A 144,179-nucleotide genomic window follows, 5' to 3' on the forward strand; every position below is an offset into this window, starting at 1 on the left:
ATAAAGCACATTGGGTTTCATCCCGCACATGTTTGTAGATCACATAAACTTAAAACAAATTGTTCTATTGGTTATTTCAAGTTATCCTGATTCTTAGTTCTTAATAAAATTAACGTTGGACAGAGCTTGAAGTCTAATTTTTTTGTATTTTTCTTGTATTAAATTAAAACCATTCTCTTTGTAGAAAATCTGATTTATTTTTCATTTTATATGTGATGTGATTCTAGTAATGTATTATGCCACATATTAGAGCATTTCGAAACATTTTTTTTTAAAATTTAACTTAATGAGTAAGTACTGTTTAAGGGTGGTTAAAAAATTTTGCTTTCTTTATAATGTTTGATTGCTTGTTCAAATAAATAAACCTAATGAGTACATTATTTCCAAGCTACTGCTGTGTTAAGAAGCTCCTAAGACAATTGCAATCTGGATGACATTTTTCCGGTGGAGAATAATGATACATTCGATAACGACACACGAACCATCAATCAACGGTCTGCACAATTCTTATTGAACGAAATTGCATTATATATAAATGGGAACATTTCATCCTAAAGAAGAAAACCTTTTCAAATGCGCGAAAGTGTCTGGAATGACGATATTATTACTGCGATCCCAATCCTCGTGGGTAGCACGGTGGATATAATCACCGTCCTTCGACTGAAGAATCATGTAATTACTGACACCTCATAGCCTTACTTGCTTTGGCACTTAATACATATCGGTGGAATCCCAAATAATCTGAACGTTGAGAAGCAGACAGAATAAAACTTGACATTGGAATTGAATATCTATATTATACATGGGGCGAGGAAAATGTATTGGCACCCATGTACAAACAGGAATGGGCAATTCACAACATGCATGGGGAGTGTTTTTTATAAATTTTCCCCTTGACAATATACTGGTTTTGCCACTCGTTTGGAAAGATCTGGATTCGAATTCTTCGTTGACTGCAGGAATTTCTAAATTGTATAAACAATTTCCATTATTATTTACATACTCATTTACAGAATGTTAGTTTTACTTTTTAAGCAATTCAACTGAGTTTAATCCTTTAATCATTCACTTTACTGTCATTTATTATAATTTTTTCATCTTATCCATTAAATTTTCTCTGTGTAATCATTATCCTCTTATAGACTTCATCAAAATAAAATTCCGCACATTTCCAACAAAGAAAATAAAGACAACTTTTAATAAGATTTAACTCAGTTATTCACTCTTAAGGCAGGTTCCCCAGTATATGATGTAAACTGACCATTGGACAATATTCTGACTCATTCCATTCTAATGAAAGGCACCCGAATCAAGAAAGTAATGAACACATATATGGGAGTGTTGAAACTGGACAACGGACAGAGCGATCGCATCTTTTCAGCAGACACTGGGGATGCAAAGGAGGAGAGATGTGGACAGCTGACAAGGGACGTACCAATTAAGTGAATTCTGTGGTGAAAGGGGAAAGGCAACTAGTTCTAATTAGCCGGAAATCAATACAAGTACCTATACGGAAATAGAGTAAGAGGGGGCAGAGGACTGTCAGCTACGGGACTGGAAATGATTCATTCCTTTCCATAAGATGGACAGCAGAAGATTAAAGAGAAAGCAAAAGAAGGTTTCCAGAATAGTAGAGAGAGACCAGAAAAATGGATCGAGGAAACAAAGCCAGGAGGAAGAATGAACGCAGTTGTGTGTGTGTGTGTGTGTGTGAGAGAGAGAGACAGAGAGAGAGAGTTAAGTTTTGTGAAAACATCGTTGAATAATTGAGGATAACCTTTCAAGAGGAACACGCAAGAACTAAAAATTAACCTGTACGCACGCTCAAAACAGACCAAGTAGAAAACATCAAATTTCTATGCATTAAAGAATCCGTTTCAGTGTGAAATAGGTCACGTCGCATCCGTCATGACTTGGGCATACTAGGAATGAAACAAAAGTGGAAAAGTAAAGCAAAATCTAGCGAACCAGATGTACCAAGGCAGGAAATCCTTCCAAATATGGCGTGCAGGGAAATCGTCGATGTAGGGGCATATGTGAAGAACGTGACTTTGGAAAATCCCCTCAATCTCTCCCTTAGTACCTGGCAAGCAATGGCACCGGTTCATTTATGTGCGCCTGCACGTGCAAGATATCACCGCGGATTACTTTCTACTAAAGGACACACACATTTCTCTCGTTGGTCATTTCCGTATATCTGTCCTCCTTCCTGTCCATCTAGAGCTCCACTATGTCTGTCGTCAGGGAAAGGAAAAAAAAGGGGGGGGCATGGTGAGGGAGAAGATAATAATACCTTGCATCTCCACACGTGGATATCATTTTAATTCTCTGAATTGTGCGCTTCGTCAAGGACAATTAACGTGCAAAAGAAAAGTGGTTAGAAATCTAGAGAGAGAGATTTATAAATATAAACCTATATCTCAGATGATGCCATGTTTTTTGTAGCCCCTGTCTTGAAAATCTACTGAGGGAGGCGAAAGAATCTTCCCAATTAAAAGAACGGATAAGAAGTCCACAAGCAATCACATAAAAAGCATTTCTATTGTGAACGTGCAGCTAATGTAAAAGATTCAGTGTTCTTAATATGTACTGTAGACTACACAGTAAAACCCTACAGACCAATATGAATTTGAGATCCGCGGAGAACTGATCTTCCAACCACACTGCAATCATTTTACAGTGGAAGAAAAGTAATTGGATAAAGTTTAGGAATGAATATAAATTACGTTAAAAGCTAGCTTTGCTATTTATTTATATTTGTTATATAAAAAAACAAACAGTCTTAATAACGCGAGATTAATTCACGAGATAAATAAATAATTTTCTATAGATCAACAGAAAGAATACTATTAATTTGCAAAACACACCCATTATCCAAAATATTTGGAACTTTTAGTCAGTATCTAATAGAACCACCTTTTTCTGGAATTACAGCTCGTAGATCATGGCATGTGAGTTTAGATCCAGATTTGTCCATTCTTCCATCAGGAAATTTCTATGCTGCTGTATTGTGTTTGGTAGAGAACTGCGAAGCAAACTGCCCTTCCCAACATATCCCAGACATTCTCATTTGGATTAAGATCTGTAGAATTAAGCGGCCAGGGCAGATAGTGTAAATCTTGTGAATGTTCTTCAAACCATATATTTTCGTCTTGAAATAAGTCGTCGCAATCGTGATAAAAATGAATCATCATAGGGCGAAGTTGGTCCGATACAACAGAAACATATTCATTGGAGGTAACACGACCTACCAACGGCATGAGCAAACCCAAGCACCAACAGAACGCATCCCGTGCCACGATACCACCGCTTGCGTGATGGATACGAGGTAGTCTGGATAGCTTCATGAAGTTCAACGCCCGACTTCCACCCTATTGGTGCACCAAAGTGTAAATCGAGATTCGTCAGACCACATTTTCTTTTTCCATTGTTTAATAGTCCAGTCTTGGCGTTGGAGTTTACAATCCAGTTGAATCTTTCGATTTCTTACAGGAAGAAGTGAATTTCGCTTAGTCGCATGATTACGAAATCTCAGATCCTTCAACTCTAGCTGCATAGCTCAGCTAAAAATGGGTCTTTCTTTACCTAAATTGAATTTTTCAGTCATTTGTTGCACACTGGATCTTCTATTCTGACAATACAGTTCGCTTTAAATTTCTGCAGTCTGAAATACCAACTTCCTACCTTTTAGAACTGCATTCTCTTTTCGCCTTCCATTCATTGTATACTCTTGAGATGATTACTTTCGACACACTAGTCACTCCTTTATTTTCTCAATTGTAGCTGCAGCTAAACGTGATCCAACAATAACACGTTTCTGAAAATCAGAAATATCACCTGTCTTCCTCATGCAGGGATCAGCTAAGAAATCGTACAGTATATATTTGATAATACCAAGCAACTTGTGATCATACCATGTGACAGTTTATATTTGAATGCCGGACGTTTAATTATCTGTTGACGCCAATTGAAACAGGTGTCCAATTGTTTTCGCCATTGAGTGTGGATACTAGCGGACATATAGAGCAGACTTCTTTCATCAGTACTGTCAATTAACGCTTCAAATATTGTGAGAAGAGTCAACATACATTAGCTGAAGAAGCAGTCCATAGAAAATTGAAACATCTGTTTCGGACAAAATTGCCGAAATTGGTTAAATTAAACTTTCCCTGTAACTCTCGCTATCAGTGAATTTCGAGGTCTGTTCACAAAGTATCTGGCCTCATATTCGAAATAGTGTTTCTTCTGTAGCGATGCACTTAACCCAACGATTTCACGCTCTTAGAAACACTTCTGGAAAGCCGATATTCCAAATGGCCGAAAGCTGAGTCATCGTACTTTATTATTTGTACATCAACAAATTGACCTTTCAGTGTTTGTTTTTGTCTAGGAAACAAAATATAATCACATGGATCCATGTCACGTAAATACACGAGTTCTGTACTTCCTTGTTTAGCTAAAAATGTTGTACAAGCCAGTCTCAGAACCTCAATGTAGAACTTTATTAATTGTTTGTTCCTTTGGAGTAGTTGTGGCGAACAACACCCTTACATTCAAACAAATACTAACAAAATGCACCACCCTCTTTGAAACTGCTTCTGGAAAAGAAGTGAACGGTCCATTGCAGAGTCCCCGCATGCTATTTTAAGATCAAATGATTTACTTGCGGTTTTCAGTTTTTAAAGACAAATTTAAGTTGTTCAGTGAATCCTCAACATTTTTAAATACAACGAGATGTGAAAACATTGTCGTTATAGACTGCCATAAGCGACTGAACAGCTCACTGCTTGGAGGTATGGCTGAGACCGGTCTAAACAAGTTATGCTTTGTTGCAGCGCACACTCTCTCAGCCTCGGACAACGAGAATAATCTGGACACTTTTTGAACAGACTGTCTTTTATACATGCTATTATTAATCTTGTTACTCATTTGAATTATAATTTAATTCATTATTAATTATACAACAAAACATTTAATAATTCTGTACTTGTTGTTTCCGTAGTTTTCATCCTATGCATATTACTAAGATGAAGTTAACTTCAAATAAATTAAACGAAGAAATATCCATCTTTAGTGTTAATAACTCTAAACGGTTTGATCGCGGTAGCTTTCGCTCAAGTTTTTTTTTTTTTTTTTTTTCAGATCAATGAATTGTATTTTTAACCACAAAATAACTGAAGAAAGTCGGGCTGCACAGAGAAGTATCTGGTATTGCGGTGGAAGAGACTTTCAATATCCGAGTGGTAAAGCAACACTGTCCATTTCACCCATCCATTCGCTTATAGCGAATGGATGGGTGGTCTAGTTCTTCCTTGAATTTATTTAAGCTATCAACTTCCCCAACGATAGATGGCAGTTTTTTCCAGCAATCAACTTCCCTCGCTAAACACAAATTTCCCCACATCTATTCTATAACTGTTCTCCTCAGTTTTAATTTATGCACCCTTAGAGCAAGAGAAAGAATCCCATCAGCATCGAGACTGATCAAACCATTCAAGGCCTTATACACCTCAATCAGATCATCTCAAAGGTGTCTAATCTTCAGACGCTGCATTTGCAGCACTTAAGCCTTTCTTGATAAGAGGACCCCTTCGTTCCCTTCACCAATCTTGTTGCCCTTCTCTGTACTCGTTATAGCAACTCTACATCTTTCCTAAAATGAGGTCTGCAGACCTGTACGCAGTACTCTAGGTGTGGCCTGATCATTGCCTTATACAAGGGGATAATCACCTCCTTATCCGTCCTAGGAAAATTTTCTTTATATCATCGACAAGACTCCATGACCTGCTCTCGCAGCCTCTCTGCACTGCTTAGAAAACTTCATATCTGACTGCACAATTACCCCAGGGCTTTTTCATTCTCTACCATCCTAAGTGTAGTACCACACAGTTGGTACGTTTCTTTGAGGTTACTGTTACCCATATGCAGTACTTTACATTTGTCAATGTTAGACTTCAGTTGCCACTTCTCAGCCCACGTGCCCAACTTTTCTAGATCCTGTTGCAGTAGCAAATTGCCATTAACAAACCTGCCAACCTTTGTATCATCTGAAGACTTGAACTTTAAGCCTGATATATCTTCATCAATATCATTGATAAATTTACAAAACGACAATGGGCCCAACATCGAACCCTGGGGACTCAACTAACAGTATTAGTCCACGAAGAGCAGTGTCAATTGATTACCACTCTCTACCTTCTCCCACTCAATCATCCTTTTATCCATAGTTAGAAGACTGAGAGATTTGGCTACTCCTTTTAGTCGATGAATTATTATTCCTATTCTTTATTTTGATCCCTAAACTAAACTTTCATTCATTACAACCTATTCGTGTAAGGTGTGATCAAACCAGATGGTTCATTAAAGAGCATTTTTACTGAGTCTTGGATAATCAGGCTTTTCCTAAATATATATATATATATATATATATATAATCTCTGTGTGTGTAAAATTGATTAAATTTGCTTAAATAGGACGAAAACAATAATTCCCGGATTTCTGTTGGTCTGATTTAATGAAATATGGAAAGGCTCGACAAATATCTCTAGAGGTCACAAATGTAAAATGTATTGAAAATCCATCCACTGGGAATGGCATTGTTATATGTGGACGGATATGGCGAAGCAATAGGTGTATTGCAAAGATATGCTAACGCACTTAAAATCGGTTCAAAACCACCGAAGTATTTCCTTCTTAGGAATACTTAGGTTTTCACTTTAGGAAATTTTGAGACGCTTTGAATCGTAAGAAATTTTAGGGAACAATAGACTAAAATTCCCTAGGATTCAAAGCAACAGTCTTATACCTGCTGTTTTCATTCTTATACTGTATTTATTAGCATTTAATATATTATTGGATCTATGCCAGTGCATCACTTTATTTAATAAACTAAAATGCTGATTCATATGATAAGCTTATTTAAAGTTAGTATTAGCCATATCCAGAGACCAGTGTTTGCTGCACTGGAGGAAAAAAAAAAAACCCTCATGTAATTGGAAACCCACTCCGTTATCTTTTCTTTTGATATTGTTGCTTTTCAGACTCGTTACTAAAAAAAAGTAACAGTTTTAGAGTCGGAACTGGAATCAGTCTTTCAGCAGATGGCTGTTGTTTGTAGTAGGGTTTTAGGAGCATCTGCGATTAAGGCCATATTTCTCCGTGTATACTGTCTGTAAATTGCGTGTGTTTTGTGGTTGATTTGCAGGGTGAATATGGGCCTCGTGCCCTGGAGGGACGCATAGCATGAAGCTGTTATATGTATGTATGCACGTAGCATAAATCATCCCACTCCATGGCCGAGTTAGTCGGTTGCAGGCGTGGATAGCAAGGTCGATTTGCTTTTTTGCTGGATGAAAAACTCCAGTTTTTCATCCAGCATTTTTATGGCCTTTTTCACAGCTACGTTGTGAAAAAGGCCATAAAAATTCCTCACAGAAACCCATATCTTTTCCATCCGGTGTGGGAAGGATGGCGATTTTACCAACTGTGCTACCCACGAGGGCTTCAGCAGACGGATATTTAGATCAAATATTGCTATTAAACAACTCAGTTGTCATCACCTTATGAAATTCAATTTCGCAGTCCAAAAAATTGCATTTAATTGATCTTTAGTAAAACAAAAATATTTGCTATAGCTGTAGGGAAAAAATATCCTCACTAATCAACTTATATTCGCTGAGTAGGCGTTCATTGAACAACAAAGTTCCATTAGGAATGAAAGATAAACAGTTGATGTTATATATTTATTGGAAAAATGAGCATTAGAAAAATTATTAAAACGATTTTAGTGGGAAGTGGAATTCAGATGTCTAACACTTTTGATATCCATTTCTATCCATCATTTGTACGATAGCGGCGATTAAACTTGGAGAAGTTTTAGCTTCCAGCTATGTGTGACTGCTGTTGTGGTATGACAGCTGAAAAAAATCCCAGAGGAGAAAAAGAAGAAATTCCAATACCACAGTTATATTATTAGAGATTGTACAGTTGAAGTTTGAGAGAAAGAAAAAGCTAGGGAGGATCATTAAACATTTCTCAAAGCCATTTAGCTACCTTAAACCTTCCCATAACTTTCCGCTTTGCGATGATAAATGATCGGTTGTTTAAAGCTGTTTGGCAATCGATATTTTTTCCCCTTATCTTTAGTATTGTCTTATGTGTTGTAGACCCCTTATCGTACGCATTTAAAACAGTTAGCAGGTTTACAATGCTTTTTGGTACGTCTATCCTGCAATGGCACAAATACGGCACTTTAGTTTTTATTATTGAAACGTGGGCTGTCAGAGCGACGTTTCCAAATGGCGCTGCCATTTTATAGGAACACCACGAGCAACCTTTCTGCCAACGGTTTAATCAAAGGTGAGTAATGTTACATTCTGACGTGGTCCTGGATATTTCTCGGCTTTTATTAGGAATCCAACGAATTTCCTTCTCACCACGAAGAATTAAAACAAGGTGTCTTAATGGACACACTAAATAAAAATTTATTGATCGGAAGTTATTTCAGCTCCCCGTAGAAGTGTTGAAGGTTTTTGATTATTTCTGGTATTTATATATTCCACGAACGTAAGTTATCTGTATTCCTTCAACAATAAATAGTTATATATTTGGACAATAAAATCTAAAACCTGTTTCAGGATTGCGCTATTTCCGAAATAAAATCTCTGTAAAATATTCTCAGATATACAGTAGTGGACAAAATATCGTACTACTTAGCAAAATATTTAATAATCTGTTTGAACGTTAAAAATTCTCAAATAAATCCTAAAATAATCGCAGAAGATTACTTACGAAATATTATATGGTAGCTCCAATCCGTCATAATTTTTACACTGAGGGACTTGATTCGATATACCTGCCCTTTTCATGAAATGGGCCTTCCTTCAATAACAGCATCACGTGTCCGTTCACGCGATATAAAGAAAGCGGGAAAGATACATAGGAATGCCGTATGTTTGTTTGTTACTTGGTTTTTAGGAGCATTAGCAACTAAGGCCATATTGCTCCGGGGAGGGATATGCGGTGGTCATTTACTGACCTTTCCACATCCTCCGTATTTGGTGGTCACGGGCTCGAACCCCAGTCTAATCAAGAAGCGTGTGCTACGCACTGCTGCTCCTGCCCACCTGACTACCGGAGGCGCCGGAATGCCGTATGTGTGCAATTTAGTGAGAGTATTGGAGAGACGAAAGATCAAGTGACTCTGACCGTGACATGGTTATCGGTGGTAGATGCTCCGGTATCTTGGAGGCTGCAACCTTGCTGGGTTTTCACGTGCCTAGTAGTAACCAAAAAAAGTATTTCAAAACGTACAACTCGTCGTACTTGTCATAGATGGTATCGCAACCAAAGAGGTAAATCAGAAGAGTTTCTTTTTTTGTATGGGGGGGATTCCGTTGGAAGGGCTACAGCTGGTAAAATTTTTATTCCGTTCCAATATCACCTTGATAGAAGATAGGTAGGTGCACTAGAGATTAAAATTGCCAATGCCCCCAACTACTAGCTAGTTATTCTCCGCATTAGATTGCATTAATTGTTCGATCGCGTGGATTGATGGTGGATGGATCTCGAGTTGATGTCTACACGTCGAAACAGACGATTGGATATCATAAGTTGCCACCGATTTAAGTGGGACGACTAGATGTCTTAATTTTTCGGGATTGTCCCGAAGTCCCAAATAATTTTGGGGACACTTTTTCCCAATTTTCTTGTAAAGTTCTTTTTTTTATTTTTGAACTAAGTATACGATGTTACAATAATAATATATAATTTCATTGATTTAGCGTGGTAGTCAACATTATCGTAATAATTTGCAACAACACTCATGCATTTACTGTCCAACGTTGATGAAACGCTAGAACGTTGTAATTAAACATCAGTACAAACTATAGGTTTCGCTTCCTTACACGCTACTTAAAAACATCATGTTATCGTGCCTTAAATAAACAAGCAAGAAGAAGCCTTTTATAATTATTGGTTATACAGATCATCACATATTTTAATTTCTCCTTATACAGTGCGGTTTAGTCCACAGCATCTCAAAGATTCTCCACAGGCTTCATGCCCGGTGAACGGGGAGGCCATTTCATGGTGCTAAAATCTGCGGATTGCTCTTTCAACCATGTTCTAGTCACCACGGCTCTGTGGGGAGGGGCATTGTACTACTGGAAGAGTCCATTGCCCTGTGAGTGCACGATGACCATGAATGGATGCTGATGGACAAGTAACCTGGACTGTTCACAGACGAATATAGACGTACTAGAGGTCCCAGCGTATGCCAGTTGAACACACGCCCCAGACCATTACCGACAGTTCACCTGCCTGAACAGTTCGTGCGATTTCCGCCAGATACGTATCCTCCCGTCCGCTCAACATAACTAGAAACGGGACTCATCGGACTAGGAGACCTGTCTCCAATCATCAAAAGTCCAGTGCCGATGTTCTTTCGCCCATTTGAGGCGTAGAGTCCTGTGTCATGGTTTTAGCAACGGGACTTTGGTAGTTCGGCGGCTTCCATAACCTATTGCGGCTAATGATCGCCTGATATTCTTGGTGGAGACGTTTTTGGCACCTCCATCATTGAAGTCGGCGGTGATTTGTGCCAATCTCGCTCTCCGGTTGACTGAAACAATGCGAGACAGACGTTCCACGTTCATCCACCACCTTTCGCAGCCCACAGCGCTGTCCACAATAGTGCAATATAACGGGGATAGTGCAATTTCTGTACCACGTCTGTGATAGAATGACCCATGCGTCGGCACCTACTATAATCCCTCTTTAGAAGTCCATTAACTCACGCGTTTATCCATACTGACATCGAATTATCGTCTACGTGATGTACCTGCCAAGATGTGGGTTCGTCCACTAGCGAGAGGGGTGACAGCGTCGCGTTGCCCAGGAACTAGGTATTCCATGAATTAGCATTAGTAGAGGCACATGATTTCCACACAACTCCTTCCAAATATTTAACAGATTAGCCATAGACGCTGAGAAACTTTGCAAGGACAGAACATACAGATCTTCCATTCTTGCAGACATGTATGCCTTAGTCATGCTCTAGGTGGACTCTCTGTGATACCGCAATATCCACGCTTCGATGTATCCGGATGCACTTTTATTTGTTGTAACTTTATGGTTTTGTATCTTCACCAGTGGCTGTTTAAGGCCGTATATTGTATCTGGCTCTGTATGCAATGCATATGTCTGTATTTTATGTTTTTTCTCTGTATATAACTCATGTTGATATTAATTGATATTAATAATAATAATAATAATAATGATGCAAGAAATCAAGCTTATACAGCATCAGCAAAAAAAAAAAAAAAAAAAAAAAACCCTTCCCACTTCACTGATCCATTCGTTCCAAATGTTTGTTTAGTTCTGCCTTGAATTTATTTAGGCTATAAACTTCCAAAACAACAGATGAAAGTGTGTTCCAGCAATTAACCACCCGCTGGCTAAAGGCAAATTTCCCTCGCAGGTGCCTAGTCTCCAGATGCAGCAATTTTAAGCCTTTCTTCGTAAGAGCAACCCTTTGTTCCATTCACTAATCTTGTTTCCCTTCTCTGTATTCGTTCTAGCAACTCTACATCCTTCCTAAACTGAGTCTTCCAGACTTGTACGCAGTACTCAATGTGTGACCTGACCATTGCAGTATACAAGAGGATAATCACCTCCTTATCCCTGCTTACAAAATTGCTGTATATCATTGACAAGACCCCGTGACCTACTCTGGCAGCCTGTCTGCACTGTTCAGAAAACTTCACATCTGACTGCATAATTACCCCCAGGTCTCTTTCATTCTCCACTACCCTGAGTGTTACACCACCCAATTCGTACATTTCTGTGGGTTACTTACACCCATATGCAGTACTTTGCAGTTGTCAGCCCATCTCAACTCTCAGCCCATCTTTTCCAGATCCTGTTGCATTAGCATACAGGGTTCTGCCAACCTTTGTATCATCTGCACATTTTGATATACCTTAATTAATACCTTTGATAAATATACAAAACAACAATGGGCCCAACACCGAACCCTGTTTGTCGAACCCTGAGGGATACCACTAATAACATTAGTCCACGAAGAGAACATTGATTACCACCCTGCTTCTTCCACTCAACCATCGTTTTATCCATTGTAGCAACTTGCCCTTAATGCCATACTGCTCCAATTTGTGCAAGAGTATCAAAAGCTTTTCTGAAATCGAAGTATATGATATCAGAATTTTTTTTTGCATCTAGTTACTTTGTAACCACGTCATAGTATCGGATCAAATAGGTTAGACGAGACTTCCCCTTAAAACGCCCATGCTGTGTTGATTTACAGGCATATTATATACGCAGTAATACTACAACTATTTTCTCTATGAAAAAAAACAAACAAAAAAACTCTAATTGTCAGTGCCATTTCATGGTCCAGTGTGTATAGAGACACCGTTCAGGTTAGTCGTGATGGATGGAGAGCGATCATCAGGGCCTGGTTGGTTGTTGCAGGGTTTCAAGCGCATCAGCAATTGTGCCGGATATAATACGTATGTATATCGCGTTCTGTGGGAGTTTTGGTCGATTTGCTGAATGAGAAATCGGAGTTTCCGGCAGAAAAAACCATGCTACACTCGTCTGAGACTGACTAACTCAGCTATGATGTGAAAAAGACCAATAAAATTCCTTGCCTCATTGACGAGATTTGAACAACTTTTCCACCTGCTGTGGGGAAGGACGATGATTTTACCAACGTTCTACCCATGAGAGCAGGACGGATACCAGCCAATTCAGGCGAATGTACTAAGAAAGGAACCTGAATAAATTAAAATGTGCTTTCTCAGTACAGGCGTCGAGGATATCTCAAATACTAGAAAGTCGATGGCATGTCTCAATACCATAAAATCTAATACTTTTCAATACCAGTGGATCCCACATCAGACTTTAGGGTACAGTAGATCGCCAGTTCCCTCTCTTTATACCGAAACAGCGAACTAGTGATGGATTATTTCCGAACGAGGAATATAGTGACCACTGAAGATTATAGATCCGAATCTCATTGAGCATGTATGGAAAGGTTTGTGAAGACATATTTTGAGTGGTCAGTCACCTTATAGAACCTCGCACGAGTTAAAAATTATTTTCTGAAACAGAGCTTAAATCCAACCAGGACACTCGTGAACATTTACAATAACAGCTGGCCGTCCAGTTGTCAGGGTTAGTTATATCCACTATAGGAGGTCTGCAGTCTCTCTGTCCACTGAATACTGGTTTTCAGGTATGCACGACTCTTAATTTGCGTACTTAAGAAATGTCATGTTTTGGTTGGTTGAGTTGGTTGTTTAATTTTTATGGCGCATGGCATGCCTTATCCTTAATGTCTCACGCACACAATTTTGCATCATAATATACATCCATCTTATATCTCTTTGTGGTGTTTCTGTTTCAACTTGATTCATGGTGTCAAATCATCTAGGTTCTCTGTGTTTGCTTGGCTCATAGTGCGGGATCAACTTGACTACTTCAGTTGCTTATTTCTAGATTGCAAGGAAGATCCAAGATAATTTTGAGACAATGAATTGTGCGGTAGATAGTACAATTCTTTTTACTCCCTGGGTACAATCTTGTGCATCTCCTCGTATTATGTTCCTGCATGCATGTTCCAACATGTAGCTCCTTGTGCCAAGATTGGTCTTTAAGAAAAACTGCTGAGATGTATCAGAATTACTCAATTCATTTCTGTGCTTGGGTAATCTATTATTTACACGTGAATTGGACTTGAGACCTGGTTGTGACTTTTTTTTAGGGCAAATCTGTAAATATGTATCTGTATAACATTCTCTGTATGTTATTGTAAATATACAGCGGAATTTCCATAATTTGGTGGGACAGCCTAGTAAAAAAATAATAAATAAATAGTTTCGACCGGATGTCGTTCATTGACTTCTATCTATTATTTTCAAACTATTGCATTTTTGTCATTTATACCATATTTTTCTCTCGTACATAAGTCTAGTACATAATGTCAAATAAAATAATGTCAGTTGGCCCACCTTTGATAATCACTACTCCAATTCGCCAGGGAGGACTTTATTCTGATTTCTAGTAGATATGTGGTGGACTTTTCCCCACTACTCAGTAACAACCGGAAAGTCCATTGTGAATGTTTGAAGCAATCATGAGCTCCACTAAAGAAGAGGGCAGTGCTGGCCTTTCCCTAATTCAACTGGCTGCTAATGTTCTGATATTTTTTTTACGTCAAACTACGTGTTCATTGCACCGTGATATGACTTTTTATCGTTTTAGAATGTGTAAGAACCAATTCAATAAAATTGCTGCAACGTAAGGAAACAGAAATATATGATGCAGCAATCATGGTTTCATACACTGTTACCAGTGCGCATAGTCAGTAACACAACAAACTCCCAGAAACCCCTCCTCAAAACCATGACAGCAACATCTTCCACTTCACATCTAGGTCCTCCACACCGAAACATGTCTAACGGACTGGAAGATCGTGCAATGCGACTCATAGTTCTGTAACATAGATTTCTATTGATCCACAGTTCAGGTTCGATACGCCTTTTGACATGTCAATCAACGGTTTTCATTTGTTTTTGTTATCAGACTTGTTGGGCTGCAGATCTTCCATGAAAATTCATGGGATGCAGTTCTTTAAGTAAGGTGTATTTAGTGTAAGATGGCACCAGGGGTTACCCCCATCTCTGCGTAGTTTCCATTGTGGGTGTACCAGTTCACTGGAAATGCCAGAGATTTAAAAGTGTATGGATATTGTATATGTGTAGTGCCTTGTACCGTTGTTCATCTGGTCGTTTAGCCGCTGGACCCCTGCTGAGGCCCAATGTTGCCCCACCTTTGCCCCGTACAGTCTTTAAGTGTCATTAAAGCACTTACAAGTTTGCCTGTTGCCCCTCTTGGCACCAAATCAGATTCTCTGGGGTATGACGCCAAAATGAAAACTCGCCATCTCAAAGCGCACCAGTTGCTGTTAGCTACTATTTTGCGCCCACCTGGTAATTTCTTGAGCTCAATATCATGTCACGGTTGATTTCCAATTTTTCAATATGTCAGTTTTCGATTTGAGATTGTTCACTTCTTGAGCAATAGCATCAAAGACATTTTTTTCCTTCATAGCATCCAATTTTATTCTCATCCGAAACCCTATCTGCCTCTCTCTCTGTTTCTCGTTAGGTATACCCTCTTGAAATGATCGCTGATCACAACCTTTCATCCGAAGTCCCAATAGGCACATATAACTTCACGCAATCAGACAAATGTTTTTCAGATTGAATTTCAACATTCTTGGATGTAATGTTTTCCAGAACTGTTACTTAGAGTTTGTTGAGGCATAAACAGTTCCAAACTGCAAACAAAGAGCGTCTTAACCATAGTATCATGTAATGCAACCTCTGATTCGCCCCCCCCCAGCGGTTTCTTTTATTAAGATTTCTTTTTATCCGATTGGTAGTGCTAGTAATGATCATGCTGGAAGGTGTTAGAAAAGCGGATACTTCAGTAGGCAATGTGGTTGATTTTACAAAGAACATCTTGTATGGAAGAAACAGATTCAAATACTCATAATTTAATGCACTCGCGTAGAATACTGAACCTTAAAATAGTAAGAAAGAAACTTCTAAATTAAACAATTTTCTTCTTATGCCACAAGCGTTGTTAATTTGGTTTGGTCATATAAGTATAAATTATTCGAACTGCGTGTAGATTTGAAATAGCTTTTATACATCTTAATTTGATCTTGTGTTTAGCTCAGATGTTGATTGTTGATCCCACCGCTGATTTATATGCAAATGAAGATGCTTTTGAGTAGTAAAACGAGAAAAATTCATTAAACAGAGGTTTGCTACTTCTAAGTTAGAAATAATGATTGCCTTTTTTATGTCTTGATTCGAAAAGAATGAAATTAAAAACTGTTATGGTAGTTGTGATAAACAACTATAAATTCACTGAAAAGCTCTTTTATTTAAATCGCACTTTATATCGATCAAAGCGAATTCATGGACCACGAAGATTGCTGCTTAATCGGTGAACAACTGGTAGAAGTTGCGAATCGCCATATAACTCGCAATAATCCACTCTTTACAAGCGCAGCCTGAATAGCCAGATTGGCTATTCAGGCTACATTGGAAAGAGGCTAAAAGTACAATTATTAATGTGCTATACAACTACGTGCAACTTTGTTTTTGAAGTTTTTTACTAAGTCTCCTGGCTCCCAAAAAAAAAAAGCAATGATGAAGGTACTGTAGATCAAATGCCAGCTTCTTTTTTTTTAGTAATATGTGTCTTAATCAGTTTTTAAGACTAAATTAAGGAAATAATTATTATAAAATTTATTTTAATTTAAAATATTCACTAATTAAGTGAAGTTATAGATTTTGTATCACTCACTTAAAGCTGCTATATATTGGAATATTTGTTTCGTTATTGCAGCGTTACACTTTACCAAAATAGGGTCTACAGTTAATCGGATAAATATGGATGAGCTTCAGACAGTAGTTTCACATTCACCTATTAAGTCCCGAGTATAAAATTTCAATAGATAATCCCTTTCCAAACACATGCTTTCCAGGACTTTTGTTATTCTAAGAAATTAGAGCCTGGGACATTTCTCTTGGTTTCTCAAGGTGTTACCAATAGTGCTAATTCTCTAAATGGGATCGCATTAGTGACAATGACCGTATTGATACCTTGCACGCATTCGCCCTCATTCATCCCCTGAATCCTCTGAAAAGGCAGGATGATCTCAGTTTGTCTCTTGTTAAAATCTATTTTGTATTGTTAGCTTACCAACATCTGGACCGTCCAAATCACCTCCCCCGATGAAAATGTGATTGGAACTAACAGATGGCCTCCCCTGAAGGGTCGCTTCACCACACAGCATCAGTACTTGTAGGGAAAGCCCGCTTTCCGGCCAAGTTAGTGGAGGACCCAGCTGCTAGGCAACAGAGCGTGGGGGGTGTGGGGTGTTAAGAACACTATGGATGGAGACCGCAGTGGTTTGACGGGTGACGTGTACCGACTGTACCCTGTGAACTCTGAAAGGCTCGGTGGACATTCCGCTAATTAAATGGACCTGTCAGCTATGGATGTGTTAAATACATGGAGATGAGTACACCAATAAAATTTTGAACTAATCGGGAGTTTTGGGATAAAGCCAAAATATTTAACACCAATAATGAGAAATCAGTCAGTTCATTAACTTTTAAATAAAAAGGTGATTTCTTAAATACAAAAGGTATTGTTGAGAGAAATAGAATACAAATTAGGAAAAAAGGGAGATGAAGACGATCAAAACAGAACAAGAAAAATAAGTGAGGAAATGAAACTTCCAATCTATTACTCAAACCCTAACGTGCTTCTGTTTTAATGTCAACTCTCTTCGTATCTTCTAAATAAGCAAATAGTTAAATTATTGCTTAAGGATCCCATGTCTATATACAGAAGAATGTACTTAATCTAACATTAAGAAGGACAGTTTTCTAAGAGAATATCTTTCTGCTTTATAAATTCGGAAGGAAATCGCTATGAATTCATCTGATCTATTTTGGTATAGAACGATTCGTGTAAATAGAAGAAAAAGCAAAACATTACTCAATTTAAATTGATTATTTTCTCTCTGCGATTGTACCTTACGTTCCCCTCCACGGGTCTTCAAATTCCCAATTTTTAATTTTCTGATTATAAAACTAACAGATTCTAAATTTCACAGTTTGGTTAGTCTTAACTTTATTTCCCCCATTTTCTCCTTCAGTAATTCTTTCGATTCCAATATTTCATTTTCTTATTCTTCCATCTTTTACATTTTTGCCTGCATTTCGTCTTACAGAGTTAGCCCGATGTATTTTATTACCGATGCGAGCGATATCTATTTCCCATCACAGTCCAGTGGTAAGTGAGCAGATGCTGTGATGGAATCTATTTATCCACTGCGCAGGTGTATATTTCCTCCTTCCAAAGAGTTTACTCGGTTTTCCATCCCGGAAACTGACTTGCGGACATGTGCATCTACAGATTTCATAGTGATATAATTGAAAATTGTACTTCATGATAATGAAAGTGTAATTTTGAAAATGGACTAGATTAAGTACTTTTATTTATAATGTAAAATTACTCCCAACAAAAAAAATTCTGGTCTTCCTTCAGTTTCGTCGATAAGTATCTCTTCAGAGCTCCACGTGGTACCTTTCAATGAAGATGTTATTTAGCCAGATTTTCAATATTTTAGTAGCAAATTTGGCATCTTTCTTGGAATTATTTGTGTTCAAGTTTATATTTTCTTCGGTTGGATATTTTATATTTTTGTTCCATCTTTCTATTTAAACAAATTCTTGTTCTCCATTTGCTTTTCAATAAGTTATGATTCCCGGTCTCTCTGTCTCTCTCTCTCTCTCTCTCTCTCTCTCTCTCTCTCACACACACACACACACACACACACACACACACACACACACACACACACACACACACACACACACACACACACACACACAACTCTTCAAGCAGATATTTAGCTAATAAGATTATTAGTAAGTTTATATGCGACGTTGCTTTCTTTATATTACTAATTCTCAATATTTAAGAATTAATAATGACCACACATTACTATACGACACTTGGGGCAATTTAAATTGGAAATTTCGACGTATCTTAAACAAAACTCCAAAGAGGAAGTGCAAACAATTAAACTTCGTCTCAGCACATACTTTTCGTATCCCCACTACCAACAAATGTGCCCAAAGTAGTTCAAAACAATTAAAGGAATTACATCTTAAAATCACGTATTCCCATTCTACTGCAAAATTCACGCCAAGAAAAAGACAAAACTTGCCCACCTATCGTATTCGAGAAAGAACGGATCCATCTGGAGAAAACAACGTCTTGCACTTGTGACGTTTCCTTGAGTCTCATCTCCAGAAGAATCGTTCATCGTCCAAACTTATCCTCCAATCACGTCCGTCGTGCGCAGTAGCTAGGAGCCACTCCAACGTCACTGGTCGCGTGCGTTAATGAAGGTATGACGCTAGTCGAGTCCTGCTGACAGGAGACACGAACCTTATACGGGACGCGGAGAGGAAATCGCTTGTTGTTGTGGCCGAGGAAAAAGGTGGATTTGTTTTGGTTGTGGGAAGTCGAACCTGCCGAGGGTTTCGAAAGGGGGAAAACGCGATAGTTTTCTTTAACCGATGAAAGGTTACAGAAAGGGGAAGACGTCGTCAGACTCCGCACGCGTTGCCCTGTGAGAGGGGGGAACGCTGTCGTAAACGCACGTGCACCGCTGCAATCGTCCGTGTGTGTGTGTGTGTCTGCCGACGGCCCGAAGAGGTAAGTTTTGCATTTTCGTTTCATCGTCATATAGTCCATTCCCGGTGGATTTGTCCTAAATTTTCAATCTTTTGCGATTGAGAAACGTAATCATAAGTATTCGTATATCCCGAAAGATAAATTATGAATTTCGAATGTACAGTTTTATCCAGTGGAGAATTCAGTGTACCCTTCAATCGATGTCTTTTTATCTCTTTCCTCTGTGTCTTTATCTCTTCCACTGTGAAGAATTATAGCATTCTTTTATGAATCTTCCCCCGACTAAAGCAATAATTTTTTCCTAAAATTTCGAAACACGTTTTCTGTGAATTTGACAATGTGGAAACCTCTTTTGATGGGTGTGAACTATACTGTAGTTTTACTTTTACAAAAAAGTAAATGTTTCTCTCCGATCATCAATTTTCGATAATAACTTGACCTTGAGAAATTATACACTAAGATTAGTACAAAGGACCGCTATTCGGAATGTTTATATGGCAGCTGTAAGGCTATAAATATTACTTTTAACCTTACGAAGTGAAGTTACAAGCCACGTGATTGATCGCTTCATTATTGAGTAAACTGTTAAAATATTTGATTTAGAGATAGTCCGATCTGAATCTATAGTAGAGGGTTGGCTGGTTAGTTGTTAGAAGTTTTATGGCGCAGCAGCACCTAAGGCAATTATGCGCCAAAATAGAGGGTCTAAATTAGCGCAGGCTATTTATGAAAAGATGTTGTGATTATCTGGAAATTCTGTTAGATTGATCCTCACCAGTCCCTTGCTGAAAACATTTTTTCATTGGCTTTCTTCTAGTTTAAATTATACATTGTTCTAGCTGTGATTCTTATGGTTTGATCGCACGTACCTGATTCATGCAAGTGTCTCATAGCCACATATTAATAAAATACACGTATTTGATGCTCAAAAAAAAAGACGAATCTGTGTGGAATCCACAGACTATCGGCTTTCATGATCTTGTGACTTCTCAGGCATGTTTTAGGTAAATTTTTATATTTTAGTTTAGGTACCACACCTATTTTCCCACTTCTATCAGTATATGTGGTTTATTTTGGACAACGGCATTTATTTGTATACGCATATACTGGAATGTGTGTAAATGCATCTCAAGAATAAGCTTAAGAAATTAACTCAATCATCTTATTCGCGGAGTTAATTTAATTTAAGGCAATCGAGCACCACAACTGCATTGAAAATATATTCAATATAACATTGCATATATTTTAAATGCGTGGCCAAAGAAAGTTTTTAAATTTTAATTCATTTACAAAGAAAGGAATTTGTTGCGATATAGCCGTTGTTTCAAGGTTATCTATGATCATGTGTGTGATGAAAAATCCGAGATATTTTAGAGGGGAACTTTTCGTCTGAAAGCGGTAACTATCTAAACCAGAAAAAATAATTAAGATTCCAGTGTCGTTCTACGTAAATCACAATAAACTTAATGTATGGCTGAACAGAAACTAGTTTAGACTGTGGTGTTCGAGAATATTGCATCATCCAACTCCATATTTCTGTGAGGAGAGTAGACCACGGTGTCAGTTAGCGATGCGAAAGCAGATGATCAAATGCACGACTTGTGGGAGGCCATCAATTATAGATTATCAGATTCTGTTACCAATCCAATAGGAATAACGTGCTTTGATACTGTTTCACGGTGAAGAAAGCTGTCAGCCACTGCAGATTCATCAAAAGGCAGCCAATGGATGGCAGTTCATGTTTTTCCTCAAACAATCGTAATTTTAATTCAGTTGTGGCGTCGGAGCATTCTTTGTAAATAAATAATTATTTATTCTGTGCGTGGTGAAGCAATGGGATTCATGTATTAACTTTAACGGTGTCCGTGTATGAATCGACTTAGCGAATCGCATGTGGCGAGCTCTCCAATGGGTGCCTGTTGAAATTGCCTTTGCAATATGAACGAACCACAACTCAGGGTCAACTTGAGCTAATTTTTGATGGCGCACAGAAGACCATGTTTTGAATTTTGTACCTCGCATAAACATAAATGAGTTGTATTTTACTGGATTTGTTAGACCACGTGTCCAGACTGTTTTGAGCTATTTGGGTAATTAAAAAAGTTGGTTTATAGAATTAACTAATTCTGATCATAAGATAAACGAATCTAATTTAATTAAACTATTTTAACTAATTTTATTCGAAAGATAAACAATAACTTATCCATGAATAGAAGCCATAATCTTAAATGAATTAGTAAATTAGTCCGAGTGAACAGTTTCTTTTTTAAATTTAACAAATTCAGATATTTTCTATTGTCAGATAGTCATCATTGGAGGAATGCAACTTATTAGGTATACAGATTTGGAAAAATAAGAAATCTGCACAAATGCATATCTTTCGCACAGTACAGTGCAATCTTGATATGTAAATATTCTAATCAAAATTGTGTGGTTTTTTGCACCTTAATTGTTTTCTAAGTTTTTCTCTATCATGTTTTCTTACATCATTTAATCATTTCTTTAAGAATTCTTATATTTTATGTCCTAAATAAAAAAAAAAAAAAAACAGGCTGTTATGGATTACGATCTCTACCTCTTTGATTAAGACTAGATAGATTTAATTCTGAAAAAAATAATTATGCCTCTGTATTTAAAAACAAAAGAAAATAGGGTATGTGATGTGCGCAAATAGGTTCATGTTATTTATTAATCTTAACAGTGCCAATAAAGAAACATAAGCCTTATTATATTTTTTTGGTCTTGGAGATATCCAGTTCTTTAAGAAGCAATTTCTCTTTCTTTTCCCTCAGGGTGTGATAGATAATATGTGATAGTTTTAAATTGTGCATAGCCGATGAGACATAGATGGTGGACGTTACTGAAATAGAAATTAGCCTTTCTTTTTACAAATAACAAGATTTAATGGAATTAAATACGCTTGACTTTAAACGTTAACGGTTATCATCAAATGAAACATTTATATTGGCATCCAAAAACATTAAATGATATTCAAGGAAAAGATTGCTGGCACGACTAGCTCATCAGATGTGTAGGTAGAGTTTTAGATATGATTTAATACTTTCATAAGCATATTACTTAAATGATTCGGAGCCAGACTGATATCACTGAAAGGGGGATATTTTCGTCTAGGTCCCCAAACTCAACAAAAATCGGAAGGCGGTAAACAGTTGAACAGATATAGTACCTCGGTTTTTTTGGAGCTTAGAATTCATTCTTTGTTAGTTGTAGGGAAAATCCATCATACAAAACGGATATTCTTTCTGAATCTATTCAAAATGAATTAAAATTAGCGAATTTCATCACAGCTATTCCATTCGGATCATAGATTTATTCGATAATAGTTTGACATATTTTTTTTGTTGTTGTTGTAAAGTATACCAGAAACGAATATCTCACGACGTCAGTTTAGAAGCATATGCATTTTATTCACTATTTGCCAGCCATCTATTTAAAAGACCATTTATTATTGTGTATTGATTGTGCAGTTTAAATTCAGATGAACTCAAACACAAAACAGGGTAAGGAAGTCCTGATGCTTTTCATTACTTTGAAAAGGATAAAATACTCCTAGCATCATAGTTTTTATAATTTCGAAGATCTAAAGTCACAGATAGTTTTGTGCATCTGGAAAAGAAATGACTGGAAATATATGGATTACAAGCATTTCATTTAAGGCTGGTGCTGTTAGGCACTCTAATTTTTTTTACCAATACTACTATCAAGTAGATAAAATTCTTTCAATGTCAAAATTAGTTTAAGAAAGTGAATAAACAAAAGAATGATGTGTACGCCATACTACTAAAAGTTTCAGATAAACTATATTTGGAAAAACAAGAGTTTCAATGAAAAATGAATAAGATGTAGGTTCGCCCTTCACCCCCCCCCCCCCATGACAGCATCGATCAGTTATCCAATTCCTTAAAGCAAGCAACAGGAATTTGTGGCAGTCCCTCTGGCATTTCAGCTGTAGACAGTAGGCCTGTCACTGATTTGGCTTTTCGGTTGATCCAATTCTCAAGGGTATCCAATCGGATTCAGGTCTTGAGTCTTGGTAAGCTAGGCCACTTGTTGGAGTTCGCTTTCCTCAACGTTTTTACGCCGCTCATTTTGTGGGCTGGAGCATTATTAGTCTGGAACAGGGAAAATTGTTTCCATAGAACAGTTCACGCTGAAGGCTGCTATCTTAACCACAGACCTGTCTAACTGTCAGCGCAGTTGTGGTTGTACTGCAACGAACAGTCCGAGTCCGAACCACGAGAAGCAGCACCACATTGTGACCTCCGTTTCCTCTGAACGTTATTATGATCACAATATATGTAGTGAATGGCGTTCGCCAGGCATCCTTCACATCGAATTGGTAACGCGACCCATAGCTCTTAGGATATGTTTCCACTGTCCCATGATCCATGAACGATGAGGAAGGCACCACTGCAAACAACGTCTGGTATTTGTTGGATTGATCTGGAGCTTTTAAGTATTAGCAGCAGCGCTGTTAGGAAACCCTCATGCTGTGTAGTCCCTATGGAACGTGGTCACCGTTACGTTCATTCCAGTAGATATCTAGAGCTCCGGTGTAACGTTTTTCCAAGGAAAACGCTTAGTGTTAGCTTCTTCATTAAATCATTGTCTTTTTAATACTAATAACGCTAATTACAAACTGCGGACACGGAATCTCACGATTAACTCTCTTTGAATTTCTTTCCCTGATTTATTTTGCTTGCTTGTGATATCTCTGCCACTTTCTGTATACATTTAAATACATCTTTGTCTTACCTTTCATTATATGGGCGTACTGTTCTCTTGTAGAAGGTCGCTTTTTTTCCCTTGAAGCTCTTGCGGTAATTCAGCTGATATCATTATGGCTCAGACGATAATGTGAAAAAGGCCTGGATTCTATTCTCGTAGTTGGAAGAAGTCGAGAGCTACTCCATTTAAAACTGGATGAATCTTTATGCCTGTTTTTCACAATACTGCCTCATTAGTCAGTCTCAAGCGAGTTTTTGTAGTTGTAGTGGGGTTTTAGGAGCATCAGCAACTAAGGCCATATTGCTCCGTGTATGCTGTCTGTAAATTGCATGTGTTGTGTAGTCGATTTTCTGTTTGCTGGACGAGAAATCCGAGTTTCCGGGAGAAAAAACGATGCTACCATAGTTTTTTTAGACCAATTAATTCAGCCACGTTGTGAAAAAGGCCCATTAAAATTCCTCACGCCAATGACGGGACTCGAATTCAGGTCTTTTCCACCAGGTGTTGGAAAGACGGTGATTCTACCAAAGGAAGCCTTGTGTTTCTCCTGGAAACACAAGGCTTCCATTCCTCGAAAAAGGGTAAACCAACCATAGAACACAAAAAATTTAATGAAATCATACACTAAAGCTTCATGGCCTTAATTAACCGCTACTTCGACCACTTTGAAGAGTTAGTGTAAGTATCCATCTTCCCATTTAAATTCTAAAACAGCTTTCACATTTTATTATAATAATTATTAAAACTGTTTATTTCATGTTATCGTTATTTTTTCATTCATTAACAATAAAGAAATTAATTATAAAACGGTTTCAAATTTATCACTAGCAGATTTGTCGTAGAATGTTCTTAAGCCTTCTTTGGTCACTTAAAATAAAAATTGATACATTTTAAATGTTGTTAAACGATTTACATATTTGAATAAAAAAAAACCTAAGCTGTCTTAACGAACATAGACAATAACTAAATTAATATCTGCGTGAACCGCCACGTGGTACCAGACGTGACGTATCATTGATAAATATTCGACGTCAGATGTTTATTTTATTTTATTTTTATTTTTTATGTGACTTGTTTGTACACCGAGAGAGAGAAATTGAATTCTGGTTTCATTTAGATTAAAACTGGCAAAAACTGTGCAACATTTCTATACAAAAACCACTGATCAAAAAAAAAAAAAAAAGCTGCACTATTTATGACAGTTTCGCTGTTGAAATAGTGTTCAGTATTTAAAACGACTCTGTGGGTATAAAAATAAAACGAAGTTCCACCAAGGCTAACAAACAAAAATTAAGGATTGTCGGTGTAAAAATGTGGCCACAAAGTAATGTTGAGAAAAATGCTTTCAACAAAGATTTCCAGTCGCTGCCATAGGAAAAGTGATTTTCTCTATCCACTGCAAGAACGGGACCATTAAAGAAGAGAATAAAAAGAAAAGAGCGGGGGATCGTCGTAATTCATGGCACACAGACGAGGGTTTTTAATCTTCAACCAAGTTGATAATAATTAGATAGATCGCTCTCTCTCTCTTTCTCTCTCTCTCTGTCTTCCTGTCTAATGACCGCCGGCATCCTAACAAGCCAATAAGGTAATCGGGCCTTAATGACTCGGGCCTCACGATCCCCCTATATCTTATGACGGTAATGTTTAATGAACGCATTGATCGACTGGAGGCCACAAATAACGAGGACTTTTCCCACTAATCACTGTTTTCTTTCCTTTGTTTTTGTGACGACGTCTATTGGAGAAAAACAAAAACTGTACCGATAACAGACACATTAGCGGTGACAGTTCGCTGGATCGTGGAGATGCTGATGAAGCCGATACATCGTCTTTGACGCGAGGAAAGAAGGAAGGGGAGAGATTCATACAGTAGGAGAATGAAGGAACACTCAAAAGAAAGAAAGATGCCATTTGTAAGAACTCGCCAAAGTGAGAAAGAGAGAGAAATGATTGAATGCTAAATTACTTACTTTGCCAAGATAAAAAATTATTAAGAACCAGATATTAAGTTCCTGAAGATGCTCATACCTGTTGGTTAGGATAGCATTTATTTGGACCTCGAGGTAACGCAGTATTTTCAAAACGTCTATGTATGGCATCTCATTGTCATGGCAACGGATGATGTTTGGACACCGGATTATTACCCCCCCTCTTGAAGTGAAAATCTTGATAAAGCACTTACCACCCTCTTACCTTAAGTACTCCAAGATCACTATGTTCGCAAGAGAAGTTGTCTAAGCGATTTCAATGAGGTCTGTGATCTGGTTGAAGGTTTTAAGAGAAATGAATTGATTTCTGAAAACATCAAAGGAGATGTGTGTTTTGTTTTCATTTGTTGGGATATTGTTGTGAAGGTGATATGAAAAGTAATATCCTTTACTGCATAACTTTTGAAAGAATAGAGATAAATAAAATAAAAAAAACCGAACTTATAGATAAACATGTCCTCCAGGTAGCACAGTTTATATAATCACTGTCCTCTACACAAGAGGTGGAAAATACCAGGGCTTGAATCCTGGCAATGGTGCTAGCAATTTTTATGGGATTTCTTCACAACGTGGTTGAGTTAGTCTACCTCAGGAGACAGTAACAGTTTTTTCTCCCGGAAAATCTTCTTGTCATCAGTAAACAGAAATATCGACCATGGAATACACGAAAATTTCACAATGTGACTAATAATAATCGTAGTTTTAGTTGCTTTGGCGTTTAACGAGGATACATGCAGAGCGTAAGCAAAAACGTTGTTGTTGCAGTAGGGTTTTAGGAGCATCGGCGACTAAGGCCATGTTGCTTAGTGTATTATCTGCGAATTGTTATGTTCTGAGGTCGATTTTCGTTTGCTCGACGAAAAACTCGAGTTTCCGGGAGAAAAAAACCATGCTACCCTCGCCTGAGCCCGACTAACTCAGCCACGTTGTAAAAAAAGCCCATTAATTCTTCACGTCATCGCCCGGTGTGGGGAGGACTGCGATCCTACCCACGAGAGCCAAAAACGTTGGTACATTTCGTCCAGGTTTAATCGGTTTTTGTATGTCATTAAAATTCTTTCGGCAGAGAGGCCAACCATTTCTTCACCACTGCTATAACTTCCATTTCAATCATATCTGTTGCCTGAGAGGTCAACCATGGGCTGTCGGGAGTATGCGGAACAACTGAAAATCCCAGCGACGAAATTCTTATCAATGTTGCAAGGTTTCAATGAGGTCGCAAATTGCTGCGTGCAGCAACATTGCTCGATCTTACTCGTTTTATTCTTTTCTTGAGCTTGTTCAGTGTCTCAATGTACCGATTGAATTTATTGTGTCCAAAAATTTGATGAATGCTTTTAGTACTCAGAAACTCAATAATTGTACGTTCTTCGAACCGCATGTTCAAAGAAGCTTCTGTTTGAAACAGCGTAACTTGTAAACGAACAAACATACAGAAATGTTGCTGCGCATGTACTAACTATAAATTATTAGCAACATGAAAGCTAGTTGGATCTTTCTGCATCACCTATCGCCAAGCTGATGAACTGAGGCACTTCTGCGTTGGCTTCTGCAATTCTCCTGCTGGCGGTTTAGATGTGTGCTAAGCGCCAAAGCAGCTAAGGCTATGAGGCATCAATATATCTGTAATTACGTGTACTCTTCAGTCAGGATGATGTTTGCTGGACGAAAAAAAAAAAAAAACTTTTAACCCTCGCCTTGACCAACTAACTGAGATACATTGTGTGACAAAATGCCCATAAAATATTTCTCACGTCATGGACGAGATTCGAACTGAGGCTTTTTCTGTGTTCAAACAATAAGGGTTATCGGAAGGAAATGAGCATATTTGTCTTTTTTGATGTTTAAATTCTGCTATGGGGAAAGTGAGGAATACTAAACACTGCTGGCTTATTTATGTGGGAAAGAGAATTAAAAGTTAAATTTAAAATCATATATACATAAGGAATCATTATTCCTTATTTATATATTAAAACACCCACAAAAAATAAATAAATAAAAATCACAACCGTTTTATAATTATTTATAAAACAAGATGAGAAATAGAGATATACGGATAAATTAAGAAATGAAAATAACAACTATAAAGTTAAATATTTTGAGTTTTTATTATTACCCGAAGTCCTACTATGTTAGGACTTTACAATAATAAACACAATTGTAAACGCTCAGGGTCGATGTTGTTGGATGTTTGCAGAAACTTATAATAAAGTAAAAAGTGTAAGCAAATTAGAAGATGGAATTTGGATAAAAATTTTACACGAAACGAACGTCTAGAAATATTTCAAGGAAATCAATGTCTTCTTTTTCAGTTTTTCATTTAAGGAGCGAACAATTATTGCAGAAGGCAACAAACAGAAGTTTGGAAACTCAAAAACTGAATGTGTATCTATGCGATTGTCATAATCTGGTATGTAAAATTTGCCACGAGTTTCCATCAGAGGTCGAGTCAGCCATTTTGGATTTTGGTTTGCTTATCATTTCTTCTGAGTTCGGTTAGGACTCAGACTACGGTCTCTGGAGCAGGTGGCACACAAAGACATTTAACGCGATATTGGGGTTCTGTAATTAAAGGTTACATACTCTGGTGATCCTCAAAGAATAGTCATAGAAAGTGAAATCGTACCCATCAGAAAAAGTTCAAGAAAAAACTTGTGAAACGCCTTATCTGGCTGGTTATTAAAGAGCCACTGCCTCTTTAATTTGGGTTTTTAAGTGAATAAGTTGAATAAAAATCAAATTATTGTATGGTTCTGGAATCTTAGTAGATAAAGTGCTCACTATTAAATACTTTGATTTTTTTTATTATCAACAGAGACTTTTAACCAGTTTTCATATGTAGTCTTTAATGCTCTTTCTTAGGGAAGCTTCAATTATATCTAACACACACACTAATCAACAAGGCATTGCTGGCCATTAGTAGAGCTGTTCTCAATCAGGCTTCTTGTAGCCCGTTAGGTGGACACGCTTGTCTGAATACCTACAGCTTCCACAGCTGCGTCCCAACGCTGACTTATGGCGAATGTCTTGTTTAAAGAGCGCCCTGAGGAAGGATAGCAGCTCCCTCTAGTGTTAAATGATCTGTTTCGGAGATTGTGGGTTCCTTTTGTATTTTTCCTTGAAGAAATCGTTAGTCGGTTACTTTCTGAATGTTTTATGAAATTGAGAGACATAGTCACATTGATATTGGGAACGGGCTTGTCTTGTCTTCTTCTTAATACAAGACAAGCCAGTATACTAGATCTTTCGTCTCCAGTTCCTTGACAGATGTAAGAACCAGCATTAATACAATGTCTCCGTTTTCTATTAGTCTGAAACACTCATCGACTTTCAAAAAGAAAAAAAAAATAGTATATATCTTCAGAATAATAACAGAACAATATACTGTAAAATTCAGAAATACGAGTATGTCATAAGGACTAGTTTGTATTTAAATTCAGATGAATCATATCTGTTCTCATTCCTTGTCATATTATCAGCATTCTTGATGAGGAACATATACGATATAAAGTTACCATCGACAATAAAAAGATACGCTCTTCTCACAATCTCGGTGTGTACTGCCACGCGTTCTGTGGTAACAGGTCACCAACTTGATGAAAAAATCCAGAAACAAGCTGTTTATTTACTCTGTACATTGCGAATCAGTAACTGTCGATAACCGTAACCATATGGGCAATAATGATTGGAACGTGACCAAGCATGACTCTCCTGCCACTTATCTCGATTTTCCAATAAGATCGTACCATACTATTGCAGACATTAATTCTTTATTTCAACATGGTAAGAGCATTTATTTTTGTTAGATGTCACTGTTTATCTGCTCTGAGAAACTAGTGAGGGTTAGTAATGGCGCACGGTTGGCCATCTAACTGCAAATTCGAACGATTGGAGAATGTACTTTTTTTAATGCGTTTTTCTTATGTGATGTTAGCAAAGTATACGCGTCTTCAATTCTATTAGAGTACTCTAAGGCCTTATACGATCGTGTGACGGTCAGCGGTATTTTATTTCATCCCTTAAAGAATCTATTTAGGTATTTCATTTACAATCGGAAGTGAGAATTTCCAATGTAAACTCAAGAAAACGCCGAGGGGCAGCTAAGAAACGTAGAAATCTCAAGTAAAGTGCGTTGATGGGTCAGTAAACAGGTCCACGTCTTACCCAAATCCCCGTAATGCACTTGGAAAGATGTCTGTCCCGATTAATAAAAGAAGGTACGTGTCGACGATCGCCAACCTTATCCACAATGGCCTCCGGACAGACAGAGGCTTGGAGGATTACGTCCAAACGCAACCAATATTTTCCTCCTATTTCGTTAGATATATTGGGGACCAATCCCATTATCCAGGGAAGTAGCAGTCATGGGGCCTTAGCTGGCGAAGCTATGAGTTCGGCGCTCACGTTGCACGGGTGATAAGAGGGCGAGCGGACGCTCATCGGAGAAATAATTTCGAGAAGATATCCGTGTCGTTCGCAGCTGTTAGGGTTCTGAATAAACTACCTGCCGTCCACGTGACCCAACAGGCTGCGAGGGAGAAACATCTGCACATTGTAGGTCAGAGTACTGTTGCCAGACACGGATGGAGTCGAGATTAACCATGATTCCATTAGGCCTGATGGATTTGCCCGTTCACTTTGCGTGAAATTTCGTGCCGGCTTCGGTTACACCCACAGTTTAATATACGTATATGCGTACATCTTATAGATACAGACTGTATAACATATATAAGTTAAGTTTAGTTTAATGAAATCTTATAAAAATGACATGTTTATGGGGAGAAAAACCCAGAAAGTTAGCAAAGTTATGAAATTTCGAAGTCCAAAGTTGGCTAAATTGAGAAATATCAAAGAAAATGTAATCGTACATAGCTAGGAAGTAGAAAAGTTAGAGGTCAGCTTGATCTAGAATCATCGGTTTGTGTTGTAGCTGTTCACCCATACGTTGTTGATATATAAAAGGTTTAAAGACGAATTGCATTTTATTAATGTAGTAGAATCAGGGGGTGTGGATAATGCACTGAAGTTCTAACAGCTAAATGTTAGGATCTTTTGGTTTAGTGTTGGTACATGCTTAGCATTTTTATACTGTTCTTAATATGCTTGTATTTATTTGTGTTTATTAATTGGTTTAGTCTTTTGGGTTGTATATTTAATATAACCAACCATCAGTTTTAACGATTATGTTTTGTTATATTGTAAGTTAAAGTTAAAGCAGTTTTCTTTACTGTGCAGGTTTTAAAAAACAAATTGATTGATAGATTATTTTCTAGGTTTGGTTCAGAAGGGTACGTATATGCAAATTAGGTTGTTAAGGCAAGTACCATTGAAAACTTTGCAGTTTGATGTCGGGATTACTTTCTGTTTATATACATTTACAATGATATACTTCTGTACTTTTCATTTGACCTGCACAAAAAATTCCTTACCATTCCACATAAATGCAATTGTTATTTCTGGAAAGCTGCTATAAATTGTTTCGATATTTCATTGAAATTTAATTTTGTTCTCGTATACCTCACTGGTACGAGTTTAAATATTTCTGTTAATTTGTAAAATGGAATGGATGTAAGGAGATGAATTAAGTTGACTTTTGTAATATTTTATATTAACTTGATCCCTTTAGGTCTGTAATAATGCGTAATGTGGCTAATTTCTTCACTATCTGTCCCTCAGCAAGAAGAAAATCAACTTCAGCGGACGGATTTTCCTAACAATTTGATGAATTTGACCTCTTTCCATGTTGTGGAACTATAATGTTCCATTTCCATAGAAGGGACAGTGTAAAAACTTAGTTTGAGCAAAACAACTCGCCTAGTGACTCAAAATTCAGACATGAATAAACGAGCAAAAACATTTAGAATGAATTGGAATGCCCGACCAGGACTCAACCACCATACTATTAGTCTGAAACACTTATTCGACTCTCTTCTGCAACTGTACTGGCGACTGCATTAATGGACACAAGTTCTTGCTGCTATAAGAAACTAATCGAAAGCCTTTCACGACGGATCGATATTATCATATCTATATTATTAAAAAAAATTCACCTTGATATTTATCTATAAGTTGCTGCGCCACTACTTGAAATATTGGAGAACCGCCGAGATCTTAAAAATCCAGTTTAGTTTCCTAGTACAAACAGCAAATGTATTAGTTATTTATTTTTAAGATCTTATTACAATCACTGGGACAGTCTTACTTCACTGTTCCCTTTACAAGGTAAAAAACAAACTTTTGATCTTTCCGATAATATTGGATAAGTCTATGAAGCCAGGCATAATAATTTTAAAAGACACTGGCCATAAATAACAAACTGAATTAAGTAAAATAAATAAAAATTAAAAATATGTACAGAGAACGAACTCAGGAAATGCTGCAGTATTTCAAGTAAAATCACTAAAATTAAAGGTACTAAAAAAAATCTGCAACACGTTCGATGTCACCAAGGACCTTACGCACTACAACATGAAGAAAAACAAGAGGAAGCTCACTAGGCATTCTCTTCCATAAGTGAGAGACATTTAGCTGCCTGTTGTTTTTCTCCACACTTATTCCAACATGGCATTAATCCAACGATTGTCGGGAAGCATAAGTTCCTCAAATAGAAGATAGATCAGTACATCCCAGTTTCTATCACAAGTACTGTATTCTGTACTTATTTAATGTGAAGAGATTCAAGTCAACGCCTTGCCAACCAGTTGCAGTCATCATCGAGGTCAATCCGATGTTTTCGTCCCCAAAATTGTGCCGATAACATCGAAGTACCGCTGAAATTCCTTTTCAAGGGATTCAAGGTGCCCAGTAATCTCCACCTTCAGATTCTTCTACCACACTGCAGATTTTTTCAAACATGGCAATGTTTCCGAGATTTACTTTCCGACGCCAGTTTTGCAGCTTCGATACAAACGCCTGAAGATTGTCTTGAAATTGGGTAATATGTGTTTCCTTTCCCTGAAGTTTCAGGTTCAGTTTATTTAGCTGGTCTAAAATGTCTGCTAAGTAAGCAACTCTTTTCTTCCAAGCTTCATCATTAAAGTAAGCCACAAGGTCATGTTTCCCTTGCACTTCCAGGAACAACTTAATTTCGTCTTTCAACTCAAAGACACGACTGACAACATTTCTTTTCGACACAGCAGTGTAGAAAAGAATCTCGTGATCAGAATTCATGTTTTTACTGAGTTTTCTAAACAGACGGGTGTTGATGGCTCCAGATTTGATGTAATTCACAATTTTCATCAGAGAATCAAGTACATCTTGCAGAGGAGCTAGAAGAGTCTTACTGGCAAGAACATATCGGAGAATCATGCAGTGAATGCCCTTTGCTTGGGGAGCAAGTTCTTTCACTCTTGTCTGAAAGCCCGACTTTGACCCTATCATAGCTGGTGCCCCATCTGTACAAACCCCACAGACGTTTTTCCATTGTAGTTCTCCAGTTTAAAAAAAAGGTATTTATCTTCTCCATAATATCTTCACCTTTTGTAGTAGTTTCAAGTGAACTACAAAACAGGAATTCTTCTTTGATGTTATCTCAATGAATACATTTCACGAAGACAAGCAACTGGGAACATGAATTTACGTCCGCTGATTCATCAACTTGAAGAGAAAACAATGAAGAAACTTTGATTTCATTCAAAACCTGCTCTTTCACGTCTACGGACATATCTGAAAAGCGCCTCTGAATTATTGGGCACAGATATTTGCTGCATCTTTATCTCGCTGGCTTTACCATCTCAAGCATGCAGGTTTGATGACCGTTTCTCCAATCGTGTAAGTTTTTTTTTTTTTGTTTGGAAATTTCCAATGTGACTTCATATGATGCTTGCACTTCAGCTGAAAGCTTCCTGTACGATCAAGTCTCTGACGCCTGAGACCAGTTTCATGGCATCGAAAGAACTCCAAATCCTTTTTAGTATGTTCTGAATGTTTGTCTCTAAGTGACGTTTCAATTTTGAAGGTTTCATAGATTCAGCACTGAGAACGACATTGCATTGTGACTTCTCTATGCCATTGCTGATCAAGGTGGTAAAGCCAAATTTTAGATAGTTTTCTGAATATTTACGTTTTTCCTCCATGGGTACGGATTTAGCATGGACTGATGACGACCCACTGACGCTCTTTAGAAAGTACAAGCAGTAGATAACCCGCGCTAGACAGCGAGTGGCTTGTTACTATCATGGCGCCAACTAAAAGTGGTTGACTATTGGCGAACTAAGTTCGCATTAGACGGCCCATCGTGGACATTATTGAATTACATCATTGCAAACATGGCAGCGTCAGCAATACGCGGTGATCTTCAACTGCGTTAAGAGAGCAACTCACCTTTATTCGACAGTCCGAAAACTTCCTGTAGGATCAAGCCTCTGAGACCAGTTTCATGTCGTTTTCGACGCCATGAAACTGGTCTCAGAGGCTTGATCTCCGAAAGAACTCCGAATCCTTTTCACCAATTTTAAAAATGAATTTTGCATCATAGTGAATATTTTTTTTCAGTTTACTATTTGTAACATAGAATTTTATTCTAATGATAACACCGCTTTGTATATTTTATTTTTAGGGAGCTTTAATATTTTTTCAAATTTTAAAAAATATTAAAGGTCCGCCATAGAAAATAATATAAAATGTTTAATATGTATGAACACGGTGGGCTTTTAATATTTTTTAAGTATCCGCTGCGATGGACTTTAAGTCACTTCCTTTCATTTATCAAAAATCAGTGTTACAACCACGTGTAGCCATATTGAAATAAATAAGTGTTGAAAACCTTCGCGGCGACCTCCCAGAAAATACTTTGCGACCCCCTTGGGGGTCGCGCCCACAGTTTGGGAAGCCGGGGTATAGAGGAATGCCCTTCTTTACGATCCTTCAAATGTAAATAGGGTTTTGCCAATATGAAGGAGATAAAATCTCCACATTGTATGGTGCACCACCACCACCACCACTGTTATTCTTGTCATGAATGGACGATTTCAATTTGGCCGATCTTAGCCGGAGTACAATTGACATAGTCTTTAAATCCTAGCAATGACCAGAAACGCATTCAAAACCTCCGGATGCTTTAGAACTTTCAGTTTATTTTTCGTTTGTTTTTATATCAAGTAATGGATCAACTAAGGCCATGAGGCGTTGGTACATTTATGTGTGTAAACTGCGCGTATTATAAGAGGAGTGGTCAAAAAGTCCCGAGAACAGGATGTATAGAATAGGTTATCTTGATAGCTTAATATCTTATAAAACAGCATGAAAAGAACTGTATTATTAAATTACAGTTTCTCAGAGCGAAACGGATACAAAAATATAGATTGTGATAAGTTTAATAATCATAACAATCTTTAATCATAAAAGAACTGTATATCAATGTCTTATGCAGTTTATAAAATTTTATTTGTGTTGGTAAGTGGAAGAAGAATGATTATCCAGCATCATTCGGTAAGCAATTATTGACCAAAGAGGGTAGAAATGCTAAAGGAATACAGGAAGTAATGACCAGTATGTTTGGGGAATTATCACTCAGTTATGCTTCTCAAAAAAAAAAAAAAAAAAACTCAAACTATTATATTTGGGCCACCCATTATTTTTAATATATGCGCATATATGTATTTTGTCTGTAAATTCCGTGTGTTCTCTGGTTGATTTGCCTGTTTTGCTGGACCGAAAAACCTTGCTATCTCATCGACTAACTCAGCCACGGAGTGATCAGTTATGCTACTGTTGCAAGTTGGTCAACAAAGTTCAAAAGAGGACAGGAGTCAGTCGAGGATGTTCCATGGTCTGGTTGGTCATCTGAAGCAACTGCCATTGAAAAAAAAATTAGAAAACAGAAGAATTACAACGTCTGAACTTGAAAAAGCATTTAACATTTTTCACGGAAGATTTTTAACGACTCCAAAAAAGTGCAAGGTGGGTTCTCAGAAACCTTTTCATTCATGAAAAACAGAAGATGGAGTCATCAAAAGAGAATTTAAAATTAATTCTTGCTAATACAGATCGATTTTTATCTCGTCTGGCGATTGGTGATAAAACATTGCTTAAATATTTTTGATCCTGAATCCAAATTACAAAGAATGCCGCAAAACGGCAAGGGATCTCCAGTCCCCCCCCCCCCAGATTTCGTATTTAACCATCAATTGGAAAGGTGTCAGCCTCAGTATTCTGGAACACAAAATGAATGTTGTTAATTGATTACTCTGCACCTAAAGCCACAAATAACAGTGGAATTATGGAAGTCTCGTGCCAAAGATAAAAGCTGCATTATGGGAGGAAAGTTGGGTCATCATTGGGTTTTGCTCCTCTAATGAAGGATTAGACTCTTTGCAGAGTAAATCCAATAAGTGTATTGAACTTCGAGATAAATGCATTGAAAAATATTCTATCCATGTCTTTTATACTCTGCTCTCAGAACTTTTAAACCACCCTCTTGTGTTCGGTTTGCCTAATTTTTGGATAATAACCCGCTTTCTGAGAGTAGGGAAAAAACAGTGCAAATCTTTAGCCTGAGACTAACTCGGTCACGGTGAAAAAAAATCTTATGCAGGAGATTCGAAGCAGATCTTTTCCATACGGTGTAGAAAGGCAGAGAATGTGCTAGTCGCGAGGGGTCAAATAGATTCTCATGAGATACTAGTGTAATTTGTTTCCATAACCTATAAGTTTAAAGTTCTGAACAATCTGAACTTAAAAGGAAGCATTTGGAAATCCTAACTCTTCTCTGGCTAATATTTCTCTCGGCTGACAAATCCATTCTGGATTTTGATTACTTTGAAATGGAACAGTTATTAATACAATTTTTCGATGTTCTGATTGGAGGTTAAAGATTGCCTTTTTAATTTGTAAACTTCTTCCATCGAGACACTTATCAACAAGTGGTGTTACTGTCCAAAGACCTGATGCATCCCCAAGGTGTAATTTTCTTTGCATACACGGCGAGAACGTGTAATGGAACCATGTTTGAAATGAAGTTCCAAAGTTTTGGCTATTTCGAGAAAATCTGGGTATCCATTGGTAATTAAAATTCTATTTTATAGCTTTCTACTTCAAACGGAGGACTTGATATCGCAAAAGTTGTTTACCCTGAAAATTGAAGTCCAGCCTGGCTTGTAGAAGGCTGACTGTGACATACATTGGATGAAATTAATAGGCAGTATGAAAGAAAAGTCGGACAACTTTAAAAGTCAATAAAACACCAATTTATTTACTTTTACGTGACATGTGCAAACATATTAAGAACAAAGACTAATACTTACCATAGCTTTACATGTATCGTTAAAGAAACTGTTCAACAGTGCGTATTTGTCAAAAAATACGCACTGATTTATCTAAAAATATGCTGGTGGCAGTCTTTTTAAGCAAATAACTGCCACTTGCCTTCTTGTTAAATATATTTCCCAATTCTTTCTGTTTTACAGTTGAATTAATCAATTGTAACTTTCGCTTGCACAGTTTGTCACACCTTTACTCATCCAATTGTATGATTACTTCTTTTTCCAGATGACATAAATTTTGAGTCTGTTTTGACATTAACATTTTATCATCTTGATGTTCACGATATCTGATTCTTTTCTTAAATCCAGCCAAAAAGGTTAATTCCTTTCTCTTTAGCACAACTCTTGAAATTTAGTGTACAGTAGTACTACTAGAATGGAGTGATGATGGGTTGCCCTTAGACATGGATTTCTGTACACAGTAATTTTCTGAAATATGTAACGAGGAACATTGTTCCAGAAAAAGAGAAGGTAGAAAAAACAAAGAATAGGTAGTTGGTTTAGAATAAACTTCTTTTCTGGCTAATCGATGCATATTTGCAGATTTATTTGGGGGGAGGGAGAAGAGACGGATTTGGAAATTTCACTTCAAATCAGATCCCTATTGCAATATTTGTAGAAAAAGCGTCAACCGAAATTAAATCTTAATGTGATACGGAATTCATTGAGATTGTGATAGAGGAACCACAGATTAACCACACTGCTGTTTTTGGATACTGAGGTCTTTTGGTAAAATCTCCAAATATAAAAACAATATTCCATGGTAAGCGGATTTATACGCAAAAGGAGTGATGTCTGACATGCATATGCCAAAAAAGACAATCTAAGTACAAAAATGTTTCAATCCGAAATTCTGAGTATTTAAGAAGATGGGAATAGCCGCGACAGATTCCTTTTTGCTGGAGATGAAATAAGATTCAATTTGAGAAGGACTGAAGCTATCTTGGTCTCCACTACAATTGCAAGGTGACCTGAAAGCTAGTAGTTAATGAAGTGGTAGATATTCGAGTTGGCGTGGTTGTGTTTTTGTAAAGAAAAATTTGGAAGATGGAGTACAACATACTAGCATCATTACTGATACATAGAATGAAGTGGACGAATGAAAAGAACTTCAGGTATTTCAGCATTTGTTAAAACGCTTGAAGATATCTACCATTCCACATAGACAGCGGCCAAATAAGAAACTAGCCTTACAGTTGTAATAATTAGACGGCAAGCCACAGGACGGTATTTGCGCTAGAGGCCTTTATGCAGAACCCCATAAAATTTTTTTCAAAGATAACTGATAAGAGCTAAGGGAACCTCACAGGCGATTTCTTAGCTTATAAATTCATACTGATGATAATTAACTGAATCTAAAGTTTCGATATCTATAGGAACTGGCATTTAATAAATTTTTTCGTTTCGTTACTTTAGCGGAGGTGAAGTAGTCGAAAGGTAAAAGGGTGACAAAGTTTTATCTACCTTTTTAGGAACTAGCTAGTGGGAACACAAAAAACAGTGGAGTAATATAACGTTAAAAAGCAACAAAATCGAAAGGACACTAGGAATCATTTTGTGGGTTTTTGCCCGTACACACCACTGTTGAGCCAGACAGTAGAGATTGCTTCTCTGGCTGGTCTCCGCCACGGTCCCTAAGCTTCCTGGACGGAGACCAAGTTAATAAAAAAAAGGTTTCTATAGTGGAATGTGCAAGAAAGGGTGGGTAAAAAGAATAATTGGAGGAAGGCATCCCCCAGTTAACAGTGGAGTCGCGAACATTCCAAGAGGCGAAGGATAGGGGGATTCCCAGAGAAGGGGAGAAACCTCAGGGATGGGATGAAAATTACACGGCAAGTTTGCTGTTTAGATCGCCAGTGGCATGAATGGTCAGAGGCTGATTTCTGGCAGCAGAAATCCTATCCAGCAATAGCCGGGTTAGCAGGAGGCAGTACATGGTAAGTACAAAGAGTCACGGTCAATGGAGGTGCATGAAAGAAATTTTTCTTTCATTTTGGGTTGAAGTAGGTCTAATTGTTAGCAGTGCACCTAATAAAATTTTAGATTCTGTGTGAGTGTACATGTCGCTTCATGTAAATTCATCTAACTTCTTAAAGATGAAAATACCTTATTTAATTGGATTGGCTCTTTTTGCCGTTGAAATGGATATATCTCTGGTTGACTCTGTTTTTATTTCTACTTCTAAGTCACCGGTTCAGAATTTTTCATTTCTTTGTTCGTATTACTTTCTGTTGTTTTATTTTAGCCAATGAGTTACAAATTACTGGAATAAGTTACCTACGTGTGTGGTAGAGGGTGACAATTTGGGGTAATTCAGAGGTGAGCTGGAGAGGTTACCTACGGGAGGAGAGAAACGCATAGGTTGTCTAATTCCTTTTCTTTTATTATTTATAAATTATTTTACTTTTTTTTGTCTGGTGCAGCATAAGCCTTAGGCTTCCTGGCACCATATGGCTATTTCTAATACAGCGGTAAGTTCCCAGGTTTGTCAAATCCAGAGTCAGGTGTCAAATCGAGGTTTTGTCTTGGGTAAGAGTCTAGTCCCATTTCTGGAAAAGGTGAGATTGCTAAATGTGAAGTCAGTGGTATCCATTGTTTTTCTGTAGGGAAGGTTCGGAATTGTTGCGATCTTGGACCTGTAGACGTTTCCTTTTAGCGAATAGGTCCTGGACAAACTGAGAGAACGCGTGATATTGCTACTCATCACAAACCAGGTAGTGTTCATAACCTCGCAGTATTTGCAAGATTCAGGTGAAGAAATTTTATCTTATGTCTTCAGAAAGGGGACTGTCGTACATGAGGTATTCCCAAGTTTCTTTGATCCTGCACTATATCTATTGAGGAAAGTTTGTGTTGATTGAACCATGGTCCCGTAATAAGTAATGCAGAGAACCAGTTCTAAACCTATACAGGAGGCTTGGGATAGAACTGGAAAAACGTTCGGTAAGAATATTTTGGTAATGGGGGCCTTTGTTTCTCTCTGTCCATCTGTTTTGCCAGATTTGGGACAGTGATTTTGTTATTTTTTTAAATTCCTAGTTGATATTATTAGCGGGATCAGTGGTGATGGATATAGGAAGTTCCATAGAGAGATGGTAACGTAGACCCCTTATAATGACCTCCAGATCCATGGGGGGGTTACTAGTCGTGCAATACTCTATTCGACAAAATTAACAGAACAAAATAACAAAATGTTTTTCATGAATATTTTATTGTGAACAGGGTCGCTGAAGTCGAATATTTGATATAGTAGGTATCCTGGGGTGCGAATTCTGAGTATTCAATAAAAATAGATTTACTACCTAAGAAAGTTGAGCATTATGCAAATGATTTATATCAATGAAAACACGAGTTGCGACCGCATTATTTCATCCCTCCTTTTTTGGCTTGCTCAGTGGGACAGCCACATCTCCAGTACTCAGGGTGGCAGGCTATTGGACGATTTGAAGCAAAGTAGTCGTAGGCAGAGTTGGTACATTGGCTTAATATGTCACGCAGTGTCGTCTCGGAAATATGGAAGCAGTTTCAGGAGATAGGAACCGTTACAACTAAATTCTGGCCAAGGTCCGCCGAGGGCTACGTCAACCAGAAAAGACAGCAAGACGGAACCCTATAATGTCCTGTCATTAACTGTCTCTTGAAGTTGCTGCGGCCACAAGTGAAAATATTCCCAACCGGACTGTGTTAAGAAGGCTCAATTAAAGTGAACTCTACGCATGGAAGCCAGTGGGTTGTGTCTCATTAACCCAAAATCATCGCATAGTTGTCGAAACTGGTGCTATGAACTTCTTTTCTCTGATGTTCCGTTTTAGCCTACAAACAGATTCTACACGTTATTTCATCAGACGACAACGAGGAATGAGGTGCCATCCCTCCAATATCAGAGAAAGGAACACTTACGGTGGAGGCGGTGTCCTCGTGTGGGGCGAAATAATGATCCGCACTCCTCTTTATGTTTTTGATAGGGTGTGCCGTAAATGCGCAAAGGTACCGAGAACAGATCCGATCCTCGAACCCTATGTGCGACTTTTTAGGGGTGCGGTTGGCTCAGATTTTTTTCATGCACAACAACGCCAGTGCACATAGAGCTTAACTGGTGGGGGAATATCTTGAAACTGAAGATATCCAACGACTGCTGTGGCTAGCACGATCAGCAGACTTAAATCCGATGGAAGATGTGTGGGAGGCCCATGGGTGTCGCGTTGCATGCCAACTCGTCGGTCACGGTGAGCTAAGGTCTGCGCTGGTAGAATAATAGGATTTGTTGCCACAGAATCTTATTGACTTCTGTAATGTTACCTTTTTGGTAATTCTTATTTATAACCCCTATAAATAGCCCTTATACCTGTCCGAAGTTTCTCGCTGTTTCCTCATTTCATCGCTATTCTAATCACGCCACCATACCAAATTTTGTCACGCTTCATCGCAAGCAGTACGAAGTTTTCTGTGTTTTTTTAATTGTGGCTAGGAGGGTACTGCGTTTGACCAAGAATTTTTTCGGGAGGTGAGAATTTGAACTTGTAATTAAGCATCATAGAACAGGCACGTTAACGTACGGACATGGTCAGTTTTACTAAGACAAGTTCTGAGTCTTTGAAGTGCATAGCATTTCAAAACAGTCTTAATTGGAAAAAAAATATCCATACTATACAAAACAGGAAACTCAAGGAATAATTTTAAAGATGATTTTGCCTTGGAAAAAAGAAAATGATGTAATCGAATCTGTGAAGAGCTCTTCCACCCCTTTCCAGTTTGATGAAAACAACAGAATATTGTTTTCCAGCCGATACTATAAGTCAAGAAGGATTGTGCTGTAGTTCCTCTCTTTTTCTTGTACAATGGCAAAAAATGATACCGGTTACAACTTCAACATCAGAGGGTGATTAAAATACTGAGTATCGTGAGTTCGGTAGACAATGGAGAGTTATTCCGATCCTGTAAATGTTGGAGAAATTCTGAAGGATGTCGCTGAGAGTAGGCATTACAGATAAACACTTTCAGTGTTCCAAATAGATCGCAATGCTGAATCCAAAGTACGGCCAAAGTCTCAATCACACGTTAGTGGATTTAGTTCTGTAAGAGAAGGTATTCTGGATGATGGCAAATTGGAGATGTCTAATTTTCTGAAACTTATCGCTATAGATATTTGAGAAGGCATGATTCATTGACGAATTCCATGGCAAGATTTTTGGCTCTGGGATGACGTTAGAACAGACAGTAAATAGTTAAAGCTCCGATTAGCTCTACCAAAATACTATCAACGTCTTAGAGCATCTCTGTGACTGAAGAGGAGAGATACCATCGGTGGTGCTGGGTAAAGATGTACTGGAGCACCGCTTAGTGTGAATGCCTTTGCTGCATATATTCGAGAACGCGAAGTGCAAGTTAAGAAACAGATAGAACGATCAACAGACAGATAGACGAAATGTGATCTTATTAGTACAAGGAAGGCACTGCAGCCGTATGATGTCCAATCTAACACGATTATTCGATGCCCACTTTACTCTGCGGTCCATCTGCCAATTATATAGAGTCAGTAGTCTACCATCTAACCACCCCGTGTTTATTCTTCCAACTTCTCGTACTGGCCGTACTGGCGGCTACCTCGGAACTGGGGAACAGGGTGTGTATGTATGTCGACGTGACGACGGGAGACACGGCTCCTGAATGACCGTCACTCCAATCGATGATCATGTCTTTCGCGAACGAAAAAGGCGCTAGGATTTTGACAGATTTGATTGCGCGAGGTTTAGTTGCAATATGTAAACTGCCCGGCAAGCGACAAATGGGGACAGCTCAGCCGACTGCCGCGAAGATTAGACGCTCCGTTGTCCGAAGACAGATGGTTTGTTTGGCTTGCACATACCCTATTCCAGTTCTACGGGGCTAAATGTAGTCGGTGCGATTTTTTACCATCCCCCCCGTCTCTCCCTCCCTCCTTTCCCCGCCAGCTAGACAGTATCGCGCTGCAGGCTTTCTTTTAGGCAAACCAGAGCGGCAGGGAATATGTGACAGTTAATCAGAATTACGCGTTCTTTGTGTCTCGGCCGCAGATGAAATACGGCGTGCAGAAAAATGTCCCGCGCTTTCAGTGAGATTGGTGCGGACAGAAGGCGTCAGGGCAGATAGAGGCAACAGGGCTGTGCGTTATGGCGCGAGAGATGGCAATGGCGTTTGTTTCACTATAAAGACAAACAGACGTCTTGTCGGTCGACGGGCCGGGTGGGTGGATGAAAGGGAAAGGTTAAAGCCACGAGCGACTCCCATTAGAGAGTAGCGGATGGTACAATAAAAATGTTAATACGGACAGCACTTTTCTGTGTGGTGGGGATATTTTATTTGGGGGTGGGTTGTCTAGTAAATTGCCTATGTTACTTAGGTGGGGTACTTCTTCCTACTGCCCGGTTTATGTGGAGGAAGAATGGACGCAGTCCACTTCTGTTCTCTCTCTCTCTATGCTATATAAGCAATCTATCAATGTTGGCAACCGGTTTTACAGATCTCCCCCCCGATCCCCCCCTCTGTAAACAGCCATGTGGTGCAACTCACCATTCAGTCTTAAGGGTTTCGTATTACTGATAGAGAACACGATTCTTTCAGATGTTTAAAGTTTGAATTTTCCTTCTATTTTTCCTCGTCTGAATGGACATCACTAGGGACGAATGTGAGAATCGTTTTTCCATCATTTAAAATGTATGCATATCACATATTTCTGATTTTTCACTAGGAAGTCTAAATAAGAACTTAAATTAGTTTCGTTTTTTGATGTGAAAACATCCATAGCTGCACTAAACAAAAGAATGTAACGGAAGTTTAACAATGACGTCACACTACCCACGTGATTGCTGAGATAACTAATGTCAAATACCGAAATTAAAGCGAGAGCATACGGGGCCACGGTGGCCTTGTGGCAACGTTGCCGGCTTGCTGAATAGCTGATCGAAGTTCGATTCCAGCTGCTACCCTCATGGGGATTTTCCCAGGGGCATTCAGCATTGAGTTTGGCGGTCTCAAACCGTGGTCGTGAGGTTTTTCACCGGGATTGACTCCGGTTTTCCCCTCACAACAGACAAACCGCCCTTCGCGACACGGAGGGGTACACGAAAATTTGATAGGGGCTAGGGACGCGAAAAGACTAAACTCCGCAGCGTTTTCGCTGCGGACTTTCCTCTTGAGGGAAGGGGGTTAGTGGGGTAGCCGCGCCACCCACCTTATAATGGTGGGTTACGGGCAGTCTATTTAACAGGCACGTTATGCTCCTTAAAAGAATGCACTAATTCCACTAAAATCGTCGATTAAAATGTAAATAATTATGTTGTTCAGGAAAAATCAATTGCTGGGTTTTGCACCTGCTGCAAAATAAGAAAAAGAAAAAAAAAAAAGGTAGTTAATGTTTGCTAATGCAAATTATTAATTTTTTGAATTATTAATAATTCACGATTTACAGCAGAGAGCACTATTTTATGCGTGGATATATATACCAAAAAAGAAAATAATAATAATTGCTGGAATTCTATTGGTGTGGTTTTAATGAAACATACGAAGGGTCGACAAGTATTTTTTTATATAGCGAAATATAAAATTTCCTTAAAATCCATCCAGAGTTATTACAGAGTTATTACATGCAGACGGACGGACAAAGAAATAATTATATAGCATTTCTATTAGTCCGATTTTAATGATATTTGGAATGCTCAACAACTTAAAGGTCCAATTAATTCCATGAAACTCCTGAGCGTTCAGTTGTGCGAAAAAACCGTGCAACTCTCGCCTGACTAACTCAGCCACGTTGTGAAAAAGGTCCATAAAAATTCCTTACGTTATCGATAGAACTCGGGCAGCTGTACTTATATGATAGCAGGAAATAAATACAATTCTATTTAAAAATTTCTTTATCTGGCTTTAAATCATTAAGAGCTAGGTGGGATTCATTACTTAGCAATAGGTTGCCACGTCATGACATGTTCTAACCAGTTCTGTTAGAATATAATTTAAATTGCACAGCACAGTTCAATTTTTTTCAATATATTTGAATAAGCATTTAATATAACGACTTAAAGTCAATTGTTTTTGTGTATACCTGCAAGTGAAATATTTATTGTGTGAGAACTGAAATATTGCAGCGGTGTTTTAATAAATCCGGCAATTTCTCTTACGTTTGAGGCGGGTATGTAATTAGGCAGCACACAAGAACGATTGTGACCTGTATTTTGGCTGCAAAATAGAAGATCAAGCTAAACCACTGCACAACCACTGCACATTTGTTGTGCAGTGGCACTTCGAGGATGGTTGAATGGAAGATCGAATGTATGCCATTTGCAGCACCAGTGATGTGACGAACGAAAAGACCATTTTGAGGACTACTACGTTTGTCTAATGAGTGAATTTATTTGTACTCTTTGGCTTTCCATCTAAAAGCAAGAAGAAGAATCAAAACCTCAATTTGCCTTCCGCAGCGCAGCCAGTAGTTCATTCTGATGGCATGCCATTTCCGAAGCCTTCACAACCATGGCCGTTACAGATTATTAGGTTAGGTGTGTGTGTTAAGCGCCAAAGAAACTAAGGCTATTTGACCTCAGGGTATTGTGTCTGTAACTGCGTGCAACAAGGCAACTGTTTTTCGTCGGTCCGTTTGCTGAACGAAAAAAACAAATAAAATTGAATTAAAATAAACCAGGGGCCATAATTTCAAGTTACAGGGGGAGATGTTTAGAGTGGATTGCAAGAAGTTTTATTTTAGCCAGCGAGTTATAAATTACTGGAATAAGTTACCTAGGTGGGTGGTAGTTATATATATACAATAGACCCTTCACAGCAGCAATGCCAGGGGTTTTACATTGGTTGGTGGACAATAGCCTTGGGGGAACGGGGCCCACATCGAAGTTCGGGCTCATCCCCCAGAGCCAACAATAAAATGGAATCACTTTTGACAGTATTTACAATGAAATAATAAAGATATTGTTGACTTTATTTACAACACATTCATAAAGACATCGTGCTTTCAACATTATTTACAATCTGGCTGACAGTTTGGGGAAATTCAAAGGTCAGCTGGATAGATTTCTACGGGACCTGTGGACATGTGAACACATGTCCAACGGGAGGAGGGAAACGCATAGATTGTCTATTTCCTTTTATTTTTATAAAATTTTCTTCTTATTATTATTATAATTTTATCCTTTTGGCTGGTGCAGCATAAGCCATAGGCTTCCTTGTCCATATCTAATACTAATAGCCTTCACCGGTAGCACAGTGGATATAATTACTGTTCTCCCTATACTGGGCGCAAAAGGTCTGAGTTCGAATTCTGTCACTAACACGAAGAACTTTTATGGGCTTTTTTTTCACAACACTATTGAGTTGGTCAGTCTCAGGGGAGGGCTGCATGGTTTTTATTCTTGGTAACTCGGGCTTTTCGTTTGGCAAATCGACCATAGAATACACCCAATTTATTAATGCCTCGTTGCTTTGGTGCTAAGCAAAAAATAAATAAATAAAATAATAACGTGCTCTGGATATTCCAGAATGACCTTGAGAATGTTAGTCATCAGTGTATTTCGTCCCAACTGTGAAGTTTTACGGAGGTACTGTCTTTTGTCATTCTGTGGTTTTTCTCGTAGTTTTGGCTTGGATCCATCCATCAGTCGTCGTTTCTTGAAACTGAATGCCATTCAGTACGTTGAAATTTTGGGTTATTCTTCTCTTCCTGCACCCTGCAGGAAGTATGAGAAGAATATTTTTTCAATTTCAGCATGTCAGTGTACGAAAATACGGAATTCCTCCTCAAAAAAATTAGTTATATAAGATATAACTGGAAAAAATATTGTTGCGATACGAAATTGGAAAACGCATTTCACTAGTAATTTACAAGAAAAGATTTTCTTGTCCTTTTTGTTCATATGAAATTTGGCGTAAGAGAAACTTCGTTAAAGAGCTGGACAAAGCAGGACGTAGTTTCTGATATTTGGAACAAAAATTTCACGGACATTATATTGTCAGGAAAATCAAATATCAGCAAACTATGAGGAGCTTGGTGACAGGTAAGTGTACCAAGACTTGTTGTCCACAAATCAAGATGGTAATGAAAAGACAATTCTTTTGAAGACGTCCTGAATGTAACACAAAAAGCAGAGTGGAATACCTCCAAGGCATTCTGCCAAGCTTTTTTATAAAGCAACTAAGGCTATGAGGAGTCAGTATTGTGTCTGTAACTGCCTATATTGTTCAGTTAGTTTACTGTATGCCGGAGATAATCCCGAGCCCCAGGAGGAAAACAATCCTCGCTTGAGACTGACTAACTCATCTACGTTGTGAAAAAAAAAACACATGAAAGTCCACGCTTTTTTGACGGAATTCAAACTCAGATTGCCGTTCCCCCACACCGATTGTGGGAGACTATAACCTCAGTGCTCCCCGTGAGCGGCCACCATTTCAAGAAATCAAAGATCAGCAAACTATGGGAGCTTGTTGACAATGTACAAATAACTGTGAGTTGTTGCAGCCTAAACTTTATTTTCAGAATTCGCATCTTAATTTTTTTGCCCAAATAAACATTGGGAAAGATTTCATCTGGATATTTCTTGCATAGAAAAGATGGTATGAGGGCAATTGGAGGCGAACCGCGTTTACCGATTATTGCTGGATACGTAACAGGACAGCATTCAAGTAGAAATTAAGGATTAAATTTCTTGACCAATGTAATAGGCTCAACTAGAAACAAAAATAAATGAACGGGATTTAATAGCGCAAAAGTTATCAACACTTCAAAATCGTAGCAGGATTGTTGGCACGCCTTATGTAAAAAACAGCATTTTGAATATGAGATTTGTAACATAAATGCATTTACAATTATTCCTTGATCATATTGTTTGTTATTCTTGGGTTTAGGATAATCATCTTTCCATCTTCTTCGTCTTCCGTTATAATTAGTATCATTATTATTTTAGTTTTTTGTGTTCACAATACAATTTAAGATGGTCTAATGAATTAAAGGCTTGACGTTTTAATTTGAATTATTCGCGAGATATCATTTATGCATCTTAAATAAAAGTACTCTTCTGTCGAATCGCTGGAGAACTGACCAATTATATAACACTCAGCTCTGAAAGGTGCTAGTTGACAACGATTATTTTATTTTTATGGTTTAGCCACAGTAGCACTCGTGCCGACAATTTCGCAATTTGAATGTGGGTAATTCGTATTCAAAGGAGACAAAAACAACTTTTATTTATCTTTATTTGTTCAGGGCTTCAAACCCATATTTCCGTATAGCTGTCCACTACTACTACTACTACTACCATCACAACAACAACATGGAATTACTTATAGGTGGTTATAACAACGCTTGAATTTTTGAGGAATTAGGTGGGAGTTCTTTCAGCTTCTTTTTGGAAACGCTCAAGATTCCCTGCTATATTTTTGTGGGCTTGAACCCGTTTCAAAGGTTTTACAGGTTTCTAAGACTAATTTGAAAAAAAAAATAATAAGCCAGGCTGTGTATACGCGAGTGGAAGTTAAATTTCTTCCTTTGTATACCTCTTCTTTTAAAGCTCACGTTCATCAACTTAGTCTACTAGAGCTCTTCATTTTATGAGTACAGTAGGTTTTCTAGCCCGTTTGTGTTTGCTAAATGAATATATGTTCATGCTCAGATTTGAATGGACAGTTTCTTCCACGGATCTTTTTATACGTGTTTTTAATATGACAGGAAACATAAACTACAAAATTCGACTCAGAAAACAGGCATATGTCTATTTTCCAAAAATGGAAAGCAAGCTTAAAAGGTCATTGTTTGTTTGTTACCTAATTAGTTTTATTTTTCAGTAGAATCCATCGAACTAAGTTTACAGTAAATGTGAGGCGATCCTGGCATATTCTGATAGGGGTGTTTTTATTTCGATTCACAATCTCGAACCAAGATGGCTTGCCATTCATATTAGAGTCGTGCTTGCAATCGGATTCAAGCCGAATTTATAATAAATAAAATATATTTTTTTAAAAAACTCAAGGGCAGGGTAAAACGGTTTGCTTAGTAACTATTGCAATGATATTGCTGTGTTTTTGCGGCGTCACGTGCAACAGGACACGCTGCTTGTCCTGTTGCACGTTTTCAGCTATTATCGAGCATGGAAGGCATCTTTATGGCAAAATTTTACTTAGACTGTCATCTGGACAAAATATTGAAATGTTCTCTGTCATTCACCATGATGAAAAAAACGGGGGGTATGTTGCAGTGCTGCTTAGAAATTCTTGTTGCGAAAATTTCCACCTGTTTTGATGCTTCTGCGTATTTACTTTTTTGAACGGATCCTTTATGGGAGGTCATCTCGTGTTGGTATATTTTAATCATAGGTTCAGGGACGCCATTTATGACTACTGTTTTTGCTTTTTGAAGGACGACAATGCTGCTGTAAATGTGAACTAGCCAATTAAAAAGTAGCCCTAGTTAATTGTACACCCTCAAACCAAACAGGCTGTTTTGAAGATTCAAGGTGAAAATTTGAATAAAAGATTTCCATGAGGCCAACATAGAAGTCTTTTTTTTAATGATTACTCTAATTTATTATTACTTATAGTTTTGTAGATAATTTATAACTTATTTTGTAATTAAAATAAAAGAACTTCTTTAATAATGTTTAGACGAGAATACTGTATTTATATTTCATATCGCGATGTTATTTATTACTGGCAAACAAACTTCTTTACCAGTAGGTGTAAAAAACTTTTTTGAACGGATCTTAACTTCGTAGATCCTCGTATCGAATTAAAATTTGCATAATTTTATATTTCCAAAAGTATTGAGACACTAACTGTTAAACTTTAGGAATGCAAATATTGTAGGGAGTTCTGCAGTAGCACAGCGATATACGTAAAGCTTCAGAAGGTACACGTTTCATTTGCAATCCTTATGCCTTGCAGAAATAGGTAGACAGTGAGTCACCACCAGATCTTAAAATTTGGAGCTCAGTACGCCTCCGTAGCCAAGTGGTCAGGAACAGGAGTGCAGTAGCACACGCTCTTTGAGTAGACCGGAGTTCAAGTCCCTGACTGCTGAATACGGTCGATCTGCCAACCCGCACTGGACCAGCGTGGCAGATTATGGTCCATTTCCCTCAGCATGAATTGTTGAGGAGGCTTCCATCCTGCAGTGGGTTGATAATGGCTGCACTTTACTTTACTTTTACTTTACGTCAAAAACCTCCATCCCCAACGTTTGAAAGCAAGTGATGCCAAACTTAACATCAACCTTCGCGGATTTTGATAACACGAGATCATCGAGTATTTGGTACTGTTGTTCGGAAGAACTACGCCCATGGTTGCCAAAGAATCAGTTTGCATACTATAAGCAGAACGCTGCATCAAAAGGGATTCCAGGGAAGCCAGAAAACCTTTCATATCTAAGTTAAGGCATAATGTGTGGTTCTGTACAATTCTATCAGGCCTTGTGCAAATATTGCTCTAGGACGAAACTGCACGCGCTCTACTTAAAATAAAACCCTTAATACACGATTGAGTGTTGTAATATCCACCTCTTTCTGTTTCCCGCATTGATCTATAAGTCAAATTAATATAAAGGGTTGGGCAAAAATTGTTACAGCTATATTGGGAAAAATGTTGTATTTGTATGTAGTATTACGTACCATTAATTCTTCCTAATATAGTGGAACATTTTTGCCCAACCCTGTACAGTATGAAACAATTCCGAGTAGTCAACCACTGTTGGTTATGGACATGTGGAATAGTTTCCTAACGACCATATTTCGTATATTATTTCTGTTTCTCTGATGATGCATGTAACGATATATGAATCATTTTGGTTTTTTCCCTTATGTTTGTAAACATATAAAGACAATGAAACACAGGGTTTGTATTTTCTTGTCTTTTTAAGTTGTCCTGACGTTTTATTCATACGGTATTATTTATAGGGTCACCCAAGACCGAAGTTATAACTCCATGTGCATTATGTCCATAAACTGAGAGTGGGAAGAAAAACCCGAGTTTCGGGGGAGGTTCGTGAAGGAAACCTTGCTATCCACTTTCGAGACCGACTGACTCAGCCACATTTTGAAATAAAATCCATAAAAATTCTCTGCGTTATTGACGGGATTCGAACTCAGGCCATTCTACCCGATGTGGGAGGACGGTGACTATAATAACCGTGTTACCCATAAGGAAGAGCAGAGGAGTAGGGATTGCCTGCGATAGGAAATTCAAAAGAGCCAGTATTTGGGAAAATGGCTCCACCACCCACTGAAAAGGTTGATGATGAAATACTTTTGTTTGTACAGAATCCGAAGCAACTGGTAGAGTGTAAAAAGAATAGGTTTGTTGTTTCTCCGATATACATTGCTAGCCAAATAAATAATTTGTCATGGGTTTGTTGAATCAGGCGTTATGGAAGTAATTGCAACTTACAGCATTTCATAACACGATGTTTTCAAATGCCTAGCAGATAGCACATAATAATTCGGAGTAAAATTGAATCTGGAGTTGTGTTTTTCTTCTCTTTCGAGCATCTTTTAATGTTCCCAGTACAAAATTTGTACGTAAAAAATAATAGTATTATACTCAATATTTTCGCAATTATATATAAAACCAGATGAAAATTTCAAACTTTATATGAGCATCAATAATTGAGGATATGGGCAGAAAATGTCCTGGTAGTGAGATTTTTATCCCCGGTTCGAATTCACACACTATCATTAAGATACGAGCTCTGTTGCTAAACAGCAATCGTTGGTTGAATTTATACAACTCCTATGGTTGTCTCCAAATATATATATAAAACTTGTATTTATTTATCACCTTAATGATCGTTATGCAACCATATTTATCACTTTGGAATCTCTTCTCTGGACGAAATTCGAGAGTATTAAAGACCTGGAATTCACATAAGGGACATATAAGGTACTGGCAACCCTATAAGTTTGTTGTGAATATTGCATTTACAAAGGGTACTAGGAAAGTTTTGCAATATGACGCAACAATGAATCACAGGAAGCTGCTTGTTGCTGCATGTTGAGACATGTTCATACGTGCATAGTGGCCGCCGCACCAAGTCGATGGGCTCAGTTATTCATTAGTAGTGAGAGTGTAAAGTGCTTGCGATGGCATCGTGGTCACGAAATGAGATAAGGACAGTTTTGCGGTATAATTTCGTGCGTGGTTTAACCATAGACCAGTGCTTAGAAGAAATGACTCTTGCACTAGATGATGATTGTCCACATCGTACAACGATATTCAGGTGGTATAGAGAATTCCAAAGGGGAAATTTCACTCTGGAGGATTCTGAGAGGCCGGGAAGGCCACGAACGTCAGTTACGGAGGAAAACGTTACTGCTGTGAGGAAAATGCTTGACGAAAACAGGCGAGTGACCTACCAACAGATAGAGGATACTTTGGTCCTAAATGCCCCAGCAATTCGTTCGATTCTGCAAGATCATTTGCACGCGAAGAAACTTTGTTCTCTCTGGGTGCCGCATCAACTGACTGAAGAGCAGATGACACGACGTGTGACTTGGTGCCGGGAGATGTTAAAAAAGTTTGATAAGGGACAATCTCGGTATGTGAACAACATCGTGACAGGTGACGAGACTTGGCTGTACTATTACGATCTGCCGACCAAGGCTCAAAACAAAGTTTGGGTCTTTGATGATGACGACACACCCGTAATTGTCAGAAAATCCCTATCTGTAAAGAAGAAAATGATAGCTGTATTTTTCAAATCGAGTGGAATTGTGGAACGTGTTGTTTTGGACACGGAGAAGACAGTCGCAGCTAAGTGGTATACTGAACAATGCCTGCCTAAAGTCATTGGATCTACGAAGAACCTGCGGCCAAAGTCAAGAATGGACACCTGGTACCTCCATCACGATAATGCTAGAGCTCACCGCGCCAAAGCCTGCACCGAATATTTGACCACGACAGGACTGAAACTTCTCGAGCACCCTCCCTACAGTCCAGACCTTGCTCCCTGCGACTTTGCACTGTTCCCGCATGTGAAAATGAAGCTAAAAGGGAGGCGGTTTTCCAGTGATGAGTACCTTCTACGGGCTTGGGACAACGAGTGTGCTTTACTCCTTAGTGAAACTTGGCAGAACTGGTTTAAAGATTGGGTTCGGAGGATGGAGAGGTGTATTGAATGTAGAGGTAATTACTTTGAAAAAATTAAATAAACAAAGCTGTATTGCAAAACTTTCCTAGTACCCTTTGTAATACCGTAGACCACATTACTATCGTCATTTACTGATATGTTCCTCTGCCGAAAAAAAAAAAAACTTATTTGTGTTAAATTTTAAAAGCTGCATTCCAACCAGTTAAACATCTTTTTGTTTTCCAACGACTGAGGCCCGACGTTGCCGAGTGGTCAAAGAAAGAGTGCAGTGGCACTCGCTCTTTGAATGGACTATGGTTCAAGCCTGTGACTGATAAATACGATTAACGATTGTATTCGTGATTTAATTTGTAAATTTATAAACAAGAACATTAATCAATGGCAGGTTAGTAGCGCTACGTCACTTGTCTGGAATGATTCAGATTTGAATCATTCCAGACAATTCTTGAGGTATTTCCAAATACGGTTGTCCAACCGCTTCAAGAGAAGTTAAGAAGGACCTCGAACTCATCATTCCACCTGGATTTTTCAGATTGCAAATAGCAAATCGGTCCGAACACGCCAAATTCACATACAAGAAACATTGAGGATTTTACGAGTTAGCAGCATTGGAGGTAATCCAGTCCCGACTCCCATTATGTTAATAATAACCGAAGATCTCACACTACAATAGTTGTTATTCGGTTTACAAGGAAGCTTTCGTAATCAAGCGCAATCCTGCTCACATATAGCTTTGAATATTTACAAGAAAAAATAAATAAACACGGAAAATCATCCGTAAAACATTAAGATTTTATCGAATACATACACTTTACAGATGCCTCGTAGCTTTAGTTGCCTTTGAGAATATTTAAAAAAAAAAAAAAAAAATACAGGAGGTCTCGCCTGAATATGAAGTCACCTCAGGTCAAAAAAACTGTCCAAAACGAACTCCTCAAATTTAAATGGGTAGATGCAGATAAATCTTTCGAATGTTCGTTTGTTTTTTTTAGATAATGTAGACTTGGATTTGCTCTTGTCTTGCTACGAAGAAAAATTAATACGCAATGTGGCAGAAGGAACTTCGTGCGTGTATATATATATATATATATATAACGTAAGTATATGTGGCGCCATCTGCCATTTTTTACAGCCTGTTAAGGATTACTCGATACAATACACGTATGATAATTTCGAGAGACCCCTGCTCTTCATACTGATGACCGAATCCATACTATACGGCAGTCGGGAGAAGAAATGAATCCCGAGTGGGGAGAGGGAGAGAGAGGAAGCCGCTGCCAAACGGAGTGTGTCGAAAGACGTTTGCTGTATGAAAATGAATCGCACTTTGCCGTTTTGAAGTAACGGAAATGGATGGCGGAACAATATCTATATATCTGCTGCCGAAAGAGTAGATATTAGTAGCGCTGATGGTTCTGCTCTCTTTATCTTTCTATCTCGTTGTTGTCTCTCCTCGTCCTCCTCCTCCTCCCATCTATGTCAAGTGCCGCTACGTCTAGCTGATCCCCAGTATCCAAGGATGCTGTAGGCTACAAACACACAGCATCATTTGTCTTTCTCCGCTTTCCCGCCTAATGAAATTGTAAAATAAGCGCACTGCTGATGCCTATTTCCAAGCTGTTTCAGATCGCCTCGAGCACAGACCGCATCCTCGCCGAATGATTGCCGAGGCTGCCCGGACACGAACTGACAAAAGAGAGATAAAGCCCAGTGGCCTGGAAGGAATGCGGGCAAGGGTTTTCCATAATTCATTTTGCCCAGTAACGCATATGCCGGGGAGACGCAGCCACATCATCGCCTCAGGCGATGACCGACGGACGACTCCAGAGTTTTGACAGTCCAGCTGCCTTCGCCAAGTACAGACGCTCTCTCTCTCTCTTTCTATCTGTGGAGCGTGCGCGAGAGAAAGAGAAAAGGCGTTGCTAACTGCTGAACACACGAAGTTGATCTATTATTGTTCCGTTTTAATTCGCGAAATTGACTACCCCTCTATTGCTATCCCTTTGTGATATATCCATGTTTCCATAAGTTTTTCATCCAGAGAGAGAGAGGTGGGGAGAGGGAGTAAAAACAGCCATGCAAGTCTGTGTTAAGAGTTGGCAGCTTCTTGGAGGACATTCTACATTTTAAGTAATATATATATTTTTTCTGGATTCTCATTAAATTCCTTGGAACTCCGTGCGATAGAATAAGGAATTAATATGTGTTAGTGGACTCATTTAAATAAGACCGCAATGCAGATATTTCAATTTATCTTTGCCTTAAAACTGAAATCGAAAAAAAAAAAAAGAAAGAAAATGAGATTTCCTTATTATCAGAGCATCATATAAAACGTAGAGAAACAGAGTGGAGAAAGGAATGAAGTAAATGACTAAGCAGAGAGAGAGAGAGATAGAAAAATGAGAGGAATACAGAAAAAAAAAGCTGAGAGAAAATATGTATCAATAAATGAAGGATAGATAAGGGTTATGATTATGAAGTTACTTTAAAACCACACTATGACCTGGATCCTTTCTCAATGATGTGTGTAGCCGACCGGGCTAGCCGAGTGGGTAAAGTACCTGCCCGGCAACCCAAAGGTCACGGGTTCGATTCCCGCCTCGGGCTTGGATCAAAGTACTGCAAAAACCTTGGGAGGTGCAATATGGCCACAGAAGCCGATGCGCCAACAACTACCAAATCAAATCAATCTCAATGATGTGAGGAATTCTTATGGACTTTTATGCACGATTTACTTTATACCAGAAGTTGGGGTTTTTCGTCCAGCAAAGAGGCAAAATTGAATACATACAATATAGTGAAGCCTCAAAGCCTTAGTTGCTTTGGCACTTCACGCATAAAGACATACAGCCTCTCCCCCCACCCCGGTATAAATATAGTTGATTTCTAATTATTATCAGTACAAATGGTTCCTATTATTAAAAGAGCTCGAAATAGATTCTTAAAGACATTATACTAAGGACATTAGAAGAATGAATATATCGGAAAATACAAGTGAATAGAAGCAGGTTCTTGTACCTACATGAGTATTATTATTACGGTAAGAAAATCTTTACGTATTATATAGTGGAACCAGGAAAATTATTCACAAAAATTTACGATTTTTATATACACGGCGTGGCTATTAAATAACGAGGCTGTGTGCAGCCACTACATACTAAGTACTACATGTGGAACTAAGGCATAGTACTCGACCTTGAACCTTTCCTTAGTTGTCTGTCAAGTCACGTTCCAAAAAGCTCATGCGCTTTGCAGTGAGACAAGTTTTCATTACCTTGTGTTTTTGCAGTTTGTTGGGAAAATGACAGACAAAACAATCGAACAACGATTAACTTAAAGTTATGAGTTGTTATGTCACGTTTATGGGGAAGATACTATGTGAATAGCATAAAATATTTTTAGGAGGAAGAGAGAGAATGTGGAAGACGATGAACGACCAGGCTGTTCGGTATTCATGAAAATGTGGACCGAGTAAGGATGTTAATTAAAAGTGATCGTCGTCTAAGCATTAGAATGATTGCATCAGAACTCAATATGGACAACTTTTCTCATGCCTCAAAATTTAGGCATGAGAAAAGTGCTTATTAAGAATTTCGAATGAAGATCGAAGAATGAGAAGACACCAACTTTGTGAAGATGTTTTGAAAAAAAAAAAAATTCAAGAAGATCCAGACTGTTTCAGTACAACCCAAAACTAAAAGCCAATCCACTGAAAGATTGGATGCGCCATCAAGACAATGCTCTAGCACACAACGCTTTCGGTTCGCCAGTTTCTTTCCCCCCAAAAAAATAAATAAATAAAATAAACGACCAAAGTGTTAAAAGGGCTTACAGAAGATGACTTCCAGAAGTGTTTCTGACACTATTTTGAAGAGAATAACTTGTAGGGTACGAAATATTTCATTATATTTATTTTATTGCAGAAGTCTCGTTATTCAATAGCCACACCTCGTGGTATAAGTATACAGAGTCCCTTAAAAGAGAAATTTATCTATATACAGTATATGTAACTTTTAATGTTGCATTTTTAAAAAGCTGCCAAAAGATTAAAGGAACTTGCAGAAAGTAATCGGATATCTATTTTTGTTGATACTCTTTAGCGCACCTGTATTGGTTCTAATTTTACATAAATACAAAATGACATATTTACGTTTAGTCGAAAGTTTATAACAAAAAGGATCCTTCCTTCTTTACTCCCCCTCTCGATGAAAACAATGGTACAAGGTGTGAGGAGGAGGAGTTCATGCATTGTGAGCCCATTAGATTCGGTTTTTTATAAATACAATAATCGCTATTGTTTTGTTCTTTACAAGAAGTTAGCATTCAACTATTCACTAGTCTAAGAAAAACAAATAATATCTAATAAAATAAATTATAACCCTATCAAGGCAAAATAATTACCATTAAAAGGCCCAGAACGGGCCTTTTAATGGTAATTAAAATTTAATAGTAATTTATATAATTACTATTAAAATATTTATATATATTTATATAAATAAATATTTATATATTTATATAATTTATAAATTCATTTATATAAATAAAAGCAATATTCAATGAGCGTTATATAGTGACAATACTCTTAGTCAGAAAAAGAGGGTTTTTTTTTTTAATACTTCTGGGTTTTTCATCCCACAAAAGGGCAATTTATAAACTTACAAATTTGACGCTCGTGGCGTATTTACATAAGCCTGAAAGGAATATTAAGGTAGATAAGACCCTGAGGAATAAGTAAAAACCAGAATTTTCGGGGGGGGGGGAGTTTCATGGCATAAAAACACATTTCTCGCCACAGTAAGATAAACTCGACCAAGATGCGAATAAAAGGTTCTAAAGTTTCTCCGTTAAGCAAATCCAATTCTGTTCCACGCTTCTAGAACAGAAAATCATATCATAGCAACTGTTATTAATAATAGTAATATTCGGTATTACGAGAGAGAGAGAGAGAGAGAGAGACTTTCACTATTTAAACCCATCTGTTTGCCCATACGTTTATTTGCGAACAAAACTGCAGTGGGTGGAATGAAGATGTAACAGAATGAAATGAAACAGAAATAGTGCTAAAAGTCTTCTGGAGCCAACTTTCTCTCTTCTCCAGTATTCCATACGTTCATTCGTTGAGATAGAGAGAACGCGCATTAGTTACCCTTCTCCAGCCAAAATGCTCTTAGCCTGCCCACAATGGCGTCGGATCTGTTTCGGGTCTTTTATTCACGACGGCAGAAAAGCTCGCGCGAGATCTCCGTCACCCATAACGTTGATTAAGCAGTGAGACTAATCTTGTGCGCACACACTCATAAAATATGTAACAAAAGCCAGCAATAATTTGATTAAAGGTTGCCATTATAAATGGCCGCTGGTATTATCATTGACTAGTGAATAGATAACGTCAATACCCCTCGCCCAGCGGCAACGGCTCTCCTCCCATTTTTCACCAAACTCCCTGGTCAACGCGCCGGAACTAGAACTTCTCTAAGGAGATAAATGATGTCTGGGCCCAGATATGAATTTCAAATTGTTTTCCAATTCGCGTGATTCAGAAATTGCGTCCATTTGAGAACATCTTTTTTGGAACGGCTTCCTTTTATCGTCGGGCCGAAGAGCGGGAGGGGGGTCTTTCATATGGCGATGATATATAGCTGAGTCACAAGACATGGAAGGTCTTTATTTTCTCTCATCCCTCCTCCTCCCTCCATCCCATCTTCCTGCAGACCATCCATAAACCCTCTTGAATAAGTCTTGGGTGATCATTGCCTAGAAGCTTGCGGTGATTTGCATATTAATAGGTTGGCATCATTCCTTGCCAAGTCTCCGATGTACAACAGAACTCATCTAATAGACCCTCTCTTGGTCATTACTAATACATGAGATGCGCTAAGCATCTTTACCAGATTTTTGTGTTAGCATAACGTGCCACTCGACAACCCCCAATAACATACCACGGAAGGCACGTCTTTCCCTTTTTTTTATTTTCACCTTTCTTTTTTTCTACCAAAGGGACGTCCAAGATCTATGACGACAACGCTGATAAAGTGTTCTTTTTCATTCTCTGTCATCAACCACTTGCTCTTCCCTCCCGTGTCTTGTTTCCTGGCAACAAAAGGCAACATATACAAGCCACAGCATCTAGACACTTGGTGACACAATCCTTAGTAAAGAAAACACAGAAAGAGAATGCCGTTTTCTGTTTATAACGTTAGACAGAATGTCAACTTAACGACTCTTTGCCCGCTCTATTGTCGACAATCGCCCCCAACGATGCGGCTAAAATTGAATTACAATGAAGCAAAAAAAGAGCTCTCAATATGATAGCTATAAGAAAGTTCAGCCGATAAGTTGCCATTTGAAGACAAGCACAGTAGTTATATATCTTATCATAAAATTTTATTTATTATATAAACGAAAAGAATCGCGCTTTAATCCTATATTCCTATCTCTGCGTTGATGGAACAATTTCGAAGCACTTTCTGGTATGTTCTGAGTTAGTTTGGGCAGTTGTAGTTTGCCCTGTTTTTTTTCAAGAATTTCACTTCCCAAAGAAAAAAGCAGAATAATTAGCCTTTAGCATATATATAGAACCTCTTATAGAATATATAAAAAAGGTAGAGTAGAGAATCGGTAGGACAGTTTCCTTTATTTTTTATTTTACAATAATTTTTGTTTATTCATCAAATAGCATTCATTTGCTTGAAATCTGAATTTGATATATTTTTTAATTTATTTAAACATTTCGCTTGTTTCCCAAATACCTATTCAGAGGGAAATTTCGCGGAAACTTATTTTAACCTAAAATAAAAATATATTTAAAGCATTCTACTTTTTTTTTGGAGTAAAACGGAATTCAACTAAATAGCTGTGCAACCTATTTTCAATGATTCAGATTTTTATCTTAAAATGGCTGACTGGGTATTAAATATTAAAATGATTTTAATCTTATATAATTCCTGGTTAATTATAGAATACTCATATTTGAGATCAAAATGGATGTAAATAGACATCATTAATAAAAAACTTCTTTCAGTTGTAGTACTGGATCATGGAGACGTTGGCAAACAAAATGGTTGGTCACTGCGCATATTTTTTTAAATTGTAATTTGAGACATATTTCTTCAATAATCCGATTTATATTTCTGTTATTGGTTCATTTTTTTTTATTTTTATCGGCAATAGTCTGTAAAAAGACACTGTAGTTTAGTTTTTCTAGCATCATTCATGAAAAAAAAAAGTCTGTTCATAAAGTTTTCATCGAATTCTTTGTATTGTTGTACATCCAATATGTTTCAACAAGAGAAGCAAAAAAGAGATGAAAATTTGATAATTTCCTGACCGAAGGAGTTGATAACGATTTGCCCATACTGAATGTTATGGATTTATTGTTTATTTTTTGCGTATTCTCGGAGGGATTTCTAAACTAAATTATCCTTGTAAATCGCAGGACAGAACGAATGTGTCGCTTCATTAAGAACTCAGCTCATAACACCCTGATGGCGACAGTGGATTTCGGAGTAGAGGGTGTTGTTTCCATGCGTGTAATTTCATTACAATCGTTATTTAAATCGGGAAAGATACCAACGAGGGTTAGAGATAATACGACCACAAAAAAGATCGTAATGTGAAGGCAGAGTATGTTTATATTTAGCGTAATATAGATATAGATCCAATGTGTGGTTATTACTGGCGGTTTTAATTTGATTTAATATACAGTTGACTAATGACTTCGTCCCTAGCGTTATGATTACGTCATTGTCTCTCAAAGCTTGGAAAAGGGCTGAATTCGATTCCCTCACCGGCTGGAGTTGAGAATTACTTTTCGTTGGAATGGGAAGAACTTTTATGGACAATTTTTCACATTATGGTCGAATTAGTTTTTCTCTGTAAAGGATTGAATGTTTTTTTTTTTCTCCAGAAACCTTCTATTTTTCTTCTGGGAAAACAGTGACAATAGGCTGATGGATATGAGAGAAAGAAATGGCCCAGCGCGTAAATAATTTAATCTTTTTAGTTATATTCATTAAGCAGATTTGCCTTAAGCGTCTTCAAACCCTTCCTCTAAGATTCAAGAATCAATAGATGGCCATGGCGTCATCAGATCTTCAACACACTGAACGATACACATCCATAACAAGAAAAAATAAAGAAATAGATATAAATATAATATAAATAAAACAAACGAATATAAATAGATATATTGAGAGTCTCTAAAGGATCCAAAGACATGGTGAGATCAGCGAATGGTACCGTACCAGAAAAGACTTCAAACGTAGGCTCAGAGCTTGGCCACCAGGTACATTAAAGGTGACCAAACTGAATTTTATAAGGTTCTGAGAGGCGTTAATAAAATGAAAGAAGGCGGAATTTTCACTGTTATAAAGAATTCCAGAAGTAGGGGCCGTAAATTCAAATTAACGAGGAAGAGGTGTAGAATAGATTGTAGGAAGGTTTCTTTTAGTCAGTGAGTCGTTCATTAGTGGAACAAGTTGCCGCCACAGATAGTTGAGGCTGAAAGTTAAAGGAAATTCAGAGGTCAACAAGAGGTCGATGTCAGAAAACACGCTACTGGAATTGATGACCTTCGATCTACAGTACCATAAGCAAAATACTGTACAATACTACGTACAAGCGGTTTGATACTGCTGAAAATTGAAATGCTCTGTCATCGCTATTTTCACTTCGGCGAGGACAAAACACGACAACTGATTAAGATTTTCGATACAGAAAGGAACTAACTAATAATCTAATTTTTAGTAAAGAATTTTCGCGAAAAACATAGAATCATAGATCATAAAAATTTAAGTTTCACTTATTTGCTTATCCCACAGATGAAGATATTCATTAAATGTTCAAGTTCATTTTTCTTATCCGTTGATCTCTAGTTGATACTACCTTGAGCTATACGTTATTGGAGGGCTTCAAATGCTATTGCCAGTATTAAAATATTTAAAACAGTCCTAGTCCACAGGTTCTGATCTCTTGCCAATAATTTTATTTAAAACGCATTCTACGTTATTAGTCTGAATTTTAACTAACCTACTTAATCTAAACCCTGTCTGTGTCTGTGCTATTCTACTCTTGAGTTTAAAGGGGATAATACGCCCTAACCTTACCCACAAATAGGGTTAATACTGTTCCCCTCTTTAAAGGGCGATCAAGTTAAATCTTTCTAGTTACAAACTAGCACTGATCTCTATAACAAAATCAATGTGTATTTCTGTTCATTAATTAATGAGCGAAAATACATTTAGTTTTAAACACAAGCTGCTTTCGGCTTTTGCTAAGATGTCACTCAAACGGTATAAGATCTGGAAAATAGAAATTAGAAAGCGAAAATAGAAAGCATGTGCATATGAGTGTTGCACAGAAATTAAAGCAGGAAAGCTAGGTGTGTCTATGTGCTAAATATTGCAAAATTTCGAGGCCAAGCTTAAGGACTTTAAGGTGCCCGAATCTGAAGACTTGCCAGTATCTCAACTTTGGATTCTTAGCTCAGAATCCATTCATTCAATTTTTACCAGGCCGCTATACGATCACGGTAAGTTAACTTCTACTAATTTATACTATGAATCAACCAATAAAAGTTCGAATTTCGTCATTGACGAGGCTTTTTCACACCCATTGCTAACCACTCTCTATCTTCTCCCACTCCCTTTATCCAAGCAATAATTTGCCCTTAATGCTACATTGCTCCAGATGGTACAGTGGTCTTTTATGTGCAACATCATCAAAAGCCTTACTGAAATTCTGTATATGATATCAAAGTTATTTTTGTATCCAGTCCCTTGGTTACTGCATCACAGTATCCAATCATATTGGTCAGACAAGATCGCCTCCTCAACAAACCCATGCTGTGACTGCAGTATAATTCCGTTCCTGTCTATATGGTCCACGGAGAAATCTTCTTTTCTCCCGGAAATTCGGATTTTCCGTCACACATCAAATCGATCACAGAGCATGCGCAATTTACAGATATATTACGTGGGGTGCAATATGGCCTAAGTTGCTGATGCGCCTAAAACCTAACAGCAACAACAAACACGTACAGATCAACTGTTTAAATTTTTAGTTATGCGGGGTACAAATGGCACCAGAATATCTGGTGTTTGCAGAGTGTAAATGGTCCTGAAAAAAACTCTAAAATTTTCTGCAAATAATTTTTAATTATTTGCAGAAAACTCTTACATTACTGTACTCTGTATTAATGGCATGCACTTTAACGAAAATTTTGCCTACTGTTATATTTTTTTTTTCCACAGATAGCATAGCTTCCAGTATGTGAGACCATAGCAAGTTAGTTGAAAAAATTGCGATTTTGGCAACGACTATTTAGCGTTCGGGCAACTGAAGAGATTTTAGGGAATCCAATGGAAATAACTGCTTCAACCACTTAATAGCATTTTTTCAATGTATTGTGAGTATACTTGTTGATAAATCCACAGCGTTGCTAACACTTCAGCAATACGTTTGTACTTGGACAACATGAATCCAACGAAAAATGATATGGCTTTTTTCAGATTCATATGCTTAAGAATAAAAATTAGTTTTCGCATAAATGAGTATTTTTCACTCATTCTTAACATAAGATGTAGGAGAAGACATGTGAACAAGTGTTGTGCCGTATGTAATGTGGCCCTTAAACGTTAGTTCAACTCTGACATGTGATGATATACAAAACTTTGTACAGTGGCCAGAAACCAGTGTAGTGCTGTTTGTGTATGTTGTTTAGTTGCTTCTGGCCACTTTGCTACTAGGCAGCAGTGATCTCCAGGAAGGTTTCTTCTCATACCCGTCCACGCCACGGGGATGCGGGTCACAACTATACACGTACTATACAAAATGTATTATATCCAGCGTCCATAGGACGAAGCATAAGTCGTATGGGTGCAACTTATTTTCACGTACAGTGGTCACAGAATCCCGCATCCGCTGTAGATAGTGTTAATACCAATGGATGCCAGCCGTTTCCGTACTCAAAGCCCAAATCTTATTCCTGAAGGGACGAGCATTAAAATAAAAAAATAAGATAAAAAATTGAATAAATCCTGTCCGTAAAGTAGCATAATTAGCAATTAATTTTAATTAAAAGATAAAATAATAAATGTTAACACAATGAAGTCCAAGTAAATAAAGCTGAACCTCAAAACAGGAGGGTTTTCAAGTCAGATCGTAAAAGTAGTCTTGTTGAGGACAGAAGTAAGTTCAATAATGCACGTCGTCTGTTAAAAACCTGTGTAGCAAATTCCTGTAGAGTTGAGAAGGCATTTGGTTTTCAATATCTTTCATTTCCAGGAAAAAAATTATGTACTGTACTACACAATGTTTGTCTTAAATCTTGGTAAACTATGGAAAAGAATAAGACATGACTCCAGTCTTCAGAGGCGCCGCAGAAACAGGTATCTGGCGCATCTAAAATTGAATTTAAGAAGAACAGTCTTCAAAGAACCATGGCCAGTTAAAATGTATGATGTCAGAAGACTTGGGTTAGAACCAAGGCGGATTACTTTTTGAGGTAGTGAATTTAATATCATGTAAGAAAAGATGGAGGGTTGGTTGTTGTAGCGTTTTAGGCACATTACCAACTGAGGACATATTGCGCCGTTTATAATGTCTGAAAATTACGTGTATGCTGTGGTCGGCTTGTTGGACGAAAAACCCGAATTTCCGAGAGAAAAAAACCATGCTCCCCTCGTTTGAGATCTAAATCAGCACGTTATAAAAAGGACCTATAAAAATTCCTCGCATCTGTTACAGGATTCGAACTTGGGTCTTTTCCACCCGGTGTGGGGAGGACTGTGATTATATCAACTATGTTACCCACGAGGGCAGTAGAAGATGTAGTCATAAGAAAATGTAGGAGGAGATGTAATCAATATGAAAAAGATGCAGTGTCTTATTGACTGCAAGGTAAAAAGTAGCCATTTTTGAAATTTAACTTCTGATTCTTAACGTAAGAAGATATTATGAATTTAATAATACTTTTCAGATGGTTAACTCTATCATAGACTCTTCCCAGTTATCTTTAATAGATTCTTCAGTGTTCGCCTCAACTTATATTGAATTTTATCATCCAGTCTTCATATCTGACTCTGAATATTTTTAATGTTCGAGTCTATTTTTTTTTATGACCTTCCTATCAACAGATTTCTTCACTCAATATGTTGTATGCTAGTTTATAAATAAATAAAAAATCCAAACAAATTTCTCGGGTATTTGGATTAAGAATTTTTTTTATTTTATAATATTTATTTATTTTTTTGTGAAGTGTTTCTTTTCGTAGGAGGTGCAGCTGTCAATTCCAAATGAAAAATTTATATCAGGAGAAGGGGATGAGGCACTGGGGGAGGAATAAGGGGATGAAACCAAGGATAAGAAATACACATTCTTATGTTTCCGACTACAGACCTCTAGCAAACTGTAGAACTTACACAATATGAAAACAATGATTACGTAGCGGGGGAGATCTGTTTGTGCGGGTTTAGCAGAAATTTGTCATCTGTTTTGGTACTGCGTGTGCCGAGAACGTGGCAGGAATCGAGAAGCAGGATTAGACTTGCTGTCTTGTTTCATTCGCCTTTACCAAGAAACGTTCTTACGAACATTGGCAAGCTAAATTAGTTTTTTTTTCTCCCGTTTCTTTGCTTTTGCAGCAAAGGAAAACCTTCTTTCTTAAATTTAAAGATAGCAAAAAAGTAAGGGGGGAAGGTTTTGTTTCATCTGTCAATGAACGGCACACCACTGGAGTTTATACGATGTGTGATGAAACGTGTGTATTTTGCCTTTTTTTTTTTCTTTCTTAAGCAGTTCACGGATTCTCGTCGTTAACCCAGGGAAAAGCTGATGAACTGGGGAGAGAAAGAACAAAAATAATCAAAATCGCAGTACCGCAGGATCTGATTTTAAAAAATAAAAGCACATTGTTGTCTATCATTTTCACACGCTTCATATTTTCAACCTGTCACGAAGGCATATTTATGCCAAAAATATAAGTAACATAATTAATAAGTGTCTCATATATATTAAAATATATAGAAAAAGAACAAATACATTGGGGGAATACAGCGCGATCAAGAACACGAACATGTTCTTTATAGCTGAATATGTCACGACTAAAAGCAACTCTAATCAAAGAGAAAATCATGGTAATACCGTGCGAGATGTTTCCTCCATTATATATTCGGTACTCAATGATATACCCTACACCACACACACTGTCATATAGAGCTATCATGTTCCTCCAAGTAGGGTTCCCGCAGTATCCTTTGTTCCGGCACACGCACAACAGAGGGGGCTGAATGATGAGGGCGCGACTAATTTCTTTGAAAGCATCAGCGGATGTGAGATCCACACTGAAACCCCAGTCAACAAAAGAGCTCTGATAGGTCCATAACCTCCACCAAACAAACATGTCAGTCTGTATATGATTATTAATGGAAGAAAAGAAATAGTAACGATAGAGATGAAGGAAAGATGTGGGATGGTTGAGATTTAAGGGGAATATTGAGGAGGGAGGGAAAGAGATATTACATTGCTTGTGGTTTGCATGGCGAGCACTACTCTTCAGATTAAGTAAATGCAAAAGCCAGGGCCATTAAAGTTAAAGTAGATAAATGAATCTCTCTTTGCCCTACCGATCGGGCAGCGTCTGGCCTCGGCTGTAGTTAAAATATTACCTATTTGGGCCATTTTTATTTTTTAAATGTTACATAAGAACAATACCTTTATGTCGCCAAGGGTCACTTTCTCACAAAAGCCGCCAAAAGTCTTTTACCGGAGCGTAGAACAACAAGAGCATCCATCAGATTACTAGGTTTCGATCATGATACATCACAGAGAAATCTGAGTTACTTATAGTCCGTTATATAAATAATCAACCCAGCAACTGCACACTATCTCCAAGTAGATACCACTATTGTATGGTCGATTTCCTTATTTGATAGATGAAAAACCCGTTTCGGGGAGAAAAATCAATTTAATATTCGTCTGAAGCCTATTAACTCAGCCACGTTGTTAAAAACATCTATAAAAATTTCTCTTGTCATTGAAAGGATTCGAACTGTGGAATTTCGCATCTGGTGTGGAGTGGACGATCATTATATCCACTTGCTACCCCCGAGGGCGCCATATCTCAGGAATTAATTTTAAACCTTGATAAAAGATGACCCCTTCTGGGTATAACAAGAGTAGATCGAAAGAAAAACATAGACATAAGAAAACAACTACTGTAAATAATATAGTAAATGAAATGGAAGATTAACAGAAAAATTTGCTTAACCAGTTTCAGAGAATAAATAAAAAGACCTCCACGACAATCTTAAGCCTAACTCTGCACATTATTCGAAAGAAACAACTGCAAGACTTCACTTTTCTCATATTATTTGTTAATTTTTGAAACAAAATTTAATGCATTAAGGATATTCAGCATCTTAATTCTCACTATTCCTTTGGACACCACGTTATCGATGTCCTTTAGTGGAAAGTCCGTCCGCTTAATTTAATTTCCGAAGCTTAGTTTGCAAAGAGGAGAAAATTAGAACATCCAGTTGATCCAAATGTCTCCTTTCTTGTTAATTTAAACAGTATCAGTTCAAAAAAATATGAACTCATGTACGTTGACTGTACCATTATGTTATTTATCCTGACCACGTTAATCGTTGTAGGATATACATGAAAGATGCGCTCTTCTCATCTCTTAGGAATTTTATTTAAGCTCTTAAGTGATGCGAAGGATAATCCTGAATTATTGTCCATAACGGATTTAAACTGCGCTTCTATAAACTTATCGCTGTTTAAAATAAATAAACCGAAGGCTAATCAAGAGAAATTTGACGTGTTGAACAGAACAAGACTCTCGCCAATCTGTTTGCACGCAGGGCTTACTCTTTTCAGATAAATGCTGTTATTACTTGTATTAATTTTAAAGGAATTTCTAAGCTTATTAACGTGGTATTATCTTGGTATCGTCTTAGTATAATTTAGGATATTGAAACTTTTTCTTTTAATATTTTATAACTGTAGTTACGGTTTACAGTTTTCTGCGATTTATTTAATCAAGACTTCATCTCTGAATTTTAATCGCAAAAATTTCTACAGTTGTGTATTTTATTTCACCGAATTCTTTGAACTTATTTTGTTATACGTGTTTTTGTAATTCAAAAGGTAATGGCAATTTGTATAATACATACTGATAACTCGTTGACAAGCTCTCTTCTCAGCAATTTACTGAGAATTTCCTCAGACCACAAAAAAAAAAAAAAACGAATTACTGCACCTTAAAAATGGTTTAGTCTGAAAATGGAGATTATAATAAATATAATAGTTAATTATAATTATGTAAATTATTAAAAGATTTCTTTGAAGAGTTTATTATGTAAACGGAAATTAAAAAAAATATATACGAAAGCTAATCGTATATTTTACCCTACATGAAATCGAGCAGGAATATGAATCATTGTGGATATCTGAGCACTCCACCTGGTACAGAAACCATGATATATTTATCAGCTCAAAATCATCGCTCAAAATTGCAATTTTGAAGCGTTTTAACTCATCACAAAAGTATAATGAATTAATTTGTTTCGAAACCCCTACTTACTCAGTTATAGAACTCATTACGTCAACTATGCAAGAACGACTACTACATCATCAACACGCATATAGTCAGCGGCTTACTTAAGTGGTTGTATTTTCTAAAAGAAGAAATGTATCGGATAATTTAAGACAGCCAATGAAGACTATGGAACAACATCCAGCTTATTTCCAATGCACATCGACAGGATTAGCTTTTCTCACACCTTGGCCTAGTTAGCTCTAGTTGCTTCTTATCATTTCAGCATGGCTTAAAAGGAATACCAATGCGTGCGTGCGTCCGTCCACATGTAGCAACTTAATTTCAACAATAGGTATTCGTGAACTTTTCTATTTGGCTGTTTTAAAAATACATGTCGAACCATTTGAGGTGAAAGTGATTCTTGCACCGCTTCTATTGGAATGAGCCGCAGCCTGGAAAACAAGATGCAGGATATTTCAGAGACTGTTGGAAGTCATTGCGGTACAAGTAAATACATGGGTTGTGTTAGGGTAACTAAGAAAAAGAACAGGTGCATGTATACTTGCGTCTACATCAATGCTAGGAGTTTGGTAAATAAATTTGATGAATTTGAGGTATTGCTCAAAACATCAAAAGGCAGATATTGTTGGGATATCAGAGACGTGGTGTCACATAGATATAAGGAATGCAGAAATGGAATTTGGGGAGTGCAATGTCTACAGAAAGGATAGGAAGGGAGGAGGGGTTATGCTATTAGTTAAGAAACACATAAAATCCAAGGAAGTGAAGCCAGTCGACATCGCTGGACAGTGCAGTGTCGAGGCGAGTCAGTTTGATGTGACATAAGCATTGGGAGATCAAAATTGAGAGTAGGAGTGTGCTATAGGCCTAATGACTCTGATGAGTATAATAAGAAACTGTACGGGGAAATAGAGTGGGCCAGTAAATCAGAGAGTCTTATAATGGGAGATTTTAATTTCCCGGATATTGACTGGAATTTGTGGGTTGGTCACTCACACACTAGCTAGGCTTCTGTGAATTTATTGGATGGTTGTTTTCTACATCAGCATGTTCGGGAGGCAACTAGAGGGAGTAATACTGTTTGTTTGTTTGTTTGTTTGTTTATTTAGTTTTTAGGAGCATTAGCAACTAAGGCCATATTGCTCCGGGGATATGCGGTGGTCATTCCTTGACCTTTCCGCATCCTCCGTATTTGGTGATCACGGGCTCGAACCCTGGTCTAATCAAGAAGCGTGTGCTACGCACTACTGCTCCTGCCCACCTGGCTACGGAGGCGCCAAGAAGTAATACTCTTGATCTGATTATCAGTAGCGATTCTTCATGCATTAAGAATCTGCAGATAAAGGAACCACTAGGTGGCAGTTGATTACAATGTACTGAAGTGGGATTTACTCAAAGAGGTAACTACCATTAGGGGTAAAGGGAAGGGTTTTTGCTTTCGTAAAGGTGATTACGGTGGTCTGAGACAGTATTTAAATTAATTCTATACGGTGGGACGAACTGATGATGTTACCAAAATGGGAGGCATTCAAAGAATTAATCTTGGAAGCTACTAGGCTTTACATACCAACTAAGAAATATTGTTCAAGGTTTAGGCCTAAATGGATGTCAGATGAACTAATGAGACATATGGCAGAGAAGAAAAATGCATGGGATACTTACAAATTAACACGTGACACGGAAGCTTATGATAGATATAAGCTGGTCTGTAACCAAGTCACAAAGGAGATTAGGCAGGCAAAGGCAGATTATGAGAGATCTTTGGCAAAGGATGCAAAGAAAAACAGCAAAGAACTCTTTGCTGTTTTTGAGTTTACCAATGTAAACTCTAGAAGGAAAGGGATGAATCAGATTGTTCCACTGGATATTGATGACCCATTTCAGATTTAATAACAGTCTGAAAATTTTCACACATACTCATATCTCTGGATATTTATTTATTATATAAATAAATATCCAGTTATATACAAAGTATCATCATTAAATTTCATAAGTTATGACAGCTGTATAAAAATAATTAAGTTAAAAGTAGTTACAGAAAGTTATCAATTAAAAAAAATCAAAATCCCTGAAATATATTGCGTTCAATTTCAGGGATACAGTTACTGAACTTATTTAAATATTCGTTTCGAGGTCATTGTTTCTCCTGAATAGCAAATATGCTAGCGATCGATTACAAGTCAATTATGCGGTTACAAAACTCAAAACAAAGTGTAAAAAAGTGTAAGATAAAATAGTAGGGTTAGTTTAAAGTTACAAACTACGAGTAAATCCATTTGATTTTCATATCAATTGTTTTGATCAATCAAAACAATTGATATGAACATGCTTGTACTAAGAGAATCCTGATAAAAACACCTTTTTAAACGTAGAATTAATATGGAGTGAAATATTCTTAATATGATCTCACTGATCGTGACCTTTTTCAGCATTAAAAATTACTTCAGCAGTGTCCCCTCCCAAAAAAATCTGGCCAAAATATAAATCACAGAAAAGCAACTTTTCTACCATTCCCATATACGACCACCCCATCAGATACTCTTTCACTGTGGCTTATCATATATAAGCAGAACAAGGAAAACTGTGTCGTTGAATGATGACTTCAAATGAAGACCTCACAATACAAGTTCATGCTCGAATACGTAAACAAATGACTGTTGTATGAGAAACTTGAAAGTGGGTGGCATCCAAGAATGTTCACCGAATCGAAAGGTCTCAGGAATCTGTAATCGACACGGCTATTTCGAACCTACCCCATTTCTAACCAATGTTATACACGAAATACCCCAAAACCTGGAATAGAAAGTGCAGACTATAAATGTGGAAAATGAGAGCGAAAAAATAAGAAGCTGAATCCTCCAGGAGTACAAATACTCCCACCAACACTGGAACGTATCCATCTGTGGAAATAACTACAGAATACAATTTACCTTAATGTATATTGATATATGATACCCGTTAACTATATGTGAAATATACGCATTTGTTTTTAAACACTAGGCAGTTGAGGACAGCGCCACCTGCCAGGAGATGGGAGAATCGATTGTTGCTGTGGTAACTCAAGAGTCCGTACCAAGTGGAACGCTAATAGGACCTATTCCAATCTCCGCAAGTTCGATGGATCCCTTAGCTCTTTTGACCTGGCGATGCGTGGATCACCTTCCCTCTTCTCGCCAAGTTCTAAAGGTCAGTACGTTTTTATTTCCATTTAAAAATTGAAACCCTAATATATGAAAAAAATTCATGTATTACGGACAGAATGTAGCTGTTATTATTCACATATTTAAATGTTTATATTCCGGGTTACAAAATTTTTTCAGCGTCCCTCGTAAAATTATTCATTTTTGTTTCTCTTTTCATATTGAATTTTAATCAACAAAATTAAATGACTGGTTCATTGCGCTAATTTATATATGCAGACCACGGCATCTTATTGTTTTAAACTAAAAATTCACTAAAAATTCTATAGTCAACTGGATTTGTAAGGCTGGCTGTCATCTTTAACGAGCAATGTGTCAGCAACGCTGTGGGTGTACGATTTCAGCAAGATGCAGTTCATTTGCTACTTGCGAGGGTGTCCTCGCACGTAGCACAGTGATTATGATCACCATATTTTCACACTGTTTGGAAAAAAGGTGGGTTTGAATCCCGTAAAATAAAAGAGGAACTTTTGTGGACATTTTTCACACAGCGGCCCAGTTAGTTAGTTACTCTCGAATGACGGTAACAAAGTTTATTCCTGGAAACTCGGGTTTTTCCATCCTACAAACAGGCAGATCGAGCATTTAGGAATGAAATGATTTTCTTAATTGGTCTACGTAGTCTGACCTCCCATCTTGTACCACATACACACAACCCTCTAACAAAGATTATATCACCTAGGCGAAACGTGCTATTCTGTGGTGCCCACGTTTTCCCTTAACACACCTTGCCTCTTTATGGTCCTAAATTGAGTATCGATAACACACTTGTGAATTTTCATACTGCAAACTTCATAGCCCTTTTGGAGCCAGATAGAATATCTGTAAATGCAGCTACTGCTGTCAAAATCAGTGAACTGGAGTTCAATCACACTATTTGGACATCATTAATTTTATGTCTTTCATTTGTATAAAATACAAGCGGGGCCCAATTTTTGGAAGAATTTGAAAAGAAAGATACATAATCAGATTCATATGATGATGTTCGCATGTCTGTCAGCTTAGATCCGTGTGATCCATGTCTGCATTGTTCAAAACTAGCGAAACATTTTCGATGAGTTAAGTAACGTTTCATTCCAGAAAATTTCCTCTATTCACGATGACAGAATCGCCTCTGATCTTTTCCATGTCTTTATATATTTTCATCATTCCCATTATAATTTAGTTCATAAATTCTTATATTGTTATGCTGTGATTAAGAATTTCTTGGGCTATTTTTTCAGGTAAATCCCAGAGAAAACCCTCGAGGGTTGTCCAGAGGAATCAACTGGATGCTGCATATCCAGTCTGCTCGTAGCAGCGAAGAACAAAACCTGGAACTTGTTGCAAAGTCTGGTCAGCTGTACTACAGAGCAGTGAGAGAAATAACAGCCAACGAGGAGCTATTATCTTGGTTTGGCAAGGAATTGATGGACATTTTAAGGTTACCGATGGTGCCGTCTACCGGTGTGGAAGGAGGTAAGCTGTTTTTTGTTTTGTGTAATGAACAGTTTAGATGATCTGCTTGTGATTATGGCTATGTACTTTTGGTAAAAAAATAGTTTTACAGGTTTTATAAGTGTACTTTATATGCCTCTCATAAAGAGTTGGAGGATACACAGAATGATCCGATTGCCACATAAAAATGAAATTCAGTATTAAATATGGATCTGTTTATTTGTATTATTTTTGCGGCTAAGGCATTAAGACTATGTGGTGTTATAGTCCTCAAATTTCGGTTGATCTATTGTGATGGAAGAAGGAAACCAAATTTCTGTTGAAAAAAGCCAAGTGATTCTCTCTGAAACAGACTAACTCGGCCACGATGTAAAACAAGGACTCACAAGAATTTCTTGCCTTGTCGGGATTCTAACCCAGGCTTCTTCCGCCCAGTTTGGAAGGGTAGCGATCGTAACTGCTATACCATTCTTGTTACAGCGCATCAACATCTAAGGATATATCTTGCCAGTGTATGATTTTTTTTTTTTTTTTTTATGTAAACCCCAAACACGAGAGGTATTGGAACCTATAGTACTTAGTACCGTGCTTGGGTTGGAGGTTAAGACGAAGGAAGATACTTGTTGACATTGGACTTGAACTTCTGTAGACTAATTTTCAGGAAATACGTATGAAGGAAGGTTGTTCCAAAAAACGGCAGTTGAATGAATAAACGAAGAAGATCAAAAGTTGTTCTAAAAAAACGGCAGTTGAATGAATAAACGAAGAAGATGAAAAGTTGGTTCTGTGAGTTTGAAATTGGACAGTAAACGGATGTTGGCTGGTGGTGGCACGTGTTCGGACTGTTTTGAAAGAGAGAGCGGGAATTATAGAAGCCAATTCAGAAGAACAGTGCCCATGGAAATATCTGTATTTCCATGGGCACTTTGCACAACATTGTGCAAAGGCCAAAATTCATGCTGCATTATTAGCTAAAAGACCAGAGCTGGCTGGAATCAAAAACTAATTCTGAAGGGCTATTCTTTACTTCAACTTAACCATCATCCCATGAAGTATTTGACAATTACATAAAAAAATTGGTTTCAAAGCTCAGCCTCATCATACGCCTTTTATTCTGGAATCGGATAAGAGCATTACCAACAATCTGTTCACTACATTCCTGCCTCCGCCTACTGGACTCCTTTGTCGATAACGACCCCCGATGAGCGATGATGGATCATCGATCTCCTGAAATTTGCTATCGATCTACTTTATAGAAAATGTCCTCGGCTTTACAGATCCCATGTCCCAATCACTCATTTCTTCTTTGAGATGGCTGCACCGACCCTCACCACGACCGTCTGACTCTGAGCCAGGATTCAATGTGATAAGACACCGCCATCATGCAACGATGTATGACAAACGGTCCAATGGAAGAAACCAAAATCATTCCTCCTTCTTCCCTCAATGAGGATAGGTTAGTGACAACATACATCTTGTTGTTTCGCAGTCAGAACGGCCTTCTACTGCCACATAAACTGCCTTAAGTTATCAATAGAACTTGATCCATCAAAACTGTGTATCAACTTTTAGCAATCACATGTATATCGTTTAAGCCCTCTGTCTCTAAATCAAAAATATTTTCTCGAACGCTAGATTTGATAGAAAAATATTAATGCCATATTAGCGTTTAGCTATAAAATGTATAGGTATAACATGATTTATTATGAGAAAAAAAAGGTTAAATTCGTTGGCTAGTATCATTATTATTTTTTTTTTATCATTAATTCATCAGAGCGGGCCTGGGTTGTAAGTGGATCTTCAAACGTTGGGTGCTGGGACCACTCTTGTTTTTGATTTTCTTCAATGAGATCGACGAGACAATAAAGGACATGGTGTTGAAAATTTGCAGATGATATGAAGACCGGAAGGGTAATTAATGGTCAGAGAAATGGCACTTATGCGCTAGCTCTGCCATTACACATTTTGGAAATAACCCGAGAATAACTTTTTCACTAATATGAGGAAAGAGACTTGGGTGTCTTGATATAAGGAGACATAAAAGTTGGCACCTAGTACAAACAGGTAGTCAGGGAAGACGTGCGTGGCATTGATGCACTATCTTTGCATTTAGGAGTAGAGAGGTTATACACTGTGCTGCCACTTTATTAGGTACACCAACCTAGTAGCGTGTTGAGCCTACTTTAGCCTTCAAAACAGCCTGAATTCATCCAGGCATGGATTGAACAAGATGCTGAAAATGCTGTGCAGGAATGGAGTACCATGCAGACATGAGTGTGTCACGCAGTTCCTTCAGATTCGACGGAGGTGTAGGCCTGCATCGAACAGCCCTTTCCAGCTCATCCCAAAGATGTTCAATAGGATTGAGATCCGTGGAATGAGCGGGCCACTGCAGCAAAGAAAAGTCATTGCCATGTTCCTGGAACCATTCCATAGTGATTCGGGCTTTGTACACCGGCGCATTATCCTGCTGGAAGTAACCATCTGACTGAGGATAAACTGTCAACATGAACGGATGCACTTGGTCAGCAATGATGTTTAGGTACGATGTGGCATTCAGACGTGAATCTATGGTTATCAATGGATCCAACGTGTGTCAATAAAACATTCCCCACACCATAACACAGTAGTCGTCAGATATGACGGGTTCATGGATTCATGTTGTTTTCGCCAAATTCTGAGCCTTCCATCAACATGATGCACCAGGAACTTCGACTCGTCAGACCAAGCAACTGTTTTCCAATCCTCGATAGTCCAGTGCTGGTATTGCTGTGCCCACAGGAGGCGTGCTCTCTTGTTCTTCATTGATAACTAAGGTATGCGATGTGGCCGTCGGCTGTTGGAGCCCATTCGCGACAAAGTGCAACTAGTCGTCCGTTGCGATATTTTGTTCTGCGCACCAAGGTTGTATTCTGAGGTAATGTGCGGCATTGTGGTCCGTCTGTTTGCTTGCACAATTCTAGCCATCATCCTCCTCCTCTGACCTCTCTCTCTCTCTCTCTCTCTCATCAACAAGCGATTTTCTTCCACAGGAGTGCCGTGAGAGGATGTTTTCTGTTCGTTGCACCATTCTCGATACACCCTTGAAACTGTGGTGCGCGAATAGTTCAGGAGAACTGCCGTTTCAGAGATGCTTTGTATATCACATCTTGCACCTACTACCATGCCACGTTCGAAGCCCGTTAGATCACTCCTTTCCCCCATTCTTTGTACGCTACGGTTTGCACGCTTAACTGATACTATAAAGGTTGTTCTGCTGCATTTATATCCACACCTGTGGTCATGTGACTTGCAAGGTTATGGGACAAACCATTTATGTATACAGCAGGGGTGTACCTAATAAAGTGGCAGCACAGTGCAGCTCCTTTATACAAATAAAATTTTGGTTCACATTTCGATTACTGTGTTCAGGTCTGGAAGTTGTATCTAAAGAAAGAAAGATAGTAGTAGTGGCATGTGATGCAAAAAAGCAAGTGTATGAGCTTATGCAGCATCAGCCAAATATAAAAAATAAATAAAAAATCACACCAGTTCCTCCTTAAATTTATTTAACCTATCAACTTTCACAACGACAGATGGGAGTTTGTTCCAGCAATTAACCACCCGCTGGCTAAAAGCAAATTTCCGCACATCTATTCTACATCTGTCTTTTCTTAATTTGAATTTATGCCCCCTTAGGTTCGTAATCTGAACAAGTGGAAGGATCCCATCAGAATTCAGCGTGTTCAACCCATTCAAGGCGTAATACACCTCAATCAGATCACCACGCAGGTGCCTAGTCTCCAGCCACTGCAATTTGCAGAACTGAAGCCTCTCTTGGTAAGAGGATCCCTTCTCTGTACACGCTCAAGCAAATCTACATCCATCCTAAAATGAGTCCTCCAGACCTGAACGCAGTACTCAAGGCGTTGCCTGACCATTGCCTTATACAGAAGCACAATCACCTCCTTTTCCCTACTAGAAAAATTCCTATATATCATTAACAAAACCCCATGACCTGCCCTGGCAGCATTGCTCAGAAAACTTCATATCTGACTGCACAATTACTCCCAGGTCTTTTTCATTTTCTACCACCTTAAGTGTAGTACCACGCAGTTGGTACGTTTCTCTGGGGTTACTTCTACCCATATGCAGTACTTTGCATTTGTCAAGGTTAGACTTCAGTTGCCACTTCTTAGCCCATCCTCCCACACTGCCATTAACAACCCTACCAACCTTTGTATCATCTGCAAACTTCAACACTACTCCTGATATACCTTCATCAATATCATTGATAAATATATAAAACAACAGAGGACTTAACACCGAACCTTGTGGGACCCCACTAATAACATTAGTCCAAGAAGAGCAGCACACATTGATTACCACACACGGTCTTCTCCCACTCAACCATCCTTTTATCCATTGTAGCAACTTACCCTTAATACCATTCTGCTCCAATTTGTACAATAGTCTTCCATGCGCAACAGTGTCAAAAGCTTTCCTGAAATCCAAATATATGATATCAAAATTATTTTTTGCATCCAGTTCCTTTGTAACCACATCAAAATATCCTATCAAATTTGTTAGACAAGACTTTCCCTTAACAAACCCATGCTGTTTCTGAATTATTGCTGCAGTCTTGTCTAGATGATCCTGCAATGCATCTTTAACCAGTGCCTCCATTAATTTCCCTGGAACAGAAGTTAAACTAACTGGTGTGTAATTACTCGTTACCCTTTGTGAATTTGTGATACATTTGCATATCTCCAGTCCGTGGGAACCTCCCCTGAGTCCAAGGATGCTCTCATAGTTATGACTAAGGGTTTGCTTAGTTGCTTTGCCGCCTCCTTTAATATAACTGGATAGATCCCATCCACCCCAGGTGCCTTTCTTATGTTTAACTTCAAAAATTTCTTCTCCACTTTGCTCTCAGTTATTACAAAATCATTAAGCACCCTGCCACAATTTGATAATCTTCTGCCATTTTCAAATCTTAATAACTCCTCATGTGTGAATGTAGATGCAAAATATTCATTTAGTTTGTTAGCTACCTGAGCAGGATCCTCAACAGTCGAACCATCAATATCAAGTGGACCAATCAGATTCATCCCCTTCCTTTTAGAGTCTATATAAGTAAAGAAATCCTTGCTGTTTTTCTTAGCATCTTTTGCCAAATATGTCTCATAATCCGCCTTCGCCTGCCTAACCTCCTTTGTGACTTGATTACAGGCTAGATTATATCTGCCATAGGCTTCTGAGTCGCTTGATAATTTATAATCATCCCATGCATTTTTCTTCTCTGTCACGAGTCTCATTAGTTCATTTAACAACCATTTATTTAGGCCTAAACCTTGAACAATATTTCTTAATAGATATGAAACTTTTAGTAGCATCCACGATTAATTCTTTGAATGCTTCCCATTTTGAATTTGCAGTTGGTAACATCATCAGTTGGTCCCACTGTACAGAATTTAAAAACTGTCTGAGACCACTGTAGTCACCTTTACGGAAGCAAAAATCCTTTCCTTTACCCCTGATGGTAATCATATCTTTAAGTAAATCCCACATCAGTACACTGTGATCACTGCCACCTAGTGGTTCCTTTATCTACAAATTCTTAATACACGAATGATCACTGCTGATAACCAGATCAAGAGTATTACTTTCTCTGGTTGCCTCTCGAACATGCTGTTGCAGAAAACAATCATCCAATAAATCTACACAAGCCTTGCTAGTGTGTGAGTGACCAACCCACAGGTTCCAGTCAATATCTGGGAAGTTAAAATCCCCCATAATAAGACATTCAGATTTAGTAGACCACTCTATTTCTCTGTACAATTGTTCATTGTACTCATTCGGCCTATAACACTCTTATTTTTGCTCTCGCAGTGCTTATGTCACACCAAACTGGCTCAACAGTGCACTGTTCATCTATATCAACTGGATGCACTTCTTTTGATTTTATGTTTTTCTTAATTAACAGCATTACACCTCCTCTCTTCCTATCCTCTCTATCATTTCTGTACACATTGCACTCTGCAAATTCCAATTCAGCATTCCTTATATCTGTGTGACACCACGTCTCTGCTATCCCAACAATATCCGCCTTTCATGTCTTGACCAACATTTCAAATTCATCAAATTTATTTACTGTACTTCTAGCATTAGTATACATGTACCTATCCTTATTATTAGTTCTAACACATCCCATGTACCCACTTGTTTCACGATGATTGCCATCAGTCCCTGAAACCCCCAGCACCCCTCGCTATTTATTCTAATAGAAGTTGTGCAAGAATCGCCTCTGCCTGCGGCTACTTTTAACCTTTTAGTCTGTGAATCCCCCCAAGCAGCAGTTTTCCGACCCACCTAACACTGCCTCGATAGCATCAGCAAATATTCTTGCACTCTTTCTATTTAAGTGTATCCCATCCCTGTAGAAGCAGTCTCTCCTGTTAACAAGCACAGATCACGCTGAAAAAAATTCTACCCCTTGAGCCTTTCACATTCCCTCCAGGGCCGAATTGATTGACTAGGCTGTCATTATGTATTCCCTCCTATCGTGTCTGGGCAGAATTGCAGACATTTTCAAATTTAATCCTGACTGACGACTTTTTTGCAATGTACTTTGCAATGTAATTGACCTGTACTTGTTAAGTAAATCTGCAGATCTCCTACTCTTAATGTCATTGGTGCCAACGTGTACCACAATATCACCTTTTGTGCCCTTAAAAGATGATATATGCTTTACAACCTCATCAACTTTTGCCCCTGGCAGACATACCCTGGTCCTGTTCCATCTATCCTTTTTACACAATATATTCTCTGTCTCCCTGACAATAGAGTCACCAACAATAACTAGTTCCTTTGGGACCAGCGCATTCTGCCTTGGAGATTGCCGCTGTGTTGCCTGATGCCCAGGAGTGAGCTCTGGCGTTGAGTTGGGCAGCTGAGAGCTTGACGGGCCCTTCATATTAATTTCTTCGAGGGCATCTACCCTACACCTCAAGCTCTCATAGACGCCCAGTAGAACGCTGAGTTGATGCCTAATTTCTAGACACTCTCTGCACCTGGCACACACAAAGACATCCTCCTTGGCTAGATTATGTTCTGTTCCAGAGAGTTCAGCAAACATTTCACAAGTTTCACATTTTTTTAGGCTGTGATGCGTTGGAGAATTGCCACCAACTTCCCCGAGTCACAGCACTCCTGTCACTTTGTGCCCGTTGCTTTGCTGCTCTAGTCTGAGGCATGATATTTTTAATTAATTAATTGTCAATACTGCGCTATCTAATAGAATCCTAAATGCAGTGATGCGTATTACGCTATATAATTATACGTTACAGCTGCCTAGTTACCATAATTAAAAATTTGAATTCCCTACTATTCTATACAAAAACAATGGCTGCAAGATTCGAACGAAATAACGGTTTTACGTATGTTAAATAGCAATCTACAAAAACTCTTTATCTAAATTAAAAATAACCAGCGTAACAATAACTATAAGACTACGTATAAAGTACAATATAAAATAACAATTATGTAAATGAAATGGCAAACACTTATCACTTTTTCGGAGCCTGCAACTGACAGCTTCTGAAAGAGCAAAAAGTCAGGTGATTCTTCTGGCGAGAACACAAATTGTTTGCCCCTAATGGAAAGGAATACGAATTGGGAGCTACAGAATTCGGAAACTAGGCATCTTCGCAGGGAGGAGAGGGATTTGAAAAACAGGGGTTGTAAATAAAAACTATTAAACAACCAGAGGACACAAATATGAAAACTTAGGGACCAACAGAAGATTGGATTTCGGGGGGTTTACCTACGAAGAGTCTGGTCTAGATCAGTATTTTTCAACTGGCTGTACCGTACCCTTATGGGTAAGCGAGAACAGTCTCAGTTGGGGAAAGGGTACGTTAAGACAACTGAAATTTTGTGTTTAGTTTTTCAGCGCTTTATTATTTTTACAACTTTTAAAACACTCAAATAAGGGGGGGGGAGAGTAATGGAGGAAAATTCCTACGTACTTGTGATAAGTTGTCAGCGTTCAAAATTGTATAATATAATGCTGTTACACAAGCAAAAATCTTTGAACTTTCGACTGGCAATGTGTGAAGATGCAACTCATGGGATTTGGCGATATTTTCCGTTTTGTGGCAGCAAATAGAGTAAATATATACAACTGAGCAATATGGCCACGCAGAACACCACTCATTAGCATCAACCTATTTATGTGAGGCTAATTTTTCTGCTTTGATGGAATTGAAAAAAAGAAATGAAGGAATCGTATATCTCCAGAAACTGATTTAATTGTGGCCAGCGCCAGTTTAAAACCCTAGATTTTAAAATTTTGAACTCATTCAAAAAAACTCGAACTTCGCAGTAAATTAATTTTAATTTTTTTCTTGTAATTTTATCGATCGCTGTTCACTGATATTTGTATAAAGAAAAAATGGGATTTATCCTGTTAGCATAATCTTAAGTACGATGGCAAGTTTATTGTATATAGGCAATACTTTTTTCTTCGACCAGCCAGTTATAATTAGCTTTTTTAAAGTTTTTAAACATTTTTTTTTTGAAAAAAAGGGGGATACTTTTCAAAAATAAAAGAAAGAAAAGGTATATAAAGACTGTTTTAGATGACCGAAATAATTCCCCTCATTCAAAGCTAGCCGAGGCGGCCAGTTTGGTATTTCAGGGCAGAATTGGGTGGCCGATCTTCAGTAATTAAAAATTTATTTAATTTTATTGGCAGGTGCAGAAAACGTCCAATTGGGCATACTAATACCACTGGAGGGAAATTATTGTATTCGAAATATTATAAGCAAATATTAAAGCAGTTAAAATTTTAATTACTCTTTGAAACTCTCAGTGTGTTTATTTTCCTTTCTTCCATCTTCTGTTTGCATCTCTCTTACTAATTGCAGTTAAACCTTCTTCCTCCATTATAATATTTTTTTTTTCTTTTTACACAGGGTCGAAGAGATATTTCTGTATTCTGTGCAGCGAACTGTTCCGGCATCCTTACCCAGTGATCTCCCACCTTATGTATCGCTGCGAAAAGCGAGGGACAGTCTCGAGTCTGCTAACGGGGCCTGTTGTCGTAGAACGACACGAAATAAAGAATGGAAAAAACGGAAGTCGCGTCAAAGGGTTCGATATCGCCTCTCTAACCGAAATGGATGACAGTACCGAAACAGACCCACCTCCCAGAAAGAAGGCTGGCTCTTCTTCGACGGAGAGGTCCCACGCTAAGGAGATCGCATCCTTGGCACTGCTGAATCCCCGTGAAGCAGAAGATACGAATGGGACCCGAGAAAACGAAAAGAGGAGGGCGGAGGGAGAAGAGGCTGAAAAACACGGAAAACGACACAAGAACGTGGACAGTTCGACGAATTCCTCGTCCTCTTCTCAAAACAAGAAGCAGATTGCTTTCAATCCACTCACCTCCGGCGTTTCCAGTAGTGCATTCCATCTCACCACGTCTGCTCAGAGCCAACACGGAAACGGACTATCTTCTGACACTACGGACAGCACAACCATTGACAGAAATGGAGCCAGCGCTTTCAAGAAAGTAGATAAGTTATCTTCTTCCTCAGTACCTTCTCTTCCGCATTTTAATCCCGTGTCAACCTTGTTTCCGACAACCCTTTCACCAGGAGACGTGCTCTTCCCAAATGTCACAAACGGTTTTGGTTCCTTTCCCTATCCGATACCTCCGGTGACAACGAGTCCTCCAGGCGGCGCTACTCTGTCGCCATCCTTAATATCGACGATCCCTCACCCAGTTTTGTCAGTTCAAGGCGATTTATCCAGTGCTTTTGCTACAGCCAAAACGACCAACGGAACATACCATATCAGCCCTGTGAAACTGGCTGAAGAACTCAAGCATAATCCAGCCGGAGAGAGGTTCGAGAGCAGGACCATCATGCCATCTTCTCTGAGTGACACAAGACTCAACCTACATTACAACAAACCTTTTCCCTCTCCAATGGAAAATTTCTCCAGCAAACCTTTCCCATCTCCTCTGTTGTCTTTCCTGCCTCCATCTCTGGCAGCAATCTCATTTCCAACACAGAACTGGTGCGCAAAATGCAACGCCACCTTTCGAATGACCAGTGACTTGGTGTACCACATGAGATCGCACCACAAAAAGGAAACAGACCCCGTGAAACAGAAAAGAGAAGAGAAACTAAAGTGCCACATCTGTCACGAGAGTTTCAGGGAACGTCATCACCTCACTAGGCACATGACCTCACATCAATGACGCCAGGTCTTCTCCTGATGTAGTTATAGATCATAAGATACTGTAAATATCAACATGTGTTTGTGTATTGTCAATAGTTATTCTAATATTTAGCACTAGAGAAATTTATTGCATGTTACAGTGGAAGGGCTAAAAAAAAGTCAGGAATAAAGAGCGACATATACGGGGAATACCAATAAAGAATGATGGAAATAGGGAAAATAGAAGGGCAGAAAGAAAGAAAAGGAGGGAGAGAGAGAGAAAAAAAATTAACATCAGGTGCAAACAAATTCCGTATTTTAATATTTTACTTTGTTAGTTTCCAAAACCATTTAAACCCTTGAAAATTTTTAATGAATCCTGACTGTGGAATTAATTTCATTTATTAATCTATCACTTTATAAATCTAACCATAAAATTTTTGTGAAAACTGATAGTGAAATACAAGTGTCGCCATCTACCGATAGTGTAATGTTATCCAATAATTATTGGATGATACCACATTATGTTAGTACAGCGAGATATTAATTATTTTACTTAAAATAAGTAACAAATCTTATTTACTACAAAATTATAATTATTAATTTTTCTATAGCATTTATGATTGTTTATATACATATTGCTATAGACAAAGTTCCACTATAGACAAAAGTGGAAACCCAAGAGAATTAATTAAACACTTTGTCACTCTGAGAAAAAGGATTTTATTCTTATAGTGACATTATTGTTAATTACGTATACCCGGACATATTTAATCTCTGACGTCATTGTATTCTTATGCATGGAGACCGCTGCTGCCATCTACTGGCAACAATAGATTTCATAAAGCAACTCGATGTAATTTTAATGAAAGAAATGGGCTATTCTGTATAGTAAAGCAATTTGAATTGCACATTTTCAGCACTAGTGACATCTAGTTACAAAAAACGTAATTAAAAGTAAATAATAAAAAAACTATTTCGACATTTTTTTTTCTCTTACTTAAGGTGCACAGAAAATAAAAGCAATGACAATTTATTAGAAAAAGAAAAATATGAATACAGCGAGAAGAACTGAAGCTGTATAATTTTAAAAATCAAACGAAATTAAAACTAAATTTCATAAATTTAATTCACCCACCCATAAAACTGAAATGATATCATGTGGGAATCTTGATTTAAAATTCGATCCACAAATATTACTGAAGTCTAAAGCCCTTGAGTCTGGTGATAATCAAAACATGCCACTTCCCATTGTCTATCTATTTTCCTTTTGGGCACTGTTCCTACTTTTTTTTTGCTCCGGTATTTTTAACTATTTTTATTTGAATAAGACGTGTGGGATTCGACGCCCAACTGTCCATGATAACTTTCAACTCCATTGGTTGTCCTAGTGTTTCAATTTGGGATTTCTGCCCATGTAGCAAGAGAGAAAACTTCGCTTCAATTAAATAATTACTCAACTGGATACATGCATGGTTGTCTAATTTCCCCAAAAAGTGTACGATTCGGGAAACTCCCATAGGATTTTGGGAAAGTCCTCTACAGCGAATTTAACACTCTTTAAACTCTCATAACAAATCATGTGCTTGGGAGTGCATCCAATTATTGGCGATCCATGTTGTTACAAATCATCTTTTTCCCACTGCGCCGGTTTTCTGTAATTGAGTACCATCAAGTAATTTTTTTTCTCTCTCTCTCGCTCAGAACAGACATTGGCTTAGAGAAGCGGTTGCTTCACTTGTATAAGATAAATATGAGATTAATAATAATAATACGCGATTAATTTTGCCTGCCTGAATGTACAAGCAAACTTCTGGAACAGTTGAAATGTGGAATTGGCAGCTAAAGTATAATTCGCATGTAATGCAGATTATCCGATCATCTTAAGCGTTTTAAAAATAAGTCTTTCGGCAGTCTCCATGGCACGTGATCCATTTCATCGTTATTCCATATTGTATATTTGTATTCTGTTGTACTTTATGCTGTACATAATATGGGTGGTATATAAATGTTGTACATATCCGTCTGTTTTACACGTCACTTCCGGTGTGTTCGAAAGTAAATAAAGGCAAGTATCAAGAAATGAGTTCGTTGTCTTATTTAAACACATACAGACGTGAAAAGAATAAATAAAATGAACAGTTAGAAATTAGAGATAATTTAAATTTAACTCCGTATTTTTTCCAATTTTCAGAATACAGATGGAGGGATGATTGCCCCGATCTCCTGCCCTCTTGAATCCGCCGTTATTATAAAACTATCACTAGTAGACTGACACTGACGGATTCCATACTGATCTTTAAACAGATGGAAGGTTTCAAGATAGTGTGAGAGTTTTGTGGATTTTATTATTTTTTAAGGGCTGAGTAGGCGCATTGAGATTGGGAGGATAACTGAAAAGCAAGGATTTGTTATACCTTTCAGGGTTTTTGCCGATAGCACAATGGTTATAATCACCATCTTCCCCTCACAGCGTGGAAATGGCCTGGGTCTGAATCCTGTCAATTACGTGAGGAACTTTCATGGCTTCTCACTGTGTTGTTTTTCACTCTGACTAATTCAGTCTCTATCAGGACAGAAAAGTTTCTTTCCCTCCCGGAAACTGTGTCCAGCAAAAATAGGCAAACCAACCATAGAACACAATACACACAGATTAACGAGGTAATTCAGGGGTGGATCTAATATGACAGTTTTTATCCTTTTCAGGCATTAGTTGGATATAAATAAATTTTTGCGCTGAAAGGAAAACATCTAGTTTCTTTTTCTCATACAACATAACTGTCCTCATAACATGTAAATCGGCCCATGAAATAACTCCTGCACTGTCTTAAAAAAAAAAAAAAAAGGAGAGGAGACGGCAATTTCTTCGAAATTTATCTTCTTTACTTCTACTCTCTGTATCAGCAAGTTTCTGATCTCCCAAACCTCAACACAAGCGTACCACCAGCTTTAAAAATTTTCCATATAAGAAGTATGATATGGTGAAAAAACGAATGCAAGTAACACGTGTTACTTGGGTTAATTTTTCCATTTATGATTTAACCTTAAATTCACTAATATAAAAAATTGTTATTTTAAATCTTTTCTCTCTACTTCAATAACTGGAACAACTTACCTCCACCTTAAAATTATAATCCATAGAGGTGAATGTAATGTGCGTAGAAGTTTCTTCATTTTTCAACCATTAAGATTCCGTGGTACTCTTTATTGAATCACTATAAAAAAGAAATGCACGATGCGTGTTATAAAACGAATGTAGCCAGTTCACTCTACTAAATATGTATAAGAAACACCACACACTCTCCACTAAATTTAACAATTACAGAATGACACTGAGTGGCCATTTTATTAGGTACACCTACCTCATACCAAGTGCTCAGTTGTTCTGAGATCTCGCGATTGGAAAGACCACAGCAGTAGGCTGAATTCACTCTCAAGTTCCTGGAACCAGTTCTATATAATTATAGTCATGTGGTATGATGCATTATCCTGTTGTAAGAACTCACTTGCACACGAATAAAATGCAACATGAAGGGAGTACCTGTCGGAAACAGTTTCTAGATAACCTATGGCATCCAAACTTTGATCTCTGGTATCAGGTGGCCCAGTGCACCACGAAAACATTCCCCACATTATTTTACTACTACCATCAGAATGCATTGCTCGTGATAAGGGTGTAAAAATGTAGGGAATATCCATGGACCCACCTTGCAAAGTGGGTCCATGAATTCACGCTACTTTCTCATATTGTAGTCCTCCCATCACTGCAAAACAGCAGAAACTGGGATTTGTAAGACCAGATAAAGTGCTTCTAATCTTCCGCTGCTCAGTGTTCTGAGCCCACTATTTTTTGTTGACAGGATTGGAACCCAGTTCAGCAGTCTGCTCCGATACCCAATCCGTGACAAGATACGGCCAGTTGTGTGTTCTGAAATACTTCCGGTTTTTAGTTGACTGGTTGTAGTATTCCTATTATCCTGCACAAGCCTCGTCTGCCTCCATTGTCCTCTCGCATCAACGAGCTGTTTCCGAACAAATAAAATTTGTTCGGAAACAGCTCGAATGAATGCTATTTCATTCGAACCTCATCGATAATTGAGCCTATAACACGCTTGATGAATACCAAAAGGTTTGTTGGCAGTCCGACGGGAGTTGTAGAGATTGGACATCCTGGATGCACCTGAGGTATAGTTGTCCTTGAAACTTAGGCAGAGTTGCAGTTTCAGAGATATTCATGCAGACTGGTCTCTTGCCGATTTCCACACAATCTTCGAAGTCACATAAATCTTCTTTCGTCTTGCTCATTGTCGCAGTGAACTGCACATATACGGCATCCCTACGTACCTGTTCCCTATTTTATATCGTTTGGTACTAACACATGATGTTGATACGAAAGGAACGTTCCAGGTCATGTAAAGGGTAAGTGTAAACTGACCTCTCCGTTAAAAAGTTTGCATTTTTAGTGTAACTTTGTCATGTACTGAATTCTCTCAAGAAATTTTGGCACACTCCAAATTACCTTTGCAAAATTGTCACATGAACGAGTTGTTTATTCTTCGAATTATTATTAGTACTGGCAAATGACGCATGAAAGCAAGCATTTATATCACAACCCCCTCCCAAAACCATCCATTCATACCCTCCAAGAATTTGTCTAGTTCTACCCTGAATTTATTCAAGCCATCCACTTCCACCACAACAGATGGAAACCTGTTCCAACATTGAACTACCCGCTGGCTGAAGGCAAACTTCCGCACATCTATCCTGCACCCATCCTTCCTCAGTTTGAATGTATGTCCCTTCACGTGTGTAGTTTCAGCAAGAGAAAGAATGCCTTTCAAATTCAGCTTGCTCAAACACCTCACCCTGTGGGTGGGGGTAATCTCCTTACACTAATTTGCAGAACTCAAGCCTTTCTAGGTAAGCGAACCCCTGTTGTTCCCTTCACCAATCTAGTTGCCCTTCTCTGCACCCATTCCAGCAGATCTACAGTAAATCATTTCTAACGCCTCCAGACCCGTATACTCAAGATGCGGCCTAACCATGTCCTTGTACAAAGGGATTGGCATGTACCCCAATCGGTCCAATAAAGTTAGACTTGTAAGTGTGCGCAGTCACACGTACTAGCCTAAATTGAGGAAAACAAGATTCTTCAATTGTCCCGGCCATCTAAAAATCGTGACCTAAATCTCACAGAACAGTTAAAGCATAAAATTAGTGTAAAATATAAGAAAAAAAAATCACAAAACCAGAATGAACGAGGATCATGAGTGGGAGAAATTGCTTGTTCCCTACCTCCCCCTAAATTGACAGAGTCAGATGGACCAGCATGGCCCCCTGGTGTGGGACACAGACACTGGTCAGCAGAACTTAACCCTCACTAGCGTGGGAATGAGCAGCAAACAGACGTTCTATACATAGGAATACCTTTCCCTATGAACCTTCATTCCTAAGTTGGATGTTCTCTCATTCCCACAACCGGGGTAGCCTCCCCCCCCCCCTTCGCCTGGTGGGGTAAATCCACTGCTACCTAGCAACTCCCAATTCCTTCCCCCCAAGGGAAGATGGGCATCCTATTATGTCCCCCTTTCAACCAGGTGGGCGCCTTCACTACAGCCCCCTCTTTATTCTTAGCCCCCCAACTTCCTATCTTCCATTTTTTTTTTTCCCACTGGGCTCTCCCTACTGCCCAGCCTGCCTCCTCGTGGCGATGGACGGTAAACTAGAAGTTTTCGTGTGAAAACACACGGCCCTAGGCTAAAAGGTCGGATGAACAACACAAACCCACACTAATATTGAATAAACGATCACTAACCTACATAAATGTCCTTTACAGAGCTTTGTATTTATCACATTGCCAAAGCTGAGTTGGGGGATCCCCTTCCCCGGTCGGTTTGGTGTTTAATGGCGCATTGGCAACTGAGGCCATAATGCGCCAAGTCAAAATTAAAGCCGATACAAAACATTTTGGTAGCCTATAAACTGGCTACCACGTCAAGAAGGTAAACACCATATACTAGGGTATAAAGGTAAAGAAAAAATATAAACTAAAATCTTTGTATTGATTGAGTGTGAAAAGTTAAAAACGTCAGACATGTTGTCTCTGTCATCTAAAATCTGACTGAGTGCAGATGGTTCAGCCCAGATTATTAAAATCCTTAAAAAAATATACGTCGTGGTTCTATAAAAACAGGACACACTATAGAAACGTAACAAATCGTTAAAATAGTGTTACACATCTCGCAAATAGGTGGGTCATCCGCCTCAGCAAAAAGGAATGAGTTAGATGACTTTTACATATGGAGTCGAGCAAGAACAACTTACTCTCGTCAGACCTGCGTAGACTGGACTGCCATTGCGTGATTACAGACTTAATGTGATATAGTTTATTTGTGGCCTGTCCATGCCAGGAATCTTGCCTTGGAGAATATAATTTAGAGAGCATTATTTGCCTGTAGTCTGTATAGGGGTTGACACGCAATGATTAGTCAGGGAAACGCTGACTTTGCAGCGGTATCAGCTAATTAATTTCCCCGGATACTAATGTGGCTTGGGATCCAGCAGAAGCGAAAGTCAAATTCTGATTCAACGAGAGAAAAAAGCATTTGCTGGATCCGGGACAGGACCTGGTGAGGGTTATACCTCATTGATAATTGAGCCTATAACACGCTTGATGAATACCAAAAGGTTTGTTGGCAGTCCGACAGGAGTTGTAGAGATTTTCCAAACGTGGCTGAAAAACGGATGCCCACATGGGATTCTCGCGCAGGGATTTCAATTTGAAGACACTGTAAAGACTACTTTACGCTTACGTCGAAGAGATAGAGATGGTTCATTTGCTTCAACGTAAAGGCTTTGGACAGGAGATGTGCGAAAGCTCCAGTGGCTGTCCGAATGGGCTGTTGGTGGACTGGACCTAACCACCGAAGTAGGCTTTAGTGAACTCAATAAATAGCGAGCAATGGGAGTGAACGAGTCCCTTGGGGGGGGGGGGTACTCTTATCAGAAACTTTCTGGGCGTATGAGGGCATGGCGCTATTTGTAGGTCGGATGCATTTTCTGGCCTCATGGTAGGAGATGTTCAGCTCAGTTTTTAATTTTTGAATCTCTTTTTGTTCTTCCACTGCTGGCATGCTCAAGAGTATGCAGGATGCTCTCCTTGCCAGTTAGTACGATTTGGCTTAGGAGCTAGACATTTCTTGCTCTCGTGATCTTTGCACCACATCGAGCACAGGCAGGGTTACCATGACCAGCCATACTTTTGACATCTAAAACGCCTCAGTGGGTTTGGTACGTACATCCTCACTGGGCAGTTTAGATAGCCTACCTTGATGGCACTTGGAGGCCGTGGGGCGTTGAATGTAAGGATGAGAACTCAGGTAGGGACGAGATTCCCATCCTTTTGCATGGATATTCGCTTGACAGCTGTCACTCCTTGTTCTTTTAATTCAGAGGAGATCTCTTCTTCAGAAACGTGAAGAAGATCCCACTCTAATATGACACCACGTCTATAGGGGGGGAACACCCTAGGGTGTTCCCCCCCTATAGACGTGGCTTGAAAATTTTTTCAGCATGCATTGTATTTGATGCTTCGACTAAAATATCTCCAGAACGCAGCAGTATTTAGGTGATCCTGCCATCCCTTCTAATCCTTTCTGGATAAAGAAGGGCGACATTTTCCCAATTGACTGCTCTCTGGTGGAATGAATAACGAGGAAAATAGGTGTCACAGATGGTGTTTTTTCCTCAGTTCTGGCTCTTTTAACAGAATTTGTCATTATCATCTGATCGATTAGGTAAGGGCCTTGCTTGGGCCCAAGAAAAAATATAGGGATTTAAATTACTCATGAGAGTAAGATAAAAATTTCTGATGCCCTAAGTACCTCACCAACCATGGAGCCCTACGAAGGGACACTCACACGTGAACTAGCAGGTACTGCGTATACGAATGGAACGCCCAGTTCGTTTAAAGGACCATACTCACGTTTCCAATAAGCCTTGATGCCGTCCCAGGACCAAATGGAGGGAGACTTATTGGAACTCAGTTGACACTAGCAGTAAGAACCACCCGTCTTGTCTAAGCAGGGGCCGAAGTGGTGTATTAAGGCTGTGCCCCCTCAACTACCAGGATCACTCTTTCCGAGTTTCCACGGGTCGCGGTGCACATGCCGGATTCCAATGAAACCAAGCCAAGGTATGGGCGTTAGGGTCCCAGTGATGCTAATCTGGAAGGCCAGCAGCATCACTGGGAGGTCCCCTCACCACGTACAGTTGATCACGTCGAGAGGAATCCCCCTCGGAGCCGCCGCACTATACTAGAACAGTTTCGTGATGAGTTATAATGTGGACCGAGTCCAATACGGCCCACTTCTTCGGGCGCCTCCGTAGCCAGGTGGGAAGGAGCAGCAGTGCGTAGCACACGCTTCTTGAATAGACCGGGGTTCGAGCCCGTCACCACCAAATACGGAGGATGCGGAAAGGTCAGGGTATGACCACCGCATATCCCGGAGCAATATGGCCTTAGTTGCTAATGCTCCTAAAAACCAAATAAACAAGCCAACTTCAATGGCACTAAATTCCAGGTGGATGCTATTGTGAACTGATGGAAAATCTTCCATAAAGTCAATGGTAGATTCGATCCATGAAAAACTGCATATCAGAGAGAGAGAGAGCAACTTCAACGTTACAACTTAGTCTTCACCAAATTAATGATCTGGAGGAATGTTTTGAAACATTGCACCTAAAAGCTGAAAGTTAAACCTTACACCCGAAGAATTATACTCGTACATTTTCTTGTGGAATGTATTTAAAAAAAAAAAAAACAATTATCTGTACAAGTTACTGGAATTTCAGCATTCAACTGAACTAAAGCAATGATGTCCTTCTTATGGAATACAGTACTTTATTATATTCATTCACATGCAAAAAAATAATTAAAAACACTCAGATTATGGCGAAATGCTACAGTTTTGAAAAGATTTTAAGGTATCGTCAAAGCTGAGAAAAGCTTTAACGATAAAATAAATGTAGAAATAAAATAAATTTAGAACAAAAAAAAATGTAGTATTACGTCACAATCATCTTGCTTAGTGTGACCGCAACAATACAAATATTTGACCACAACGTTTGCATTTCCGTTACACTCCATTGTTAGATGCCGCTAGAGATGTTTTCACATCAAAAATAAATAAAAGTAAGCATACGTACCTTACCAAAGCAATTAACTGTAAAATATGGTCCAGTTTTTAAAACGTCAGCATATATATATATATATATGCGCGTATTGCCTTCACTACACCTGCAGTCCCCCCAGCTAGCATGTAACAACTCAACTCTCAGGACGGATTTTAATGAAATTTTTAGAAAGATTTGTTGAGCATTCCAAATATCATTAAAATCGGACTAAAGAAATGCTATTTAAGGAAATTTTATATTTCGCTCTGTAAGAATGATTTGTGAAAGAAATTCCAGTGTTTCTTTAAAATCACATCAATTATTATTTATTATTTTTTTTTTGGAATATATATCAACATGGGCTCTCCATATACTGTAGCTGAAGCACTGGATATTATTATGCTTGCGCAGAAACGAAATTTTCTCTGTTCAAGCGCATAATTAGTACTTTTTGCTGTAAATCGTGAATTATTAACGTTTGCTAATGCAAACGCCTGAAATGAAATGTTCTGCGCACATTAACTACTTTTTTTTTTTTTTTTGGAATGAACTTCTATTTTTCAACAAGTGCAAACTCAGCAATTTATTTTTGCTGAACAGCATAATTAAATCGCATTTTAATCGCAGCTGGAATTAGTGCATTCTTTTAAGGAGCATAACGTGCCTGTTAAATAGACTGCCCGTAACCCACCATTATAAGGTGGGTGGCGCGGCTACCCCACTAACCCCCTTCCCTCAAGAGGAAAGTCCGCAGCGAAAACGCTGCGGAGTTTAGTCTTCTCGCGTCCCTAGCCCTATCAAATTTTCGTGTACCCCTTCGTGTCGCGAAGGGCGGTTTGTCTGTGGTGAGGGGAAAACCGGAGTCAATCCCGGTGAAAAACCTCACGACCACGGTTTGAGACCGCCAAACTCAATGCTGAATGCCCCTGGGAAAATCCCCATGAGGGTAGCAGCTGGAATCGAACCTCGATCAGCTAGTCAGCAAGCCGGCAACGTTGCCACAAGACCACCGTGGCCCCGTATACTCTCGATTTAATTTCAGTATTTGACATTACATTTCTCAGCAGTCACGTGGGTAGTGTGACGTCATTGTTAAACTTCCGTTACATTCCATCGTTAGGAATTGTCTACGTCAATTCCTTGTATGGCATTTTGTTGTATGTAAGTTCGGTTTATGCAACAATCTGGCATGACAGTTCGATGTACTACACAATTTGGGGAATGATATTTTGCTACAGGACAATTGATGGCTACACCAATTTGGTGTATCACAGAGAAATCAAATATTAATAAATTCAGGGACGTAAAAGGAAGCAAAAAAAGTTTTGGCTACTTAGAAGGGAGCAATGAAGAAATTTAGAAAAAAAAGAAAATAATACATTTTTATCCATTTAATTTGTACAAAAGGATTCACCACGATCCTTCTCATAGGCAGGTTGGAAAGTGAGTACTTGTCTATTTCAGCCTGAGCCCGTTCATACTGTAACACCTTTAATGCTAACTGTCTTTTGGTGTACTATCTCTTAGGAGGGCCGAGAACCATCATGGGGCCCTCGTGAAAACGCCTCACTGGGCCAGAGCGCTCTCCCATCGGGGGGACACGGATTCTGACCCCCCACAATCTCCAGGGAAGCTTACCCGCCTACCCCTAATACATCCACGATACTAGCCTGCTACTAACTTCTTTCAATAAAAAATATTGCGCCGGTTGCAAACCGAACGTCAGAAGATGCGCATTACCCACCCACCTACTATCCATTAATGATCTCAACTTTTCCTCTTTGGAACCACTCTAGAAAGAAGGGGCGAATCAGATTGGTCCGCTTCATATCGATGGTTCGATTCTTGATGATCCTACTGACGTAGTTGACAAACTGAATGAGTATTTTGCATCTACACTGACACATGAGGGGAAATTTGTGGGGAAGTGGAGGCCAGAAGCTTATCAAACCCTAGCAGGGAGTTAAATTATTTTGTAATTACTAAGAGCAAAGTGGAGGAGAAATTGTTGAAGTTGAACATAAGAAAGGCACCTGGGGTTGATGGGATCTATCCAGTTATAATAAAGGAGGCAGCAAAGGAAGTAATCAAACCCTTAGCCATAATTGCGAGAGCATCCTTAGACTCAGAGGAAGATCCCATGGACTGGAAATCTGAAAATGTATCCACAATTCACAAAGGGGGGAACAAATGGTGCACAGGTAATTACAGACCAGTTAGTTTAACTTCTGTTCCAGGGAAAATTATGGAATCGCTGGTTAAGGACGCGATGCAAAATCATCTAGATAAGATTGCAGTTATATTTCAGACAAAGCATGGGTCTGTTAAGGGGGAAGTCTTGCCTGATCAATTTAATTGGATGCTATGATGTGGTCACAAAGGAACTGGATGCAAAGAATAATTTTGATATTATATACTTTTAGGAAAGCTTTTGATACTGCTGCACATGGAAGACCACTGTACAAATTGGAGCAGTATGGCATTAAGGGCAAGTTGCTACAATGGATAAGGGGATGATTGAGTGGGAGAAGACACAGCGTGGTAGTCAACGGACGCTGCTCTTCATGGACTAATGATATTAGTGGAGTCCCCCAGGGTTTGGTGTTAGCCACACTGTTGTTTTGTATATTTATCAATGATATTGATGATGGTATATCAGGCTTAATGTCCAAGTTTGCAGACGATACAAGGTTGGCAGTATAGTATCTATAAAATTGAGCAGTTGGGCTGAAAGGTGGCAACTGAAGTTTAACATTGACAAATGTAAAATACTGCATATGGGTAGCAGTAACCCCAGAGTAACGTACCAACGTAACCTGCGTTTCCCCGTAACCTGGTTTCAACGTAACCTGCGTTGGTACTACACTCAAGGTAGTGGAAAATGAGAAAGACCTGGAGTTATTGTGCAGTCAGATATGAAGTTCTCTGAGCAGTACACACAATCTCTGGAAGAGTAACTCATGGTGCCTTGTCAATGATATACAGGAATTTTGGTAGCAGGGATAAGGTTTTTTTTTTTTTTTTTTTTTTTTTTTTTTTTTTTTTAGGAGCATTAGCAACTAAGGCCATATTGCTCCGGGAATATGCGGTGGTCATTCCCTGACCTTTACGCATTTTCCGTATTTGGTGGTGACGGGCTCGAACCCCGGTCTAATCAAGAAGCGTGTGCTACGCACTGTTGCTCCTTCCCACCTGGCTACGGAGGCGCCGCAGGGATAAGGAGGTGATTGTCTCCTTGTATAAGGCAATGGTCAGGCCACACCTTGAGTACTGCATACAGGTCTGGAGGCCTCATTTTATGAAAGATGTAGCGCTGCTGAAACGGGTACAGAGATTGGTGAAGGGAACAAAGGGTTGCCCTTATGAAGAAAGGCTTAAGTTTTGCAAATTTTGCAGCGGCTGGAGACTAAGCACCTGCGAGGTGATCGAATCGAGGTGTATAAGGCCTTGGAGGGGGCTTAGAGGGGAACAGGTAGTCTGTGTGTTATCAGATACTGACTAAAACACTGATGGATCCAACATCCTTCTATTTCAGAAAATTTATGAGAAGCCCGGTTATCCTGCCTTCCTAAAATCCACTCATGCACACCTTCTCCATGGTAAGCCCTGTGACTTAGGTGGCAAAGAACGTGTAGAGTAGTTCTCTTCAAGACACCTGTTCAGCGTGAAGAGGAAAAGACTAAACACTCCAGAAAATGACAGCACGACGAAACAAATGGCCCTCAGTTCCCAGCGGCTTCCACGCCCCTCTTACGGTTGCGAGAGGATCAGAGCGGAAGCAGATGGTGCTAAGAATCTCTGGGTACGACCATGTTGCTATGCTCGGAAACTGAACTTGGCCTGTTACAACAAGATATTACAACCTTCCTACCAGCAATAACCTACGCCTCTCCAGCCTGGTTTCAAAAAGGCGTAACCGCCGTAAATCGACGGACACTGGACGCCACTCAACGGACAGTACCGCTAACAATCACCCGTGCCTGCTGTACCACCAGCACTCCCGCCCTACAGGTATTAACGGGGCCCTTCCTCTGGACTTAGAGGCTATTCGCTGCGGCATCACTCACAGCATTGCAAAAGGACAACCCTGCACCTTCCTTGGTTTTACAGTAAACACAGCTGCGAATCAGAAAGAAGAAAAAATAAGACTACAAAGGCACTTACAGCAGGTATGGCAGGATCGATGGACTGCCACAACCAAAGGCGAAATTACAAAGAAATTTCTGCCCACCATAGACAGGGTGTACCCCAAGCCCCCACCCTGGTTTCAACCCGGTCTCTTCACAACCTATTTGCTGACAGGCCACGGAGCGTTCAACGCGAAATTAGCATCTTTCAGATTCCTAGAGGACCCACGTTGCTCTTGTGGGGAGCCAGAAACCTGGACACACATAATGTATGAATGTACCAACTATGAAGACCTACGCTGCAGACTTATGACAGCAACCACGTACTTCCCAAGACATCTCGAGTCGCACCTACTAGATTCATGCGAAGAGTACAAGGCACTAGCCAAATTCGCGCAGGAGTTGTTCACCCGGCGAAAAACACGAATTGCTGTTCACAGGGAACCACAATAATAAGGAGAAACTCGTGCAAGAGCTGCTTACCCCTCCAGCGCAAAACACAACTTATGAATATAAGAAACTTCAATAAGGAGGGATCTAGCGGACTCTTAGCACAACGACCTATCTGATAGAGACGCGGAAATATGAATGACGAGTGTGAGGATACCCGCTCATGCATCGCCTGCACAAAAATGGATATACATTACTATTACTAGACAGGTCGGGACTGTCCCAGGAATGACGAACTTTCACGGCTTGGACACTTCAACTACTGGGACTACACGCAGCTTTGCTGCCGACGCCACAAGGCGATCCTACACCTGTGCTCACTTGCACAGGGCTTTTACTCCAATTCCTGGGCGTGGGAGAGAGGGGACGGCTCTGCTGTTTTCTTTCCCCCTCTCCCACCCCTCTTTTCCTCCTGGTGGGGCATGGGCATGCCTCACTGACCTTCTCTGGGGCCGTCTTCCCTATTGACCCCATATTTCTGACTTTTCCCCCCAGCCTTCAGTCTCCTCCCCACTCTGACTAAGTATCATAGCGTATGCCCCACACTACCAAAATTTTAATTGTTCAAATCAAGTCACGCATGCCTTTTTGGCCTCTAATAATCTCTTGGCGTCTTACCCTGAAAATCGCCGCGTGTTGCATTACATTTTTTTTTTTTTTTACATAGGCCCTAGCCACTGAAATCTCAGGAAACTAGGTGGCAGGGCCTGCCAGAGTAAAGCTCCATACTACTGTGTACCTGGTCTGCCTCCACGGGGGCCACGTGTGGGCAACGTTGGGCCTCAGTAGGGGTCCAGCGGCTAAATGGTCAGATGAACAACGATACATAACATTACACTTATACAAAATCCATACACTTTTAAATCTCTGGCCTTCCCAGTGAACTGGTACACCTACAATGAAAGCAACGCGGAGATGGGGGGAACCCCTGGTGCTGTTAGACATCAATACACTTTACAACAAGATATTTACAAAGAGAAGGTCAGCAAAGTGGCAGCCTCCTCTGATTGAATACCAATGAACAGCGCCAACATCTGATTCGACCACACTGAAACAGAAAACGGACAGGACCTTGTGTCCCAGGAGTGATTCCCGCACTGGACTCAACAGATTAGGCACAGCAGCCTTGCTGCCAACACGCTATATTGGCGTTCTGATCCGGGCACCTTGCCTGGCTCCTGTCTTTCCCTTTCTCTGGGGGGAGGGGAGGTGACGGGTTTCCGTCCCCCGTTTTTCCTTCTGGTGGGGAATTTGCCTGCTCCACTGACCATCATGGGGTCGCCTTCCCTTTCGTCCCCATTCTTCTAACTTTACCCCCCAGTCTTCAGTCTCCCCCACTCTACCTGTATTGCTAGCGAATGCCCCACACAATAATGAAAAATTTAAAATATCCAAATTCAAACCGCACATATAGACCTTTTTTTCCTGCCTAATTGGATTCTAGCGCCTGCCCCTCTCTTTCTTCTCTTTCTCTTTTTTTTTTAGGCCCTAGCCATTGAAATCTGAGGAAACTAGGTGGTGGGGCCTGCCAGAGTGAAAATAAAAATACCGGTGTACCTGGTCTGCCTTCACGCGGCCAAGTGTGGGCAACGTTGGGTCCCAACAGGGGTCCAGCGGCTAAATGGCCAGATGAACAACGATACACAACACATGAAGCAAAAGACACCACAGTAACCATCAGCAAGACCATATCAGAAGTACAGCAGTACCGCACGAAATTTGATCTGCAAGTGAACCCTGAGAAATCTGCCATCATGGTGTTCTCACTTAAACCCACACCAACCATAATTCAGCCTGCGATTGACGGAGTCCTGATCCCCTGCGTCGAAACGCGAAGAGATCTGGGTGTGATCTTCGACAGAAAATTAAGATTCCATCATCATATAGAAGAACTCTTTGCTAAATTCAACAAGAAACGGTGGGTTGCCAAGCAGTACTTTTGAATGTGTAAGAAGTACTGCCAAGCAGTACTTGTTACACATTCAAAACATAAACCTGATAAAAATGTACATCAAGATGATGATTTTCGGAGGTGTACTGTATGGAGTAGAGTTGTGGGGCTCGGCTGCAGACACCACAATGAAACAATTAAAAGCCGCAGAATACTGGCTCCTGAAGTGGGCAACCTGGAAGTGTCACATCTCACCACAGCAGCGCACAACACCGATGGCAAGCGCTGAATTTAACCAGGTTTTGAACATTAATGCACGAGAGAAGACTCATCTTCACCGTAAAAATGATCGCAGGAAGAGTCTCAGCGCCTAACATTTGGGACACCGTGTGGTGGCGGATCCCGAAACCAGCTCTCCTCTCCACTCCCAAGCTTCTTGCTCTTCCTTCAAGGTTACATTTTAAAGATCGGTTCCTCCCTTATCAGAAGCTCCGTCTAGTCCAATCCCTGGATGCTGACTTGTTTAAAATTATAGATGATAAAAAGTATAGATGGATTATCCTAGATCTGCACGTGGTCTCCACAACTACCAACTGATCTCAGATCGTTTTGGCTGGGCAAGGATCTCCCAGAAAACCGGACTCAAGGAAACTATCTTTTGTTATCGCAATTTTTATTATTTTAGTTATTTATATTTTGTATTAGTTTTTCTTCAAAGTCAATATTATCTGCTACAAGAACTTATATACAGGGTGATTCACTACCAGTGCGACAAACTTGCAGGAGGTGTAGGGGGCACAAAGACGAATCGGAATCACATAGCATTGCAGGGTCCGAAATGCCTTCGTCATGCGGTAGAGGACGTTGAACGGGAGGTCGCGTGAACAGCGATCCCGCTGGAAGTCAGCATTTGCGAACCGGTTCCCGAGGCAGTAGGATGGACGAGTATTCAAACGTTGAACTGGCCGACATGCACCTCGCGTATGGAGCTGCGGACTGTAACGGGCGCGCCGCTCTGCGCTTGTACCAGTAACGTTTCCTGCACAGGTGTGCCATACGATTTTAATCGTATGATGAGAAGGTTACGTGAGGCTGGTTGATTCACGAGAGGTACCATGAATCGAGAGCGAACGATGAGGACGCCAGACAATGAGGAGAATGTCCTACGTCTTGCAGAAGGCAATCCGAGTACGAGTACTCGAGCGATAGGCCAACGATTGGGTATTTCCCAATCCACTGTATGGAGGATACTATCAACAAACCAAATGAGTTCATACCATCTGCAACGCGTCCAATCATTGGAGCCTGCGGATTATCCACTCCAGAGGACTTTTGCTACTTGGTTTCTTCAACAGAAACGGTTCGCAAATGCTGACTTCCAGCGGGATCGCTGTTCACGCGACCTCCCGTTCAACGTCCTCTACCGCATGACGAAGGCATTTCGGACCCTGCAATGCTATGTGATTCCGATTTGTCTTTGTGCCCCCTACATCTCCTGCAAGTTTGTCCCACTGGTAATAAATCACCTTGTATATATATATATATATATATATATATATATATATATATATATATATATATATATATATATATATATATATATATATATGTATATATAACCTGGCGATAATTTAATCTTTATACTCCCGGCGAGGTTATCTCTGCCGCTTGTTAACCCCTGGCGTGATACTGTGAAGGGTATTGTAGAGTCGTGGTACCTGCGTGTACCGGTGAACCTTACAATAACGATCTTATTTATATACAATATCCACATTGTTTTAAATCTCTAGCTTCAACAGTGTTCTGTTACACATGATTGTATATTACGCGGAGATGGGGGAATCCCCTGATGCCGTCTGACAACTAACACACTTTACAACTTAAGATCGCTCATCGGTGAAGACAGGATATTAGAGCTGGAAAAAGAATTAGAAAATGTGAATTGAAAAATCATCGGTTTGGCTGAAACAAGAAGAAGAAATGAATCACTTATAAGTTTATCAAGTGGAAATCTGCTGTACACCAATGGAAACAGTGAAAGGAGCGAAGGTGGAGTTGGCTTTCTGATCCATAAAGATATAAAAAACAACATTTTGGAATTCAAAAGTACATCATCAAGGGTGTCGAGACTACTACTCAGGATTAAGTGTCGCTAGTGTCGTTGTTAGTACGGTTGATGTTTTAGTATGCTGCACACTTCATTTAATATCCTAATGTATTCATTGTGCTTTATTTAATTCAGTTGTTGTCCAGAAATTGTCAGTAAGTTTTTCTCTAACTGGCTATAAATTTTAATTGATTTTGTAAACTGTTGATATTAGTTTATTACCTTTGTAATATTGTTAGGCCTAACTCAGGAATCGCTGACTGCCTCGTTTAACCCTAGTTAGTTGTTGGCGCATCGGCTTCTGTGGCTATAATACACCTCCCAAGGTTTTTGCAGTACTCTGATCCAAGCCCGAGGAGGGATTTGAGCCGCGACCTTTGGGTTGCCAGGCAGGCCCTTTACTCACCTAGCCCAGTCGGCTATTTAAATTAGGGCGCTGATACTGGATGTGAACGGCTGATTTTGGCCCCACGATTTCGGCAGAAATTAGAATTGTGCCACTTGACATAAATAATATTGCAAGCACTGGTGTAACTTAATACCATTATAATGACCATATGGATGTCATCCCAGGGCAAATAGCACGTGACAACAGCACGTAAATCCTATTGGTGGTTACTGTTCTTGTGTAGCACTTCTTAAGTTGATTCACCTACTAACTTGCAGTGGGTATCATCTGCACTCATTTTTCTGAGCTCCTTCTGTGAGACTGTCTCGCCACTCGCTCATCCGCAGTGAACTCGCCAATTCGTATCTGCTCAAAATGGAGGGTAAATCGAGGAAATCGGCTGTAAACACAACCCTGCCAGTGACCGACAACCCTAAAATAGCAGAGCAACACGAAGAACATGAGGGATCTCAAACTGAACTCCCCATTAAGAACAAAAAATCAATCGGTACCAAATTTGATCGAAAAACCAGGTCAAAATCTCAAAACAGAGGGACCATGGAACCCCCCCTCTCCCAAACCGAGTACACAGATATGAGACAACCTGACCTCCCCCTTGACCCCAGCATGCCTGAGGGGACAGTTATCCAACAATCGCTACAACTCAAAGTAGCACTGGAGAACGTGCTCAAAGAGCCAACTAACAGAGTTACAACACTTCTTAGGGCAGAAATTGTCACCCTATGGAACAAGCTAGAATCGCTGCTTATCCAGACTCACCTGGAAAGCGAAAAGGCAACTGCAAAATTGGAAGCCTACACTGACTGTGGAGTAAAACAAATGCGACAGCGCGACTCCACATATGCCTATGCGCTGAGGAAGTCACCACCGGACTTTATTCCCGAATCTCAGGAACTGAGCTACCAGACAAACAATTCAGGTGCCAACCTACGGACTACACTGAAGAAAACGCTATCACCCAGACCTAACTTTGTGGTACTTAAACCCCTTACCAATGAAGGTCGTATGTCCAGTGAGGAGGTCAAGAAGACCATCATGGATTCCTTGACAGATGACTTAAAGAACACTAAAATCAAGTCAATTCGCAAAACGCGAAATACGGGAGTAATTATAGAAACAGCCACAAAAGAGGATGCTGAACTGATTGTTAAGAATCCTAAATTACCATCTCTGGGACTCCTGGCCGAGCCCCCTAGACAAAAGGGCCCTTGCATACTGGTACTAGATGTGGACAAGGATCTCCTTCCAGAGGAATTGCAAAGCGAAATTTTCCACAGAAACTTGAAACAGGAACTCCCAGATGAAGAACCAACTTCTCACATAATCCCTAAATTCCAAACAAAACCCAGAGCTGGGCACACCATTAACTGGGTCTTTGAGCTATCACCCAAGGCCTGGAAGATCCTCTCCCAACAAACAAGAATTTACATCAACTGGGGCAGCCACCGCTTTAGGGAGCATGTAGCCGTCCCCAAATGTTTCAGGTGCTGCCGTTTCGGCCACACCACGCACACGTGCAGGCAAAATCTGCCCACCTGTGGCCACTGTGCCGAAATGGGGCATGAATACGCTACATGTCCCAAAAAGTCTCAACCTCCCACATGTGCCAATTGCAAGGCCCTAAAGGTGCCAGCCAACCATTCGCTCCGTGACAGCAGTTGCCCAGTTTATCTCAAAGCCAGAAGTGCTCAACAATCAAGAATAGAATATGGGGAGTAACAGACCAAACCTAAATACCCACACCGTGAAAATAGCACAACATAACGCTCAGAGGGCCAAGGCTGTTGCTGCACAACTGGTCAAAAAGGCAGATGAAGAGAACTTAGATGTGCTGCTACTTCAGGAGCCATACACTCATAACAAGGAGGTAAAAGGCTACCCCTTGAGATTTAAAGTGGTCCAGGTTGATGGTGACACACCCTGGGCCGCGATCGTCGTTCGCAATCCCGAACTGACTGTCACCAAAATCACTGATCTGTGTACTAGCTGGGCTGTGTGCGCCCATGTAATTTCACCACTGGGGCAATTCTACTTAGTTTCGATATACTGTCGACCGGGGGAAGATATTCTTCCTGCCACCCGATATCTACAGACCATCCAGCTACAAATGACAAATGCAAAACTCATTATAGGGGCTGATGTTAACTGCAGGTCCCCAGCCTGGCACAGCCGAACTCAAAATCACAGAGGAAATAGAAATGGCCAACGTCTTGAGGACTACTTGTCTAACAGCAACCTGGTCATTCTAAACAAACCTAACTGCCTGCCAACTTTCTCCAGTACCCTGTGGGAAGCTACAATAGATATCACCTTAGCCTCAAGCTCCATTGCTCAGCACCTTGCTTCCTGGACAGTCCGTGAGGACTGGACCACCTCTGACCACAGGGTACTAACCTTCCAACTACACCGTTCACTAGTCACTCAACCAACCAACCGAACTCAACAAAGAAGATATGCCCTGAATAAGGCTGACTGGAACCTTTTTAAGGAGGAATTGACCAGTGCAGCCAGCCGCTTCAATCCTAGCGGCCTCAGCCCAGACCAGCATCAATGCGCAATTACACAGCTCGTCAGTAATGCTGCAAACAAGGCTATCAAAAAGAAGAGATTCAGACCTGGTGCTGTCCCCTGGTGGTCACCTGAACTCCAGACTCTTAGACGCGAAGTCATTTACCGACGAAAACGCTATCAACGTGCAAGAAGAACATGGCCTCCAGAAGAAACAGAGGCTTTACTGCAGCAATATCGAGTGGCCAGGAACCAGTATACCACAACAATAAAACAGCGCAAAAGGCGCTCATGGGAAGCCCTGGTAAGCACTGAAGGGAACGCCGATCCCTGGGGGATTGTGTACAAAGTGACCACTAACAAGCTCCCCAGAGGTGAGGTCGTATCAACCACGAAATTACCGAACGGACTGTACACCAGATCGTGGCAAGATACTATCAATAATATTCTAGACGCTACATTCCAGCAGCCTGCTGACCCACACACACCGGAACAGCTACAGCTCTGCACGGAAAATGAAACATATCACACAACTGCAATTGAAGAACCCTTCACCACAACCGAGCTCAACTTAGCTGCATCTAGAATCAGAAACAAGAAGGCTCCGGGCAGAGACATGCTCGATCCAGAAATCGTCCAGAAGGTCATTGAACTTATTCCCACTACAATACTCAACCTGTTAAACCACTGTCTCCACCAAGGATTCTTCCCCACACAATGGAGGACTGCAATCCTTAGACTTATATTGAAGAATGCAACCAAACCACATGATCTGCCACAATCTTACCGGCCCATTGCACTGCTGCCAGTCTTCAGCAAACTTCTCGAACGGATGATCTCCCATAGAATAGAAGCCCACTACAATGACGCTGGTCTCTCCTCACCTAAGCAGTACGGTTTCCGGAAAGGACGCTCCACGATTGATGCACTGGAAACAATCATTGAAGCTGCTACCAACTGCAACTCCAAATACTTTCTACTAATCTCCTTTGACTTTGCTGGTGCCTTCGATTCCCTCTGGTGGCCCAGCGTCCTGGGCAGGCTCCGAAGAGCGCATGTCCCAGAAAACTTATATAGATGCATCAAGACCTATCTCCAGGACCGGCGAGTTGTCGTGTCTGCTCCCCACTGCAGTGTCTCCAGACCAGTCTTCAGGGGATGCCCTCAGGGATCTGTCCTGGGGCCTCTCCTCTGGAATCTGGTGCTGGATGATTTCCTGAACACCAAACTCAACAATGTACAAACCCAGGCCTATGCAGATGACCTGGTCATGCTCTTTTCTGCCAATAACAGAACCCAACTAGAAGCAACTGCCAACCAGGCCATCTCCACCCTTCAAGCTTGGGCAGAGCATAACAACCTAAAGATCTCCCCAGAGAAAACCAATTCGATCCTACTAAAAGGCACCCTTGATTTGAGAAGACCTCCCCAAATCAAGGTCAATGGTGTTACAGTAAAACTAAAAACAGAGCTTAAATATCTAGGTTTGATCTTAGACAAAAACCTTTCCTTCACTCCTCATCTAGACCAACTCAGGATTAAGATCAGGAAGTATGCTGCCCAAGTCTCAAGAGTTGCCCGGAAGGACTGGGGCTTAAAGAAGAGAACGCTGTCACTCTTCTATAAGGCAGTTTTCATCCCGGTTATCACCTATGCTTCTGGAGTCTGGTACAAGAAGGCCAATACCGTAGTAAACAGATCGCGCCTAGGAACTATCCAGCGCTCTCTTCTCCTTCTGTCCTCGCGTGCCTGTCGCACTGTCAGCACCCATGCGCTCCAGGTCCTCACTGGATCTCTTCCACTGGACCTGGAGATTGTTCGTCATGGGTTGCTCTACCAAATAGCCAAAGGAAGAGCAGTTACTTGTGCAGGTTTCACCACTGACCCAGCAAATAATAGAAACGCTGAAAAGAAGAGACTTAATGAACATCTAACAGACACCTGGCAAGAAAGATGGCAGGCATCAACTAAAGGCGCTGTCACCAAAAGATTCCTCCCTGATGTCAGGGCCTCCTACCCCCTCACACCTGTCTGGTTTTCACCAGGACTCTATGCTACCTACCTCCTCACTGGACATGGCTCCTTCCAGAAAAAACTACATGACTTCAGAATTTCAGACTCACCCCGCTGCCACTGTGGAGAGGATCAGACGTGGGAGCACCTTGCCCACAGCTGTGAAATCTACGAGGACTTCAGGAGGATCCTAATAACAAAACTACGCTTCAACTACCAAAATCAAGAACACCTCACCCTACAGAATGAAGAAACTTACCGAGCTCTGACTCAATTTGCAATGGACTTATTTACCAGGCAGAAAGCGCTACCACCACCTTAGTATCCGAATCAATAGGTCATAACAACCATGACTGCCAATTGTTGCTACGCATCATTGAGCCATGGATGCTAACGCCTTGGACCAACTTGCACAAGACTTGACTAGCAGTGCAATAAAAGACAGGGTCCGCACATACCTTGACAAATTCCTCATCATTGATTTCTGGACAAACTTCTCTCGCCCAGATGTGACACATTTCATCAAGAAGAGGCCTAGCATCGATCCCTGGACTTGACCATCAATCTTGGACTCCCGGTTTTGACCCCCCCCCCACTGTTCGTTCTGATGGACTACTGGACCAGCCTTCAGTCTGGATGCGACATAGACTCACCAAATGGAGCCCCAATGACGGCACCTGAACTAGACCTTACTGAACATGACCCATCCACCATAGCAGCACTCACACTGCTGGATTTCCAGCAAGTTGTCGGCTCCAACTGACTGGCCGTGCTAGCTGTACCTACCCTGAACTTGCGGAGTATATCTCTCTCTCCTTTTTTTTTTTTTTTTTTTTTTTTCGGCTTCTTTCTTCTGTTTCCTGCCATCCGTTCTTTTATCCCCCCCCCCTATTTTTCTCTTACAGAATGATTTTTTTTTTTTTTTTTTTTTATATTTATTTATTTATTTATTTTATTTTATTTTATTTTTTTTTTTTTGTGGGGTGGTGGTTTTCGTCCACCCGCCACCCCACTCCTCTCTCTGGTGAGGCACTGGGCATGCCACACTGTCATCAGGGGCCATCTTCCCTATTGGCCCCTTTCTTCTGTTTCCTACCCTCCAGTCTTCTGCCTTCCTCCCTTACTTTTCTCTTGCACAACGTTTTTTTTTTTTTTTTTTTTTTATTTAGTTTATATATATATATATATATATATATATATATATATGTGTGCGTGTGTGTGTGTATATACATATATTTATATATACACATACACGCATTCCCCACAGGTCTAAATCTAAAAACATCAAAATTACTGCCCGACCTATTTGGCCCTAGAACAAGTTATCAGCGAACAACCCTACGCTCTGTTAAAATTACAACCGTTGCTCAAGAAACAGCGATCAGCTCATTCTCAAATCTGGTCCTAGCCACTGAAATCCCAGGAAAGTAGGTGGCAGGACCCGCCAGAGTACTCTAGCTACAGTGGTACACCCGGTCAGCCTCCCCGTGGCATGGTGTGGTAACGTCGGGTCCCACTAGGGGCTCGGCGGCTAATAGACCGGAGGAACAAAGGGCACAACACAATATACAGCACATGACCCCCACACACTTCAAATCTCTGGCCCCGATACAATGTACACCCGCGGAGATGGGAGAAATCCCAGGAGCCGTTAGACACTAACATACCTTATACCTTATACCTTATACTACTCAGGATTTTTAAGAGGTACAAGCTAAAGGTTATAATGATTTATGCACCAACATCGGTCCATGATGATGATGAAAAGGTTGAAGAAATGTACACTGAAATTGAGTCTTCTAGACGAGCAGAAAACCCACTACACTATTATTATGGGGGACTTCAATGCTAAGGTTGTAAAGAGACAAAACAGCTCAGAAAGGGAGCTATAGAAAATTTTGGAATTGGTGAAAGAAATGAAAGGCTTGTGAATTTGCAGAATCTCGAGGAATGTCAGTAATGAACACTTTTTTCAAGAAAAGGGTGAACAGAAGTGTTGACCCTTTTTTTGAAAGCAGTGAACACTTCTAGTGGACATGGAAAAGCCCAAATGGATTAACAACTAATCAAATCGACTTCATCCTCACTAACAGATGATATATCATGAACGATGTTACCGTCCTGAACAAGATAAATGTTGGAAGTGATCACAGAATAGTAAGATGCACATTTGATATAGATGCAAGAAAAGGAATGAAAAACTGACTCGAGTAAATAATACGAAGGTCTTTGAGATAACAGAAGAGGAGAAAAAGCAGTATGTACTGGAACTTAAGGGCAAGTTGGAGCTTCTGCAGACTGTTCAGGACCAAGATATCGACGAGGAACACTACAATTTTCTGAAAGTCCAAGGAACCTATAGGCAAAAAGAAATCCAAAGAAGAAAAAAATAGTCAAGAAACACTTGTCATGATGAACAATGAAGAGCAAGATAAACACTGACAAGGAGAAAACTGAGTATACTGAGTTATGCAAAGCTGTTAGAAAGAGACTCAGAGAGGACATAAGAAGATTTAACACAAGAAAAGTAGAAGAAGCGTTAAGGGAAAATAAAGGACTTAAATCAGCAGCCGTGAGCAGTAATACAGAAAGACAAATGATACTGAAACTGAAGAATACCGATGGTGTACTTATAAATAGCACAGAAGGCATAATTCAAATAGCAGAAGACTACTATTGAGAATTATACAAGGAGCGAGGGAATGATACCGGCAGTGGGGAAGATGGATCACAAATTAGTAACACATACGACATACCCGATATTCTTCCTGATGAGGTAGAACATGCGTTGAAGAAAATGAAGGATCAGAAAGCCCCGGGTGAAGACGAAGTTACTGTAGAGTTGTTAAAATTGGGAAGAAGAGACATGACACAGAAACTGGCAAGACTCTTCACAAAATGCATTAGAAAAGGCGTGACACCTAAGGAGTAGAATAATGAAATCATAGTTTTGCTACATAAGAAAGGAGATAAATCATAAATTGGAAATTATAGACCAATTAGCTTGTTATCCCACATCTACAAGTTGTTCACAAGGGTCATTACTAACAAATTAGAAAGAATACTTGATGAGAATCAACCGAAGGCATTTAACTCCATACAGCGTAAGGCAATGTTTCGGGCATTGGAAAGACAAGGCATAGAAAATGAGAACGCTACCTCCTTTATTAGACTAGACAAAGACAGTAGCAAATTTAAAATTGAGAAAGGAGTTCGACAAGGAGACACAGTATCTCCGAAGTTGTTTACTGCTGCCCTCAAAGAAGCTTTCAGAAGATTGGACTGGTCGCAGAAAGGAGCCAATTTGAATGGAGAGTACCTAAACCATTTGCGATCGATTTGCAGATGCCATTGTGAACATAAACCACGATCCTAAAGAATTAGCGAAAATCTTAATCAGTTACGTAGAGTTAGTAAGGATTTCGGACTAGAGATGAATATGGCTGAAACAAAAGTAATGATGAACAAGTATGTCACAGAAAGGGAAATAGTGATTGAAGGAACAGTAATTGAAAAGATGGAGTCATATACTTATTTGGGACAAGTCATTAGCTGTAATAATGATAAATGGCTGGAAGTCAAGAGAAGAATAAATTTTGGATGGATAGCATTCAGGAAATATAGTCACGTACTGAGGAGCAATATCCCACTTTGTCTGAAACGTAAAATAATGAACCAATGTATACTCCTCATCATGACTTATGGAAGTGAAACTTGGGCACTCACCAAAAGAATGGAAGAGAAGCTAAGAACTACACAGCGAAGAATGGAACGAATTATATTGGGAATCAGACTGTTAGATAAGAAGAGAAACACATGGATTAGGCAGAAAACTCAAGTAAAGGACGTTCTTATTAAAACTAAAGAACTAAAATGGTCTTGGGCAGAGAACGTAGCTCGAAAACATGATGATAGATGGACTAAGACAGAATGGTACACAAGAGGAGCTAGAAAAAACCAAACCTGGAAGACAACCATGGAGATGGACAGATGAAATTCACGAGTTCGTGGGTGGTAAATGGATGGCCATTGCACAAAACAGAAGGAACTGGAAAGTTGCTGGAGAGACCTTTATCCTGCAGTGGATTGAAACTGGCTGATAATAAAGGCTTTGAATGGGCTGAACAAGCTGAATGCTGATAGGATTCTTCCTCTTGCTGAGATTACTCACCTAGGAGGGGACTTAAATTCAAATTGAGCAAAGACAATTGTAGAATAGATATGCGAAAATTTGCCTTTAGCCAGCGGGTGGTTGATTGTCGGAACAAACTTCCATCTGTCGTAATGGAGGTCAACAACTGAAATAAGCTCAAGGCAGAACTATACAAGCATTTGGAATGAATGGGAACGCTTTTTTTGGCTGATGTTTTCTTGCATCATTTGCCTCTACTATTGCTAGATCCTCCCCATGTGTAATTCCTAAAATATAAAAACTTACAGAAGTAAACTCGTGTGAACAAGATTCTGTTTTATCCGAATCTTTAACCTGTCCGTGGAATTTTTTAAAAATAGGATCTCCTAAAAATCAAGAGGAATGCGCATTAAAAACAAGGAAGGTGGATAGCAGGCTCCATCAAAAATATAAAATATCAAGAGGCGTATCGTGATCGCTAAATTCTCCATTTGGCAAGTTAAAAGTTTACATTTTCTGTCTTGCTTTGCCAAAGACCAAATTCTCCCCAAGAAGTCACTGAATTGTTGTAGCCACCAATTCTTTCACCAAATCGTCACATACAAGGAAAGGTGCCTTACCAAATTGTCCCTTATATCAAATTGCCATGCACTGAATTGCCGCATACAGCGAACTGTCGTACAACGAATTGCCTTGCAAAGAATTGACATGTCTATGTTTTAGGTAATGGGGATTCTGGAGGGATCAAAGGATAAATGGAAAAGAAAGAAGGCAGAAGAACCTCCCTTCCTCCTGTGCGCTACTTAATAATTTGGGAACAGGAACAAATTACAAAATCAAACAAAGAAACTGTAAAAAAATTATAAAGTTTTTCATTCAACTTTCTTCTAAGTTGAGGTCCCAATACGTAGTTTTATGAAACCGTCTTAAGCAAGCAATTGAACAGAAAGCTCCGTCACCAGCCAATCATCGTAATGAACAACGACCACGTAAGAATCAAAATCGCTGATTTTGATTCTTACGTGGGGATGTCCGGAAAGCAATGAGACCGTCAATGCTCAGAATAAACTACTGGCATGATACGAAACTTACAAACCTTTACAGCCTTCATCATACTCACCCACAGATGAAGAGACCGTTTCCCAACCTTGTCTTTTAAATACCAAATCGAAGGCTTTCTTAGAGATCTTGAGAATACCAGGAACTCCTATATGAAGCTAATCTGACCCAAAGCGATGTCCACGGAGTTCTCCTTAAACTGAAAGTAGTCAGGAGTCATTTGTGATGAATACGTTGGATTATCATCAGCCACCTTAATATTCGAATATTCGTTACTTCAATCGCAGTCAGCATACAAAGAATCCGTTTGATTAGGTGTAACCCAGCCATTATTCTCCATATAATATGGACACTTCGAACATTATCGAAACACAGTCCGGTGTCAGGGTATCTCCTGGCTATACAATAACAGATAACTCCATTTTGAATGAGTCTTTGCATTCTTTGGAGGCCGGCTGCCAACTTCTTTTACGTGGTAGATAACACGATATCACAAGAGACTGGCACGTTGCACACCAATGAATTATGACACACCCCATCCATAATGGAAAATGCTGCATGGCTCGAAGTATAAAAAGCCGAAAAGCTTCGTAGTAATTTGCATTTGGTCGAGCAACTCAAAGTGATGAAGTAGCATTTATGGAACGTAGTAAAAATATCACGGAGTTTCAAAAGGGTATGATTGTGGGTCGGGTGCTTCCATATCGGAAACGGCAGGTCACTATGTGACAGATGACCTGGCAATACAATATGGTGAATTCGAGAACAATGTTCCAAATGACGATCCGCCGCACACTCAAACGTATGGGGTTCCACAACAGACGGCCCAAGAGACAATCTCTCCAGCTCTCCTCGCCGCTGATCATCTTCCACGGCGAATGCTGCAGTGTCCACAACGCTGGTTGAAGGAGTGGAAACGAGTATGCTGGTCGGATAAGTCCAAATACCTTGTGCAACATGTCGACGGACGCCTTCGTGTGTAGCACAAGCAACACGTGTCTAGAGATCCCTCGTGCATGGTGACTACTATCCAGGCAGGTGGCGGTGTTTGCTTAATATAGGACATATTTTGCTGGCAAGAGCTAGGACTCCTGTTGCGTATGGACCAATGTTTCATTGGTGAGGTCTCTAGAAATGTAGGTTTAGTATTAGGGCAGGCCCTTGTTGGTAGCACTGTTGGCAGAATCGTCATCCTCCCCACACTGGGTGGGAAAAGACCCGAGTTCGAGTCCCGTGTTTGACGTGAGGAATTTTAATAGCCCTTTTTCACAATGTGGCTGAGTTAGTCGGTCTCAGGGGAGGGTAGCATAGTTTTTTCTCCCTGAAACTCCGGTTTTTCGTCCAGTAAACAGAAAATCGACCTCAGAACACACGCAATTTACATACGGTATACACGGGGCAATATAGCCTTAGTCGCTGATGCTCTTAAAACCCCACTATAACAACAACACCGGATGGAGTATCAGGGCGGCACTTGAACGTCAGTTTAACTCCGTCTCTTGCAGTGTGGTGAAGATAGATCCCTGTAAAAGGCCAGAAATGTGTTGTTTGTGTGCTTTGTTTAGTTGTTTCTGAACACTTTGTCAATAGGAAAGGAAAGCCTGCCTAATATCTGTCTATACCACCGGGAGATGGGTCACAACTACTCATGGTCGCCCTCTGTTTTACAGCTCTTACTGCCCTAGCAGTAGATCAAGAAGAAAAAAATCCCATACTCACTGGAGGAAGTGCTTGACCAGTGTGTACCCGAAAATAATCCCGTGCAGCACAAACCCAATATACCAAATAAATAAATAAGTAGATGAATAATAATAATAATAAATAAATTACTCACAAATGCACGCGCTTATTTCATACGCCTTCGACGAACGTGGAAAGACCGATTTAGCGAGTGGCGCCATCTTTTATCTAAATTGTAGTTATCTTAATGAGTAGCAGAAAATACTTTTAACGCGAGAATTAAGAAAGAGCTGTTTCTAACGTTTCTGATATACAAAGTGTTCCTTTTAACGCAAGTTAAGTGAGTTAAAACATATATTACGAAAAAAGTCAGCGAAATCAATAGTCTGTGTGTAATTCTCCTCGATTTATGGGATGATAATATTTTTCTAAATATTATATTATAATTTAATTAATTCTAATATTATAATGTTGGTATAATTATTTAATATTTTAATCTAAAAGTATTCTAAAGTGCTTTGATCTCTTTAAGGACATTTCTATAGTTTCATGTCTATTCATATTACCCTGTGAATATATATATATATATATATTTTTTTTTTTTTTTTATTTATTTATTTTTTTTTAAATTCGAGCTTTATTTGTCTGAATTAGAACAAAATTTAACTGCATTTCACGGAGTAGAAAACGGGAATCAATGGCAGAAATGTTCATCGCTCACTATAGATGGAGCCACCCTGCTGTTCCTAAAAAGCTAGTACCTTTTTCCGGTGCTAATCAGACAAACCAAATGTGGCATCTGGAAAAATAAATGGCATTAATCTCTCTTGAAAAGCACCTTTGAAATTACAACGTATTTTTTTGGAATTCAGTTTAAATAGCGATACAGAGTAAACTCATTATTACTGCCATGTAGATTAATAAAAGAGATCAACGCGATTAAATATTCTAATAACAACTTCCGCTTGTAATAATCACGTGTGTCTTGTTATCTATTAAATATTTTCACTTTTCCTACACTGAAGCTTTTAAAGGACTTTAAAGTTTATATGTAAACGTTTATGGAAGCTTAATTTTACATTGCACTCTTCATCTAATTGCATATTGTACACTGAAAGGACAGAATCCATAGGATACCTGGTTCCTGGGAAACTTGACGCTGTCACCCCTCTCGCTAGTGGACGAACCCACCGCTTGGCAGGTATATAGGTACACTGCATTCACGTAGACGGTAATTCGATGTCAGTATGGCTAAAGGTCGTGAGTTAACAGATTTTGAAAGAGGGATGATAGTGGGTGCCCGACGCATGGGCACTCTATCGCCAGATGGTACAGAAATTGTATTATCCCCGTTCGACAATATCAAGAGTGTATCGGGAATACGCGTTTCCGGAATAACATCTCATCGTGGACAGCGCTGTGGACGGAGAAAGGTGGTGGATGAACGTCGCCATCGACGTCTGTCTCGCATTGTTTCAGCCAACCGGAGAGCGACAGTGGCACAAATCACCGCCATCTTCAACGAGGGAGGTGCCACAAAGGTCTCCACCAAGACCATCAGCCGATCATTATGGGAGCTGCCAACCTACCAGAGTCCCATTGCTAACACCACAACACAGGACTCTACGCCTCAACTGGGTGAAAGAACATCGGCACTGGATCCTGGATGATTGGAGACAGCTCTCTTGGTCCGATTAGTTCCATTTCTAGTTATTTCAGTCCGACGGGAGGGTGGGTATCTGGCGGAAACTGCACGAAGCTATGCAGCCATGTCAACGTGACGGCTGGTAATGGTCTGGGGCATGTTCAACTGGCACACACATCTGGACCTCTGGTACGTCTAGAGGCATCTCTGAACGGTCCAGGTTACGTGTCCATTCTTGCAAACCATCTGTATACTTTCACTGTCATCGTGCGCCTACAGGGCAATGGATTCTTCCAGTAAGACCCTCCCCACAGAGCCGTGGTGATTTGAGCATGGTTTGAAGAGCATTCCGCATATTCTACCACTATGGAATGGCCTTCCCGTTTATTGGACATGAACCGTGTGGAGAATCTTTGTGATGCTGTGGAAAGGTCCGTTCGAACTTTGGATCCTCCACCCAGGAATGCGACAGAATTATGGACAGCGGTCTAGCAAGCATGGATGGAAATACCTGTGGACCGCTTTCGTGAACAAGTGGACTCGATGCCTCGCCGTGTGACTGCTCTTATCCGGGCGAAAGGCGGGCCTATCCGTCACTAAGTGGGTATCCCATGATTTCTGTCCACTTAGTGTATTATTCAACGTAATCTTAATTCTCTGATATTTACTTTGTATCGGAAATAAATTTCGCAAAATTTATTTGGCAGTATACTTGCTATGACATGGCTATTTAGGAATACCTTTATATAAAGGGTATCACACGAAGCAGCACATGGTTCAATACCATAAATTCAGGACTGAAACAACAGAATATTTCCCACGTATCAGTACCTATGAACGCTATAATTTTGATTTACAAAACGATATTAAATTTAAACCTCTTGTATTTTGGTTGAAATTTTAAATTGCCTCTCTGTATTAAGGAAGAATTGGAGCACTTATGCTTATAGGACCATTATAGTTGCCCTGATCTACTGCCATCACATCCTGTATATTCCGTCCTACTACAGGGCTTCTTTGTCTATACAAGTATATCCAACAGATCTATGTTGGTCATCATTTCAGTGCACGGCTGGAGTCATGTGAAGTTCAACTGACACCTTCTTTCAAGTGAAGATTTCTTAGTATAACAGCAATCCAGATACTCACACCTTTACTGAGCTCCTCCGTTCATGTTGCCAGCCTTGCTTCTAGCAATAAATATCTAGCCTTGCTTCTGCTGCAAACTTACACGTCTGCCATGTTGAAACATCACACGGATATACAACAGGTTCAGTCCTTATTCTTAATCCTATTAATCTCTTGAATTATGAGGGGCTAATGCTGATGCAATTGCTAACCCCTCCCATCTTTATGACTCTAATGGAAATCGTGTATAACTTTGTACACACGATTTCCACGAGCGTCTAAAGGCAGGAGGGGTTTACTTATATAAAACAACCTTAATATTGATTCAGAGGATTTAATAGCTACTTGTAATTATGTGGTACTCAATGGTTACACGATTACAAAGTGAGACCGGCAAAAGGAAGAATTTATTGAGTGAATACTTGGTAGAATTTAACACAGAAACTTATTAGGTAGTCAGATACATTTGATAACACGGTTTTTCTGGCAACAAATTAGAAATTGCATATATGCCAACTAGTGCTGCCATCTATCAACAACGAAAAGAATTCTTTACCAATTCTTCAAACCAGTTTGGAGAAATCTCTGTTATTAAATAAATCACTATTTATGATTGAAATTTTAAATATTTGTGTTATACTAAACGCACGGAAAGCAAGTTTCAAACTTGCTTTCCGTGCGTTTATATTGAAGAACCAGGAACCTTCAATATAAATTGAAGAACCAGGTGGATTCTTTCCTGGTTCTTCAATTTATATTGAAGAACCAGGCAAGAATCCACACGCCAGAAAGCAAGAATTCAGAAGTCAGAATGGCAGTCTATATTTGTGAACCTAATCACAGATAACTTCAAGAACTATGCCTACTGTGCGTTGTTCACATTCATAAGAAAAGGAAAACTTAAAGAACATATTTTAAAAAATGTACTTCTTCAAGTATCCTCACATGAACAAGGTTAAATTTGGCGATTATGGTGCCAAAAGACCTTTCAAAATTGCACGTTTTGTGAAAACAGATTACAATGCTGGTACCTAAAATCTAGACACGTGAAAGGTACCACCATATTGGAAGTATTAAATAAATGTTTTATATTAGGCCACCAGAGAACTAACCCCTCTGTTCTCGTGTAATATGTTCATAAATTGGACATACTACACATTGGCAGAGGAATTAGTTCGAACATCATCATGCCACTGCCAGTAACCTGCTAGAAAAGGTAGTGTGGAACCTTGTTGACTTTGATGATCATATTATGGTGGACATAATGCACTTGAATTGAATTCTGACCCACCTCCACGGGGCAATGATTTTTACGTTTCTACGTCTGTTCATTTCAAGTTCAACAGCGAATATTCTTAGTGGTCCAACTAAAGATTTGCTTGCATGACCTTTGACAGCTATAGTACTGATCTCTGAACCCTAGCCAATAGGATTTCACCAGTGTATTTTGGAATTCAGTAGTCTAACTACCGAGAAGGCAAACTGTAGTGCAGTTTTATACCTGGACCTCGTGCTTCATTCGAAACTGCAGACCCTGAAGTTTCAAAGTAAGGCGTAGTAAAGCTTGAAGTATAGTGTAGAAATCGACACTCAACTATCAACAAAATTCGTTCAGAAGTAATTGGGAGGAAAATGTTGGGTCATTTTCGTTTCGGAATTTCATTCAGACTTAATAATAATTGGTGCCATGGCTTAAATCCAAATAATTGTATAATATCCGAATGAAATGCTGAAACTAAAATGCAATACTGTTTATCGAGAGTTCCCTGAATACCTCATAATTTGGTAAACGTCAATTAACAACAATCCTTTCTTTGAGAGATTTCAAATCACACTTTTAGTACTGTTATAATTGTGAAATATCTCAATAACCTCCAGAGTTCCTTTATTCGATCCATCCCCAGACGTGTTGCATTTTTTAAAAGTTAAAACACAAAATTGAGTATAGGCAAGAGAATGCATCTTCGTGGTCAAAGGCTGGTGAGCTTGTTAAAGCTTCATCGTCGAAATTTTTAAACTGAACCGTTTCAACAGAATTTAGAATAGTACTCGTAAATTTGCTCAACTAGAAGAAAACTCCGAACGACCAAATGGATTATGGATTTCTGGTAGAATGATATCCACATAAATATCGTTACTTGATGGAAGTTTTTGATGCTTTCAATATTATTGTTTCGCAGTCCACGATTCACGAAGAAATAAAGCTTTATTTACAATATCGGAATGAAAAATTCCTCTTCGGCAATTGACCTTTCATCTCTCTACCCGGTCACCAAACGCTTCTTTAAGGATTTTGGAACCGTCTCTTTCCAACGCAAGTTATCTGCAAGCGATGTTCCAGCCAAGACATGAGATTTAGGAGGTGCCTTCTTTTGAAGGTGATTTCTTTTTGTGAGAAAACGAATAGCAGAAGTTGTAATGGCGGCATAAACCCTTGTTGAACTGTCTGTGAAAGTCTTTTGTTTGCAAGGCGGAGTTAGTTCTGGTGAAAGAAATATTTTAAAAGTTCAGCTGGTTGTTGTTTTGTGTGATGGTGTAGATTGGGGAGGGCATTATGATTATTGAACTGGTTTTGGATATCCGCTATTGTGGATGGCGAGAATGTGTCTTTTAGCTTATTTATTTAGCCACTTTTATAGAGGGTGGGGATAACGCCTCCTTTGTCGGCTTTTTGCATAACTATGTTTGGGTTGTTTGTGAGCTGGGTTAGTGCTCGTTTTTCAGGTATGTTGAGGTCAGAGGTTGGGTGTATTTCTCTTTTTATTATATAGTTGATGTGTTCCACGAGGGGCGTTCACAGACGCTATAAGGAACGTAGATAACAGCATCTGTTCGCTTTTTCTTTTTAAATGATAAAAAAACACATCTTTTGAACAGCTTGAGAAGCTTCCCTAGAAAAAAAAAAAAAGGCTTCTTCATTATTGCATTCTCGCTTTCAGCTTTCCTGATCCGTGTACAAATGTATTCAGAGAGTTCTGCTGTATTTATAAACATGTCACACAGATAAAGCATATTAACAATAATTGAACAGAAAATTTTAAAAAAATCGTACTATCCTTTGGCTAGATTTAGTAGCAAACATGCATTTATTCTTTTAGGCATAAGAGAAATGAATTAATTCCTTTGGCTGCCGGATGTATTCTGAAGGAAAGTAATGTATTAAAAGCATTGGAGAAATGGATCTAAATGAACGATTTTTTTTAAAAAATTCCTAAAAGGTTTAGATGTGTTCATTATGGGCTCACTATAGCATCTTAAAATTTGATATTCATTCTAAATGCTATTTGAAGCCGCTGTAAAACCACTCTTGACACTGAACAAAGATCTAATTTCTTATGTAGATGATATAAAATTCTTCATTACCTCTGAACATTTGATTTCCACCAAAGTCTCACTGATTAAGGATGAGTATCATATGGATGTTGTAAGGTGATGTATTATTATTACTAAAGTAACACAAAATATAAAACAGATAGAAGAATAATTGTCCTTAACTGGATTTTAAATCTACAGGCTAATCTGAAGATGTTCTCGAAAAAGAGAACGAAGATAGATAGCTGGTTGGACATCAAGAGATTACCTATTCAAAACGTTACGAGTAGATTCATGAAGACCTAAGGTTAGGTGCGACACTAACTTCTCCTTCATTCTTCACTTAAGGACAAGAGAACAAAATAGTATGTGACAATTTAACCCATAAAACAAGAGCGCATTGGCTACTGTGAATCCGAATTCGTTATCCAATGTGCCCACCGGTTGATGGTCCCTACAATTCTCTGTGCTTCTGTGATCTGTTCGTCTACATCTCTCATTGCATTTGAAGTGACACCTAATTTTGGAACAATGGCTTATGGCCTACAGGGAACCATTCACAATACCTAGGAGAGAATTATAAACCAGGCCGGACATTGACCATAGAAATTTCTAGTACTGATCCGAAATTTGTAACCCTAAGCCAACTTATTAATCATACACTAGATGCTCCGAAAATTTATGACACCATCAAAAACGGTAGGAAAACGAGGGGTAATCAAGCATCGTACAGATTATAGATTACATCTCTTGCATACTCTACGAAATCATCCTGTATACAACAATCTACGAATTGATTCCGATTCTAACCGACATCTTCTTAATCGAACTACGCTAATGCGGCAGAGACTAGTAATTACGGAACACGAACTCATCTGATCTACTTGAAAAACTCCATAGCCAACCAAGATCACATCCAGTTCTTCCATACAGATGTCGCTCTTCTTGGGATGAAACTATCGCACTCTCTTAAGTAATGGGGCTTTTGGTTTAGAACTACGCAGAGAGTGATCCTTTACTTGAACTTCATTAAACATTTTGAGACTTTCTGTATGACAGCTGTATGCTTCTGTATCACGGGATCTTTTGAAGTCGACTTCATGCGCTTTTCGAGAAAGCGTTCCACGGTTCCATATATACATCTATATAGATACATTCTCGTAAACGTTCAGCCTCAAAAATAAGTAGCTTTCCTGCTTGTTAGATCTTCCTTAAATTGCCTCCAATGCTAAATTAGACAGCAGTAGTGGATATTGTTTTGTGAAATGGAAACACACAGAACAGTTATTTTATGCGCACTGCTATCCGCCCGAATTTTTAGAGAAACGAATATCCCTAAAAAGAATATCTGCATTTTGTGGACAGCATCTACAGTTTCACACAGCTTGAAAAAGGCATATTTTCAATTTCCGTTGCTTGCTGACGTTGAAGGAATACTTTTCTTCCGGATTGTGGGTAAATTTACGAGATGAGTTGTTTGTGGCCATTTCAGTTGTAGTCTTATTGAGGATATTTCACCTAGAAAAATGATCACAGGATACACGCAGTTTTGTTTTTATTTTTTTGCGTGTATATTGGCACGTATATACTGGTGTGTATTACACATAATGTTAGTTGCTTTTTATTAGCTGTTGGATTTGCTTGTTACTTGTTTGTTTATTGCAGGGTTTTATGAGCATCAGACATTCAAGTCTGTAAATTGCGTGTGCTCTGTGGTTGATTTGCCTGTTTGCTATATGAAATAAAATGAATTTACTGGAGAAAAAAGCCGTGCTACCCTCGCCAGAGATCAATTAATTCAACCACTTTGTGAAAAAGGCCAATAAAAATTCCTTGCGTCATCGACGAGAATCGAATTCAGGTCTTTTCCACCCGGTGTGCGGAGAACGGCGATTCTACCAACTACGCTAACCACGACGGCTTGCTTGCATTTTTTTGCATAATAAATTTTCGAAGCAGCTATCATTATTAATAATAATTGTATATACACTGTATCCTGACAAAAGTAATGGACACTTGTAGTTCAGAACAGAATATAACACAGCGTAACAGCAGGGCTGGACCACTTTTGACCTTAATGACTGCCTCCGAATACGTGGAAGGCTTTCAATCAATTTGTGGTAATATGCCTGTGGTACAATATCCCAATATTCCTTCAAGGTATCAGTGAGTTTCAGGAATGCAGAGGGTTTCTTTAGGCTTTCCGAACCTGGGGTTCTAATTTATCCGAGGCACACTACTGTGTTGAGATGGAGTTCTGTGAGAGTTACAGAATTATCCCGATGCTGTTATGAGCAATACAACTAATCCGTATGGCGTGCTTTGTGATACGTAACTGTTGGAATCAGCCTAGTTGGAATTGCACAGTTGGTAAAATTGCCATTCTCCCCCACACAGAGTGGAAAATACCTGGGTTCGAGTCCCGTCGACTACGGGAGGAATTTTTATGAGCCTTTTTTCATAATGTGGCTGAAATAGTCGGTCTCAAGCGAGAGCAGCATGGTTTTTTGTCCCGGAAACTCGGGTTTTTCATCCAGAAAATCTACCAAAGAACACATTCAATTTACAGACAGTATACACAGAGCAATATGGTGTTATTCGCGTCGCTGATGCTCCTAAAACCATACAACAACAAAAACTGTTGTTGTATGGTTGCAGGAGCATCCAGTAATTCAGAGGTCAGATTTGGTGCATTGGACACCATATCATCTGGTACTCTGCATTGAGTTTGATAATTAAGGGCTTATATCCTGCAGTCCTACACAAAAATCCATGGCATGCAACTCCCCACGAGTCTCAGAAGAAGCACTTATAGGATGCCTGTGGGTATTTGCATTTCCAAGGAAAGCGCCTCTATGGATACGTGGTGATGTTGCTAGTCTTCACATGACTTTTCTTGACTAAGATATTTCAAGGGTCAAATGTGTTAAGTTGCTGCTCGTGCTGACATTTTTCAAATATGTTATCCAACTCTCAGAGCCTCCTCTGAAGCCGCAGATAAGTGCGAACTACGCGATGTATTGATTACCTTTGTCACGCAGTTACCTTGAGTATTTACCTATCCTGTGCACGCTCTTTCAATTTTGGGTCCATCGTTGAGATCGCTCAAGATTTCTTCCTCTCTGAGGACACGAAAAACATATGCTTTTAGAGAAGATTCATCAGGTATAACATTCGATTCGTTCTGTTGTTATAAAAGGGAAAACTACTGCTTTACTTCAGTTTCCGCATCACATCAACGAATGCTACGAGCTAAGTTGATTGGTGAGTCTAGATGTGATCAAGTTATCTCATTGGCTAGCTACAGACGCCGGACAAAAAATTACTTGTGTAATTTTTCAATTAATAATGTGCGACCTTTTCATTAACAAATCATTCTATGAATTCTTGTTAGTAGGAATTCATCTACATCCCTTAAATAGTTTATATCGATATTAGGCCATTATCAATATGCACAGTTTATATTAGGCCATTCTGAAAACAATTGAGCCAGTATTTCATTCACGTTTCGCGGATGCTGTTGTGATGTTTTCTCTTTCTGTTCAAGATAATCCCATATATTCTCTATAGGATTTAAATCTGATAAGGCGTTTAAATTAGCTGGCCAATTTAAACGCCTTACCATTCCCCACGGTTCCTCGAGCCAGTTTAAAATAGTAAAAGCGTTGTGAATCGGACAGTTGTCATCCTGGAATATAGGAGTACCTCAAAATGTTCAGCAAAAAGGCATGCCTGATCGTCCAGTATATTTGTGTAGTCAGCCTGATTCATTCTGGCTGGTATTTCAAGTAGGAGATCCAATTCACAACAATTAAAACATTCCCAAAGCATCACTGACTGATCACCAGTCTGGTTGAATGCCTCACTCCAGTTTTTATGCCTTTTGTCCCATATTAATCGGACTTTTTTTATGCAGCTGTTAGCCTTGGTCTTTTTCGGGGCACCCTATTGTAGATGTCTGTATTATGCAATTCTCTTCGCAGTGTTCTCCATAAATCGTCTGACAAAGTTCTTGGTTATCTCTTTGCAGCACTCTTATTATATGTAAATAGAGAAAAAGTTTTACCTTCTACTCTAATTTCAGCGATGTAAGTAAACAAGCGTAGACTATAACGCACTTCTCCATTCTGTTATATACGCTCAATACCACAAGTAACTAATTCTTAGTCAGGTGTCTAAATATCATTCTCACTTTCCTCGAAGAAATCCCAAGTGTTTTGATTCAAGTGTAATCAAAGGGTAGGTTCCTGTCTATGCTGATATTAAATGCAAGAAACTTTCTTTTTGGCTATACAAAATAATCAAAACAGTAACTTTTGCGCAGTACGACTTGAAATACTAAAATCTAACAGCATATGGATTCAGGATTGGTAACTAATGGACTTCTTCACAAAGCGCGAACTGATTTCGGTATCCATATATTGCTCAGTAACAACCAAACCGTTTTTGTTAAAATTCACCTGTAAGAGAAAAATGGCAGGAAAACAGAAACAAAAATATCGATGATAATTTTTCGGAAGGAAAGTATGAGAAGATTTTTAGTTGGAATGGTGACGTTAACAACGAAAAAATTGGAATTTTTTTAAGGTCTTACTGACCTTCCGAGAAGAAGTTTATATATTTATTCAAAATGCCTTCATAAGAACGAATTGGTAGCGAATGTCATGGGCAGGTTTCCATTAATGCTTCTATTTAATTACCCCCCTTAACTGGTTCCAGCTATTTAATGGGTAATGTCTCTCTGCAGTGAAAATAAGTTTATATAAAAAAAAAAGAGTGAGTCCTTACCTTCACCGATATAAATCTCTATTTCGACTTACTAATAACAACAACCGAACACCTCCATTTTGGTGGATTTTTTAAATACACCGAATGTTTGTGGCTGCGCTCTTTTGAAATCACCAGGAGCTTCTTTTTTTTCCCCTTATCAATTTCATAAAAAAAAGAGAGAATTTCAAAAGCCTTTGCGCAGTTTTGAAAATAAGTCGGTGCCATCAAATTCCCTATCAGCGCTCACAAGCGTGGCACAACCTACCCATCGTAACTACGAAACGGAACTACGCCTTTGGAACACACCATTTAACCCAACTAAGAAATCGAAATAGCTAACACTAAATGCCAACTACCCTGAAGCAGCTGTAGTATCTCTGGAAAACGAATTCGGGTAACCATGGTGACGGCCTGTTTACTCCCGAAATCAAATTAAGAAAATGGCCAGCTTCCTTTGCTGCAGCCGAATTAAGAGCAAGTGGCATGGAATACAATTATTTTTATCATCGCAGCTGCCTTGGTCTGGCTCTTTCGCAGTCACGGAGTTCACCGGTATTTACAAATTAATAGATACAACGAAGTCAAACACTTGCATGTTCTGTTTGCGTATCTATCTACGTTGGTGGAACAGCTTCTCCATTTGTTCGAATTATGTGACTCAAAAGAACCATTCGCGAACGAATTGCTGACAACGTTATTGTGGTTCCCGAGCGAGAGGTACGAATTCGGGTAGCCATGGTAACAGCCTATTGCTCAGAAATCGAGTTAAGAACGGGCATGTGATCGTTGGAAGCAGTTCCGGAGTTGATATGGCACCAGATCAAAAGTTTTACGAGACAAGTTCCAAATCGGGTTTCCATCGAAATTGAAGTCCGATTCCAAAGAGAAATTTCTAATACATATTAAATTCTAGATAACTCTTTTTCACACATCTTGGTGTGCGCATAGTCGAGGTCCTGCAAATAAAACGAACTAGATGCCCAACGTGACTAATAGATGGCGCAAGTCTGATGATTTCGAAAATCCTTTAATAAACCAGAATGCAGATTCAGGTGAACGCATCTGTTTATGTTACTTATAGAAATAGTCCAAAATTAAGTTCAGTGATTTATTAACACGAACAGACACAATTTCCTAAGCATTTTTTTTGAAATCTTTTTACGAACTAATGCGTGCCTATTTATATTCAATGAATCGAATCGAATCGCGCAGCATATTAATGCGTTTATATTCCATCTTGCTCTTACATGCACTTAAAATTTTCGATGAATTTTCTCGGCAGTGTTATAAATACTTAGAGTGCAAATGGCATTTTGGAAAATTGATCGTTTCAGTTTGCTTTTGAAAAATGGACTCGCTTTTCTGTGGCTTCAGGTTAATAATGATGCGGTACATTTTAAGCGCTGCTAGAGGAAATGTTTTTCTGCATTTATTAGATATTGTGGTGATAACAAAACATACAGGTCATCTACAAATACGTGCCTTGATACCAACTTAATAAATTTAATACATTTTCTGGAAGATTATAAAGCAACAGTAACACCGATGCAAATATCAAGGGTCAAACATTTAGTGCAGAAATGGAAATTACTATATTATATAAAGCTACTAGAGACTATCGTTGAGATTATACGCTACACATTCCTCTTGTTGGGTAGACAGAGAATCAATTGTGCAAATATAAGAGTCGCATTTTGGCTGAAGTCAAATTCTGGATTTAATTTTAATTCTGGAAGATTCACTTAACGTTTTTCCTTGTACGTTTGCTGCGCTCTGATGCTGGTTTAGAGTAAAGTTATGCAGTAAATTTGTTATTAATAAACATTATCGAGTAATTTCTGTAAACAAATTTTATCAGCACCGGTAATTTTTATATTTGATAAAAGTAAACATTTTGTTGTTGTATGACAAGTAAAAAAGTTTTAATTTGGCGAAATTATGCGAATAAATAATAATACGTACGAAATTTATCAGCAACTTTCAAGAGATAAACTTATTTTTAGCGTATTTTAGCGCTGTAATTTTTCGTAGTTAATTTTTTTAATAATATAAATTTTTAGATTTTAATCTTGCTATTGTTCACAGCCGATAAATGCGTGGTCAAACAGGTAATTTTATTATTAATGCAGATTTATAAAGTGTGCATATTACTCAGAACGTTTTATAACGAAAAACCCAAGTTTGTGTGTACTTCTGTTTATATTGTAAACGTTGTAAGTAAATGTTTTTAAATGTAAAATAAGTCTCGTGGATATCTAAATATAAAAGTATCGGGTATATTACTGCTAGAAATGCTACTGTTGGGGTATTTTCCCCTAAAGCTATTATAAACGGTAATTTTTGCTCTTTATTTTCTGCTTATATTGTATTGTTATTTAAATAATCCATGGTAATATCTAATTATCTGTTATATCGAAAAAAACAAACCTGTACCCGACTAAACAAAAGCTCGTACAATGCAAATAGGGTCATCGCTCGAATTATCGATTTCAGAGTATTCCTAATTGTGAAAATATCACAAAGGCATCGTTTGAGTCAGAACCGAAGATAGCTGAATGAGCGATCGCTCAGGGACAGACATGTCTAGACACAATTTAGGGAAAAAAATTGCCATATTAGGGTTACTCGAGAGAAGAAGCCGCCGATGTTTGTTCTCTGGTCAGCTTACCTGTTTTGCTAGACAAAAACCCCGTTTCCGGAATAAAAAAGAAAAAAAAAAGAACTTGTTATCCTCGCCTAAGACCGACTAACTCTGTCACAAAATGAAAAAAAAAAAAAAAAAAAAAAAAAAAAAACAATAAAAATTCCAAATTCCTAGTGTTACTGAGGAGAATTGGAAACCGGACCTTTTCCACCCGCTGTGAGGAGAACAGTGATAATAACCACTGTGCTGCGTGCGAAGATACAATTTAGGAAGCATTTAAGGATTCTCCTACTCCCTCCGCTTGAGATCGATTAACAACAGTCCCGATTGAAGGGAGATTAGAAATTCTTCCATTCACTAATGGGAGTCTTAAAGGTTATATTGTGAATAATTCTCGAATATTCGCGATTCAGGCTGCCGCTAGCTCTAGATTGGATGATTCTTTAAGTTGGAACGAAATAGAGAGAAAGAGAATCGAGAAGGAAATGTTTAACCAGTATCAAAACATCATACTGACCCTTGAAGCCATCTTCGGTCGTCCTTATGGCACCTTTAAGCAAGGTAACATTGCGTAGTCCTAAGTGCAAGGTGCTATAGGCTGTACAGATTAGAAACTTGTTTTGAATAATTTGTAGTTAAGCAGTAGACTTCCTTAACTTGAATTTATGCCCCCCCCACGTGGGTGTAGTCTCAGCAAGAGGAAGAATGCCACCAACATTGAGCTTACTCAATCCATTCAAGGCCTGAAACACCTCAATCGGATCACTTCGCAGGTATCTGGTCTTCAAACGCTGCAATTTGCAGAATGCCTTTCTTAGCATGAGCACCCTTCTGATCCCCTCATCAATCTCATTGCCCTTCTTGTCTTCATCCATTGCAGCAAATCTACATCCTTCCTAAAACGAGGCCACCAACCCTGTATACAGTACTCAGGATGCGGACTAACCATGACAAAGGGATATTCATCTTATTTCTGCTAGCAAAGTTCCCGTATAACACGGATAAAACCCCATGAGCCGTAGCAGTCTGTATGCACTACTCAGACAACTTCATAGCTTCAATTTGCTATTACTCCAGGTATTTTTCAATTTCCACTACCCTGAGTATATTACATAGTTGGTACGTTAATCTGGGATTACTGTCATTAACCACGCTACCAAACTTTGTATCATCTGCAAAATTAGACGTTAACCCTGGTATACTTTCATAAATATCATTAATATATATTGGCATACTTTTTTATTAGATGTTTCCTGCAAATATAAACTGTCCAAGCTTGCTGTACAAAAACTAAAAATATTATTGCACTTTAACCATTCTCGCGACATGTGAGAGATTTGAGCGTTATACCCATTCATGCTCAACAGAAACATCGACCTTGGTGGTATGTGAGATGAATTCCACTTTGAGAAACTTCTGTCTTCATAATGCATCATTGGGGAGTGAGAACAAAACATGATCTTAAGAATTTGTGAAGGAAAAAATCATCAAAACACTAAACAGTAAATTTTTGAATTGCCACTGGTAATAGTATACAAAAAAAGTGGAAGCCCATCCTGTGTGAACGCCATTGTTGTTATTGTTATGGTTTTCAGGAACGTCAGCGACTTAGACCATATATGCTCCATCATTGTGTATTATATTTCTACAACCGTTTGTTTAAGGCCGCTTTGTGTTTTATGCATGCTAAAACACCTGAAAAAAAAAACTCACTGGGAGAAACCCTATTCCCTCCGCCTGGAATAGATTAACTACAGCGCCCTTTAAAAGACCCTTTAGAAATTTCCATAGTCATCAATGGGATGCCAATCCGTCGATGACTGGAGGAATTTCGAAAGGTTATTTCCATCGAAGCCTTGAAACTTGATGCTCTAAATTAACTGTGGTTTTGAAAATATTTCCATCAAATTTAATTTCCAGAATAAAGTTTCACGGTTACTCGAATTTAATTACTCATTTAACTCATAGGATATTTACGTGCCTTTTATACAGCAATAAATTGCACAGTATATTTATACATACTTTCAGTGATCATTGAACTGTAACCACCCCATGCGGCATAGTCCATCCATAATGGACTATGCCGCATAGCTCGCAGGCAAATGGCACTGGTTGCTTAATATGGGGCATGTTTTGTTTTTCTGGCACGAACTAAGACCCCTGCTACACATGGACTAAGGTTTCAGTGATGAGGTCTACAGACAGCTCTTAAGAGACCATGCGCACCCTGCCATGTTGCATTTTTTCACAGATAGAAACGGGATTTCTAAGACGATAATGTGCAGTGTCATCGGTCCCGCACTGTGCACCAATGATTCGAGGAACACAGTGAAGATATCACCTATCTTGATTGACCTCCAGATTCGCCTGACCTCAATCCAGTCTGCGCGTTCGATCTCAGGTCCTCTCAACCCGGTGTGGGAAAGGACAGCTATTCTACCAACTGTGCTACTACCCATGAGGGTATTTGCATTAGAATTCCGTAAATAAGTGAACAATTAGCCTCATGCAATTTTTAAGTGTATATTTTATCATTCATTTCACCAAAATGAACTCCTGGTCATACTTGTAAAGTAGAGCTAGATTGATGGCGCTTGTTGCTACTGTATTTTGATTATGCTCCAAAGCACTTAAGGCTATGGGGATTCAATGCGTTATATCTATCAATTGCATGTGTTCTGTGTCCATTTATCTTTCTGCTGAATGTAAAATCAGTTTCCTTGGAAAAAACTGCGCAATCTTTGTCGAGGCTGACTTCGATCGTAGTTTTGAAATAACTCGTAGTATTTCTGTTCCATCTTGAGAGGATTTGAATCTAAGTTTTTTCGATAAGTGTAGAGGCGCTGATTAAGACATGTAAAACTTTACGAACTTTAAATAGTTGAAACGCTTGTTGCACTTCATTTCTGTGAAAAAAGAACCTTAAAATATGACAATATATTTTATTACTCATGTCTGAAGAATTTAGCCCAACGAAATCTTTTATTATTATTATCTTCTTCCTTTCTTCTCCTTATGGGATTTCATCCTGCGGTAGGTATTGGTACCATTTCCGTGGGGTGGTTGTTATGACGGCTATTATTATTGATCGAGTAGATCTCTAACTATCCTAGAAGTGTTCAGAATCGCGGCTTTTAGAAATCCTTGTAGGTCTATTTTGCTGGACAAAAAAACCCCAGTTTCTGGGGGGGGGGAACCTTGCTATCTACGCCTGAGACCAACTAACTCAGCCACGGGGTGAAAAAAGCCCATTAAAATTTCTCGAGTCATCGACAGGAATCGAACCCAGGCCTTTTCCACCCGGTGTGGGGAGGACGGTGACGATACCACTGTGCTACTCGCGCAGACTGTGACTTGCTACAGGAGTCTGTTGGGTCACTTCTTCAGTATGGTGTGGGTCTTTGTGAAGTCCGTTCCCTCGAATTCTGCTAGGGCCTTCTTCCACTCGCCTGCTATTCTGGATATCGCGACCTCATCTGCATCCACTTCGGATGCTCCAAGTTGCAATTTTTGTACTGGCTGTTTCTTCTTCAGTTCTGGTTCTGTTATGTCCCTATTCGTTGTTCTTTGTAGTTGGTCGCTCACATCCTGCTTGATTTTTACCAAGATTGCAGGAGCTTTAAGAATCTTCTTGACAATGGTCCATCTCGAGTCTGCTATTCACCGTTCGGTGACCTGAATAGTCAGGAACCGTTCCAACCACTTGATATGAAGTTTTGTTCTGTACTTTGTCATATCTATCTCTAGCTTCGTTACTTTATAATAAGCTCGCATTATGAACGTATTCATATCGATGCTCCACTTCATGCATTGGCTTCTTCTTCCTTCCTGGTTGGTCGCTAGCACAGTTGAGCAGGAAGCATTTCCACTTGGTTGGTTGGCTGGTCTTGCCCTTTAGTTGTGGTAGCCATATGGGAGACAGTGCCACTTGCTTCACTGTGGGCCGCGTGAGATTGTCTTCGACTTTTCGAACCGACTCCTCTGCCTAAGGCCAGAACGGGAGCGGCTTTATCCTGCACCACACTCGATGCAGCATGTTCAATATTTTTACTTCTCATCTTCAGCCAGCTATGGAGGTGGACCCGTTTAATTTTGGCTTTTTCATCGTGTGGTGAGTGTTGGTTATTGGAAGCGACACCGTATGGCTCCACTCTCTGCCTCAGCCGTTACTTCGACCTTGGGTGAGGTAGGCCCGATGAAACGACCTTCGCGATTTTTTTTTCTTCTAAGCGAGATTCGAATCCATGATATTTGTGGTCTGGCGTCGTAACCACTGTGCTGCTGCTTCTTCTTCTTCTTGTCGTCCGCACGACAGCACAGTGGTATCGTCACCATCCTCCCCACACCGGGTGGAAAAGGCCCGGGTTCGAATCCCGTCGATGACGCGAGGAACTTTTATTGATTTTTTTTCCACTCCGTGGTTGAGTTAGTCGGTCTCAGTGGTAGATAACAAGGATTCCCCCTCCCCAAAAAAACTGGGGTTTTAAGTCCAGCAAAACAGACAAATCGACCAGAGAACACACGCAATTTACAGACACAATACACATGGATATATGAATTAATTTTCCAGGTGACCCTAATGTAATAGTTTTTATAATTGAGATCAAAACGCGCTTTGCGATAAAGTGATTACTTCAGGTGCAGCGATATAAAAATGCGAAATTATTGTGAAAAATTGGCAGGGTCACCAACTCCCATTCTGCCTCTTACGCAGCTCACCTTCGTCGACCTTCAGCTCTTTAAATATTCCTTCTTTTATAACTATCTCTGTCATTTAAGCTCTGCTGTTTTTATTTTCCTTAAAATTTACTTTGCGATTTTTAAATGCAGCTCAGAATACTTCTAAACTTTCGCAAACAGTTGTTACCATTAATGAAAATTGCTATTTTTTTAGATAAAAAAATATATTTAAAAATTCATACTTAAGCGATAATTATTAAATGATTGAGCTAGCATTGGAGTGGGCCCTTAATACAACTCCGCAATTCTAACATTGCATTAGAAATTTAGTGTTTTTCTTCATCCAAATTTCCATTTCTCTGAATTTTATTAGTGCATTTCCTAACCTCTCCAAGCCGAAACACTTAATTACTGTGTCCATCTTAACGATGCATAATTATTTTGTGTCACTATTAGAATTGTTCATCCCGTCTTCATTTTTAACTAATAACACAGAAAGAAATTTTAAGTATGGAAATGTTTTCGCGTTAGGAAGAAAAAGCATAATTGACAGTACTTAATAAGAACAAAGAATTACATTTGCGGGATGAACTTTTAACATCAAATGCGACAAAGAAAATGTAGCATGGTCAGATGTTTACGAAAATGCCCGAGTTTATTAATATTTAGTAACATCCATTTTTCTACAATCGGTTCAAATATTTCTTTCTGTCTTTATCACCATGTTCTTCCTCTTTTACTGAAAGAATATGTTATCAAAATATTTAAATTTACCCATTTGGGTATCTGGCAGGATATTTACAGCATGTTCACGGCACTTTTAAGGACTTGGTCAACCATTACTAATGAAATTCCATCAAAATGCCCTCGTGGGTACAGTCACTGTCCTCTCTACAACGGGTGAAAAAGACTTGAGTTCGAATCCCCTCAATGAAAGAGGAAATTTTGTTGTCTTTTTCACAACGTGGCTGAAAGATAGTCGGTCTCAGGAGAGGGTAGCATGGTTTTCTCCTGGAAACTCGGGTTTTTCATCCAGAAAACAGAAAATCGACCACAGAATACACGCAATTTATAGAAATATATACGGCGCAATGTGGTCTAAGTTGCTTATGCGCCTAAAACGATACATCAACAACTAATGCGAATTCATTTTCTGTGGAATTTAATAATTCGGAACCAATATAAGCGTCACTTTTATTTTTTCTAATGATATATCCTTATTTTTTAACGAGAAATTCTCGGACTTATTATTGGTGCCTTGAGTCAAACAACATTTTAAGAAGGTAAGTCTGCAAAAATGGAATTATAAAACCAGAAAAAAACATTGAAATAATTTACCGTTTATAGATGTCCTGAAAAATTTTCACATTTTATAGTGTTTTGGACAATTTATAGGCAAGAGTTAATGGACTTTGTATAAATATTACTGCGTAATTTATTACCGCATAAGAGGCACATATATACCATATAAACTCGAGCGAGCTTGAAGCTTTATGCGCTAAATTAATTTTGATGGAATTGTTTTTATGCTGATTTTAAATGTTTCAGTTTAATATACCAGGTCCTTCACAAATTAATATTAAAACCATGCATTTGACACATAAGAATTAAATATCTACTTCTTGTATTCGATTATGCCCAATCAATTAACCAATCTCAGAACAATATTCATGAAACAAAATATTCGTATGATGCAAACCTATTTCTCTTACCATATATGAAAAGTGAAGTCGTAAATTAAACTTACGCGCAGTTTAAAATTTAATTTAGTTTCATGAGATCGGGTTTAGAAAGCTCTGACATGTTTCCTTAACAAATGTCTAAAAATTGGCATTTATTAATTTACCTTCGTTTATTTGATTATTACTGTTTTACGTATATTTTGTTATAATTATCAGTAAATGTTAAAGGTTAATTTGAATTAATTTTCCTTCAATTGTATCGCGCTGTAAAAGTGATTACTTTCAGTAGCAGCCGCTACAACGACTTCAGTTGCTTCCAGTGTTAATTTATGTCATCTGACAAAGAAATGATACCAATTTAAAATGAGCAATATGGAAATATCGTCTCTTTCTTTCTGATAGAAGTTTCTACTGTGATGTTTTCAAGGCTGACGTTCCTCATCAATGATTTTTAGTAGCCTGACCTACTGTACAACAAGCTGCCTTACTGTCAAAAGATGAGAGACGAAAAGATTTGGTTTTGACAAATTACTGAGTGTAGTTTATTTAATCATGGTACCATATTACTCAACATTGTGCAGGCATTTTCAAAATATTGGAATTTACAAAACGACAGAAAGCGAAAATAAATAAATCAGTTTGTACTTTTTATTTTTCATTTCGTAAACATTTATATTTAGAAATTTCGTACAACTTTTTTTCGCGAAAACTTTGAATTTATTTAGAATTAGTGCAGAGATAGCCAAAGCCATTAGACTTCTGTAATTATGGCTGCAAATTGCGTATGTTCCATCGCCGGAGTTAATGTGTTGCTGGATGAAAAATCCTTTTCCAGCATGGGAACCATCCAATCCTCGCTTGAAGCCGACTAACATGGTATTATGGAAAAGAAGTCCATAAATATTCCTCCCGCATTGACTAAATTCGAATCCAGACCTTTTCACAAGGTCTAATTTCTTAGAATATTTCTTATTTTTCTAAACAGTAGACAGCATACGCAGCAAAACTACAATGGGACTTGGAAAAAAAATTAAGAATCAAGAATCAGATAGTACCATATGATTTAGGGGAAATATTGGTCAGTGTATTTATTTTAATTATTTTCGGTAGCCAAAGCCATAAGATTTCTGTATATTATGGCTGTAACGCGTGTGTTCTACGTCTGGTTTTTCTATTTTACTGAATGAAAAACCTTTTTCATTCAGTCAAATAGAAACAGTAGTCCTGGTCAGCATTTAGAAAAATTATGAAGCTACAAAATAAGTCTGTATTGTTCATAATGGGAAAAAATATAATAAAATAAAGCTGTTGTAAGTTCTCTTGTCTTTCTATCTTCTGTTTGTGGTGTAGCTTATTACTGAATCTTAAATTTTCCTTAAATAAGAAGAGTGATAATATATAAAGTGAAATGAGCCAAACTCTCAAACCGTTATAACGTTGCGATTCCCATTAAATTACCGAATATGGTCGCTCCTCTTACACTGGGTTTCCAGCATTGTCAGTTCATTGCCGTTAACTTAATTGAGCTTATGTAAGGTATTATAAGGTGTGACACGTTGTGCTTGGCGAGACACAGAGGCATCTGCTTTCATGAATGGTAACCGCGGTGAAATTTATTTCAGGGCAGAATATGTCACTTGTAATCAATGTTACACGAACCATAGGCTCTTCAAGTGCCAATCGGGGTAAGCTGGTTTCTGCGATTCATTCTGACAATATAGTTTTTTTTTAATTATTTAACTGATGCAATTCTTCTGGACGCATTTAAAACGTTTACACTTTCCACCATCTACATTTGCCAGAGTCACATTTCGAAACAATTCCATTCTTGAATAACACAAGTTGGACTGTTGAAAATCGCTTAAAAGAAATATTTACACCAGTTCTATGACGTGCTGCACTAAAGCGACGTCTGGCATTTCTTAGAGAAGTTGATTACTTGGAAACCTTTGAAAAATTAGGACTGTCACAAGGGATTACGGATCCCAATGAGAAGCTGAACAGGTGCAGCGAAGACATTTTTTCTTATTTTACCCATTTTCTAGCAAGTAACCGGATCTGCGAGATATTCTTAACTAAGAAAAGTGATAATGTATAATACTGACACTGTCCAAAATTATCAAACCGCTATAACATGTTCTTAAGTCCACCTCTATCTCTAGCGGAACTCACTCTCAATCAACAGCTATTTACTACCAATGGGAATGATATTTTTCTTAGTCCAAACAGCGAACAGAATACTTCAGGATGGTATAGGTTTTATATACTGTATTTTTCATTTATTATGCGCATCGTGACGTACAAGATGGAGCCTTATTCAGCAGCAGAAATATTTTCAAACACATCGAGTTTCATTACTATCATTTATAATTAATTTCTGTTTTGAAAAATATTAATTAATAAATAAATACATACATGTACATTGTTTGTGGTCCACAGAGATGACATTATTCTGCGCAACAGGACAATCTAAGCGTATAGAATGGGTCAATATACAACTAATGTGAGTTGGACTCGCGTTTAATATAAATGAAGACGGCTGCAGCCGAACTGATGGAAGGATTTTGATAATCAGCAATAAAAATGTAGAGAAATGCTACGTATTTGTGAACGTAGGAAAAAATGGACAATGGACAAAGGTTACTAAATCCTTACCACTTACTCTGTTCTCGTTGAGGGTCTGTATTGCCCATTGTTAGTTCGACTGATATGTGAAGTTGAGTGTCAAAATGTTGGCAGATTCAAGCAGAGGGGCGGTGAGTGACATTTATCGATTCATGGAGAAATGTATAAGTAATGGTACTTTCTTCTTTAGTGTAATGATCTAAGCTTGAATACATGGCTGTTGTTGTTGTTATTTGGTTTTTAGGAGCATTAGCAACTAAGGCCATATTACTCCGAGAATATGCGGTGGTCATTTCCCTGACCTTTCCGCGTCCTCCGTATTTGGTGGAAATACATGACTAAAATTTAAGTAGCCTTAGATATAATATGTTATTTTATTATATTTATTACTTGTCAGACATTAAAAAAGTAGTAATGACAGCCCTCCAGATTTATCAGCCGTAAGTAATATTTTAAAATGGCTATTTATCATCTGCTTTTATTATTTATTAAAGCAGGTAGTCCTTGAGTTAATTGTTACAACGGGTTATAATTAATTTACGAACTGTCTGATTTTTAGTTCAGAAAGTCCTTATTTTTCCATGAAAGTGTACTTGTTTCTAACAGTCCTTATACGCTCATGGCTGTGTCATCTGCCACCTGTTAGGGAAGTTTGAATATCAGTTGTTTCACTAATAAGGTTAGCTTGTCAAGACCTCTTCAAGTGAGGATGTAGCCCCCCCCCCCATCCCGAGATTTTCTCCCGTTTTCCACTAATAAAATACACTAATATACTGATAAGCAGTCAAGGGCGCTATTGTTTTTGCACAGTTATTGATAGTCTTGTTAATAAATTTCATCAGCAGCACAACTTATAAGGGTTGTGCTGATGATGACACTTATTTTGTTTATAGACTGCATATAGGTAGGAATGATTTAATTTTTAATTCCTAAACGGATTTCAGTTACCTTACATAGAGGCTTGGAAGCCATACTAGCGCTTTAAATAGTACCAGATAGTAAAAAAGAGAGAGATGCTAGTGCCACCTCGAGTGTTGCTCTAAAGTGAAAGTTAATATTTATAATAATAATAATTCACATTGAAAATATATCAGTAAGATTTGGGTTACAACCTAATATTGCGCAACTAATATTTCTAATAGTTACACCCAATGCAGCCATTACTGGTCATTTCATATGCTTCATGACTTGAGATTTTATGAAGAAGGAAATCCTTCAGTGCTGCTTGGATTTCACACAGTTTGTTTTGACTGGTGAAAGTGACTGAGACATCTAATGGCCGGTTGCTGATGACACACACACAGACATTGAGTAAGGATTGGGAGGACGTTGTGTCTGGCTATCTATATATGATAACGTTCAGAATGAACATATACTCCGCACTAATGTTAACAAGGAATGATCAAAAAGGAGCGGACAGTGAAGTTGTTACTGGGACTCCAGTCTCATACCGAGACAGAACTTTATCTCATGAAGGACAGTCAATACGAAACAAATGACAGATATGGATAATTTAAGTAAATTCAATGCCCTAATTCTGTATGGGAGATTTCAACCGCGGTTGAAGAAGTGAATGTGAAGTTACAGCCAGACTTCGAACTGTTCGAGACTCTAGGATGATCACAATGTTACCAGTCGTGATGATAGCAGTGGCAGGCCATATCTGTGCACGATATCTGAGATGACTAATATGTTACGGCCTAGTATACATAACTTTATTTTCGATAAGTAGAATGGTATCAGTAGAGTGGCAATACGCGAAATCCTGTAGCAGTGAGGAAATCTGGAAAGTGCTGCAATAGAGGTAGCGGTCAAAAATGAAAGCTTTAAAGATTAAATTTCATGTATTAACATTATGATTAAAACGTAGCAGACGCAAATAAGGGACTTATAGAATATAACCTTCAATGCACATTCACATAAGGATGACAAACTGGGAAGGGAAACGCTGTACAATGATGTTGTTAGGAATTCAGATTCTGCAGGAGTAGTGGCCGAAGAGAAAAAGACAGCACTGGAAGACTAACAATTAACTCTAGGTGAAAATCACTGCAATATTATCAAAGCTAAGCATAATTCAACCTTGAAAACCAGTAAAGATGTTCGAGATGAAGTGGGGAAGGCGATAAAAGGAATATTAAAAACGGTAAGGGTAAGAATTTCAGGGAATCTCAAGGAAGAGATTCCTTGAGCGAGTAGGAGTAATCTACAGACCAGGTGATTGTGAAGATTATGACAAAAGCCTCTACATGCAAATGGAATGGGCAAGTAAGCGTCAATGCCTTATTATGGGTGATTTCAATCTGCCTCTAATTGATTGGAGTAAATGGGAAGGAAACTCGACATGGGGAACAAAATTTTTAAATCAACTAGATGACTGTTATTTGTATCAACATGTCAGGGAAAATACTAGAGAAAAGAGTATCCTAGACCTCATCATCACACATGAATCAGATGACATAACAGGGCTGACAGTAGAGGAACCAGTAGCAGGAAGTGATCACGGAGTTCTACGGTGGATGATGACGAGAGAGGTAGCAGAAGTAAAAGGCAAAGGAATGGGTTTTAATTTCAGAAAAGGAAATTACGATGCCTTCAGGTACTACATGGCCTCTATTAACTGGGTAGATATCGCGCAGAGAATGAATACAATTGAACTGTGGTACGCTTTTAAAACATTAATCACAGATGCCTTGAATGCGTATATACCATTAAAAAAATACTCCACGAGGAGGGTTCCAAGTTGGATGACTAGTGAAGTTGCCGCATTACTTGAGCAGAAAAAGGTGGCATGGAAAGGTTACAGAACAACAAAAAGTACTGAAGCCTATAACAGCTACAAGGTGATGTGTAATAGAGCCACAGAAAAGGTTCGACAGGCAAAGGCAGTTTATGAGAAATCACTAGCAAACAGAGCAAAAAGGGGGGATAAAGAATTCTTCACATATATAAATGCCAAGAAGAGCAGGACAAACCAGATCGGACCTTTATGTAAGGGAAAGGGGATAGTAATAAATACACCAGCTGCCGTTGCAGATGAACTCAACAGTTATTTTGCATCGATATTTACAAATGAAAAGCCTTTTGTGGCAAAGGGAAATTGTGGGAGCGAAGTTAAAAAATATGTAATTAATGATATTGAAATTTCGCAAGATTATTTAATGAAAAAACTTTCGAGCCTACAGACCAGTAAGGCTCCTGGAGTTGATGGAATATACCCTATAATCTTAAGAGAGGCGGCAAGCGAGTGCATTGAACCATTGAGGCTAATTATGCGAGCATCATTAGACTCTGGGGAGATTCCCTTGGATTGGAAAAGTGCAAATGTATCTCCCATACATAAGGGTGGCTCTAAAAGTGAAGTTGGAAATTATCGACCTGTCAGTCTGACTTCAGTAGTAGGGAAAATCATGGAGGCAATGATCAAGGGTGGAATTCAGGATCATTTGGATCGAATTGAAATTCTCAAGGATACTCAGCATGGTTTCGTAAAGGGAAAATCATGTTTAACAAATCTGGTTCGCTATTTCGAAAGGGTCACTCACGAGCTGGATTTAGGGAATAATTTCGACATTGTTTATTTAGATTTCAGCAAAGCTTTTGACTCAGTCCCACATGAGCGGTTGCTTTATAAGCTGGAACAGGTTGGAATCACTGGGAAAATCCTTAGATGGATAGAAGGATGGCTTCAGGGCAGGAGGCAGAGGGTTGTGATAAATGGCTATTCCTCAGATTGGGTTGATGTAAGAAGTGGGGTTCCCCAAGGATCAGTATTAGGACCACTGTTGTTTTTAATTTTCATAAACGACATTGATGAAGGGATAGAGGGCGTGATGTCTAAATTTGCAGATGATGTTAAAATTGGGAGAGTAGTTAATGATCACTGTCAAGCTGAGCTTCTTCAGAGAGACCTAGATAGACTTCAGGAATGGTCAGAAAAATGGCAGCTGTGCTTTAATCCAACAAAGTGTAAGGTATTACACCTGGGAAACAGTAATCCCAAAATAACTTATTCACTTGGTGGAGTTCAACTAAAGCCAGTACTGGAGGAAAGGGACATGGGTGTTACGATACGGTCAGACATGAAATTCTCTGAGCATTGTAAACAGGTTGCAAGGAAGGCCCATGGTGTCCTATCAATGATCTATCGAACTTTTGCAAGTAGAGAAAGGGACGTGATAATCCCATTATATAAGGCTTATGTTAGACCACACTTGGAATACTGTGTTCAAGTATGGAGACCGCACCTGAAGAAAGACATCGAGCTTCTTGAAAGGGTGCAAAGAAGGGTAACTCGCCTGGTGAGATCGGCAAAAGGGCGTCCTTATGAAGAAAGACTTCGAATATGTGGGTTGCAGAGTTTGGAAACTAGACACCTTAGAGGAGATTTGATTGAGGTGTTTAAGGCTCTGAGAGGCATCAGTAAAATGAATGAGGACAAAATTTTCAAGATTATAAATGATGCTAGAACTAGGGGACATAAATTCAAGTTACGGGGGGAAATGTTTAGATTGGATTGCAGGAAGTTCTATTTTAGCCAGCGAGTTATAAATTACTGGAATAAGTTGCCTTCATGGGTGGTAGAGGCCGACAGTTTGGGGAAATTCAAAGGTCATCTGGATAGTACTTTCGGGTAAGGGAAGCACATAGGATGATAGGTTTAATTTCCTTTTTATTTATTTTTTATTTTATTAATTATTATTATTTAGTTATTTATTTTTATTTTTTTGTTTTTATCATTGTTTTGTTCGGATTTATTTTTTTTAATTTTTTTTTTTTTTTTGGCTGGTGCAGCATAAGCCATAGGCTTTCTTGCACCATGCGGCCGTTACTAATACTAAAATACTAATACTAAGAATCGTAGCGGCTGAAACGAAATTCATACACTATTGCAAGAGAAAAAATTTCGTTCATGGAAAGAGCTGGTTCAAAATGTAAAAATAGTGATTCATGGGATTGGTGTACAAATTTTGCTCAAAGAAAAAACAAAAGCTCCCGCCGGAGATGTAACATGTTCAATCAGTAGAACCAGATACGTTAAGAAAACATGGGCTCGAAATGATAGAAATCCTAGAGCATTTAGTTGGAAAGCGAGAGATTTTGCAGAAATTCACGCAGGGTGTAGGAAGAATACGGAGTAATAAATGCCCGGGGATGATTTGATAGAGGTTGAGTCAATAAAACAGAGCTTCAAGATCATTCCATCCCACTTGCTAAGTATATTCAATGCCCGTCTCATAGATGGTATCTTTCCGTTACCCTGGAAGGACACGTTACTGAAGCTTATTTGCAGTCCATAACAGCAGCTAGAGATAGTGTGGAGTACTAAAGCACCATGGCGTTATTTAGTGCTCTGTGAAAAGTTTTTGAACGAATGACAGCTGCGAGAATCTTAGGTTATGTGAATAATAGTGATTGCTTGTCAGATGACCAGTATGGTTTTACACCCGGAAAGGGAACGATGATGCGCTGGAGAAATTGCTGACAACTGTCCGAAACTGTAATAAAAAATACTGTCTAGGTATATTCGTAGACTTCATTAGGATAGCGTTTTAATGGTATTGCGCAAGGCAAAATGCAGCTCGAAGATCTATTCTTTTTTAAAAGATTACTTCTGTAATATGTTTTTCACTGTAAAGTTATCTTGTGGAAGCATTAAGCAAAAAAGTGGTTAGAGATTGTCCACAGAGATCCATTTTCGGTCCGTTAATGTGGAATCTGGTGTTGAACGAGTGGTTACTAGAACATATCTATGGTAGCATATGCCGATGATTTGGTTTAGCTAGTACAAGGCAACTCAAGACAACAGTTGGAGGAAAATTACAATTCTGTTTTGATGGAGCAGCATAATCGTTGGAGGGTTCCTTGGACTATATGGTTAATACTGATAGAATTTAACAATCCAGCACTTCTTGGTAGCACAGCTGGTAGAATCGCCATCTTCCCTACACAGGGTTGAAAAGATCAGAGTTCGAGTCCCGTCGATGACGTGAGGAATTTTTATGGGGCATTTTCACAATGTGGCTGAGGTAGTCGGGCTGAGCGAAGGTAGCATGGTTTTTTTTTTATCTCCCCGAAATTCGGATTTTTCGTCCAGCAAAACAGAAAATCGACCACATTTAATTGTTTTAGGAGAATTTAAATGTCACATGCCTACAATGGATGTAATGCCAATCCAACTAATGTGTGGACATTTAAAGGTAGATTTCAAAAAATCTTCATTTCTTTAAATTTAATCAGATCAGTGAATTTCTAACTAGAAACGAAAAACTACTTGAATTTAGTCTTCACAAACTTTCCTTTGGTGGTCTTTAAGCCTACTAATCTTTTCAAATCAGATCACATCCCCGCGGCTTTTTCCATCAAGAAGATCTCAGTTAAAGATACGGAATTAGAACGAAAACAGAAGTTCAATTTCAATAAAGTGAAATGGCCTGATATGAATTACGCATTTAAAAACTGTAATTGGAATTACTATTAAAAATCAATGATCCTCAAGAAGCACTGGACTGTTTTTATCAAATCATTAACGAAATTACAAACAACCTTGTTCCATGCTACAGTACTCCTGATCCAAATTACCGACACTGGTTCTCTAATGAATTAAAATCCCTACTGGCAAAAAAACGAAAAATGCATAGTAGGTTTAAGGTAAATAAGGAAATATGCCTTTATAATAAATATTCTTCCTTAAGAAGACAGGTCAAGATGACATTAAAACAGGACTACAACAAATACTTTGTCTTCGTTGAAAGAAGAGTCTTTGAGGCAAAAGATATGAAGCCTATATTCATCTATTTCAAGGCAAAAAATCAAAATGCGGCTGTAAACACGCTAGATATTCCCAATGACTTGTCATCTTTGTCAGAGGCCGACTACCTTGCTAAAAGCTTTGAAGAAATTTACAAAACAGATACAGACTACCACGGGATGGAAGGTAACTAAATTGTTCCTCTCAACTACATTGATACACTAAGAGTATTTGAAATAAACCAAGCAAAATTGTTGAGCACAATCCACAGTATGAAACAGGATCTCACACTAGGTCCGGATGGTATCCCTAGTGTTTTGTTGAAAAAAATGTGGAACCACACTGGTAAAGCCATTACTTCACTTAATAAAATTGTTCTTGGAGAGTGGAATCTATCTAGCTCAACTAAAAAAGGCTTTTGTTACCCCTATTTATAAAAAGAAGAGACCCATCCTCACCCAACAACTACAGACCAGTTTATCAATTAAATACACCCTCAAAAATAATTGAATCCATTGTAATGAAGCAGCTATTCAAATTTATGAAACTTAATCACGGATTTATTAAGGGTCGTTCCACCTGCACAGATATGATTTCATTTGTCTCGAATATATCCCAGGCGATTGACGAAGGAGAAAAAGTCGACTCTATCTTCCTTTACTTAAGTAAACCTTTGACAAGGTAGCTCATCAGAGACTAATTAATAAACTGTACCATTATGGTCTAAGAGGACAGGCACTAAACTAGATTGCAAACTACTTGGAAGGTAGAGATATGTCGGTGATATTTAAAGATAAAATCTCATATCCTTTTAAATCTGACATTGGTGTCCTACGGGGCTCATCCTTAGGCCCACTGTTATTTCTTATCTACTTCAAGGACCTGCCAAGTATCCTTGGAGACTAACAAATCAAAATTAACTTATTTGCAGACGACATAAATATTTATAAAGCAATTCGCAGTACCAATGACTGCTTAATCCTAAACGAAGCTCTTCAACGAGTTATTCAGTGGCTGAAGGAGAACAAAATGGTAGTCAATGAAAATAAGTGCGAGCTGATGAGTTTTGCCAATGCACACACAAAAAAAACCAAAAAAACTTCATTTTTCTTATTGTATCAACAACAAGGCGATCAAAAAAGTTAGTACAACCAAAAATTTAGGTATCTTTATTAAAGAATCACTTTCCTTTGATGTTCATGTCTCTAACATTGTGAAGGCAGCTAGCAAAAAACTAGGCTTTCTTAAAAGAATTGACCGAGACTTCAATCAGTTGGCACTTTTGATCTTTCTCTGAAAATGTATATTAAACCAGCCCCAGAATTTGCTTCACTGGTCTGGTCCCCACATGCAGCTCACCAAAAATTAAAAATTGAAAATATTCAAAAAAGAGCAATACAGCACGTTTGTTTTAAAAGTGGCCTTGAATACAATGAGAAATCCTACCAAGAGTGGTGTGTATTCTTTGGACTTGAAACGCTGTAAGAAGGAAGAGATAAAGCCGACTTACTCCTTTTTAACCAGCTGCTAAATGGTACCCTGAATTACCCTC

The 144,179-nt window shown here is 38.9% G+C and overlaps 2 protein-coding genes across 2 annotated transcripts; one reads left to right on the forward strand and one right to left on the reverse strand.

Moving 5' to 3' along the window:
• Positions 1-19,250: 19,250 nt before the first annotated feature.
• Positions 19,251-84,122, forward strand: LOC150089697 (zinc finger protein 488-like). Its single transcript, XM_090368741.1, has 4 exons — positions 19,251-19,338; positions 71,995-72,180; positions 73,418-73,652; positions 82,589-84,122. Exons 2-4 carry the CDS (start codon positions 72,025-72,027, stop codon positions 83,878-83,880), a joined length of 1,683 nt encoding a protein of 560 aa, XP_090224867.1. The 5' UTR covers positions 19,251-19,338; positions 71,995-72,024; the 3' UTR covers positions 83,881-84,122.
• On the reverse strand, positions 32,850-33,437 carry LOC150089698 (SCAN domain-containing protein 3-like). Its single transcript, XM_090390078.1, has one exon. It carries the CDS (start codon positions 33,435-33,437, stop codon positions 32,850-32,852), a length of 588 nt encoding a protein of 195 aa, XP_090246204.1.
• Positions 84,123-144,179: the final 60,057 nt, after the last annotated feature.

This window comes from Mastigoproctus giganteus, chromosome 2 (genome assembly GCF_048544385.1).
Source record: "Mastigoproctus giganteus isolate SK-2022 chromosome 2, ASM4854438v1, whole genome shotgun sequence".
Classification (NCBI taxonomy): domain Eukaryota; kingdom Metazoa; phylum Arthropoda; class Arachnida; order Uropygi; family Thelyphonidae; genus Mastigoproctus; species Mastigoproctus giganteus.

Coding starts and splice junctions, on each gene's coding strand:
- LOC150089698 (XM_090390078.1), bottom strand. CDS start 33,437: ATGATAGGGTCAAAGTCGGGCTTTCAGACAAGAGTGAAAGAACTTGCT.
- LOC150089697 (XM_090368741.1), top strand. CDS start 72,025: ATGGGAGAATCGATTGTTGCTGTGGTAACTCAAGAGTCCGTACCAAGT. Junction 72,181..73,417: donor CTTCTCGCCAAGTTCTAAAG/GTCAGTACGTTT, acceptor CTATTTTTTCAG/GTAAATCCCAGAGAAAACCC. Junction 73,653..82,588: donor GTCTACCGGTGTGGAAGGAG/GTAAGCTGTTTT, acceptor CTTTTTACACAG/GGTCGAAGAGATATTTCTGT.